This window comes from Canis lupus, chromosome 26 (assembly GCF_011100685.1).
Source record: "Canis lupus familiaris isolate Mischka breed German Shepherd chromosome 26, alternate assembly UU_Cfam_GSD_1.0, whole genome shotgun sequence".
NCBI lineage: Eukaryota > Metazoa > Chordata > Mammalia > Carnivora > Canidae > Canis > Canis lupus.
Genome location: NC_049247.1, coordinates 21,054,200 through 21,198,378, shown reverse-complemented (window position 1 = coordinate 21,198,378; position 144,179 = coordinate 21,054,200). Strand labels below are relative to the sequence as shown.

The 144,179-nt window shown below is 48.5% G+C and overlaps 2 long non-coding RNA genes across 2 annotated transcripts; both read left to right on the top strand.

Annotated features, from left to right (window-relative positions):
* Positions 1 to 36,417: 36,417 nt before the first annotated feature.
* LOC119866199 lies at positions 36,418 to 104,123 on the top strand. Its single transcript, XR_005379345.1, has 3 exons — positions 36,418 to 37,542; positions 102,031 to 102,164; positions 103,193 to 104,123. It is a non-coding gene; the product is annotated as an uncharacterized LOC119866199 (long non-coding RNA).
* An 18,094-nt stretch (positions 104,124 to 122,217) lies between these two features.
* Positions 122,218 to 136,280, top strand: LOC119866096. The gene is made up of 3 exons (XR_005379014.1): positions 122,218 to 122,347; positions 131,519 to 131,829; positions 136,090 to 136,280. It is a non-coding gene; the product is annotated as an uncharacterized LOC119866096 (long non-coding RNA).
* Positions 136,281 to 144,179: the final 7,899 nt, after the last annotated feature.

Sequence of the window (144,179 nt, the reverse complement as noted above, 5' to 3'; positions counted from 1 at the left end):
TTGGAAGTGCAAACACGTCTTACTCATATGTGACTTAATTGATAGCTAAGGAGCATTGCCCTTCCAGGAACCACACTGTGACTCCTCTCCTGGGGGCGGGGAGACAGAGCCTGGTTTGAGGTTGGGGACCGATGACATCAGGCTCTGCACGTAGTGTGCACAGAGCCCTGGGTGTGCAAGAAAGGTCCTACTTTGGTGAGAAACGCTGACCCTCTCCGTCCTCCCTGCTGGATGCCAGCCCACTGGTCAAATGCTCTACGGTGATGTGCAATATTGTGTGTGTGTGTGCATGTGTGTGCAGGTGAGAAAAAGAGAGAAAGGGGGAGAGAAAAAGAGAGAATGGGGGTGAGGGGGGAAAGGGAGAGAGGGAGAGAGGGAAGAGAGAGGAAGAGAGAGGGGGGAGAGAGAGGGAGAGAGGAAGAAAGAGGGGAGAGAGAAAGGGAGAGAGGGAGACAGAGAGAGAGAGGGAGGGAAAGCGGAGAGAGAGGGAAGGAGAGAGGGAGAGAGAGAGAAGAGAATGTGAGAGCAGATGCTTTAAGCAGCAGGAAAAAGTCTCTAAGTGACAAGAAGCCCTGAGTTCACCAAAATGCTTAACTAAGATAAGAAGGATGTAACCGATGTTGGAAAGGTTGTTAGGAGATTAACAGGAGATTAAGGGGGGCGGAGAGAGAGCCAGAGCAGGAGGGAGGGACGCGAGGGCGGGAAGAGGCGGAGGCCCGGAGGGACGAAAAGTGAAAGCCCAGAAGCAGATGAATGTGACTTCTGTCAGCTGGGAAAGGCAGCCCCAGCCCCGGCCCCCGGCCTCTGCGGAAGGCACAACTTGGAACAAAGAAATAGAACAAAGGGGAGGAGCCCACGGGGAGAGGAAGCAAAGAAGGACCTTTGATCCAGCTCAGGAGACCCCCCCACAGCCACCCACCCAGTAAGGGCAGCCTGCACTGCCCTCTCTTTCAACCCTCTGGGCAAACCTGCAAGACAGACGTAGGAGGCCCACTTTATAGACATGAAAACTGAGGCTCAGCAAGGGGCAGACGCTTGCCCCGGGCGGCCCAGCTCACCAGCAGCAGAGCCGGCTGTGTGGCGCTGCCGCCCGGCTCTCCCTGCCAGGAGGCAGAGCCGGGGGAGAAGGGGTTAGAGAAAGCCAAGCCACGAGGGGGATGTCCCCCCTGCACCCTCGGTGCGGGGTGTCCCCTCCCCGGCCCACCTGTCCCTTCTATGCTCAGGGAAGACGGAGTGAAGGGCAGGGCAGTGGCCTGCTGGCTGGGCCGCGGTGGGTGCCGGTGCGCGCCCTCCCCAGGACCCGGGGGGAATGGAGCCGCCTGGGCCCAGCTGGCTGCCCAGCTAATGAGCCCCGGAGGGAGCTGCTCGGGCGCAGGAAGCCGGCACAGGGCAGCCCGCGGGAGGCAGCTGGGGCGCCGGGCTGCCTGCCCCCACCCGGCCACATGCCTGCTGAGGCCAAAAGGTACCTGGGACCTTAGCAGACAAGGCAGCCTTGCCAATCCCTGCTCCCGGGCCCCGCCTCTCCGCTCGCATTCCAAACCTGTGTCCTCTCTGCAAAGACCACTTCCTCACCGTCTCAGGACCACACAATCCTGATGGGGAGGCCCCAGGTTCAGGTGAGAGCCGCCCGGACCCTCGGAGAGCAACAACCCCCTATGCAGCGGCCCAGAGACAACAAGCTGTTTGGGCAAGGTCACACAGCACCAACGACGGGCCAGTGCTGGGACTTCCTTCAGCTGGTACGTTTGCCCTCCTGGACGTTGCTCTGTGAGTTTAGGCACGTCTTAGGCACGTCTCTCCAGGGGAGGAGGGGAGTCCATTTGCCCAAGGAGTGATTGGAACACGGGATGTGACTTGCTCTGGTAAAGGCAGGCGATGACACAGTTGGGAACCTGACTGTTGCCAGTACTTACATAAGGCTAACTCTGCGCCAGGAATTGTTCTCAGGGATTCACACCTATTAACATATTTAATCCTCCCCCAAACCCTCATAGGGCACTATTATCATCTCAGTTCTCAACTAAAGAATCTTGAAGTCCAGAGAGGTTAAGCAACTCGTCTCAGATCACACAGCAAACTAGTGGTCACGCTAGAGATTGAACCAGTGTCCACACGTGAATATGATATGTGCCCCCCCCCCGCGCCCCCCAGCATGGAAGATGGAGCCGAGTTCCCCCAGTGTGAACAGAGGCAGGTTCTGAGCCGAACACCTGCCGGGGAAGACAAGACCCCAGGGAGCTCACAGCCAGGGGCAACGGCTCCTGGTGGTTAATGACACCACCTGATATTCTGGTGACTGCTGGGCCGGGTATGGAGTTAAACTCACTGACTCCTACAGCTCGGCGGAGGCTGCAGGCAAGCCTCACGCCCACGTCCGCTCCCCGCCCAAGGCTGGTCCTGGCCCCTTGGTCTCGCAGTGGGCAGTGATAACACGGGCGCTGAGGCCAGCCTGCTCCCATCTGCCTTTTCCCAGCTGTGTGACCTTGGGCAAGTTACTTCACCTCTCTGGGCTCTGCTTTCCTCATCTGGAAACGGGATGATGATTGCACTTGCCTCAGGGTGAAGATGAACGTAGCAATTATATGCAAAGTGCTTTAGAACCCTGACAGCCATGTAGGACCCAATACAAAGTACTATTACTCTCCTTATCGCTTAGCTGTTGCTACTACTGCTCGGGAGCCAGGGAGTGCCACCAACTGCGTTGTCACCGCAGAGCCCTGTGGAATGTGGTCTCTGCTATCCATTGCCAGCAGTGGCCGCCGGCTGTGTGCAAGGTGCTGAGAACAGTGGTGAACAGGGGGTGCCACCCCTGCCCCTACGGGCCTCCCAGGGATCAGGGCTGCTGAGGGAAGCCCGGAGGAGGCTCCTGAGCCAGGCAGGGGTGGGACGTGGGCAGGCTTCCTGCAGGGAAGAACTGGAGATGGGGTTGGACTGAGTCAGAAGACGGTGAGTAAGATTGCAGGAGGAGATTGCAGGCGGTGGGACCAGCATGTGCAAAAGCCTGGTGGTGAGCAAGGCGCAGGAGCATTTGAGGAGCACGTGTTTTCATGGAACAAAAAGATAGAGTAAGGGTGGGTGGGTGTATTGAGAGGAGCAGGGGCTGGAGGGGTTAAGGAGGAGGGAGGTATGGAGGTCAACAGGGGCCAGATCTTGCAGCCAAAAAAGAGAAGGGATTTAGACTTAATTAGAGGGCAGTGGGGAGCTATGGAAGGCTATAGATAGAGAAAGGCACGGTTGGATGAGGGCTTAAGAAAGGCTTTGTTCAGCGTGGAAAACATTGGGGTTGGGGTTGGTCCTCACTTTCAGAAAATAAGTCAGAAGTGACCAAGCAAAGTCCCCTGAGGTGGAGGGATCCCCATATTCCTGGATGTGTGTGTGTGTGTGTGGGGGGGGTGTCCCTGAAGCTTAGATGATTAGCAACCCCAAGCCTACTCTCCAGGCCCCCTGGAGTCTGGGGTGGGAGGAGTCAGAGGTCACTGGAGCCAGGGGTCACCACTGATTTTAGGGGTCCCAGGGAGGCCACAGCCAGCAGGGAGGGGCGGGAAAGAGGGGGACCTGCCTGCCGAGGCATTCCATACAACCATTTCCTCAAGAACGTCACTGTCCAGGAATGTAGGGGCACCCGGAGGCCGCGCTTATCGCTCTCCCCGAGCGTCTGGAGCAGCCCAGTTCCCGTCGGCTGTCCATCCAGATGGGCCCTAAATCAGTGGGCTCTCACCCCTGCAGCTGCAGTCGGCACAGAGCTGGACCGCGGCCAGCAGCTCAGCCCAGAAGCTCGGACTCCAGCAAGTTCCCTCCCAGAGCCGCGGACCGTCCGCTCCAAGACGCGCCCACCCGGGGCAGCCGGGGGCGCGTGGCACCTGGCCGTGCTCGTGTCAGCCAAGGGATGTTGCAACACTCAAAGAGCATGGAACTGGCCAGGCCTGTGCTTGAAACTCTGCCTGGCTGGATGACTCGCCTCGACTCCCGCATCTCTATGATGGGAATATTATAGGACCCCTCTCTTCCAGGAGCCGTGAGGATTAAGTGAGACGAGGGATGTGACCACACTTAACAGGCTCTGGCACCTTCTCTCTGTCTCATTAAACACATGCTCTAAAGCTCTAAAGTTTGTTTGACGGGATCAATGCAATTATCCATATATAGCTTCCAACAGAATCCATCTCTGGGTTAATGGCTCCAGATTTTTCTATAAACATCTCCCAGTACATTCTCATAACGCATTCGTGTTTTTTCCCAGTTTTGCAGGAGCCTGTTTATTCAGAAACCCCCTTCTGGGGAAGCACACAAATTAGGAGAAGGAACCCCAGTCCTAGGGATGCAGGCTCTGGGTCTCCCCATTCTTCTCAGCTTAATTCCCCCACCCTGGAGAGTACAGAAGTTATAAATCACTAACTCCACAGGCTGTTTGAAGGTGGTAAGTGCTCTAGAAAGGACACAAGTAGATTAGGGCAGGAGAGATTGGGCGTCCCGGGGGTGGGAGAGGATGTTGGAATTTTAATAGAACTTCTATAGATAGTTTAGCTTTTCCTTTTAAAATTTCCATTTCTGCATCTGTTTTATAACAGACATTATCTGTGACTACAGTAGTACATGATCACAATTTATAAACATGTATATATTTATACATGTGATACGCACCTATGTGATATACACGTGTGTATGTGTGTGGATTTGCTAGTTGAGTTCCAATAGTTGGACATCCCTGGGTTCTACGGACACAGTATCATGACCCTAATGGTTAAGAGCGAGCTGAAAGACCCAGAGGTCACCTCTGGGACACTGTTTGCCCCCCAAGGCTAAGAAATCAGCTCCTTGCCCCCAGACTTGGCATCACTGGTGAGCTCACTTTGGGTTTTTTGTTTTTGTTTTAAAGATTTATTTATGTATTTTAGAGAGGAGGGAGGAGGGCAGAGAGAGAGAGAGAGAGAGAGAGGAGACTTCCCACTGAGCACAGAGCCCAACTCAGGCTCCCACAACCCTGAGATCACTACCTGAGCCAAAACCAAGAGCCCGGATGCTCAGCCCCCTGGGCCACCCACGCTGAGCCCACGTTGAAGTCACCCATCCTTGTCCACCCCATTTCACAGATGGGGAAATACAGCCTCAGACAGGAGCCACAGCTCACCCAGGGACACACAGCTGGTATGTGCCACAGTGGGGACTGTCACCCGGATCTTTGCATCGATTCCCGGGGATGCGACACTCCCTGGATGTGCTGGTCCCAAAGCGAGGCAGTGGAAGTGCAAGCAAATAGAGACGTGGGCCTGAGATTTTTCTTCTGGTCCCTCGCCCGCCCGAGAGGCCACTTAGGCAGGCGTATAACTGCCCCGTGATGTATCGAACCCCCCTCTCCGCGCATAAATGCAGCAGGTCAACCGCCAGGCAGAAATGCCACATATATCTCCTCCCATTAGATGAAATATGCCCCTAATTTGGCTGCGGTTTTGTTTTATTAGACCTGTGGCAGCGAGGGGGCCCTGCTGCAGAATAACCTCCTCCTGATAGCTTAGTTCTCTCCGGAGAATGCCGAGGGCCCGATCAAGGGGGAGAAGAAGTGCCCTGGCCTATTATTTTTCAGCAAGCATTCCCAGAACAAAGATCTTCCCCAGCCAAGGAGATGTCGCGCGCAGCAATTTAAAGAGGCCCCTCCTGGAAGAATGTTCTGGGGGCTGGGGGCCGGGAGACCCGTGTTCCAACACCAGTTCCGACTCCTATCCAACAAACAGGAAACTCGGCACATGGCCTCGCCCCCTTCTGGCCTTAGTTTACCCACCCGAAAAATGTGGTTAATAACAGAACCTCCCTCCTAGATTGGAGGATTAAGGAAGACTCAGTGCTCGGCGAGGGACCAGCCCAGGGAGGGTATTTACTATACCTCAGTCGTGGACGTCACTGTTGGCAAAGAGAAGTGAGGTTTTTATTTCTGTTTTCGGTTTTCTTTCTTGAGATTATATATTTATTTATTATTTATTTGAGAGAGAGAGGACATGAGGTGGGGGGAACAGAGGGAGCAGGGAGCCCGATGCTGAGCCCATCCCAGAACCCCGAGATCATGACCTGAGCCCAGAGGCAGACACTTAATTGACGAAGCCACCCAGGTGCCCCCAAGAAGTGAGACCGTATTGTGAATTCTACTGGGCTTCAAGAGCGATTTTTCCCCCACGGTCCCTTAAAGGCGGCCTTATATGAACTAATTAGCTCCATGCAAGGCCGATGTATGTGCCAGGAGGGAGAGAGAACAGTCACGGGGGTGGTCTGGCTCAGGACCGGCGTGTCCTTTCCCGAGTCCTGTGTCATCACGGATGACGGGAGGGATGAGGTTAAGGGGTGCGTGCTCAATGATACCCATGGGCACCGAGGCTAGGTGGTCTCCTTGTCGTTCTGGAGTTTGGGGGACACTGGCTCTGTGTCTTTGGCTCCGTGGACCTTGCCCTTGACTGCACATTGCAATCACCTGGGGACCTGTAAAAAAAAAATCCACCCCAATCCCAGACCAATTAAAATTAAGTCAGACTCTCTGGTTGTGGGAAAGGAGGGATCCTAGTCTTTAAAGCTCCCTGGGTGATTCTAAGGAGTGGCAGGGTTGAGAATCACAGCTCAGCCCTTTCACTGTGACGGAGCCAACCAGACCCTAAATCTGTTTTTCCTCCTGAAAAAGGTTAAGTGAGAGATCTTTGAATCAGTTTGAGCCTCAGGTCAAACCTTGCCCTCTGCATGGTTCCCTGACTTCCCAGCCTGTTCACCTCCCAACACCTCAGCTTCCACATCCTTAAGAGGGGGGATTGTGACTTTACCTGCTTCCCCGGGATGGTCGGGAGGATTCAATATAGCAGCACGTGGCAGGACAATGCAGCCTACAGAGGACCTGGCACCTGGCAAGCTCCATCTGTAGGGGGAATGTTCTAGACCCGGCAATCTTTCTATCAAGGGCTAAGTAGTCAACATTTTCAGTTTCAGAGGCTAGGCCATCTTGGTCACAACTACTCAATTCTGTCGTTACCCCAGAATCACAGACAATAAACAAATGAGTGGTCGTGGTTGTGCTCTAATAAAAACTCATTGACAAAAGCAGGCAGCAGGATAAATTCAGCCCTTGGCTTGCAGACACCTGGTCTAAGAGATATCCTGAGTTTGACACCAGAGCAGATGCTGGTTTTATTTGTTATGTTTTGGATTTATGGGGCTTTGGAGTCTTTGTCTCTTTTTTTATTCCACCGGCTTTATTACACCTAGAACCTTAAAACACACCTTTTTTTTTTTTTTTTTTTTTTTTTAATGTCTAGCACATAATAGGCTCTTTGTAAATGTTACTTTCCCTTTTTTGGCCACTTCCTTCTTTTCCAAAGATCGGCCTTTAGGAAAATCGATGCTTAAAGCAAGTGTTTATTTGGTTCCTGCTTGGTGTCACCAATTTTACACATGCTATTTTGCTTCATTCCCAACAGCCACACCGCAGGTACACACCATTATTATGCCCATTGTCCAGAGGAGAAAACAGAGGCTTTGAGGCTTGCCCAAGGTGATGCAGAGCGGGGACTCCAACCTCACCTGCACAATCCCAGAGGGTACGCTTCTCTGCACCTCCTTTCTGCTGGGGACGCAGGAGTAGGAAAAGCCAGGCTGCATCAGCCACACCTAACAGCCTTATTGTTCCTAGGACAGGAGTGTGCAGCGAGCAAGCTGGCACCCAACGGACAAAACTGTTCCTTTCATTCCGAGGGTCTGTAAGCCATGCTCTGCACACCCCTGCAGAATCCCCTTTGCAGGAAGCTGGGCCTCCAGGTGGTTATACATCAAGCATCTCTCCTGGAAGCTGGGCAGGGGAAAACCGCATTTCGGACTTCCCTCTTCAGGGTCTCATATCACCTCTGTGTTGTCAAGGGCCTCCTGGAATCTGAACAAGTGGGGAGATGTTATTCATCAGACTGAGGACCTGCTATTTCTCGTTGTGAGCAGTTTGGTGGGGGGGGGGGGGAGGGGCCATCCAGATAGATATTTTTACTTTATGCAATGCCATTTTTGTCTGGACTTATCTGATCCTCCAATTCTGCAAGGGACTTTATTTCCTTAGAATGTTAAAACCCCGGAGCTTGAAATTCTGTCTCTTGTAAGCTTCCAGAAACTGAAGACCCTATTCAGGCCTGAGCCAGATACCCATCAGGCCTGGTGGAGGCGAATTATCACTTGAGTCATCGTGCCTGCTTACAAATCCACTGAGGAGATGCTTCTCCCTTTTCTTCCTTGGAGGAGTTGGGTGTCAGATGCAGCTGAGGAGTAATGAGCTGTTCTAGGGGAATGAGCCTTGGAGACGTGGTCCTAGCACTGGGGTTCATTGCCAATAACTGCCTAACTTCAGAGATGTCTTTCTGGCCACCCTCATCCTCAGTTTCCTCTACTATGACTCTCCTGTATATGCTGCTCTCTTTCTCTGACACACTTCTTAAAAACTTCTTAAAAACTTAAAAACAAACTTCTTAGTCTCCTCATAGGACATGAGCTCCTTGAAGGCAGAGACAGTGCCTTTAATTTCAGCTCCTCTGGATCCCCACCCATGCCCACCTCTTCAAATGGCATCCCCCTGCACCCAATACCTGGATGCACCCCTTCCTATTTCACTGCCCACATTCAACCCTTTCTTCTATCTACTTGTACATGTGAGTCCAATGCAAATAGTCTCTTCCATGCCTGCTGCCACCATGCAGTCGGGGCCACCATCATCTCCCTCCTGGACACCCCAGCAGCCTCATGACAGGTGTCCACACTTCCAGTCTGTCCCTCCCCACACCCAATTCATTCTCCAGCCTATGAGAATTCTCAGATTTGCTCTCAGATTAGGTAAGACTCCCCTACCTAAACCCTTTTAATGGTCTCTCAATGCACATAAAATAGGATTCAGCAAACTACAGCCTGTGGATCTAATCCAGCCAGCTGTCTGTGCTCATAAGCACACTTTTATTAAAAAGCAGCCATGGTCATTTATTTATGGTTTTTATATGGTTGCTTTCAAGCTCCAATAGCAGAGGTGAACCGTCGTGACGGAGACGGTATGATCCGCAAAATCTGAAACATTTATGATCTGGGCCTTTATAGGAAAAGTTCGCAGAGATCTGATTTAGAATAAGAGCCAAATTCCTCACCAGGGCCTGTTAGTAAGGTGATCAGGTGTGCTAAATTACTTTTTGTGAAAGGTACTGCTTTCCAGCATCCTGGTTCTCCAACCCACCCTTGGCTGCGTGACTTTGCAGAGAGCGGAGTCCATTTCTCCCACCCCTTGAATCTCACCTGGCCACAGGATTGACCTTGATCAATAGAATGTGTCAGGAGCAACACTGTGTCAGTTCCAAGCTTAAGACTGGAGAGGTCTCACACATTTCCCCTCTTGGGTGGAACCTTGCTGTTGCCATGAGAACAAGCCTGAGTTAGCTGGCCAGAGGATGAGAGACATATGGTGGACCAGTCTCCCCCATCACCCTGTCACCCCGGCCAACCCTTAGAAATAGAGAACCTTGCAGTTCTGCAACCAGTCACTGATGCACAAGGAAGCCCAGCCCAGATCCACAGAAACCCCAGAGGAGCCACAGACTCATGAGCTAACTAAATGCTTGTCGTTTTAAGCCACTAAATTAAGGGGTGGTTTGTTACACAGCACTACCTCACAGATAAACCATGCATCATATATACATTGATCTTTTAACTTCTCGATCCCATGTTCTAGAATTTATCCTGAAGATTTGACTCTGTGAACCTAGAACAACAAATGTACAGTTATTCATTTAGGCATTATTTGTAAGCAAAATATTAGGAACACCCTAAATGCCTACTCTTAGCAGATGGGTTCAATAAACTATGGCACTTCCAGTGCTATAGAATGGAGTACTATTTAAGCTAAAAAAAAAAAATGGGGATCCCTGGGTGGCGCAGCGGTTTAGCGCCTGCCTTTGGCCCAGGGCGCGATCCTGGAGACCCAGGATCGAATCCCACATCGGGCTCCCGGTGCACGGAGCCTGCTTCTCCCTCTCCCTGTGTCTCTGCCTCTCTCTCTCTCTCTGTGTGACTATCATAAATAAATAAAAATTTAAAAAAATGAAGATACTTTCCAGGAAGAGAAACAAAGCTGCCTCTAGAATACACTGATAAATGAAAAAGCAAAGTGTAACATAGTATCTAGTGTATACTCTCGTTTATCAAAGAAAAACAGGAGATAAAAATATGTGAATATGAATTTACAAAAGGAAAACTAGCAAGATTCATTTCCGATCGAAGGAAATGAAAGTGACCACTTAGGAGGGGGATGGAACAATGATGTAGTGGGGATAGAAGAGAGACTTCTCTTGGGGCTTCTTTTTCTATAATTTATATTCACGAACCATATAAATATTTTACAGATTCAAAGATAACATTCGATCAAAAATATTGAAAAAGACCGCAAACCCTAAAATTGAGCACAAATAGAAACAAATGAACCTGGCTGTATACCAAGTTGATAACCCTGGTAGGCAGACTTTGAACCTGGCTCTCCAGAGTCTCCACCTCCTGGTACTCATGCCTTTGTGTGATTATCTCTCCTTGAACGCGGCTGGATGTAGCGACTCACTTCTAAAGAATGGAATATGGCAAAGGTGTTGGGGTGTCACTTCTGGAATTAAGTTGTACAAGGAGTGACTTCTGTCTTGCTGACACCCTCTATTTCTGGCTCTTCTACTGGGCTGGTCTTGAGAGAGAGGAGACCACATGGCAAGGACTGAGTGGCATCTGACAATAGCCAGAGAAGAACGTTCAGCCCAATGCTCTCAAGCAGCTGAATCTTGCCAACAATGATGTGAGTATGGAAGTGGAACCCCCCCAGTTCCACCTTGAGGATGGACCCCACTCTGGCTTTAACAGCTTGACTGAAGCAGAGGGCCCAGGTAAGCCACACCTGCATCCACAGACACTCTGAGATAATAAACACTGTTTTTAGCCACTGTGTTCTTTGCAGGTGGTTTTTTTAAGTGGCGACAGATAATGCAAAACTATAACCACTCAGAGAATTAGTTCAAGCAATCTTTGAATGCAGCACTTTAATTGAGTCTTCTTAACTGAATATATTCTAAAGTCAAGAGGAATGTCAAAGAAATCTTGAATCTTAATGGACAGGTAGTCATTGGTAAGTTGGATTAGTATGATTTTGAAATCATTTCAGAATAGCCTGCAATAGGCTTGGGAGGCAGAGCAAATGAGCAAATATTTTGATATTTGGGGAAATGGGGTTCTTACAGTGGAATCAAGGAATGAGGAATACGAAATGGGGAATATGAGGAAGAACCTTGTGATGTTGGTTTTAAATTGGAGGTATTAGAATGAACTCACACTTACCTTCTCTTCTCTGAGAGATCCAAGAACCAGTGACAGCCCAGCAGCAATGAGTGCACCTCAGGATCATATCTTGGTTCTTAAATATCATTCTTCCTCAAAAGGAACATCTTGGAGAAATGGCAGATCCTAGGGTTGAAATGAGGAAAATACAAAATGAGCCTAGAGCATTCTATTGTATCAGGAAATAAGGAAGTCCTTGAAGAATGAGGAAGACTTGTGCAAAAGAATACAAGAGCCAGCTTGAAGAGGCTCCCGCTGATAAAATCTGGGATGATTTGAGCATTAAAAAAATGCTAATGGAAAACATGAAATAAAAAGGAGGGGCAGTGGGAAACCTTCTTTACCAAAGCATATTAACTAATAAGTGTAAAAAAGAAAAAAAGAATGATACGTTTTTCAAACATCCCTATGTTGCAACCACCCCTGCAATATTTGATTTCAACAAGAACCATTAATGGATAGTGAAACCCCCTGAGTGAAATGAAATTTTTTACCAGAGAAGGGAATGTTTCCCCAGGTATCAAGGAAAATCGTAAATCTGGCAGACCAGACCTTAACCAACTGACCAAGTTAACAACCTCAGCAATGGGACCAAGAGGCATCAGGTGTCCTGGAAGGAGATTGAATGGGAGGCTGCATCTTTGTGACAACAGGTGCCCAAAAGCTTTAGCCTGCAGCCTGTGGCGAGGACACAACTGGACACCCCACACATTGGGGGACATTCTATAACACGATCGGTCTGGATTCTTTAAAAATGGGATGTCATGAGGAAGGAAGAAAGGAAAAGCAAACATGGCAATGTGAAGGGAAGGATACACCGGTATCCTCCTGTTCCTGCAACTTATTCTGCAATTTTGATATTTATAGAACTTAGAAGTTGAGGAGGGATGGTGTTGCTATCTGCCTCACTGAGTTGAGGAGGGGCTCAATGAAGACATCTGGGGTGGCACTGCTTGAAGGCTCCACACAAGGTGGACCGGCTGGGTGACAGTGGGCTGGCGCCTGGCCCTCTCTGAGCTCCACTTTCTTCATCAGCAGATGAGGACCATGCTGAGAGCCTGATACTGCAGGGGATGGGAGGAGTGGGAATGAGACAACGGGCATAAGGTGTGCAGAGCTGAGTGCAGGAGAAATGAACCTGTCATGTGCACAGTAGATGCCTGGCCAAGGTCAGATCCTTCCCCTTCTCCCCCCACACCCCACTCTCCTGCGTACATGGTGGGCTATCATCTTTGAAGCCACATCCTGTCACTCCGGGGTCCCCAGCAGGGTGCTACTCCTGGGAGCCCTCAGTGTTGTCTGGGCCAGTGAAGACAAACGTCCTCCCCCTGCAAGGGCACCGCTATCCTCCCAGACACCCTCACTGCGGCCTCAAGCTTGGGACCCCCATCCCCACCCCCGGGATCTAGAGTAGCTGGTGGGGGTGCGGAGGAGGGACTCAGACAGCTATTTGCTGAACTTTCTTTGGACGTTCCCTCCCTCTGCTTGGCCACCCCACCCCGACTTCCTGGCAAGTGTTCTGGTTGCTATTTCATCTGGAATTACTGGAATCCCACTGTCTCCTGTCAGCTCCTCCCCTCCCCCGGCTCTCCTGGGAGACAGGCACGATGGACGGCATAAGTTGCCAGGGTCGTGGCACAGCTCAGCGCACACACCGCACACACGCGCGCACATGTATGTCAGCTCCCCTCCTTCTGCCTCCACGTCTCCATTATTGCTTGCTTTACTTTTCCTTCCACCTCTCTGTGCCTATCTGCCTGAAGATTTTCTGTTCTTAATCCTCCTTTACCTCCCTTGCTGTCTTTCTCCATCATCATATCTGTGGGCACCTCTGTCTCTCGTCTTCGGTTCTCTCTCTGTCTCTGTCAGTCGCTTTTTTTTTTTTGCCTTTCTCTTTCTGGGGGGCATTTCCACCCCAGTTTCTCTAGATGCTAAATATGACATTTCCCCCTGGAGGATAATAGGACTGTTGTCTCTGGATGCAAATCCTAGCTCTGGATACACACATGGATGTGTGACCTTCCTTCATGCCTCTGTTCCTCAGTATCCTGGCTCCTACCCTGGGGATAAAACAGGACCCCCTGCATGAGGTTCTTAAGCATTTAACAAAATGGCACAAATACCCCATAAAACCTCCTGCAGTTTAGAACCAACATGGCACACCTGCATCTACAGAGCACCCCAGCTCCTCATACATATGCACCAGCCTGGTGCACATCATCCTGTTCCTAAATAGGACAAGCTTGTTTCACCCCCCACCCCAGGCTTTTGTCCTTGCCAATCCTCTCCTCAGAGGGCTCTTCCTGCAGACTTTCACAGCACCTGCCTGTCACATCATTCAGGCCTCCAGGCACTCACAATGGTGGTTTTAAAACACGGTCCTCACATTGTCTGACATTCCTCCCTTCCAAAGGCAAAGCTCCCCTCAACTTCTCCCTTGAGTGTGACTTGCTCCAAATGAATAGAATGTGGCAAAAGGGACCGTGTGCAAATCCTGAGGCTAGGTCACAGGAGGCATTGGACCTTCCCCATGCTTTCTCTTGGATTACACCCAAGAGTGGAACCCACCGCCATGTGGTTGGGATGCCACTTTCTGGGACTGTGTGCATGGTGAGGAGCTGAGGCCTCCCACTGACAGCCAGCACTGACTTACCAGGCATGCTTGGGAGCAACCTTGGATGTGGAGCCTTCAGCCCTGGTCAAGCCTTCAGATGAGACTGCAGCCCTGGCTCACATCTTAACTGCATCAGTGTTGGTAAATCTGGGGTTATTCACTATGCAGCAGTAAGTAATCAATAGAGTCTCATTCCTTTACTCTGATGCCATTCAATCTTTTTGTTTAGTGATTTTTGTCCCCCCACTGGGTGATAAGTTCCATGAGGGCAGTGGTTGTGTTTCTGCAGGTCACTGCTGTGTCCCCGACATCAACACATGGAGCTCACTAAGTAACCATTGCACGAGCGAAGGGAGATCAAGGATTTCAGACTCAGCTCCAAGAGACTTGTGAATCTTAGTCTCCCCAGGGAGGGCAGGAAAGCGTGCTGGAGTCCCTTTTCTGTTTTTTTTTTGTTTGGTTTCCTGTACCTTCTGTGGTTTTCTATTTGGTTTTATTCCTGGATGCCTGACAGAGTGGAGGGTTTGCACAGCTAAAGAGGTGTCCGTGGGAGGAAGGGCTCTGTGTGCTTTCTTCTCTAACAAGCTGTACCCAAAAAAAAGTCACTCTCCTTCACAGCACCAAGGACAAAAATAGCCCGTCTGCAAAATTCTGATGGAGGTGGCAGGCGGGTGCTGCGTGGCTGAGGGCTGGGGCAGCTCTGCTTTCTCTGGGAAGCCCGAAAGGTGTGCCACACTGATTGCTCACCTACATGGACCACCACCCACTTAGTCAGTTATCCATCCTTCAACCCAGTCAGCTGGTAAGTCGCTTTTGATTATTTACTCATCTGTTTGCATCTCCATTAATCCACTCCATCCATGTGTCCAACCATCCACTCATCCCACATGCACCCATTACCATTTGTATATTTTTAGTTTCATGCAAACATCTTAGTGACCTTATGTTAATTAATGAGTCCTCTCATGTGACCACATGCCTATTTATTATATATCTATATTTTTTGAGAGAGAGAGAGAGAGAGTGAGCAGGTGAGTGGGGGGAGGGGCAGAGGAACAGAGAGAGAGAATCCCAAGCAGACTCTACACCCAGTGTCGAGCCCAATGTAGGGCTCGATCTCATGACCCTGAGATCATGACCTGAGCTGAAACCAAGAGTTGGATGCTTCACCGACTGAGCCAACCAGGCGCCCCTATCTATTATATATTTTAATTCATTAATCCACTCATTAACTTACTAAAGCTGCAATTCATTTCAACCCCTTAAGTACTTAATACGAGCCTACTCTGCCCCAGATGGTGTGCCAGACTCTGGGATTGTGCGGGAATGAGACAGACCTGGTCCCTACCCATGGGCGGGCCACCTAAATAATTTCCTGATTCAGATGAGCTGCTGGTCATGAGGTGAGGTGAAGTAAAGACAATGTCTCTGCATCCTGAAGATTCCTGATGTGATATAGCCACAGTAGAGTGAACATGTGTTGAGCCATGACACCTGTTGCTGGTCCACCACCCGAATCCTTAACCTTGCTTAGCCTCAACATCCTCTTCTGGGAAATGGGGACCATATAGATACACTCATCTATGGCTCCTATATGAACACGTGAATGCAGTCAGGCAGTGCCTTTATCAACTCTAGAGTGCATTGCAATTGCGAGTGTGTGTGTTTGTGTGTGTGTGTGTATAGGAAACTTTCAGGTTTCCTGTCACCCACACATCACCTCACCAGGGGCTCCTCCCTTCCAGTCTGGGGTCATCTCTGGCATTTTGCTGGGATAGCAGACAACAGCTGGCGTCCTGCCATTGGAGTGCTTACTGTGAACCCAGGGTATTTGTAGGGAGCTAGGAGTCCTTCCTCCTTGGGAAAGAGATCATTTTTGTCTCAGTGTCAGCTGGGGAATTATTTAGATGCCTTTAAATATTCCCCTAGAACTCCAGATTCCCAGGGTTGAGTGTATCTTCCAAGTTTGTTATTCAAGAACCACTGTGACTCAGGGGAAAGTTGGTGGCTCAGGAATAAGACAGGCCCAGCTTCTAATCACTGCTGAGCTCTTTACTGTGTGACCTTAGGCAGGCGGCCTCACTGCTCTGAGCCTCCATTTCCTCTCCTTTTTAATGGAACTTCACAATCCTTGCAAGGCTGTCACTGGGAGCATCACGTGCACGGTGTCGGTGCCTGGTAACAGGTGGCTGTTACCACTAGTTTTTGTTTTTTGAGGTTTTTAAATTTTTATTTTATGTATTTATCCACGAGAAACACACACAGAGAGAGAGGCAGAGACATAGGCAGAGGGAGAAGCAGGCTCCCCGTGGGGAGCTTGATGTGGGACTCGATCCCAGGACCCCAGGATGATGCCCTGAGCCGGAGGCAGATGCTCAACTGCTGAGCCATGCAGGTGTCCCTGTTACCACTAGTCCTAAGGGATGGTGGAAGCCTGTGGCCGAGTCCACAGTAGAGAGAAGCCCGGGACTCTGCCCAGAACCAGTGAATAAATCAGATGTGGTTTCTGTTTCCCAATTTATTAGGTCACCAGCCCCAGGGACATGGAAGGAGATGGGAGATTCGTCTCAAGGCCAATGCATATACAAGGTTCTTCCCACGCAGCTTTGCTGTCTCTATAGCTGGGCTCTAGCCCCGGGTCGTCAGACTGGAACCCCTCAGGCTGGAGACTCTGATCTGGTCCAAATTGGTTTTGAGGAGCAGAGACCCAGTGAAGCCCTAGCGAGAAAACCGGGGCCCCAGCGCCCTCTGGGTTGAGGCCAGGAAAGATAGGCGGACACTGGCCACCCCTCTGGCTTGGCCCCACTCTCCTGCTCTGTCCCTGACTCACCTTCTCTGTTCCCAAGCTCATCCCAAACACATCCCAAGCACATCCCTGAAGGAGCCAGCTGTCCTTTGCATGGGCTGTTCCCTACTCTGAAAATTCCCTTCCTTCTGCTTTTTACCCAAATAATCCCCATTCATCTTTCAGCACTGGATTGCAGCAGGTCACACCGTGGGAAAGCCTTCCCTGACTGTCCATGGGCTGAGGGAATAGGGCATGTCTTTACAGTTCCACAGCTCACTGGGCCGCCCACTAAGAGCCCTCATGGGTCTGTTTTCTTGTCTGCCTGTCCCCCTGGACTGGGAGGTCTTCAAAGACTTGGTGGGGACCCCCTTCACTCCATGTCCTTAGGCCCAAGGGTAATAATAGCACCCAGACATGTCCAGAGGGTTTATCTAATGAATGAGGAGAGAAAGACAGAGACAGAGACATGGTGAGAGACAGAGATAGAGAGACACGGAGAGACGGAGACAGAGAAAGAAAGAAGAAAAGAAAGAACAAATGAATTATTTTTGGCACAAAAACTTGGGTCTTGTTTCTTTCTAGCTGATATTTTTTCAGCACCATCAGAACAGAGTATCCGAGGTGCCCCCACCAGGTGAGAAGCCGGGCCAGCCTTCGGTGCTGTTACAATGTCAAATAGACATTTGGCAATGAAGAGCACTCGGGTCTTGGAGTCCAGAGACCAGCTCACACTTCCCTACAGGAGCTGGAAGAAACCCCTTTTCCTCTCTGGGCTTCCATTTCCATGTCTGTAAAGTACAAGTTGTGTCCACCTACGCCGGTCTGAGTGTCTGGGTCCCTGGGGCTGCTCGGGACACCTTCACAGAAGAAGGAAGCCTGCCTGCACAGGTGAGGCCATGTGTTCCAAGCAAAGGCAGGGGAGCCAGACCAGACAAGTAAGGGAACGGAAGGGAAATCAGGCTGGAGCATCAGCAAAAGGAAAGGGAACCTGAAGCTGGGGCTGGTCAGGGCAGCCCAGGGGAGCCCAGCATCTCCTGGGGAACCCAACTCTTGCTCTTGACCATGGCTTTGATCTCAAGATGTGTCCAGATGAGAGACACCAGATGCACCTCGCTGGGCCTGAAAGTGCAATTTCACCCCTCTGGATTTGTGAAGAGAATGCTTCCCAGTCCCTGCTCTGTCCATCCCACCTTCCTGGCCAAATCTCAGCGTTCAGTTCACACAAGGCAAAATATTTGGACACTGGGAAAGCATTACGTAATTGGTGGATTCCCGCCCCCGCCCCCTCCGTTTCCACTTGCATTGCCTGACACCCGCCAGCCTCAAACTTGGTCCCGTTCCCTCCGCAGCTGGGCTCCAGGGAGCTCAGCTCGGGCTGTGCACGGAGCCCCTGGCCCGCCGGGCGACCAAGGTACACAGACAACCATGGGTGCCGAAGGGCTCCCGTGTCTTCGGGGGAAGGGAGATTATGGGAGCCATTTCCCCAAAACACCAACTGACTGTACCCTCATTGTGACAAAACAGGGGCGAGTTCAGTTGATCAAAAGAGCAGCTGCTTTGACACAACTCATCCCCTTGCTTTTTGACATACAGCCTCACGGGAGGCGACAGAGCCCAAGGGTCCTTGTCCGGAGACCTGGCTGGGGGCTGCCTCTTCCAGCCTCTGGCAAGTCGTTTTAGCTGTGCTGTTTCCTCTCCATCTGTTAGATGGGTTCTTCCAGCTGCCGGCGCAGTGAGTGAAAACACAGGGCACCCAGTTAGATTTGAATTTCAGAGAAATGATGACGTTCTAGTGTAAGTATATCCCATGCCCCATTCCAATACACTCATATGGAAAAAATATTCTCTGTTTCTCTGAAATCCCAACTGAATGGGCCATCCTGTATTTTATCTGGCAGCCCTGACAGTTGTAACAATAAAGTGAAACGTGTACACTTACATCACGGTGTGTCTAACCCTGTAGAAAGTGATCGGAACCCGGTAGCCACATCTATGGGAGTCTGATATCGGGAAGACTTAACATTAATATGACTATTATTTAGCTCTTATTGATTAATGTTACTAATCACTATTAACTAATACTAATTAATACTCACATGAAAATGCATCATTTGCTGAGTAACTACTGTATTCTAGTCATGCCTTTTGCATTATTACTCAGTTTCATAACAAAACTCAACGTGGTTAAGTGACATCAGCGTCCCCTTTTGCTGCTGTGGATTCCAGGACTCTGCAAGATTAAACACTATCAAAGCTGTGACTTAGATTGTCAGTAGTCCAAGGGCTGCTCTGAGTGTCTTGCAGAGGTTCCTTCCTTGAAGGAACCACCACCACCTCCGCGAATAGGTAACTATCGTTCTACTATGACTGTTACCTTAGTTCGCAAACAGGGAAACTGAGCCCAAAGGCTTGCCCGAGGTCACACAACTCATTAGTGGCTACATGAAGTTTTGAACCTGGGTTCTATCCCAAACCTCAGCTGCCTCACAGCCTTATATGGAGAAAGAATAAGGGTAACTGAGAAGTGTGTCCCAAGAAGGTGGAACACAGGGTACCGGGCTGGGACACACAGCACCCCGGGGACCTCGCCAGCTGTATTTCCTTTAACCCTCCCATCAGGCCTGTGTGCAGAGGGATCATTGGTCCCATTTCCGACGGGGCCTGAGTCTTGACCCGGTGCACACAGTGAGCCAATGTCAGGATAAATGTTCACAGAATCCCGGGTTGAGCGCTGGAGGGGCCTGGGGCAACTCAGAGAGTGAAGGGAGGGGTCAGCAGGTGGAGTCCGCTCCTGCCTTCAACTGAGAAGCTCTGACAACTCCTGCCTGCATGACCTTGAGCAAGTCCTTGGCCTTCCAGACCTGCGTCTCCCCGTCTGTCAAATGGGAGTGCTAACAGTGCCCTCCTCTAGGACAGTTGTAATCTTTAAGTGATCCAATCCATAAAAATCCCTTGGCGTAGTCACGATCCCTTTCATGCATTTGTGTAAGTTCGAGTCCCTCCAGAGCAGAACTTGAGGTAAGGACCCCAGGGCAGGTGGTTCCATTGGGAGGGTCACTCACGAAGCCCCCACAGTGGCGGGGTGTGGGCAGGGAGACAGGAAAGGGAAGAAGCCAACACAGAGCCTACTGGTTGGCAGGTGGATGCTGAGGACCGCTGGCGCTCGGTCTTGGAGATCTTGGAGACCACACCCCAGAGCTGTCCCACCCAAGGCAAGGTTGCTGGGTTATTTATCCTCCGATACCTGTCAGTCACGGGTGTAGGCTACTCCCAGAGAAATGAGCTCCCCAACATCCCTGGCCTGACCCACTGCACAGGCCCGGTACACCCTCAGGGCCCCAGTGGGCCCCCGGGGAAAGGCAGTGCTGAATGCAGGGTTAGTGGAATAGTGAGTGACAAGCAGACGTGGGCAGGGCACCAGCCATATCTATCCCGCATCCCCAGAAGATTTAATTTAATTTAACTTAATTTAATTAAAAAGCATCCTTCTGCTAAAGCAATGACAACAATAATAATAATTCAGGCTGAAAACCAGGGGCATGATGTGACCCCCATCGCCACCCCTCATGGAATACCCAGCCCAGTACTCTTCTCCAAAGCTGGCAACGGGGTTGCTGGCTGGGTAGAGAAGCACCCCAGACCTCCCTCCGCTCCGAGGAGGAAGCAGGGCAGCTGCCTGGGTTCTAGGAAAGAGGAGGACACCAGCCGTCCTTCAGGCCTGCACACACTGCCGAGGCCGAGAGCCCATAAAGCATGCTGGGCGTCTGCTGGTGGCTGGCTGAAGGCAAGGCCTGTCAGGGACCAGCACTCAGCTTTGATTTAGCATCTGAGCAAAGGTTGAAAAGAAAAGTGGGGAGGAGGTGACTCCATTTGGTTGGGTAAAAATATTCATTCTAAGTGCTTGGGCCAGGAGTGTATCCATTCACCCTGGAAAAAGAAGAGAATTTCTATTTTGATTCCTGTACAAAGTGGCTCCCTAGCGTCTGGCACTTTGCATGGACCCACTCACCCTCCGAGGAACAGGTGTCGATTTATCTTCCTTTGCAAGATGAGTGAAGGCTCAGAGAGGGAAAGCAACCTGCTCAAGGACACACAGCAAGAAATGGTCAGAGCTGGGATGAGGACCCGGTGCTGGATCCAGAGCTTATGTGGAGCCGCGCCCTCTTCAATATGGGCTACAGGAATAAAAGTTCTAGGACACACTGGGAGGTGGTGGATGTCAGTGGTTAGCCTGGGGCCCTTCAATCAGATTACCTCCCTTTATTCCCAAGCTTCCACTGGCTGTGTGGTTTTCATTGAGTGATACAAACTCTCTGGGACTCAGTTTTTTTTTATCTTTAAAAAGGAGACACAAAGAATATGTGTTTTCTTGGATTGTCTGCTGATAGAATGATATCAAAGTTTAATTTATTCTCCAGAGTAACTGATGCTTCATAGATATCCCACCCATGTCAGGACAATTTCTATCTTGCAAGGGGCTCCTGGGGCAGAAAAAAAAAAAAGAGCTATTAGTGGTGAAGCCCAGGCATTGCACAGGTCAGATGTGAGAGGTGAGCCGAGCCTGTCTGCGGACCTGCATGCTCTTGCCATCCACCCCCTCACTAATCCCAAGGTGCTGCCCAGAGCAGGGTGGCAGCCAGTGTCCTCAGCATCACATCAGCTGCGAATGGGTGCAGCTCCTGTGCCAAACACTTTACTGGTTTCATCCTCCAGAATCTCAAGTCCGACCCCTGAACAAGGTCCTCTTAACATTGCCATTCTACCGATGAGCAAACTGAGGCTCAGGAAGGCAAGATCCCTTGCTCATGTCACACAGCTGGTAAGCACCGGAGCCAGAAATCCAGCCCAGGACTATCCATTTCCAGAGCCCACGTCCAGCCACCCTCAGCTGAGCTAGAAAATGTGAATTTCCTCCTGTACACTCCCGATGAAGACCCTGAAGAGGGCTGCATTGCCCTGGGCAGATGACAACCTCACCGCCCTGCCAAGCAGGCACTGGGGAAGATTTGGTCACAGCTCGTCAGCTGGGCTGGAGGCTCCCAAAGCCTCTGACCTGTCCAGTCCCCTCCTCCCCACCCTGTCCAACTGCAGCCGTGTTCAGAACAGCCTTTCTCCATGAACACATCATAATAGCTTTGGACTTGGCAAGATTCATCTGTATCTAGAGAGAGAGAGAAAGAAAGAAGAAGAAGGAAGGAAGGATGACCAGGCCAGGAAGGAAGGTAGGACATGGAGAGGGAGAAGGAAAAAAGAAAGGAGAAAGAAAACTCAGAAGAAGAAAAAGAAGAAGAGAAAGAAAGAAAGAAAGAAACGAAGAAGAAATGAAGAAAAATAAAAAGAAAAGAGAAAAAAAAAAACGCCCCACGCCTGCACACTCTCCACAGAAAGCCCTCCGACCCCCCCAGAAACCCACTATCACGCAGAGTCCAGCCTCCGTATCGCGCCCTCCCCCCCCCTCCCTCCGCCGATCCACTCCCGCCCTCCCCCCCTAACCTCCCCCGCCCGCCCCTCCCCCCTCCCTCCCGCTCCCTACCCTCCCTCCCTCCCTCCCGACATGCATCCCCGCACCCAAAACGAAACGCCGACCGAAAAACCAAATACAGAAGGAGAGGATCTCACTCTGGACACTGGACACTGGGCCACGTTAGCTCATGGCCCAGTTTTCTGGGTCAGGGTTGGAGGGGCGTGATACTTTTATGCAGGACATTTGACGGCAGAGAGACTCGAGTTCCTAAAGATTATTATTTTAACAAACCCAGCTTTGACGTGTCCAAAGGCAGCGGGAGGCTCTGAAGGGTTTTCCAAGAAAGCGTGTGTTTCTTGGGGTTATTATTTCAGACTCAAGTTCAGGGAGGGAGACTGTTTTGCTCAACTCGTGTTTCTGGAAAAACAGGCGCTTGGAAAGAGTTGGACGAGGCGGGCAGGATGTGGAAGGGAGAGCTGCTGGCCCAGGGAACAGGGGACGGGGGAGGTGGGAGGAGGAGGGCCAGCACCTCGGGGAGGCCTCTGCTTGAGCTTGGACTCAGGAGCCCGGCCCCCGTCCTAGGGAAGAGGCTGCCTGAAGACAAGAGTTGGTTGAGATCCCTGTTGGCTCACTCTTGAAGAACATGTCTTGGCCGGCCAGCCTTTTCCATCTGGAGAAGGGATAGTAGCAGAAGACAGGGACGTGGCTGCAAGCCGCCATCTTGGTTAGCTTCCCAAGGCATGGGCTAAGGCATGGGGATGCTGTCTAGATATCACTGGCTCACTGCAGGCCTCAGTTTCCCTCCTGGAATCAAGAACTTTGAAAGTGCACGTGGGGCCCTGCCCTTATCTGTCCCTCCCTGCCTCCTCCATACCACTCTCTTCCTCATGCGCGGGGCTCCAATCTCACTGATCTTTGTTCAGAGCATTGAAGTCCACAGTCCTACCTGGCTCAGTGCCTTTCCTTCTGCCTAGAACCTTCTCTTTGCTCTTGATCTGCCTCTGGCTCATCCTTCTGGCATCATTTAAATATCCCCTCCTCCCAAGAGCCTTCCTTCATCCCCCAAACTGAGCCAGGGGACTCCCTCGTACATGGATGTACATGTCGTCCTAACTTTCTGAGTTAATTACTTGTTCAAATTCTGTCTCCCTTACCTACTCTGAGGCCATTAGGACAGGAACCATACTCATTTCACTCACTATGGTTCCCCTGATGCCTGACACGTAGTAGGTGCTCAAGTCACAGATGGAAACATCTCCCAAGCAAGGCTCCCAGCAGTGCGTGCCCCAGCCCAAGGGTGGGGGCAGACCCCAGACTCGGTGGCCAGCCCATGACACCAGGCAGATGCCAGACGGACCAATGGACAGATGGAGACACCTTCTTCCACCCCTTCTTCTTAGTATTGTGTGGAATCCTAAGGGATAAGTGCATCCCACCCACCTTTATTAGTGCCGCTCACCAATCAAAGCCATCTGCAGACCAGCCACTCTGTCTCGTGGACTGCCTCTCCCCGGGGGTCCCCCATTTCCTCCTGTACCCTGGCTTCAGTCCAGGCGTCTCCCAAGTCCGCCAAGCGGAGACTCCCTCCGATAACCTCCCCGCCGGGATCCCACCAGGAGACCGTGTGTTCTCACTTCTCCCTTGCTCCTGGAGCCTGGTCCTCAGGGGACCCGCCATTCTTTCAAGCCCAGAGGTGAGTCATCACCACGTCACATGTCCCACTGAATGTCAAGTGTCTCCTGCTTTAGAGCCTCACGCCCCGGACTTTGTTTTATGGGGTTGGGCTGTCTGGAGCTGCTGACGATTTCATCCATCAACTCGGGACCGCTCCAACACTAATGCTGAATTTATAGAAGTGGTTAAACAAAGTGTTGACAATATGGACGGCGTGTTTCTGATTAACACGACGATTCCGAGGGAAACTGCCAACTGTGGGGAAGTCAGTAAAACACAGCAGCGATTTCCCAGGCTCAGTAAGCTCGGGCCTTGACATCACGGGATTAGCAGATGTTGCACAGGGAACTTGCAAAGCTTTTGAGGGCATTGCTTGATGGAGAAGGGTGGGCTCCTACACAAGCCAAGAGCTATGCCTCCCTCCCTCCCTCCCTCTCTGCCTTCCTTCCTTCCTTCCTACCTTCCTTCCTTCCTTCCTTCCTTCTTTCCTTCCTTCCTTCCTTCCTTTTAAAATTAAATCTGAATCCTCTTTCACCCTTAAGAATTTCCATCGGGAAATTTGGTCAGTTGCAGGGAAGCTCCCAGACTCCTGTTCCTACCTTGCCCTCTTTCCAAAGGCAAACAACAACCCCAGCTAGTGTGTGTGGAATAATTCCCTGGCACCAAATACTTTTTAGCTCATGTCATCCACATGTCAGGTACTAACGGTGACTATCTTCATCTTCCTTAATTCAAAAATTTTAAAACTTACAAAAAGCTGCCAAAATCGCACAGAAAGTTCTCATGTACTCTTCCTCCAGCAGCCCCAACTGTGGTAATATCTTATGTAGCCTTCATGTAGTCTTTGAGCATTGTCAAAACTAGGGAGCTTGACTTTGGTGTAATACTTACACCTCACTTTACCAGTTTTGCGCCTGTGCTCTATAGAAAGCAGAGAGTTCTGTGAAATTCTATCTCAGGCACAGATTAGAAGGGGCCATCACACACGATATACAGAAGAGTTTCATCCCCATAAAAAAATGAACTTCCCCAGGCTGCTCCATATAGTTGCATACTCCCCTCAACCTCAACCCCCCAGACACCACTGATGGGTTTTCATCACTGCAATTTTGCCACCTCCAGAAGATTATGTAAATGGAATCAGACAGCATATAACCTTTGAGCGGCTTTGTTCACTCTGCATAACGCTCCTGAGGTCCAACCAGGTCGTGGGTATCAGTGGCTCGTTCCTTTTTCGTGGCTGAATAGTATTCCGTTCTGTGGATGCACCACAGTGCACCCACTTACCTGCTCAAAGATAATAGGGTTGTCTCCAGTCTGGGACTATCATGAATAAAGTGGGATAAACACTCGTGTTCAGGTTTTGTGTGGTTATCTATACTAAGCAGATGAAGAGAAAGAGGAAGAGAGAAGGGTGAAATGACTCACCCAAGACCAGGCAGCCAGCAATCTGAATCAAGATTTGAACTCAGGTAGTAAGTCCAGAGACCATGTGCTTATCCATCTGCAAGGTTGCACTCCAGGAAGATGCACGGTGTTTTTTCAGCAGTTTGGTATCCCCCCCAAGAATATGCTACATGTTCCTTGAGGTACTGGAAGAGGAATTTGAGAATCCAATCCTACAGAGTCAAAGCCAACCCCTGGGCTTGGCATGCAGGGGCTTACCAGTATGGCCTCAGCCCACTCCTGGTTCTCATCTGCTGACACTCTTGTCTGGCTGATGAGAAGCCATGTGCCATTTTCCCTGGACAATCTCTGACTTTCCAGTCCTCCTCTGGGTTCTGCTCAAGCTGACCTCTGCCTGGAAAGCTCCTCCCTCTGCAGCCCTCACGGCTGTAGCTCATGCCTTCCTCTTCCATTGGCCAGTGCCTCCTTGGTGAGGCTGCTTTATCCTCATCCCCCGCCATCCCAGCCACATTCCCGGCTCCATGAATATTTATCCACATTTATAAACATGCATCTATTCATTAAGCAAAGCTCCCTGAAGACTGAGGCTGTGCCGGGCATGGAGCTGGGCCTTGGGAAGCAAAAATAAATAATCTATAACCTCTGAGCCCAGCCTTGGCGGAAGTCAGTCCACAGGCATAGAAATCCATGCCACACTGGGATGGACGGATGAAAATGGAGAGAGACAATCACAGCGGTTGGCAATTGGGCGTCCTGAGTGTGAGTCCCCGATGGGCTGTATTTTAGTCTGCTCCAGACGCTCTAACAAAATACCATCAACTGGGTGGCTTAAATAATAGAAATTTATTTTCTCATAGTTCAGGGGCCGGAAGTTCAAGATCAAGATTACAGCGGATTCAGTTTCCCGTGTGGACTCTGGTCCTGGCTTGCAGATGGTCGCCTTCCCACTATGCGCTCGCACTGCCTTTTGCTCACCGCGAGTGTGAAGAGCGAGAGTTAGAGCTCTCTGGTGTCTCTTATAAGGACACAAATCCTTTCGGATCAGGACTGCACCTTTAGGACCTCATTCAGCCTTCAGTCGTCTCCTCTGAGGTCTCATCTCCAAATACAGTCACGTTGATAGGGTTAAGGCTTTAACATACGGATTTTAGGGGGACACAGTTAAGTCCACAGCAGGCTCCTATGGGTGGTGGCATTGGTTTCTGCCCCAGTCTCTTACAAAGAGTCCATGGAGGAGATACAGGGGTGACCGGAGATGCACAGCTGCTTCCTCCTCTGGGGTCAGGCTCCCCTTTGCTCCCCTGGGGCAGCCAGCGCCCCACTGTTTCAGCACCAGCACCAGAATCTGGGCCCTTCCCGGCATCTGCAGCACGCCACTCCAGAGAGGACAGCATCCGGCTGGAGCAGGGGGAGAGCAAACAGAGGGCCCCAGGGGAGGGACTGACCTCAAGTTTTGCAGCTCCATAAACAGCCCGAGGAACCCACACTCCCACCTGCAGCTGATCTTCCTCCAAGAACCTTTCATGCTTGCTCTGCATTTGTATTTCCTCCCTCCCGTGGCCTCCCGCTCCCCATAAAACTCAATCTCCTTTTGTTTTCAATTCAATTAAGGGCCAATCATTCCACCCACAAGGCCACACATTGAAAGTGCTGTCAATAACCCAGCTGTGGCCAGAGACAAGGCGGCCTGGAGAGGGACACCGAGAAATCTCTGGAGCCCCGACTCAGGTGAGCGGAGGGCTGGGATGGGGGTGGGGGGTGGAGAAGAGGCCCGGATGGGACTTAGTCCTGACTTCTGGACTTGGCGGTGGCACTCATTCGCCCCCACGATCTTGGCCAGGAGCGGTCCTCCCTGGGTCTCAGCTGCTCCATCTGGAAAATGGGACCAAGAAAACCAGCTGTGAATTATTTGCTCCATTCTTCCACTCACCCCGACTGCAAGGTTGTTATTTCAAACCTAATTTGACAACCGATTAAAGAACATATACCATGTCCGTGGTCCCAGCCAGGAGGCCCATTTAGAGGAACTTGGCCTCTAAGATGTTTATACAGGTATGCAGAGACGTTCGTTTAAGTCCTTAACGTCCATCAGTCACTGATTGGGGGGCCGAGTACATGCACTGTGCTACAGCCATACTTTGGGGATAACTTTCAGCTGTTAAGGAGAATGGGGGGAGATCTACACACACCGTTATAAAAAGATGATCAAACTCTATTGTTAAGGGAAACTTGCAGAAACTATATATATAACATATATGGTATGCATAGGTAAACAGATATGTAAATATGTATTTCTTTAATTAAGAAACAAACTATTATAAACAGGATACAAACCCAAACAGAAAGGAAAGTGATACAGTAAGAGCACCAGTGTGTGTGTGTGTGTGTGTGTGTCCCAAAGGATGCATGCCCTGCTCTAAAATAACAGATTTTTTAGTGGGGGGTGGGTAGTTTGGGACTTCAGAGTTTTCCAATGAGTATAAATTACTTTATAATTAAAATGTATATAAACCTATAAAATGAAATGAATACCTGCTTGTGGTTAAGAACTGGAACCTCGTATTAAGGTAAAAGGGAAGAATATTTAATTCCCACTACTCAGCGATAACCACTGTTGACATTTTTATGCATTTCCTTATGAGTCTTTTTCCTTATTCGCGTACACATATATTTTTATAATAAAGTTGGAATTATGCTCCATGAGAAATTTCGTAGCCTGCTTTTCCACTTAACGTCTTAACATAAGGATTTTCCCAGGGCATTAAGATTTACCTAGTAATCATGCTACGAGGCCCCGGGATAGCACGGCCACCTGCACTGGCTCCAACCCCGTGTGTGTGTTGGAATTACCCGCTAATTGCTAGGCTGTTCTGATGGACCCGCGCCCCCCGCCCCCCAGACCAGGGACCTAGCCGTCCTGCCGTTTCACTGGGATCTTGCCCCGTGTTCTGTACATAGTAGGGGCTCGATAAATACTTGCTGAATAAATTAATCAACGACAGATACGGTGAGCAAGTGCAAATATTTTTTTAAATGGGTACGAAGTAGTGTCTGATGAGCCTCCTGTTGTCAAGCTCAGAGGCTGCCCCCATGTCTCACCTTCAGAACGATAAACAGGCCAGCGCCACCCATCTGCACCGAGGCAGGGCTTCATCTCTGCTCCTTCTAAACCTTTCATTTCATCTCTGATGCTCTGAGTCACTGCAGGGTGGAAAATCAGGCCCTCGCCACCGCGCTTGGCTTTGAACACAGCCCAAACAAATTGCTGCGCGGGTCCCTGGAGGGGAATGTCATTTCATCCACATAAGAGGCTTGTGATTGAAGCCAGGGAGTGGCGCAGCTGGGAAGTCAGTGTTTCCCAAGGCAGCCCACGGTGCTGGGAGAGCCCTCGGGAGGTGGAGCGGCTGTGGGCGACTTCCCAGGTGGGATTCAAGATGCCCGGATGATAGCTGACGTCTAATCAAAGCTTTTGAGCTCTAAGTCTGAGGTTCAACACTTCTACTTAACAGAATTGTGTTCAGATCCCACTTTGCCACTTCCTGGGTGGCTTTGAGCTCTGCGAGCCTCAGTTTCATATCCTTAAAATGGGGACGATAGTAGAAGTCATCTCTCAGGGACTTGTGAAGGCTCAGGGAGGTAAAGCACATGACATCCTTAGCACGGTGCACACTGTTGGACACGATCAAGGCTGACTATTATTTGAGCCTCTCTGGGGATCTTTGGACCAAATGTGCATTCCTTTTTCGCCTGCTATGTGAGGCCAGCTCCAATTTCTTTTTTAAAAAAATATTTTATTTATTTATTCATGAGAATACACAGGAGAGAGAGAGAGAGAGAGAGAGGCAGAGGGAGAAGCAGGCTCCATGCAGAGAGCCCGATGTGGGACTCGATCCCGGGTCTCCAGGATCACGCCCCAAGCCGTAGACGGCACTAAACCACTGAGCCACCGGGGCTGTCCCCAGCTCCAATTTCATTATATTTGTATACCACTGCTGCTTTTGCCTTTGTAGAAATGGAGCCACACCACCAGGAGAACCCGTGTGACTTGGCTTCAGCCATGGATGCTACATGTTTTCTTGATGGTTTGGGAGGGGACATGGAATACCTGTGATGGAATGTCTACATGTTGGGTCACAGACCCAGGACCTCTGAACATCTCTCAGAAAATGATCTGAATCTGGCAAGATGAAATTTAACTGAGAATTATGAAAATCCTAGAGTTAAGTCCAAATTTTCAACTCCACGAATAATAAAACATATGAAAATAGCGTAGAATGCCACATTCTATGCCAAGAACTGTGCTCAAGGCTTTGAGTACATTCTTATTTGACTATCTCTATTTGTAGAGGACTCTGAGGCTTGGTCTCCATGCCCACAGTCTTCCTGCTGGTAGATTGGTCACATGGAGACTCAAAGCCAGAGGAAATATGACCCTAGACCCAAACTCTTAGCCCATGTGGCTGCCATCTTGGATGATAAGGCTATTACATCTGAATCACATCATGTATGTGATTCAAAGTGGGTCTAGGAAGAGCAAAGAGGTTAATATGTCACTAAAGGTCTGTGCGCCTGCCAAGAGGCTGGCTGTCAGTCATCCCCACATTTATTCGTGCAATGAAGATGAACTCAGGTGTTACACAGGCCAGGTGCCAAACAAAGCAGCAGATCCAGGATGGACCAGCCAGGGACAGGCCCTGCCCTCCTGGGACTCACAGTCTAGCAGGAGAGACAGGAAAGAAATAAATGACACCAGGAGTGCCCTAAGGGCTCTTCCAAGGGACTCAGCCTTCATCCACAATCCCCCAGGCACCGTGGTGCTTCCCTTGGCTGCACTCAGCCCCTTGCTGAGGGAATCCGCTGCCTCTTTGAATGCTGGGCAACGTGCCTGGTGCGTAGCAAATGCCCAACATTAGCTATAATAATAGTAATAAAAGCGACCACTTCAACTCGAGCCATTGACTTTTTGGACCTGTAGGACAACTTCAGGCTTTATTTCTATTCAACTTCACCTTTATTGGATTTGGTACATGGCTCTGCACACTCATAACCCCTCCCAAAGACCTCTGTCCTAACTTTGAAGATTGGTGGGAGTGATTTGTTTGGATCCTATTTCTCATGATTCCACTGGTTCAAGCCTCCTTCACGTCTGAGCTTATTTAAGGGCTCAGCCGTGGTTACAAAATTTGTCTGTACTCAGGTACTCAGTGGTCCAAGATTTTGCTCCAATTCATCTCAGAGTGACTGGGGCCCCAGATAGGTTGAGCCTGGAAATGTCATTTGCAAACAAAAATTAAAAATAAATATCACTTTGGAAAAGAAAAGAAGGACTTTAAACAAAATCGGTTCTGATGCAAAGTTTCACCCTACTTAGATATCTCCTATGTGAACACAGCTTATCATGTTGCCTCCATCAACATGCTTTGCTGGTCCCACAGTCCCATTTCACAGATGAGGAGACCGGGGCCACCCGCAGACGTGATCTGGCCAGCAGTTCGAGAAACCTAAGTTGAGTGATGAATCTGTTCTAGGTCCCAGTAGCTCCACCTGCCCGGAGTTGGAAATCTCATCAGATGGGGTTTCTCACAGAGCCCCTGCCTTTCCTGGGCTGCCCCTCACAGGGGATGCTAGGAAAACAGATTCTTACAAAGTGTTTCAGAGTTTCTGCTTTCCGGCCCCACTCTGTACCAGGAAACCCAGAGAAGACAGATGTTGCAAGGTCTTGTCTTGGGTGGGAGGCATTTCATTCATTCCCCACCCTCACTTCCAGCCACCCCCTGGCTTCTCTGCTTGAGTTCTTCTCACCTGCTAAGGAGAATTCCTGACTCTCTCCCTTAGCTCCAGCCCGTGAGGGGAGAAGGAGGGGTCCCAGGCCCGGCCTTTCTTAAGCTCAAATAATGCATGAGCCTCTTTTGAAGAGCAAAATGAAAAGGTTCCTGTGTTTACTTACTTAAATCAGTTCCTTTTAAAATTTTCTTCGAATTTATACAAATAGAAGTCAACACAAATTCCTTATGTATCATTTTTGTGGGAAGCCCCTTCACTGTATTATTAACATAATCATGAAACTAGAAAATTTAAATTATCAACAGTAGTTCAATATGACAGTAAATGCTATTTGAATCTAAACCATCCATGTCATGTTTACATAGAAAGATGGTCTTCTAGATCTGCTTCTATATATAAACTCTGTATCAATTAGGAATGGCAATAAGGACTAATGAAAGTGACCCAGAATGGCCAAGGTTTAAATAAATTGAAGTTTTATTTTTCTCTGTGTCACAGAAATCAGGAAATACTTAGTCTTTTCTGTGTTAATAGTCCTAGCACACAGCCACCTAGTTCAAGATGCCTCGTGGTGACAAATGGTTGTTCCAGCTCCAGCTATTGCATCTAGGCTCCCTGCAAGAGGGTAGAAGGAAGAAAGCATAGATTCCAGGTACATCTACTATTTTTTTTTAAGAGCCTGCTCAGAAATCCCTCCCACCTAAGAACCTCAGCTTATGATGCGTTGGTAACTCTATACCTAAGGAAGGGGGAAAATAAAAATCCTTTAGCTGGGCATATTAGCACGTCAAATAAAATAAGGTGCCTGTCACTACGAAAGAAAGGGAGCATTGATGTGGGGTAGGAGAGTAACAGTGGTTGCCAGCTCTGGGCCTGCTTCCTAACCTGCATCATTCCAAAACAGAGAATGCCTTTCCAGACAGGGGTGTTGTCCAAAATGGAGTGCGCAATGACAGGTCTTCGCTTGTCAGCTCAGGAAATGATCAGATCTCATATTTAACTCAGTCTGCTGAACCTAGCGAAGCATCACTCACGTACATGAGAAGGTGGCCCGCTTTGCATGAACCGTGTTTAGAAATCATCACTAGATGAGCATCTAGTACAATTAGTATCAGGAACAGAGAAGGGTCTCCACTGTGTCCGCGCAACCTCGCTGTCAGTGAGTGTGCAGAGCGGGGTGTGTTGTATCCACTCGCGTGTGAGTCTGGAGCTGACACGGCAGGGCTGCCCCCCCGAGACCCCCGTGCTTTCAGCCAGCCACGTGATGAGACAACTCCACCCCTCCTGCCTTCCGAGTGAACTCCAGCGACATCTTCACTGGAACGACACATGAGGCCATTTGCTCTTGACTCAGCAAGCTCGCAATTGTGAGGCACACACCGACCCGGCCACCAGGCTCACATGGACATCCTCGATCATAAGATGATCGCTCAGGTTATCAGCAGTTTTCCAAGTTACAGTACAAATGAGAAGACAAAAACAAACAAAGAAGTGGACCCTTTGGGGATCATATGTGTGCATCCAAGTGTGGGAAACAGTGGCTTCCGCCACCAGCCAGACAATTTTAAAAGGACCCCGGTGCCCATGAGCTTGTGCAGATCGTGCCCTGCCGTCCTGGAACCAGGTAGAAGGATTACCTGGTTTGAGAGGTCAGGTGTGCGGGGGGCATGCCTCAGAGAGGGCAAGGTCACACAAGGACCTTGTGTGACTCCAAGGTCACACAGCCTCTGAAGGTCAGAGTTGAGACTTGAGCTTGCTCTGCTTTAGAGCTATGCAGGGCTGGGCTCTGGAGCCTTCTGCATTGTTATGCCTGAGAGCCAAGGCCCCCAAATTGCCACTGTCATCCCCAGGACCCCCTAAAGCAGAGGAGACCCTCTAGGCTCCAAAGATCCTCAAACATCAGGTGAGGACTCAGAGATGATCCAGAGCAAAATGCCCATTATACAGATGGGGAAACTGAGTCACGGGGGGGTGAGAAGCATTGAGTTGGGAAGACAGCGACAAAGTCCAGGGCAATGGTCAGTAACCCAGCAGAGCTCCGGCTCAAAATCAGCCAGGCAACAACCAGGAATCATCATGGAATGCATGTATGTGGTGAGTAGGGAGTCTAATTACCAACGAGATAAACAAAAATAAAGCAGACAAGGGAAGTCCACTCCCGTGTGCTTTATGCTGTGCGACCTCGGACAAGCTCTCGCCACCTTCCTGAGCCCCTTGTCCTCGTCCATCATGAACCTGGCAACAACCCCACTATCTCCTCATCAGGCCACCGCAGAGATTCGATGTGACACAAGAGCTAAGCCCTCGGGGGGTACAAGAGCAGGGTGACTGCTCATCCTCTGGAAGCCTCAACCCAACCCAACCCAACAACTCGCCAGCCAGGCCGCTTGGCGCACGCATGCGTCAGTGTCCCCATCTGTAAAATGGGGATGATACCTCATTGCAGGAATGTCGGAGGGTCGTGGAGGGAACAGGATGAGTTTCCAGCATGTGAAGCCCCTGCAGTCATGAGGGGCGCACACAGCAGGTGCTTTGCAAGGGCTTGCTCCTAGGATCGTTCCTATTATTGCCCTATTACTGTCTGTGGCAGCAGTGCCCACCAGAGCCAGCTCTCAATAACCATCACCTGTTCCTATTCACTGTCCTGCCATTCAGACTTAGGAGCACAGTGCCTGGCACTATTATTATTGGTATTATTCACCATGTACTCTGGCCCCTCGACGTGCTCCATGAATAAGCTAAGTGAGGGAATGAATGAACGATTCTATCGCAGTTGTGGGACTCCCTGCCCTGCTCCCCCGGCTGGATCATTGTCTGCCGCCCCTGATATGAAGGCGCCTTTCACATCGCCAGCACGCATCGGACTCCTAATCCACCCTTCTTTGGTTTAAGAGTCATTACAAAGTGCTTAATTAATTAAGCCTCGCTTAATCACCAAATGTTTGCATGCGAAACGAGTTCCCGGGAAGCGGGGCACTTGACATGTTCTGTACAGAAGTAATTATGTGGAGCGGGTTGGGGGCGGGGAGCGGGGGAGGATAGTGGGCCGGGATGCAGAGCCTGGACATTTCATTCAAGAGCCTCACGCATTCATCACCGAAGGGGAATTAAAGGACTTTAGTTGGAGCCACAGGGAGGACTCCCACATTCCAGCAGGATGAATCACAGGAGGGGCCCCGGAGCAATGGGAGGAGGGATTTGAGGGGTTCTGGGAGGGCTTCCCAGGGGCACGGGGATCTGCCTCCCAGGGCCGGCGTGGTGACACGTCCTCCAGGCACCACCTTGGATAGGGTTGGTGTTGGTGATACCGGTGTACCTACAAGCATGCATGGCTACCATTTAATCTCAGCCCCCTGCTCTCCTGCTCCAGCGCTTCCCACAGAGCCCTGGATTAATCGGAACGAGGGTGAACTTGTTTTTCTTCTCTCAATGGCTATATGTCTATTTTCATATATATTAGAAAATATATATATAGAAAACCAGCACCTCATCCTCTGATTTCCTGGTTCTCATCAAGTCAAAATTGTTGTAAAGGAAATAGTAACCCTTATAAGGTAGAATGTAAGTGGGATCAAAATGAGGGAAGAGGGACACACCCACAATTGGGGTTTGGGAAACCTCTGTCCTGACTTCACTGTTTCCATTGTACGCATGTCACAGCGGGGAACCACGACCCGACCCTGGGCTGTCAAGGGCTCTCATCATACCCATTTTTCAGATTAAGAAACTGAGGCTCGGGAGACCCAAGCCTCCCTCCTCTTTTCGGGGATGGCGGTGACAGGATCGTACTGTCAGGAAAGCTTGCAAACAATGTTGATAGAAGCAAAAAATAATAAGTAAATAATAGATTGCTGGATGTTTGCGTCTTAGCACGACCTCCAAGCTCCCGTGCCTTTCATTGTCTTCCTAGGACATCATAACTCTAAGTTGGAAAAAAAAAAAAAAAAACTGATAGTAATACAAATGATTCATGCCGTAGAAATGCAAATGAGGTTTGTCCAGTGGAATGCAATTGATTATTGCCCTAAAGTTATCGGCTAATTTTGCACCTACTTGGAAATGAATCCCAGCACTTCCAATTGCCTCTGTGTGTGTGTGTGTGTGTGTGTTGTCTGAAATCTGCTTTGAACCGGTTGTGCCATGATTCTGGCTCCCTCATTAATGAATGAGTTAAATACAACCTTTGATGCACATTTATGTTATAATTGCTCTGGAGTTGCGATGTTACCTTTATTTAAAAATTCTCCTTTCACTGTGTTCGCCCAATAAAACACCCCTGTTCGGTGGTTGAAGGAAAGGCCAAATCAAACAGGCAGGTGGGTGCTTTGAATCTGAATTGTCGGGTGTGTGTGTGTGTTTCTTTCCCGGGCAGCGTTCCGTCTTTTTCTGCCTCCTGCATTCCGTTCGAGCAGGTCCCTAGCTCTGGTGTCGTCATGTGGGGACGAGCAGAGGCTGAACAGGGGCCACGGCTTCCTGGTAGTGTTTCAAAACCAAGACCCTGGCTGTGGCACCACGCCGGGGTACACTGAGGGCTGGGCTTTCAGAATATCTGTCTCAAGTCATATTTCCCTCCAGCCCAATGGGAGGGGGTCTGGGAATAGAAATTAAGTTGATTTATAGAATATTAAAAGCCGTGACATCTCGCACACTCCTGAGTGGTGGGCGCAACTCAGGCCTGCCGTAAGGATGGCAAGGGTGGCCTGAATTTGCTGATGGCTTTATATGCAGGGCTGGGCTCTGCGGTTGGCTCCACTTTTCTGATTGAGAGGAACAGGGATCAGAGAGAGGTAGCTGGTTACCCACAGCTGCCCAGCAAGTCAGAGATGCCGGCCTGAGCCTGGAGACTGTGCACTAAACCCAAACCGCCAGGTTTCCCAAGAAAAAGACTCGGCATCCCCTGGGGGCTGGCTGAAATGCAGATGCCAGGGCCCTCCTGCCCTGATATGCTCACTCAGTAGCTCTTGGGAAGTGGGCAGGATCTTAGTACTCAGTGGACCTCAGCCTTAGTACTTGGGGATCTTAGTACTCAGTGATCTTATTTTCCCTACAGTCACTCACTCTCACGCTCACTCACTGGCTCACTGATGCATTTCCCATGCTCACTCATTCATTTATTCACTCAATGAGCATATATTAAAGCCCCTTTACCCACTAGGCAAAATTGTTGATTAAACAAACACTTATAAGGAGGACGGAGGAATGAAGCCAGGGATCGAGAGACAGGGAAAGCCCCCGGGGAGCCTGGCAGTGCCGAAGCACCTGCTCTGGGCCAGACTCTGAGCTAACTTCTGGTGATCCCAGGACGAGTAAAACCTGGTGGTCCCTGCCTCAACTGGCTCGAAGACTGACAATCACAATTATAACTCATTGTGATGAGCCCTCTGACATGGAGAAAGGTCGACCAAAAGCCAGGGCTGGCCAGGAGCGCCAGTTGGAGGAGGGGCCACATGAGCTGAGACTGAAAGAACGTGGCCGTGCTAGCCTACAGGAGGGGTGGCATTCTAGAAAGAAGGAATAACGGAGAGGAACTGGGGAGCAGAGCAGCCTGGGATGCTCACATGGAGTGTGGGCTCGGAGGCTGCAGAGAGGCAGGGCCAGGCTCTCTGGAAGTTGGGCTTGTGTGTCGGGGTCCTCTGGGAGAGCTCTCACCAGCTCCAGTTTCAAAGCTGGGGCCACCGTTTCCAACTGCACCCACCACTGCGCAGGTGGGGCTCTGAGGGTCCTCTCTCTCTCTCTCTCTCTTTCTCTCTCTCTCCCTCTGAGCTGGCCCTTTTCGGAAATCCAGTTGCTGCCTCTGAGCCGTGACCCTCGTGGGCTCCTCCCTGGGCTGGGGATGCTCCTGAGTGCTGCCAGGAAAAAGCCGCAGGTGTGGCGCCTGAGCACAGGACAGAGCTTCTGCACGGGACACGGAGAGAGAACAATTCAGAAAGATGACCTTGGCTCTGATTCCCGGAAGGAGAGGCTGACCACTCACCGGAAGACACGCAGAGGGAAGAGAGGACTCCAAGTCTCTTCCAAACTTGGTCATCTTGCTTTGGAGGCAACTGGGTTTGCTCAGACTTGGATGGCAGGAGGGAACACTGGGGGAAGGGATTTGGGTCCTCGGTGCGGAGAGGGTGGGGGCCCTTGGAGCCTTTCGGCCTGCTCTTAAGCGCGCAGTGGGAGAGAGACCGAGGAGCTGCTCTGAACTCAGCGTCTCCACTTTACCTCCCTTGAAACGGAGGTTTGCTGGGCAGCCGCAGGTGCAGAGTTGGAGGCTTGGACTGCAATCTGCTGTGACTCTCCCCGCTGCTCAGGCCCTCCCATGACGCCCCCAAACACACCATGCACTTGTCAATCATCACCGTCTCCGGCGTGCGTTATGATCATGGCTTGGCTCATCCTGGGTCTCCCGCCTTTGCTCTGAGCTTTGTGGGGGACCCCGGTACCCAGCACTCAATATTTTCTGAGTGGGTGAGTAAATGGTCACGTGGGGCACTCTCTTCAGTTGTCGATATATCACTTTCTTTCTCCCGACCTCGGTCTTCACATCTGTCGAATGGGGATGATGCTCTTTGGTTGTCTGTGCGTGTCCTGTGTGTGCATAGCTGGGCTTCAGGATGTGATGGCAATTGAGAGGACGGATGTCCCTGTCGGCACCGACGGTGCTGTAGGAGACAACAGGCTCTGTTGACTTACTTTGTTCTTTGTCTTTGAAATTGAAAGGAATTTGGACACATCGAAGTAGGTTCTTTCTGCAGTTCTTCCCTTTGTGCCCCTATTTACATGTGCTAAAGGCCTACTGTACCGTGCATACCTTCCAAATATAATTTCTCAAGCAAGCCATCCCAAGCCGGGGGCCTAGTCTGCCCAGTGAGATGGGATTTAGCACTCGTACCATTTATTAGCAAGAGTCGTTGCCACGGCACCTGTGTGGGGAGGAAAGAGGGAAAGTGGGCCGAGGGAAGAGTTGGATCTGGATGCAGACAGGACAAGCCGCGGTCGGCTCCCCGGGCAGCCCCAGAGCCAGCCTGGCCCTTGAGAGTCAAGCAGGCCTGGACGCCCTGAGGCCATCAGTCCTTGGATGTGACCTTGGGGAGGTGGGTCTCTGGAGCGAGGCTTGTCCCTGAGTGAGGTTGTGTCTGTCTGTTGATGACTGCCCTTCCAGCCACTGGGGCAAGAAGGCCTTCCTTGAAGGGCACTCTAGGTGGTGCCACACGGTGTCCGCAGAGATAGGTACCATGATCTCCACTTACGGATGGTGCCACAGAGGCTCACATGGATGAACAGTCTCGTGCAAGGACACACCAACAGCAAGGGCCGGGACTTTCCACCTCCAGAGCCGCCCAGCTCACTCGCACCCTCCCGGGGCTGCGCAGACCTGCGCCAAGCAGCCAAAAGCACATGCCCTGAGCCGGAGTCACTTCCCGTCAGCTGGCAGGGCTGTCACCCAGCGTTGTGCCTGAAGCCTGTGAGGCGAGGTGGCTTTCCAGCCTGAACTCATCCATCCACTTGTGTTTATTCTGCGCGCAGCCAACAGCTGCTGGAAGCCAAGGCTGCCAACTCTGCGGCGCCTTGGGGACACATCTCCCCACCCACTTCAGAGAGTCCTCCTCTGCTAGCTGTTTCTGAGAAGCCCAGCTTCCCCCCGCCCCTTTCTCCTTCCCAGCCTTGTGCCTGGATTTCAGAGGAACCTGGGGGGGGGGGGTGTGAGAGGGGACACGACGACTGGAAAAACACCATGTAGAATGTATGTGTGTGTGGAGGGGTGGCTCCATACATCCTACTTTGGATCTTAGCGCAGTTTCATTTTGAAAGTTTTTCTTTCTTTTTACCAATAACATTGTAGGGTACGGGCAGTCACATGCCTGGGCTTATTAGTGGGGGTTTGGAGCCGGGGTTTGAAAGTAAGGCAGCCTAGACTTCCGATCTGTATTCTGCTGTGTGACCTGGACTAGGCGTCTTCACCTCTCTGGGCTCCTGATTCCTCACCTGTGAAGTGGGCTAGTGATCTCAACACTCAGTCCGTTTGGAGGACTGAATGCGGGAACTTTAAGGGAACTGCAGTGGACCCAATAGATGCTTAATCAATGAGATCGAGGAGTATGAGTACTTGCATTGTACTCTGTCTAACCAGATTGTCGATGGCCCTGTCCTCCACTATTCTGGATAATTCCTCAAGCTGGTATGGCGCTCTGCAGCTCACCATACGGCATGTGCATCATCCTTGAAGATGTGGGGAGTTTTCTCCAACCTGCAAAGCCAACCTCTCCCAGCCCCTTCCAACCATTCCCAGTGGCTAGTTCTGCACCCGCTTCAGTTCTGGTCTCAGATGTCACTTCTTCCAGATGGCAGTTGGTAAACTGATTCTGTAAATATCTGAGGCTTTGCTTGACACTCGGTCTCTGTTGCCACAACTGGACTTGACCCTGCTGTCCTGGTGAGGGAGCGGCCGTAGGCAAGGTCTGCATGCCAAGGGCTCGGTTGTATCTCAATCCAGCTCTGTCAATGGATACTGATATTTGAATTTCATGTGGCATGAAATATTATTTTGACTTTTTAATAGATCGTTTTAAAAATGTAATAGCTTCTTAGCTCCCACACAGGGAAGAAGGCCATGGACCAGATCTGGCCTGGAGGGGGTGTGTATAGCTTGTTGAGCCCCTGGGGGGGGGAGGTTTTTGTCACCTGTCTCCCAGCGAAGGTTCCTTAAGGGCCCTTTGTTGAGGCTTCCATGGGGTCCCAGAGTTACCCTGCCCATCACTGATCACAGGCCATCAGATGAACCTGTTCGTGGGCCATGACTCATCTGAGGGAGGTACTGAGCCTCACTGACCCCTGAACACCTTCAGCACCCAGCACACAGTAGGTTCTCAATAACTATGTCAGAGAAACCCACTCTGTCAATGGCTCCGTGTAGCAGGTATTAGAAGAAACCCATTTCACAGATGTGAAAACTGAGTCTCAGCAAGGGAAAGGAATTATCTCAACGTCACATAGCCGCAAAAATGACTGACTCCCAACATCCTATCGCTCAAGTGTTGGATTCTGCACCATCAGAGCACGAGGCCGTGCACTCCACAAGGCAGGGACCGCAGCCAGTCCCCAGCACCTAGGCTTGCACTCCGCCCAGAGTAGGGCGTAGTAAGATCATCTGTGGCACAGTGAATGAACCCCCCCACCCTTGCCAGGCCACGAGCCATGTCTTGCAGTTCGGTGTTCAAGTCTTCCATCAACCATCACCGCAAACCAGGAGTGCAACCTGCAAATCAGCTTAAAGAATACACATTAATTAATTTAAAGAGAGAGAGAGAGAGAGAAAAGCGAAAAGCAGTGACCCCCACGCCAGCTGCAGCGGCATCCGCGGAGTCAGATGGGTGATCCATCCACAATAATCGACGGCTCATCATCGAGCGGTTTCCCTCCTCCAGATACACACATGAATACAGAAAGGGGCTGGGCGTGCAGACAAAAGGACAGCTAAGGCGGAGAGGCCGCTGGCTGGCCGCAAAAGTCACTGGCCAATGTGGGAGATGCGGGGTGCAGGCCCAGCCTCAGCCCTACGGACGGCCGCCCGGACGCCCTCCCCTCCCCCAGATTAAGTGGGGTGGGTGTGAGTGCCAGCTGTCCGCAGCAGGTCCCCGGTCCAAGTGGCTCCCGATGGTGTGTTTGATCCCTGGTCCAAATCGTGCCCCAGGGCCCGGCCCGTGGAGCGGACCCAAGTGTGCAGGAGGCCTGGGCGGGAGAGCGAGGGGCTTCATCACACGTGCTGGCTTCTTGGCGGAGCCCCTTGGCCGCACTTCACAGGCACCGCGCGGCCTTCTCGCCAGAACCTCTGCGAATCCCACTTGTTGACGGCGGCCTTGTAGCAGGATTTAATGGTGGAATAATATTTACACTGCAAACTCCTCTGGAGGTGTCCTAAACACCGTAAAAGGGATTTTCGGAGCTTAATGAGCGTTAGTGAAGTCAAGACAGGATAATGTGGCAACTGGTGGCTCTAATCTGATCTGGCACTTTCTATGCAGTAAGACTTAGTGGGGCAGAACCATGGGGAGAGCTGGCAAAAGTCGCTTTCTCACTCTTTCCCTCCCCCCGCACCCCCAGCTCTGTAATATTATTAGCACCACGTGGCCTGCAATGGCCCGGCCGGCTGAGTGTAAGTGCCAAGGAACCCCACGCTCCTGCCTGGGGCGGGGAGGGTGCATGGATGGGCTTTTAACAGCTGGGTGGGCAGTGAGGGAGACAGACCCACTCACCTCTGTTTTCTTTTTTTTTTTTTTCTGAAGGCAGCACAAAATTTCTAAGCCGTTTTCATGAAAAAAAAAATCGATTTTAAGATGTCAGTAACAGATTCGATTTCATGCCCTGTGGGCCTGAAAGGCCTCAGTCACAATCCATTCCTTCATCTGAGCCAGCACAGGCACGCCTCCAAAGGCGAATGTGTCATCAAGCGTACAGGCTCTAGAGTCGTAGGTTCAAATCCAGGGTTACTTCCCTCCCCAAATCTCAGTTTTGTCATCTGTAAAATGGGAGTGGTGGGCTGTACCTATCACCCACGGGGCTGTTGTGGCAAGGGCATGAGTCAAGTACGTAGAGAACCCAGCCCTGGGCCTTACACAGAGCAAAGGGTTCATCAAGACGAGTGTAAAAAAGTCTTTTTGGACGTTGGTTTCCTCATCTGTAAAAGGGGACTCCTCTTACCTACTTTTGAGGATCAACTAAGAAGAGCTGGTCTAGCTTGGATTGCCATCTGGGAGCTCAACCCCCCAAAACAAATGCCTGTTGGGTCTTTTGCCTTGGGTTCCCTGTGATTGATGGACATCTGAGAGGCTGCCTTAGGGGGAGAAAATGCCCTCAGAACTGAGAGGGGATCTTCCATGGCTGGAGAATTTACTCTTTAGTTTCCCCATAGCCACAGCCAGATCGTGAGCTCGGCACCTTGTTTATGCCAGAAAATAACCTGTTTGCACAGAAATAATGGAAGGACCGGGTAGCTCCTTCAGGGATGCTCCGGTTACTGGAGGTTAGCAGTTGCTTGGCAGCGTGTATTTGGGAGCCTGGTTTGAGGGTAGTGAATAGCTCTGGCCAATGCGGTTCCAGATGTGGGGGGTGGGGTGGGGGGATGGCTTGGGAGCTCCAGGCAACCTCACCAGCCCACGGGGAGTCCTCTGCACAAACAGTACCGTAACTAAGCCTGGCTTTGAATCCTTCCCTTGCTAGCTATACTCCCTTGGGAAACTGAATTAGCCTCTCTGTCCTTCAGTCTCCTCATTCAGATGGGGAAAGGAAAATTCTCACCTCCCAGGATGGCTGTGAAATTTGAATGGGATGGTCTGTATGGAGTTCCTGGCATTGGGTATTCCTTACATCAAGAACTCGTGACCCTCAGGATCTTCAAGCCTCGGAGCTTAGAGCCTGAGATTTATAAGAAAGAACAGATAGACTTTCATAACCCTCAACGTAGACAATCCCAGGGAAGTCCTCTGACTTGTCTCTGTCGTGTGACCACCTTTTAGACCAATTGCTGCATCCAAAGGGCTGGCCATGTTACATTATAAGGCTTTTTACCTTAAGGAAAGTGGGCACATATTCTGGGAAGACAGAAATAATAGTCACTAAATGCCATTTCAATGGTTCTGTGAACTCGGGTACATTTCTAAACACCTCTGAGTTTGGTTTAAGGTCTGTAAGATGGTCACAAAGATGTGTCCTCTCTGTTGAGTTGTTTTATTAAAGATGAGCCAAAGACACCATGGAGCCCAGTGCCTGGTACGTGACCTGACTCATCTGAATGGAACCTGTGTTGGTAGTTGGTACTACTAGCCCCAGGGGCTTTCAAATGATTACTAATCATATAGAATTAGAAATAATTTACTCAAGTTTTTATTCTTTTTCCAGGAGCTCAGCAATAGAGGAGCAATATGTAGGAGATAAGTCCATATATATCTCAGGAATTCCTAAAATTAATTCATTTTTCATATCATTGGTCTGAAAGAAAATCAAAGTGGTGAAGCCAATGGATTTTGTACTAAACTTTTATTTAATTAACTTATTTGTTTTGGCATGGAGCCCAATACGGGGCTTGAACTCACAACCCTGAGATCAAGACCTGGGCTGAGATCAAGAGTCAGATGCTTTAACCAACTGAGCCACCCAGGTGCCCCAGTCCTACACTTTTTTTTTTAAGACTTTATTTATTCAAGAGAGACACAGAAAGACAGGCAGACATAGGCAGAGAGAGAAGCAAGCTCCCTGCAGGGAGCCCAATGTGGGACTCAATCCCGGGACTCTGGGATCACAACCTGAGCCAAAGGCAGACGCTCAACCACTGAGCCACCCAGGTGCACCCCCCCACTCTAAACTTTTTTTTCCCCACCCTAAACTTTTAAATGGGTTCCAAATCCTCTTTTTAACCAACATTTTATTGTAAAAAAAAAATTGCAAAGATGGAAATGTTGAAAGAAATTTATAACAAACTTTTAATAAAAGTTTATGAAAAGTCTGAAATGTTTTATAAAGTTTAGGTTCCCCACCTGAAATCTACCATTAGCATTTGGACACTTGCTTTATCTTGTCTCTCCATCTATCCAACCCTCTGTCCATCCATTAATCTATCTTATTTTTTATGAATTTCATGCAAACATTTGAGCAATGCAATATCAATATTTGCTTGCAGCTTTTAGGTTAAAAAAACATATGAATTCAAAGGCAGAAGTCATACATGTACCAACACTGAGTTTTGTCAGATGTAGCCACCTGTGAAAGCCAAATCCTACATTGCCCAAGGAATGTGCTTCTTCAGGGTTCCTCCTTGTCCCCACCCAGAGGCAAGCACTGCTTTGATTGTTTCCCATCATCAAAATTTTGTTCTAGAACTTCATGTAAGTGGTTCGTGCAATTTGTGCTCTTTTGCATCTGGCTTCTCTCATTCAACACAAAATTGTAGAAACCGACCCATATTGTTACGTATATCTGGAGTCTTGTCCCTTTTACTGTTGGATAAGATTCCAACGCATGGATGTACCATAATTCATTCATTCATTCTCCTCTTTACGGTCATGAGTCTAGTTTTGCTATAAATAAAGCTCCTATGAACATTCCTCTACAAGTCTGTTCAGTAAACATATTTTATTTCTCTGCATAAATACTTCAGAGTAGAGTTTCTGGGTTGTCGTAAGGTAGGAGTATATTGGGTCTTATTAGAAATGTGATGGGGTTTTTTTTTCCCAAAGTAATGATACCATTTTGCATTCCCGCCAGCAATGCATGAAGAGTTCAGAATGCTCCATGTCCTTGTCCACATTTGGTGTTGTCAGGATTTTTATGTTAGCCATTCCTGTGAGTGTGTAATGCTTTGTCACTGTGTGACACGCCACCTTTTTTTTTTTCCTAACCAGAGCCAAAGTCTCATACATTTCATGAAATGCCTGAATTGGGAAGATCCCTTTTTACAGATGGGGAAATTAAGGTCTAGAGAGGGAGTGAGATTGGCCCAGTGTTCGGCAGCATGCTGAAGGTGAAGATGGATTAATAATTGAGACTCATGGCCCCTGGCTCGAGGCTCATAATAAGAATATAATTAAGGGGCAGCCCTGGTGGCACAATAGTTTAGTGCCACCTTCAGCGCAGGGTGTGATCCTGGAGACCCCAGATTGAGTCCCACGTCTGGCTCCCTGCATGGAGCCTGTTTCTTCCTCTGCCTGTGTCTCTGCCTCTGTCTCTCTCTCATGAATAAATAAATAAAATCTTATAAAAAAAGAATGTAATTAAGCTGAGTGCCTACTATGTCCCAGTCACCATAGCAGACTCTCTTTGATTTATTATTTAAATTATTTCATTAATTCGTTCCTTCATCCATTCATTCAGTGGACACCCACTACTCCATCTCCTGAGGCCTGCACCCTCTACAGGGACACAGACAATAGTAAAATCAGGAGCTTGCATCTAAGTGCATGAGGATCTTCAATCCTTAATCCAATTAGTAGTTTTTTCCACTTAGACATGGTGAGACCCACGTGCACTAATGCATAAGAAGTGCTTTCTTCAGTATAAAGGAAACTGCTACAAGTATTTCAGGAATCTTGATTATTAGAGCAAAGATGGAAGATCTTAACTCCAAAAATATATTTCTGTGTGTGTGTTTACTCTTTTTCTTTCTTTCTTTCTTTATTTTGTTTGCTTGTTTCCAAACTTGGGCCATCACACACCACATTTGCCCCCCAAAAGTGTTCTGCTGAGTGTCTCCTGAGGAAAGGCAGCTGTCCAAGAGCCCAGTTCCCCACCTGGTGGGAAGGGCATTCTTTTCTCAACTCTGGTAACTCACAGGAGGCCTCTGGAGTCCAGAGAAACCTGCTTGGTTTTTCCTAAAGTGGCTCAGCAATGCGTTTCCCATCTAAGGTAGAGCACCATACAATTTTAAAAGAAGAAGCCTTAGTGATTTTTATCATCCATTACATTCTGTACACACACCAGGGAGGGCCCAGTTGGTTACCTACATTTACCTGTGTACGGAGGTAGGTGGGGGAGGTATTAAGATGCAGATTCCTGAGTCCTATCTTTAAGGTTTCAAAGGTTTGAAGTGGAACCCCAAAATCCCTGCTTTAAAAATGCTCAGTTTGGAGGGGTGGTGCCTGCCTGGCTCAGTCGGTAGAGCATGCAACTCTTGATCTCAGGGGTCATGAGTTTAAGCCCCATGTTGGGTGTAGAACCCAATTAAAATCAAAAATAAAAATGTTCAATGGGAGCACAGGGGATTTTTATTTTTAGGGCATTGAAATTATTCTGTATGATATGATGGCAGGTGCGTGTCATTACACATTTGTCAAGACCCACGGAATGTACAACAGTGAGAGTGCACCCTACTATAAACTCTGGACTTTGAGGGACAATGACATGTCAGGACAGATTGGTGGGTTCAAACAATGCACCATGCTGCTGTGGCATGCCGATGGTGGGGAAGGCTGTGGGTGTAGGCAGGGGGCATGTGGGAGCTCTGGACTTGGAACTCAAGCTTGCCATGAACTTAAAACTGATATAAAAAGGAATCTGCTTAAAAACACACACACACAAGTCTGTGGGCTTGGAAATCGTAATTTAGTACAACCCTCCCCAAAGCACAAAACTTCTTCACAACATCCCTATCAACTGCGCGTATGACCAGTTGCTTGTATGCCTCTCGTGCCAGGAGGCTTACTACTTTACATACTTGCCCTTTTTTCTTTTTGGAAGGCTGTGATTTGTTAGAGCTGAAGTAGGCCTCCTTGCAGCCTTGACCTTTGGGATCTAGGTCAGCCCTACAGAGCCAGAGTCATTCCCTAATATGTCCTCCCAGGCTTCTCTTGGAAGCAGAATGGGAGTTTGGCTTACTGATGTGATAAAGCATGAGGATAGTGTGCCTCATGATTCACAGGGCGCTGTGAGTAAATCCTGATGCAGTCTTGTACTTTTCTGGCCGCTATTGTGCCAAGCAGGCCGCACAGTCCGTTCTGCTATAACGTGACATAAGCATCGCTAGACTTCGCTGTGTGCTACGCAAAATCGCACAGTAAAACCCATAGGGCTTATGAGGAAATTGGGTCAGGTGACAGGACTCTAAACATTTGCTAGGAACATATTAATAAAAAAGATAGGAACCTAGTAAAATCGGTAGCATGATTTTATGCCTGATGAATGGGTTAGGCATGCTGGGATAACACAATAGACATGCCTCTGTACCTTTGCAAAAACCCGAGGTGTTGGACTGGTGGCTTGACTTATGTGACAGATGGAAGGAAGGTTGTCTGAAACTGAATGGGGAATGTGGCTCCTAACACACATGGTAAACTGAGGTAACTGGGAGACATTGGAGGATGCGTGCACATCGGCATGCATGCGAGCACTGTGTTTTGTGTACTCTCAAGCAACGAGGTTCAACTGGACCCAGTTTCCTGCATTTGCCTGGTATTTCTCGTGAATGAAATTGTACATATGCAAATATGGAATCTGTGTCACACTCAAATTGTTCCTTGATATATCAATCATGGTGGAACAAAATTCGTGGCTTCAGAGCAAGTGTTATGATAGAACTGACCACACAGGACTTTTGAACTGAAACACAGTTTAGTTAAGGAATCTGGGCAGGAGTGAGTGTTCCTGCTTCGTCCTCCCTCCGTGTCTGAGCTGGGTTAAGCTCCTAACCCTCTCTGGACCTCAGCCCCCAAGTCTTTTCAAGGGAGAAAATAGGCCCAACATTTCCCAAGGCTCCCTGCAGCCCTGAAATCTGAGACTGGTTTGATAGGAAGAGAGATTTTAATTCACACATTTGTTTTTGCCCTAGAAGGTGGGCATCCACAGAAATGGAAGTTGGGCGGTACTTTTATGCTCTTAAAGATAACCATTGGGTTTTGGATATAGACTCTTGTCACTTTTCCTTCCCGTCCCTCTGCCACTGTCACATGGTCTGGACCACATCATCTCTCCCCTAGACTCCACAGCAGCCTCCAACCTGGCCTCCCTGCCTCCACTCTGCCTCTCTATCCACTCAACTCCCAGCAAAGAAATTTTCCTAGAAGTTTCATTATGCCTTTCGTGGCTGATGCATTTTCGAAGTTGAGCACAGCAAGCTCTCTCATGCCACGTGTCTTCCCAAGAACATGATGTCGACATTTCTCCCATGGAGCAGCTCAGGGAGTGTTCACATGGAAAACACTGTGATTTCTGAAGCTAGGCTGTCAAAAGGGACACTCGCCCTTGATATCTGGCTGCCCTGGTGGGATGAGGCCCAGATTGTGTCAAGAAGCCAAACGTAGATGCATGTGTCGGTGCTCCAACCGAGAACCCAAGCAGAGTTCCCAGCCAACAGCATTAAAAGGTGGGTTAAAAACCCCTCAAGGAGACTCTAATCCTGTCCAACCCCAAATCCAAACATCCAAACTCCAGGCCCACGTGGATGGCCTCTTTGTAGTCCATTTCTACTCAACTGTCGGACAACAGCCAAACTCGAGATGGTTAGGGCAAACCTCCTTATCTCTTCTTAAATATCACGTTGGATGTCCTAAGTATACACTTCCCTCTCAGGGCCACCACCACTCTCCAGGTACCAGATTTCAAACATTGGCTTCATCTTTGAAGGCTTCGACATGTCTTTCTGTGTTAAAGTCCTCAAGCATTCTGGCTAATATCATACAATCCAGAACTTGACATTTTCCTGACACCCTTACGGACATTTGCCTAGCTTTGTCTCAATGAACTTGCTTCTGGGATGGGACCTATTCATACCATCGTTCCAGACTAAAAGATTCAGGCAGGCAAAAATTAATAGGACGGTCAAGACATGGCACAGTTTTGGGCCATGGTAAATACCTGTTGAATAAAGAAGGGAATGTTTATATCTCATCCAGCGAAGAACACAACCCTAAGCAGGCTGAGCTGTTTGTAAGCTGCTCAATGATTGCCTGGGTATTTGATTTATAAGAGATGATATTGTGATCAGGAACTAAGTGCTGCTCCATACTTGTTGACTGGCTTGTTTTCATCAAAGGACACCACATGGAATCTATCAATCAATCACTAACCTTACTACTCACTAAGAGTTACCTAGCTAAGCCCAGGCAACCCCCAGAATGGTGAGAGATAATACAAAAGTGAGTGTTGTTTTAAGCCCATAGATTCAGAGATCATCCATGATGCAGCCATAGATAACTAAAGCACCTTCCCTTGCCTCAAACCCTCCTGTGGTTTCCCAGTGTCCTCCTAACAAAGCTATATCGCTTACCCCAGTCTATGGGGTCCTATGGGGTCCTATGGGGTCTGGCCCTGCCATTTTGCTCCACACTCCTGACTCAGCCCTTCTGAACAATGCTGAATGCTAAGATAGACTCATTTGCAGTCCAGAGTCTTCCCTTGCCTGCTATCACTTGCCATCACTGCTCATCACCCCCTTTGGCCTGAAGAATTCCTATATCTTCTTCAAGTCTCAGCTTAGATGTCACCTCTCCAGGCAGCCTTGCCTGATTGTCTCTAGCTGGTTCAGGCAGTTTTCCTGGGCTCCCATTGCTCCTTCCGTTCTCCCAGTTGGGCACTGATCACCATCCTGCATGAAGACTTGTCCTCTTCCCTTGCCCCTAAAAGACTATCAGCCCAACCAGGGCAAGGACTGTACCTACTTTTTATACTGTAGAATTCTTAGTGCAAGCACAGGGCCTGGCACATAGTAAGTGGTCAAAAAATGTCAAGTGAATGATGGACTGAACCCCCTGGTTTCACAAACCCTCTCTTGCTACCTAGCTTCAGCTAGTTTCTCTGCACCCAAAAGTGTGATCTGACAGTGGCTGATGCATCTTGGCAGTTGGCCTCCCTTCTCAAAGCTGTACCCCACAGCCCTGTTTCTCTATTAAGCAAGTAAGACCCCAGAGGGCCTTGGGCAACTTCTGGAGGTTGCAACATCTCAAGAAAAGTGAGGGTGGAACATGTTTCTGGAGCCTCCTGCTGACACGCCGCACTCTTAGAAAGGCAAGGATTGCACGGCGCTGTCCGTGGCCAGGGGCCCAGATGAGAGGGCCCACGCGATGTCGTTACAGGCAAGCGGCTCATGAGCAGACATGAGCTGCAAGCCAGGCCCCATCCTTGCTCTGTCCCCTAGCCGTCCTCCAAATCCCGGCAAGCTGATCAGGGACCTGGTTCTGTTCTGGGTTTGAGAATGAAGGGTGGGCGGGGTCAGTTCCTGGACAGATTCTGCCCTGTGTCCCTTTTCGAGAGAGTACATTTCTGATGAGCCACAATCCCCACGCAACATTTTATGGCAGGAGAGCCCCTTTACTTCTGCGTCCCCATCACAGCCCCTCTGGGACTCTGTAAGTTGCACAGAGGAGGGAATGAGGCTTGGGACCCAGGGTAGGCGTCCTCGATATCGCACAGCGTACCAGCTTCGACGCAAATACCAAAATCGAGCCCAGGAGTTTTAAGCAGGTTGTGAATTAACACAGGAGTGAGGTGCATAGCGAACCATTGCAAGGACAGTGGGAGGAAGTTCTAGGTTGAATCTCTTGGAATAACTCCCGGAAAATACAGAACAGAGGCACCTGGACAGCTAGTGCTGGAATTATGCTAGAATCAAGAAGTTGCTTCAGGTACACTGTCTCTGGGGACCCAGGGCGTGGGAACACAAAGTGGGGTCTCTCCTGTCAGAAAGTCTTGCATTCACATCATTATACCTGCCAACAGCAGCAACCATGAGCCACAAGAGTGGGGCTTCGCATCACCTTCCCGAATCCCACATTGGCGCCTCCCGTGGGCAGGGACGGATCCGCATCCAGAAATACACTCTTGGCTTTCCCGCCTCCCCAAGCCGTGGGAGGTGCGGTGGAAGCTCAGTGAAGCCACCCAGAGGACCTGGCACATGGACAAGAAGCCTGGAACTGAATCCCGCTGTGCTTTCTAACCGTACGTCCCTTATCGTCACCATGTCAGGGTCACACAGGCAGCCACCTCCTAGGGATGCTAAGAGGAGTAAATGAGTAAATAGGAGGATCGTGTACAGTGCTCAGGGCAGAGGCTGGACTCTTAAATTCTCAACCGAGGGTGGGCAGTGAGACTTTGAGCATGACTGCTTTAAGATACTCCTCCCCCACCCAAAAAATACAATCAATTTACACAACCACACAAAAAAAGATTTTCATGCTATTTCTGGGAGCAAGGCGTTCTTGGAGAAACACAATTTGGATGCAGAATTCTTAAATTCCCAGAGCTTCTTTTTCCCTCTTGGGGGGCAATGGCAAAGACTACTTGGAGTCAGGACCATGGGAGGAAAGCCTGTTCTATCACTAATCACCCTGGGCTCGGCAGGTCAGCTCCAAGAGGTGGACAGCACGTCAGTGGAAGACAGAGGAGTTTTGGGGATTGGTTCTCCCCCAAAACACACGAATGCCCCAATCTTCCCATGGCCACAGAAAAGACGAGGGAAATGCTGAAGCATCTTCATCTCCAGCCAGTGTTCTGGGAAAATAGAGGTGGCTCTGTTCCTAGGGATACAGCTGTGTGGGTAGAAAGAAGAGAGAGATGAGAGTCAGGCCACCCTGCAGGCCCTGCCCAATGCCAACTCCTCTGAGCCGCATGACCATGGAGAAAAGTCATTGTCTCTTTTGTAGGCCTCCACTTTCCCATCCACAAAATGGGTCAGTCACTCCTCCCTGGCTGACTTGGCTATGAGGACAGCAAGCCAGGCCACACACTGAGCATTCTGTTCACTGGCCTCTGCCTACAGGCCATGCCTTCCTGCCAAAAACTGGCAGGATTTGTGAGCTCAGGACCAGAAACAGGGGGGCAGGGGTGCAGATCCTGGTGGATGAAAGTCTGCTCTGGGCATCTCTGTGTCTCTGCAGCAGCCAAGACATCTTTTGTAAATAAACCACCCTCTACTTCTCCCATCTGGGGTAGGGCAGGGAATGTGACAGGGATTCCCACCAGGCCGGAAAGGCAGTGGGGATGCTCTTTCTTATAGTTTCCCAGGGTCAGGTATCAAGGTAGCTGCTTGCAGGCAACAAACACCATCAGAGAGGGAGGTCAATACAGGGACGAGGAAAGCCAAGCATTGCAGATGGCTGGGTCTGAGTCACGAGATGACTTCTGTCCTGCTGCTGTCTGTCTACACAAGCTGCTGTGGCTCCTGCTAGAGTGGCTGAACTTACTAAGGAACGACCATCACCATCGTGGCCCGTTTTGGGGGGCAGGGGTACTAGCTGTCTGCCCGTTTGGGCACCTGAGGCCCGTGGCCCGAAAGAGCCAGGAGGACACCATAGGGAGGCCTGATTAGCCCGCCTGGCAGCCGGACCCAGACCTGGCTGGCTGTGCCATATTGCTCACCGTCTGGCAAATAGACAGATTTTCACAAACCAGATTCCTCTTCCCGTGCCTGGGCCCTTCCTGTCCAACTGTTCTTGCATCTGTTTCTCTTAAAATGTATTTATTACCCCGAGAGGAATAATAATGGGGCTGGGTCTGAGGCCTCGTTTGACAGCTATCGCGCTGGGGAGAACGGGGTGGTGCTCTCAACCTGGCCACAGCTTGCCCTGCTCGCAGGAGCCAGAGAGCCACTGGCCCCGGGGCTATGAGACTGAAGGGGAGGCTCAAGTGCCGGGGCCGGAGTCGCTGTGTGAGTGGCACGGCTTGGGTAAGTTTCTATACCTTACCCAGCCTGTTCTCTCTGCGGTGAAGTGGGCCTGAAGCCTCATGATCCCCAGGGTGATTTATTTCTCATTTTGCCTCTGGAATGATCAAAAAGCTTATGTCTGTGGAACTCAGTCTCCCGTGCACACCCAAGAATATTCATTCATTCATTCATTCATTCATTCATCAGATTGTTCAATGAACAAGTTCTCTGCAAGGCACTGGGGAGCACCTGGCAGACACAATGTCCTCTGACACTGCCAGGTGCATCTTTGTTCCTATAGGAGAGATGGGGGAGGTCGAGGCTCAGGAAGGGGAAGCAACTTGCCCAAAGTTACACAGCAAATACAGTGACAGTCAAACCTTGGACAAGGATCTCACTATCAGGTTGATCATCTCAGGTTCCTATTTAAATGTCTTTGCAGCTTACAGAGATTTATTGCCCCCCCAGTCCTATTCTATTTCTACAGTGGTCCTATATGGTGGCTGGAGAGGAGGGTGAGGCCCACGTTATGTTGAGTAAACTGAGACCCAGGGGTGGAGAGGGATTTCTGAAAGGTTACAAAGCAAAGCGGCGGCACCACTTGTCAATCCAAACACAGAAGCAAAATGGTAAAACCTCAGATTCCCACTGTTTTTGCTCATCGGTGCTCTTGCTTATTGGGTGTCACAGACAGTTGATTCCAAAATGCACTGGTTTAGATTTTAATGCCTCTGAAATCGAGAGTCATCTCACAATGAATGGCGAGTCACATTTTAAAAGGTAGCTTGCTTCTTTTGTTAGCAAGATGTAAAATAATGGTGCGCGCCATGACCAATGGCATATCTGATCAAATGAAAGATGGCGTTTACTGAGCACCTAGTAGGGGTAAGACAGGTGGTGGCATTCTTCTGCATTACCCACCTCACTCAGAGAGGAGATCCTTGGGGAGTCCCGGGGAGAGGACTTTAGATGCCAGTTCAGTTTACCGTGTTCAATCCCTTCAGCTCTAGTCACAGCACAGGCGTTGCAGACAGATCCTGCTTTGAGGCGTGATGATGGGGATGGGAAAGACCAACTTGAGCTTCTCAGGAGCCCTCAAGGCAGGGCTTTTAAACCTCTGTCCAGGGATCCCTGGGTGGCGCAGCGGTTTGGCGCCTGCCTTTGGCCCAGGGCGCGATCCTGGAGACCCGGGATCGAGTCCCACGTCGGGCTCCCGGTGCACGGAGCCTGCTTCTCCCTCTGCCTGTGTCTCTGAGCCTCTCTCTCTCTGTGACTATCATGAATAAATAAATAAAATCTTTAAAAAAAAAAAAAAATAAAAAAAAAAAAAATAAACCTCTGTCCAGGTGCTGGACCCTCAGCTACACTCGGGCACCTTCCCCAAACTCCCTATGCTCCCCAATCCTAAAGGGGCTCGGCCGAATAATGGTAGCCTTTGTTGGGAGTGCACTGATGATAATCCTAATGCTGCAACCATGAGCTTTTGGGAACAATTGGAATGAGACCATTTTGCTGGCTCAGCCACCACCGCTGATTTCCGAGAGAGGGAGCAAGAACTACTGCAAGAGGAGCAAGGGGCTACAGCGAAGCACAGTAACGGGTTAGTTTGCCCTGGGTGGGCACCAAGCTGGGAGCAGAGCAACCAGCACCAGGAGCCAATGGTCCCTGGCAAGGAAGGACCGTATTAGGAAACTCATTGCTGCCTCCATTCCAGGATCTGGGGGCAGCATGGAAAATTAAGTCACAACACCAAGGTATCTAAACGCATTGAGTAAATGTGGGCAATTTACCCCTTTATGGCATGTCTGGCCCCTAGACAAATAGGGTGCTTAGGCCTCTCAGGAGTGAAGGAAACCCTGGGAAGACGCACAGCTGGTGATCCATACACGAATGCATCCCCTGGGAAGCAGGCAGAAACACAGAGCCAGGCTGGAACTGGAAGGGCATTTAAAGGCCAAGCTCATGTTCTTCCATTTATAGGTGGGAAGCAGAAGGGGAGTGAGACACCATGATCACATAGAGAGGTGGCATTGTGGCATCCTCCTTCTCCAGGTATAGTGTTTTCAAACCCATAGCTGCAACACACACACACACACACACACACACACACACACACACACACCAACTTTCCTATCGTAAAAGCACTTCAAGTAAGGGATTGTCAAGAAGAAAATTTCTGACGATGTTTTATATTCACAAGGTTGTGCCATACAGGAGTAGATCTAGGTTATATTAAACAGTGCTCAGGGAAAAGAAAATCTGTCACACATCCATCCTCTCCACCTAATCTTTCATCCATCCATCCATCCATCCATCCATCCATCCACCCATCTCAATTCCCACACATCCACTTACCTGTCTATCCAGCTTTTCATCCATTCATCCAACCATCCATCCCTTCTCCAAATATTCCCACATCACCCACTATACGCCAGGTACTATTCAAGTACTGGAAACTTGGAGCAGGAAAGGGCTACAGGTACAAAATGGACACTTCCTATTTAAGAAGCATACCTATAGTCCATGAAGGAGAGGAGAGGAGCATATATAACAACCATGTGCTAACTCCAAGTGTGAATTGGCTCAGCCCTGGCACAACCCTCGGGAGTGGGTGTCCTTATCTCCGTTTTACAGATGAAGCTACCAGAACTCAGAAAAGAAACACCTTGCTCCAGCTACTGAATGGTGCAATCAGGATACAGACCTTGTTCTTTCTGACTCCAAGGCCCATGCTCTCCCACTCTGCTTATGTTCAAAGAGGGTAGAACAGAGTTTCATGCACATTTGACCTAGCTTCACTGTTAGATTAGTGGCTACTGTACACCTACTATATGCACAAGGAGGCTAGGGCTGCAATAGTGATCCTGACAGTTTCTCTCTCAAGAGCTTGGAGGACCATCCCAGCAGAATGTGACACAGATTATGCTGGGATGCAGGGAGGTAAATCCCCCAGCCCAGACTAAGAATCCAAGGAATTTCCTGGAGACAGTGCCTCAGAGGAGTACATGTTAGCTGGGGAAACTGGAGGCTGGAGGTAAAGTGAACAAGGAAGCACATTCCAGAGAGATGCAGCAGCCTGTACAAAGGCCCTGGGGCAGGAGAGAGGAGAACACCTGGAAAATCTGCAAGTAGCTCCCTGCAGGTTAGAAGCAGAGGGTAGAGATGGAGAGGAGGAGGAGAGCTCATGCCATGAGATATCTTCCAAGCTTATGTTTAGGAACTTCAGTCCTCTTGCCTGTAAAATAAAGTCCATAATAATTATGGACTTAGGCAGCAAGAGGGACCCCCACCTTACACTTGCCAGAGTCCCCATTTTGCCTGTGTTTGCATGTGCTTTGCATGCGTTGCACTTGGCCATCGGTGTCTATTTCCACACCAAACCATGAACCCCCTGAGAGAAAGAACTTGAGCTTTTTTGTTCCTCTGTACATCCCTTAAAGCTGAGCATGGAGCAGGGCATTCTTAAGCATGGTGTCTGCTGAAAGACAGGCCGGGCAGAGAAATTACCGCACCACGCTCTTGTGGGCCTGCTCACGAGGATGCAGTGAGATGCACATGGCAGGTAGTAGATGCTCAGGTGTGTGAGTGGCCTCCTCCTGCCTGGCTCTCCTCACCCCATCCTGAAGCCCAGCCTTGGGAGAGGCATGAGGTCCGGGGCGGACGCTGAGTCCTCCTTGCCAGCTGCCACCAGGGCTGCTCAATGAGGCCTTTTCTGTGTTCTGGGAGTGTCTCAGCCCATGCTGAGCTCCGGAAACAGCTGCCTGTGAATCAGCCCCACCAGTGTGATGGGGCCGAGGACTCTTCTGATGGTTTGAAGGAACTTTCCAGTATGACCTAAATCAGCAGCAGCCACATAGAAGCGGGACAGAGAGGGAGAGTGTGAAGCTGCCCCTCCCAATGCTAAGTCAATTGCCTTCTCTTTCACTTGGAGAGGTCGGCACCCCATTGGAGCTGTGATGTCACCCGACGCAAACAAGCCCATGGCATTCTCTATTTAGGAGCTGGTCTGGGCCACCCGCTGTGATGTCAGTTGTCCCAGCTCAGGACCCCACCCCTTGGCTCTGCCGAGGGCCCTGAGCATCTCCTCAGCTGCCTCTGCTGCTGTTGGACTTGGAGCCGAGCCGAGGACAGGCCTGTTTTGGGAAGGCTCATCTGGACCCCACTGAGCTGTCACCGAGCGGTTCCGTGGGGGGAACCCGAAGCCAGTCTCCCTGGAGTCACAGCCCACTTTTGCCCCTTTCTAACCATGTCACCTGAACTAATCACTTCTCTCCCTGAGCCTCTGTTTTCTCATCTGTAAAACGGGACTGATCACAGTCATCCTGAGGAACAAGCGCCTGGGTACGAAACTTCTGTTGGTAAAAAGCGCTTAGAGATCTGCCCGGCACACGTCAGCATTAAATGCGAGCTGGCTAATGTATTATTCTTGCTGCCTGTCATAGGTGGGTGGGTAACAGATGTTTCCTCGACAGGAAGGCCCCGGAAAGCAATGACCGGACGTCCTGGGAAGTCGCCCCTTCTGTTTGAGCCTCAGTGGCAGCTCTGGAGAATGGGCACATTCGTAGCTCTTACCTTGGAGGGTCATGTGAAGATTAGATGAGAACCCTCATAAAGCCCAACCCAGAGCCCAGCACACAGTAGGTGCCCAATAAATGTGGCTCTTGTGATCGGCACATCCCCTGTGCTCTCCTAAATTCCCACCCCCGGGGTCAGGCCTTTGCTCAGCATCTCCCTCTGCCTGTACCCTCCTCACCCCCACCCGGCCTCTCCCTCCAGGCTCTTCATGTCTCAGCACAGATACTCCTCTTCTAGAAAGCCCTCCGTCACCTCCAGACAGTGTGGGGAGCCCTCCGAGGCCCTCTGCAGCTGCCTGGGTGCCCTCCGTGGCTGTACTTCACCCTGGATGTCCTCTTCCCTGGCTGTCTGCCCACCTCTGCCATTAAACTGTCTTCTTCAGAAACAGCACCTCTGACCCCAGCATCTTCCAGCTCCCCGCTGTCCAGTACATAAAGACCTGTTGCCTCCATAAATGGCGGAACCACAACCTGCTCCTAATTGGCTGTGTGATTTGGAGGACGCCCCCTGACCTGCTGGCCCGTCGGGAAGCCGCAGCAGCAAGCACACAGGCTGGTCGTAGGGCTGACACAGGGATAAAGTTTGTGTGCTCGCCTGTCCGTACCAGGATCTCAGTAAGCACTAGCTCCTCTTCCTCTTACAGCCTGTGAGGCCCTCCAGCAAGTTCTCCTAGCCCCCTGAGCCTCCTCCATTCACTCATCTATAAAAGGTGGAATGCAACAGTGCCTAAATCATACTGTGCTTTCAGGATTAAACATAAGCGTGTAAAGCGCTCGGAAGCGTGAACAGGATATAGCGAGTGAGATTGATTTATTTTAGAGAAAGAGAGAGAAGGCGAGCAGGGGAGTGGGGCAGAGGGAGAGAATCTCAAGCAAACTCTGTGCTGAGCAGGGAACATGATGTGGGGTTCAATCCCAGGATCCTGAGATCATGACCTGGCCTAATCAAGAGTCAGGTTCTCAACCGACTGAGCCACCAAGCACTGAGCTTGTTATGTGGCAAGGGCTTAATCGGTAATCACAGGCTGACTCAATGAGCAAGGCTTAAAATCTTTGCCAGCAAAGCTACCCCTCTCCTGGTCTGTACCTCTGCTGGGGGAGGCCCCTGGAAATGCGTTGTCTTGACAACGTCCGAGAGGACGTTCTCCCAACATAGGCATCCATGGGCAGATCCTATTTATAAGTGTTGTAAGACAGACAGAGTTTGTGAAGGACAGAGGGGATGAAAGGGGAAAAAAATGTGACTTATGACCACAGGGAAAGTCCTTCCTTCCTTCCTTCCTTCCTTCCTTCCTTCCTTCCTTCCTTCCTTCCTTCCATCCTTCCTTTGCTCAGTATGATTGAGCTGCTCTAACCCAGAACTTGGAGATAGTGAGACACAAAGGATATGTCCTGGACCTTGGATGTCTAGCCAAGGCAAGGGGGAGCCATAGAAGACTTGAGAGAAGGCATGGCTGAGTGGGGACCAGGCGCCTGCCCCCTTAGCATCCCTGCTCAGAGATCCTGTTTGCTGCCCTGGGGACCTCTCGCCTACAAGCCAACATGAAGCATGGAGTTCCAGTCCTCCACTGGCCAGGAGAGTGGCCATGGTCACTTCCTCTTTTCTGGGCCTCGGCAAGGATGGCCTGATTGATCCCTCAGCAAAGTGAGGTGTAATGGAAAAATGACCTTTCTGACAGCCACCCCTGGTTGGGGTGGAGAGGCAGTGTCACTGTACCCCACGGCGACACTGTGCGCTCAAAAACACGGTGGGGGAGTGGCAGGGCGGGGATCAGAGGCAGAGCCAAGTGACACAGAAGGACACGCACGGCATCCTGTCAAGAGGAAAAAAGCAAGTCCCAGAGTAGGGCAGGATGATTCTGTTTATTGAGAGTCCAGAAAGACACAAAAGTAAACAACATAATGCGCAGGCTTAGAAACGTAGCTAATAAAATTATGATGAAAAGCAAAAGCCCATAAGTACAGAATTCAGGATGGCAGTTACTCTGGAGAGAGAATGGGAAGGAGCCCTGAGAGACCGTGGGACCGTGCTGGCCTCTCCCTTAAACTGGGTGGCAGCCTCAGGGGACTCTACACTCTACACACACTTTTATAAACATGCGCCGATAATAGCCCAACATTCAGATTCATTTCTTAAAAGAGCAAAGGGAAAAGTGTTTATGATACTCTACAGAAAAAGAAACCCAACAGTTTCAAAACAGGAATCCGGTGTGATTTTATTGCCCTTCCCCATTTCCCTTATGCTTCAGACATATGAAACAGGTGAATTCATGCCCAACGCAGCCTAGGACAAATCACTTCCCTTCTCTGGACCTCAGTTGTCTTCCTATAAAATGAGGATAGTGAAATAAGGGGAAGCCTTGGAGCACTTACCAAGGTGCTTGGCAATTACAGTAAATGCTTAATAAATAAATTGCCCCAAAGGGTTGGCGGTTGGGGGTCATTTAGGCAACTCTTGCCCTCTCCCAGCTCTTTGGCTGTCGAACTGGTCACTCTTTTAACTGACCTCCACTTACAAACTGGCTCGATTCACCAATGCTCTCCACTTGCTCCCTCAAACATACTGTGAACTCCCGACACCCCGAAACACTCTTGGCCACTTGCTGCGCTTCACCTCCCCTGGCACATCTCCTCCCACTGGCGAAGGTACCAACTCACCAGAAACCAGTTTTATTTGTTCCCAAACTTACTCATGATTCCAGTTTTACTCAATAGCATAGGTAGCACAACTAGATTGCTTCGTGAAACTTTAGGGAGATCGATGACTTCTGAGTTTCCAAGGAAAATCAGTTGTTTCCATGAAAATTAAGCTGGATTCTTAAAAAAAATGCAATAAAGGTGAATTGCTTTAAAATATATATTTTTATATATAAATACATATTTATATATATAATATACAGAGAATATATATAAGATGTAAGCAAGAAAACCATAAGACAAACACAGGGAAGTCACAAAAGGTTTAGAAAAATCTTGCACTCAGATGGCCTTTTAAATGTTTTGAATTCTTGATCCCCTGAAAAGAAATCAAATCCAGACTTTGTTAATGATAGAAGATGCATTAGGACCATGGGCGTTAGTCAAGGAAGAGGCTGGAAACGACCTTCGGGCAGAGAGGAAAAATTCAAAGGTAGAGCCATGGCCCAGCATCAAAAGTTCAGCGAATAAATGCATAATTATGTGCCGTGAGTAAAAATACAATATTATTTTGTCTGACCCATAGCTGTAAAGTCCCAAGACAAACAGAAAACAGGAGGAAAGTAGTGGCACCTCGTATTACAGACAAAGGGCTAATTTCTTAGCTCTTAAAGAGCTCTATTTGCCAATCCCTAAGAAAGACAAACGATTAACATGATGAAAAAGGAAGGAAAGGAATCAATAGAAAATTAACAGAAAGAATATACAAATGGCTCTGAACCACATAAAAAAAATACTCTACTTTTGAGGAAAGAAATGCAAATTGAATGGGCAAGGAGACGCCCTTTGCCACTTGTCAGGTTGGCACAGATTCAAAAGGTCAAAGCCCTCTCCGGGCGCGGGGCTGCGGGCTCGGACACTCCAGGTCCCAGGTCCCAGGTCCCAGGTCCCAGGTCCTCGGCGCAAGTCAAACCGGGCGTACCTCCCCTGCAGAGCCACTGACCACAGTCATCATAACTACTCATGCATCTACCCTTGACCCCCCCTTCCATCCACCTATGGGGAACCTTCCATTTATTTGTTCAACGTGTCATGCATGTAAGGATTTTTACCGCTCTTTTGGCTGAAATCGCCAAAGAAATAGGAAGCAACCCTAAAGATCCATCGGTAGGACGACCGTGAAGGAAACAATCACCCTTCCACGTGTGGCTCCACATGAGGACATAAACAGGACGAGGAGGACCTTAGTGGTTAATGTCTGAGATGCTCTGTTAAGCGAACAAAACAAGATGCAAAATGGTATTCCTGGTCACCTCTGTTCACAAAAAAAAAAAAAAAAAAAAAAAAACCTAAATATGACGCTCATATGTGTGCAGCCCATTGAGGGAAGAATTCTTAAGAGCCCATGGCACCATCACCTCGGGGAAAGAACTGGGTGACAAGGACATAGAGGAGGGATGGATGCAATCCCCCTGACAGAGTGGGACTCTGTCTCCTGTTTTTATTTTTATCTTTTTGCACCGTTAGAATTTTGACACACGTGACTGTGCCCAATGGAGGAATCAACTAATTTAAGATGAATAAAATACTTAATGTAGGAACACCTCATTTAAGAAAAATGATTTCCTTGTTTTAATCGATTTTTTAAACTGACTTAACATTTGGTCCTGATTTGATTTTTAAATCCTAGATAACTAAGCTTTGAGTCTACCTATTTCCTAATTTTTCTATAATGAACATATATTGCTTAAGTAGGAAATATATATATATATACACATATATATAATACTGAATGTACATATAAATGTTGAAATAAAACACAAGCACACACACAATAATTTTAAATAACCCAACCCAAACAGACTTCCCTGAGGCTGCGGGGGACTGGCTCCCAGGTGCACAGCAAACCTTCCCCAGGGAGCCCACTTCCCCCGACTTCGCCCCGCTTGCTGTAACACGTGTTTGCAGGCTGATAAAGGTGTGCTGTGTCCCTGCCACTGCTTTTAATTAATTTCTGACATGAAAGCTCCCAGTCCCTTCTCCTGCCTCGGAGACCTGCACACAGGCACGCCTTGCTCTCTTTCACAGAAAGCAGCTGCCCGTGTGTGTAGCTGAGTTTTCCAAAAAAAGGGGGGGGGAGGGGGTGTCACACTTTTTTTTTTCCATTTGCGCTGATTTGCATATTAATAGTTTGCATATTAACCAGCGACTTCAGAGGGTGGGCGGGCTAATGAATGCAGCAATCTCCTCAATTTTAACTCAATTTGCCTCATCCATATTCCAATGACTTTGGGGATTGGTGTTCAGCGTTCATTGAAATTATCCGAGCCAGACCCAGTGTGGGCTGCTCTACCATTAATCCAATTAATTAGCCCCGTGGATGTGGCCGCCTGGGCGAGGGCCCTTTGTTCAGCACTGGGAGCTAATGACAGCCCCAATCTGATGGGATAATGAGGGAAGCTAAGGAGGGTTTGACCCCCAGCCCGGGTCCTGGGTGGTGCTTCGAGCAGGGAGGGCAGAGTAGCTTTTGGGGAGGGGAAGCCTGGGTTTCAGGAAGACAGCTGCTTTCCTGTACCGCTTACCCCTCACTCATGCACCCAAGGCTTTCACTAGCTCATTCCATAGTAGGAGAGGACTCCCATTCGCCCCTCCACACTCACTCTCCACCCCTCTCCTCCCTGCTCTGGTGCCTGGGGAGGCTGAGCTGGATCAAAGGGCCCCTGTGCTGTGCCCTCCCACTCCCCAGTAGGTCCAGCCAGTGGATGGATGTCCACAGGAGATGAGAGGCAGTTGGAGTATTAACTCCCTGGCTTCCTCCGTGCTGGACTGCAGGCTGGCTGTGCCCCTTCGCTGAAAGTCTTCACCCCTGCCAAGCAGTTTTCTCTGACAGTTTTTCTCCCAAATCCTTACAATAGCTCCTGGCCTTGCTCCTGTAGACCTAAGGATGATTACGGCTCCCATTCTTGCAAGCCCTAAGCTGACTTATCCTCTGCTCTCCCCACTACCACTGTCCCTTCGAATGGGCTACCTGTCTGCCTCTAGGACCCTGAATGGTAACCGCCCCCCACCCCTGCGCTGCTTCACCTTTAACATTTTCTCGAGAGCATAGCCACTCACTGGTTCAGAGATGATCCCAAGGATAAAACAATACGCTACGTTTACAAAGTGTTTAGCACGCTGCCTGGCGTATACTAAAAAGCTCAAAGATGTTGGGGATGGTTTTATACAGAGATAGCTACCTAATTGGTTAGACTAAGCAACCCTTAGATTCATCCCATGAAGTAACAGCCTCATGAAATGCTTTCTGATAAAAAGTAATAATTATCTAGGATCCCAGCCAATCCCATTCGTAGACATTCATAAAGGGCGTTATTGCAATAAAGGCCATGAGAAGTCTCGTGGTAAAGGAAAATTTGGGTTTCACGTAAATTCCAACATCCCTAGAACATATCATCTCTCATGTATATTTCCCACTTAACGTTTGAAGAAACCGAGGCACCATGAGATCACGTGTGAAAGCTCAAAGCCAACCGTCCCATGGCCAAGGGAGGTGCTGCATCTGTTGGTTTTCCCAAAACGCTTTCTGGAGCTTCAGAAAGACAGGTGCCACATCGAGTCCTGCCAGTCCACCATCTCCACCCGGCACTGCAGAGAGATCCCCTTCTTCTAGCCTCTGTTCCCAGAAGCCACCATAAATGCCCCCAGCCCGCACGGGGGCCGGCACGCACTTACAAATTACCACAGCAAAATGGATTGCCTTGACAAAATGTAATGTTTTGTGACAGAGCCCAAATATGCATTTCATTCTTGAGGAGCAGCTCAAGGAACTCGTTGGAAATATTAAATTAAGCAGTGTAACAGCTGAGAATAATTGGGTTTTCTGCCCTGTTGCCTGCGATTTTGTGCGGTGGTTGAGGCGGCCGGGCAGTTCTGTTTGATTGGGGACAGCAAGTGCCTGGGATCGCTGTGGGGTGTGGCAGCGGCCCCTGGGAGGTTCGGGGAGGCTGGAAGGTGGCTGTGGTTCAATCCCATGTTGAAACGAGAGAAGGGCCTGGCGCCATCCCTGGAGTCCCAGAATCAAAACTTCCCAGCCCAAAGTGATGGACGCCCCTCTGCTCCCATTTCATGGTTGGGGAAATTGAGTCCTAAAGAGACATCTTAGTAAGACAATGGCAGAGGTAAGACTTGATCTGTGGATACTAACAAAGCTATTTCCACTATGCTGCCCCTCTTTATTATGGTCCTGAAACCACAGAACTCAGCCAGTTTACTTCTAAGACAACCCTAAGATCACAGGTTCTGGGGACAGGGAGAGCCACATGCAAACAGCCGAGCAGTCTTTTCCTCCCTGGGAGACCATTGGCAAGTCTCGTGACTCTGAGACTCGGTTTCCCTCTCGAAAGTGGAGTTTGATGCGCTTACATTAGAAGGGAGGCAAGGAGGATTTTTAACCGGGCTGATGAACACATGTATCGCCAGGAGTATTGTTAAAATGAAGTCTTGGATTCAGCAGGTCTATGACAAAACCTGAAATTCTGCATTTCTAACAAGGTCTGTAGGGAAGGCCGTGCTGCTGGGATCAACTTTCGAAGAAAAAAGAATTCATAACGCATGGGGATCTCTCAGCCAGGGCCTGGCATGCAGTAGGCACTCTATCAATGTTCTTCTCTCTTTGTTATTCCATCATTCTTTCCAGGACCCTGCCTTATCGAGTATAGTTCTGAAAACTTCATTGAACAGAAGATGGGGTGGAGTAGAGGGTGTCTTGGCAGCAAATGCGAAGGGCTCTTTGGGAGGCATAAACATCAGATTCAACCTCGTGTGCTCCTGATCCCCACCCTCAATGACCAGGCCAGCTTCGTGGAGGGGTTGAGTCACGGCCGACGAGCTCTGCGGGGCTCCACAGACGGATGGCTCCCATCTGCACACCACCCAGCTCTGCGGGGGAAATATTTCTGCATTTGCACATTTTCCAGCAGTTGGTCCAGGAATGTGTGCCCAGTTAGCCTCGGCACATACTGCCTGGCACGGCACCGCCTCTTTGATGTCAGGGGAGTTTCTTTTTCTGTATTTAACTTTAAGAATAGACACCTTTGGGCACTCAGAAATGAAGATGGAGTAGAGAGACCCTCCCTCTGTCTCAAGATCCCCCCCGCCCTAAGTTTTCCTCTGATCTCACGCAGCTGACAATGTCATGTGGAAGCAGATTCTGACATTTAGTGGCTGTGCGGTGTCAGGCAAGATTCCTCCCCACTCTGGGCCTTGGTCTGCTCATCCATAAAGTGTGTGGAAGTCTTTAGCTGTGGAGCATAGAGCTCATAGATGTAGAATCTGGAGTTTGTCTCAGATTCAATCCCAGCTCCATCATTTCCTAGCTAGGTGAATTAACTCTCTGAACCTCAGCCTCTATCTGTAAATGGGGTTAAGAGTAGTGTCTACTTCACAGATCAGGTTTGAAGATTCAGCAAGATAACGTGCATAATTCTTAGCTCAGTGCTGCCGCAAGGGAAAAGCATAGTCAGTGCAGTTATTATTTGCAGAAATAAAGAAAATTCTTCTCCTTCAACAGGTGTATATTATTGAAATCGATCCCAAATTCTTCTTTCAATGTAAAGTATCAATTTTTGTGACATCACACAAAATGATGATGATGATGGGGATGATGATATCAACTTGCCCAAAGTTGTTGGATGCCTACTACAAGCTAGGCACTGTTCTAAATTCTTTACTTGTGTTACTAAGTAAAATTTTCACAAGAACTCTGGAAGATTGGGGATCCCTGGGTGGCTCAACATTTTAGTGCCTGCCTTTGGCCTAGGGCATGATCCTGGAGTCCCGGGATCTAGTCCTGCATCAGGCTCCCTGCATGGAGTCTGCTTCTCCCTCTGCCATTTATTCTCATGAATAAATAAATAAAATCTTTAAAAAAAAAAAGGACTCTGGAAGATTGATTATAGGAGATAGTATGTTAGTCTTTATTTTACTAATGAGGAGACTGAGGTGTAACAAGCTTATATAAGTTGCTAAAGATCACACAGTTGGTGTATCAGTCAGTTATGGCCACAGTAATGCCATGTAACAAAAAACCATAGACATCTCAGGGGCAAACAAGCAGTGTTTTCTCACTTGTGCATCTGAGCATTGTCTGGGATAATCTAGGCTGGCCTTGATGGGGCTCAGCTCCAGGTCTGCTCCACATGTTTCCCGTCCTCCTTTGACCAGCAATTTCTTATGGCAAAGGGCAGATGTCATGTATGCTAGTATGCTAACATCCCATAAGTCAAAGCCAATCACATGGGCAAGTCCAGAGTGAGGGGTTAGAGGAGTAACCTTCCCTCTATGAAGCCCTGGAAAAGGGTGAACATATCACCCTATGACAGAAGAGTCAAGAACTGAAACCAATAATCCAATATTCCACAGCAGATGAGGAGACAGTGAGGTGAAGAGCCTAGTGAGACTGGTGGAAGAACTTGCCATTTAAACTTCTACACCAGAAGTCAATAACACTCCTCTGAGTGTTAGGTACATAAACATAAATTTCTGGACTCTGTAAGGAGCCTAGTTTGACCAATGTAAAATGCATGTTTTACATGTGAAGCCATTTGACAAAATTTTTAAAAAGCATCAACATAATATTCAACCTGCTTTGCTTTAAGGGATTTCAAGGAGGAAGCATCATTTATCTACCCATTCATTTGACCACCTACCTTACAATCCATCCATCCACTCATCCATCTATCCACCCACCCACCTACCCATCTGTCCTTTTATCCATCCATCCATCCATCCATCCATCCATCCACTCTCCCATGCATTCACTCATCCATCCATGCATGCATCCATCTGTCCATCCCCTTACCCAGCTATCCAACAAATATTTGTTGAGTTTCTATTGTGGGTAAGTCAGTGTAATGCAAATACAGACCTGGTCTCTGTTTTCAAGGTGCTTACAGTGTAGTGAAGGAGAAAGATCTGTCAAACAATTACACAAGTATCACATTCTAGCCAAATGATATGGAGGAGAGGATTGTGATGTTGTGAGAGGGTGGAAAAGGGGATCTGGCTTGTGTGGAGTCAGAAAAGTGGCGTTTGAATAAAGATCAGGGGGATGTGTAGGAGCTAAGTAGATGGAAAAGGAAGAGAAGGGCCTCCTGAGCGGTGGGAACACCTTAGGCCCAGAGCAAGTGGAGCGATGGAATACAATTTTCTCTCAGAATTCCTAAAAGGCTGTAATAGGCCCACAGTGTACAAGAAGGACTGTGGTGTGAAGTAGTGTTGGGGAGGGCTTCAGGGCCAGACCTTGTGGGATCTTGTAGGCTGGGGGAGGGTATGAGTCTATATCTATAGGGAAAGCAAAGGTCTCAGAGATGAGAAGATCCAGGATTCCAGAGGCCAGGGTGTTGGAAATATCTAGGAGGTCACGCAGCTTTGGAAACACTGCTGTAGGAATTTGGGGCCAGCAGTGGGAAGAGCAGCTGAAAGGGCTCCATGTCTCCTCCACAGTGCCAGGCACCATCTGCCAACTCCTCAACCCCATAGCACAGCTTTGCTGACAGAATTCAGGTCTGGGTTCAGAGAGATATGGCATTGACTTTTGGTTCCATCACTCCCTCAATATGTGACACTGGGCAAGTTATGTAACCACTCTGAGCCTCAGTGTGCCCATCTGCATAATGGCAGTCATCTTTGGAGGGAAGGAACACACCCCCCTTCTGCCTGCCCCAAAGGCCCTCCCTAGAAAGGAATAAGGAGACTCCAGACTGAGATGAGCTGAGATGCACGGTTCCCTGAGCCACATTCCGTGAGTTGCATTTTGGTAGTGGCTGGGATGCTGCATTAGAAAATGCTGGGCAACCGTGTGAGGTCTGTAGCCCTCCGTTCCATCACTTGGGCCCTGGGTCTGAACGATCCATCAGGACAGAGGCCAGCACTGCTCACATGACAATGCAAGGAAGCTGTTGGAGCACCTCCTGAGGCCTGCAGGTAGCTGCAATCAGAGTCATTACAAGTAACGCCCTGCATGCTGTTTACACGATGCACTTGTATTGAGCCCTTGCCACGAGCCAAACCCTGTGTGCTGTGTTGGAAACACTTGGCACAGTGGAATTCCAACCCTGACATGCCCACAGATTGGAGGTGGGGCAGGCTCCACACAGAAGGCGGCTCTCTGGGAGGATCAGAAAAATGACTACCCTCCAGGGAAGAGAGTGGGGGAGGACCCAGCCTAGTCTTCTCCAACACGGTGGCCCCCAGGGCCTGAGTGCACAGCTACACCTGCTGGCTACATTGGCCTCTTAGAACCATCATAATAATTATACGGCACCTCACTGTGTATTTTTGGGTGCCAACAAACAAACATAAGATCGGCCTACATGTGTGTCCTACCTGAGACCCAACACCAGGCCAGGGAGCTATGCCTATTACTGGCTCCCCTTTGCTCCAGGTGTCCTCAGATGCTTGATCTGGATTATGTTGCTACTTTGGATCCTCACTGCCTGAAGCAGAAGGGGAAATGCTAGCCAGATGATGGTTTCAGGGACCTGGCTTCTCACCCTGGTCCTGCTGCTAGGACAGTGTGACCTCCAGGGAGAATTTCTCCTCCCCTTACTTCACAGATGCCCCCCAAAGGTCCTTCCTGCTCTGCCAAAGAGAATTCTCTTGTTTGAGTCTGTTTTCTTCTTTGATATCACTAGTCTCCTCCACAACAGCAAACAACTGCTCAGTGGTGTGCCACAGGCTGCCCCAACTTGCAATTCATCCTAACAACAAACGTCCCTCTCCTAAAGCCAACACTAGGAACTGGAAACAGAGTCCTTTCCAAGCTCCTGTTCTAGGCACAGCTGCCTCCAGACTGTGCCTTGGAAAACACGATCCATCATTTCTTCCTCCCTTCATCGATCACTCACCGAACACTCAGAGCATGGTAGCAGGCACTCACGCAACATGATGCATCATTTCTCCTTTCTCTTCGATTTGTCTTCCAACTCAAAGTGCGGTTTTCCCCGCTTTTCGTTTTATTACATATTCATTCATTTATTATTTGTTTATTTTCAAACCCCAAAGCCTTTCAATTTAGCAGATGTGCCTGCGAACTTCCCCCAAACACAGTTGTGTGTGACATTGACAGAAATAGTTTGTGATCAATTCCAAGGGCCCCACTGATCTTTTTTTAATAAGGTGCTGCTGTGGTTCTACAGCAAAGTATGCCGTTGTGATTTCACAAAGTACTTGCCGCGAAATCTAGAGCCCCTGCCCCGCCTCCCTTCTTCCTGCCTTGAAATGACTGTGCCTCCTTTGGGGAATGTCTAGTAGTGGCTTCAAATCCCTGGAGTGGCTGCTGCGGCAGGAGGAATTCTGCATCTTTGGGGCCCTTGCTCGGGGTCTGCAGGGAGCAGTGTTTCTCCAGGTGTGGTCTGGGGACCACCAGGATCAGAATCTCCAGGGGTGAGGCCCAGAGATCTGCATTTCCACCAGGCCCCAGGCAATGTTTGATGTCCACTGAGGCATGGAGACTGTCTCCTGTCATTTGAAGGAAAGGAGTTTTCCAAAGGGAGGAAAATAATCATTGAAGTTCTACATGGTTATGCATCTCAGCAAATTAGCTTCAAGTTTGGAAAATACAAAGTTTTTGTCACATGGCTTCTGGACTCTGTCTTTAGTGTCACCCACAGGTAGACTGGCATGATACCTGACCTAACAGGGTTTCATAACATATCTGTCATCCCAATTCCACTCCCACTTGATGAACCAGGGATACCTCCTTCCTAAATTATATTATTCCTCAAACACGCCATTTCTTGCTGTTTTTTTGCCCATTAGCCTGTTTTCCTGGAATGTCTATCTCTAGTAGGTTTGCCTGCCACCAGTCTCCTATGCATGCCTCAAAGCCCAAGTCAAACCTCACTGCTTCCTCCTAGCTCAGGGAATACTCTCCCCTTCTTTGTACTTCTCTGGTTGAACATTCCACACAGAAGCAACAATCTGAGCTCCCAATTATTGAACCCCACAAAGCGCCTGGTACTTAACTCAAGCACTTGAGATATTAATGTAATGTAATGTAATTACATGTAAACACTGGGCATGTTTACTAATAATTGAAAGCATATTACACTCGTCTCTTTACATGCATTCTCCCCTGGCCCCCTCCAGCGCAGGGACTGAGCCTAATTTCCTCAGGCTGTGTAGGTGCTCAAGTCACATTGGAGGAGGCATCTGGGTGGCTCAGTTGGTTGAGCATCTGCCTTCAGCTCAGGTCATGATCTCGGGGTCCTGGGATTGAGCCTCTAGTCTTGCTCTCTGCTTAGCAGGGAGTCTGGTCTGCTTTTCTCTCTCATTCTCCTTCTGTGCTCCCTCTCTCCCTGTCTCTCTGTCTCAAATGAATAAATAAAATCTTTAAAAGAAAAAGTCACATTGGACAGACTGATGTTCACACGCCCATCTCACGAGCTTGGATCAGCCAGGAAAAAATAAGGCCATGAGACTCTGAGAACAAACCCAATAACACACGATGGAGAAAGGGTCTGGGCAAGCCAGAGCGGAGCCCTTTGACTGACAGCTGCCTTCATGCACCTGCAAGCTCCAACCGAAGCAGAGCTGAGGTCCCAGTTGGGGCTGTTAGTGGGAGAGTGGCTTGCTAACCTCGAACCCTGTCCTTGGTGTAAAATCAAACTCCTACTTAGCGCTAACAGAGACACCAGCTACAGACAGACCACAGTCTTCCCACAATGAGGGCAGTCACCTTCCCTTGAACCAACATGGCCCAGGTACTGCTTATGTATAGACCCGGAGAATCAGAGGGGTGGAAGGCCATCCAGATCAGCTGTCCCTCCTTGGCATGAATGTATCTGTGTAGCCTGATGCTTCAGGTAATCTTCTGAGCCTTTCAGAAAGTCAAGATCCTGGCTCTGCTGCTTAATGGCTGTGTGACTCACCTAACCTCTCTGGGCCTCAGCTTCCTTACCATAAAATAGGAATAATAAAAATCTTCCTTGTGTGATTGTTGTGTGTTTCCATGTGGAGAACACTTCTGACAGTTTTTTCCTCCCTATTCTAACCATTAACATATTTATTTGTTTTTATGATCGTATCTTGCTGGTGCTGTGATTCTTTTTTTTTTTTTTTTTTTTTTGGTTTGAGAATTCCTACACTAGTGAGCTTTCTAAATCCCATCTCTGCTTATGAAAACTCCCTCTAAGCTTTTCCTCTTTCTTGGCTTTATATATTTTCTCAAGTGAGATCTCTCCGCTAAAATTCATTTCCCTGCCAATCTCCAATTTGATGCATCATCCCGATCATGCTATATTATGTTTGGCAACATAATGTGATGTGACTGTGGCTGCCGATGACGGATGGGGTACCCGTCAGCAAATGGAACAGCACCCAATTTTCTAAAGAGCATTGTTACAGAAACAAACAGGATGGCCTTTTAACTTGTATTGATTTATTTCTGAAGAATGAGCCCCTCTCTTACTTTTACAAGAGCTGTAATTAGAGGGTAGAATTACCTTCCTGGGGCGAGGGCTCAAGGAGCTGAACAGCCAGGGGGTCGTAGGGGAGAGCACAGAGAGTGTGAGGGGGGTGTAGACAGCAGCCCCTAACACGCCATTGGGCCAGATTGAGCACAGGAAACATGGGGGTTAAACACATAAAAAAATCTGTCTTCCCCCCCTGCATCCCTCCCTCCCTTCCTTCTTCTCTCTTCTCTCTTTCTTAATATCCATCCATCCATCTAAGTTTTTATCATTCATCCATCCATGTATTTTCTTTCTCTCTTCCTTCCTTCCTTTCTCTTTCTTCTTTTTCTCCTGCTATCTGCCATTTATCCTTCCATCCACCTACCCATCCCATCCATCCTTCCATCCATCCATTTATCCAACTATCCACCATCCGTCCAACCATCCATCACCCATCCATCTACCATCCCATCTTCTACCCATCTATCCATCCATTCATCCATCCATCTTGTCTTCCTCCCTACCATCCATCCCCATCTTTCTTTTCTTCTTCTTTATTTCTTGCCATTTTCCACTCATCTATCCATCTGTTCATCATCCATCCTTATATCTGTCCATTCATCCATCTTGCCTGCCTGCCTTTCTTCCATCCTTCCTTCCTTCCCTTTTCTATTCAATATTTTTGGGGTTTTTTAAAAAAGATTTTATTTATTTATTTATTTATTTACTTATCTATCTATCTATCTATCTATCTATCTATCTATCTATTTATTTATGAGAAACACAGAGAGGGAAAGAGAGGCAGACACACAGGCAGAAGGAGAAGCAGTATCCATGCAGGGAGCCCAACGTGGGACTCGATCCCAGATCTCCAGGATCACACCGTGGGCTGAAGGTGGCGCTAAACCGGCTGCCCTCTATTCAATATTTTTGAGAACGATGCCTGGTATAATGTAGAAATGTGACTCAGAAAAATCAGGGTCCATAGCTAGCCCTGCTGTGTGACCTCGGAGAAGTCAACAGTCCTCTCTAAGATTCCCTGGGCTCCACTGTCATCCCCCCCTTGCTCCAGCCACCCCAGCCACAGTGTTCTTTCCTTCACAGTCCAGGTACCCTCCCACTTGGGGGTGTTTGCATTCATTTCCCCTCAGCTTCCTGCAGATAGCTCCACGGCACCCTCCTTCCTTCCTCCCAGGTCTCCGTTCAGTGCCACCCTCTCCTGTCACTGTCCACTCCCTAACTCTGCTTCACTTTACCTTTAGCTAGAGCACTGTTTGGCATACTACACATACTGCTTATTTAAGAATATCTACTTATTTAATGTCTGTTCAGCAAGGTGGGAATGAAGGAGGACCAGTTGGAGGATGGTTGTCAAGGGTCATGGCTATGAACAGGGGCTCAACTGCCCCAGGACCTCTCCGGATCTCAGAGTGGACTGGGGGTTGACCTTGGGGGTGATGGCCTCCCCACTGACAGGACTGATATCAGCAGAAAGCAAAAAGCCTCACCACTTGTGCTCAACATGGATGCCTGCATCTAAACTGTCTAGCACTGCCCACCACAGTTGGGCTGCCATTGGAGATGAGCTGAGGGCGGGACACAAGTCCCAAGGGCCACTGCTAGGGCACTGTCTGGCCCCATGATATTACAATGGCCACTTCATCCCCCAGGATGTGTTTGTGGAAAAGAGTGGAGGCCCAGAACCCCAGTCTGTCTGGCGCTCACGTGCTGTGACCTTGGGGAAGTCACTCTTCTGCTCTGTGCCTCATTTTCCCCATCAGTAAAATAAACAGGGTGGACCAAACAGACCTCGCTCTCCCAGCTTTTCAAGTCCAAAAAACTCTCATTTAAAAAAAAATCATGAAACAAGTTATATGGGCTTAGTGGTGAAAAGGAGAACAAGAAGGCAATGTAATAGAAGAAAGGAATAACTCAACAAAAAGGAAACCTCTATTGACATTTTGACATTTTTGATATCCAGAGACATTTCCATGCTCACATCCTTCTGCTTCTCCTTTTCTCCCTTCTCTCCCTCCTCACCCTCCCCCTTTCTCTTCTCCCATCTCTCCTCTCCCTCTCTTCCCTACCCCCTTCCTCGCCCTTCCCCACTACACGGTCCTACTTCTCTTGCCTCTCCCCCACCCATCCTCCTTCCTCCCCATCACCATCCTTCTAATAGAATGTAAGCTTCATGGATCCCACAATTTCTCTTTTGGTCACTATTATATCCATAGCACCTCACTCAGCATCGGGCGCGTAGCAGGTGCCTAGTACACACCTATGGTAGGAAAGCATGGACAGTCATCCTGTCTGCTTAGTGACTATTTATTGAACACGGTGTGAGCCAGGCTCTGTGTAGGGCAGGGACCCTCAGGGATGAATGGGACGGGGCCCCACCCTTTCGGGACTCTCAGCCTTGCCTGGGAGGCAGAGCCTTCTGGGATGGCAGAGACTCCGTTGGAATCCAGTCAATGAAAATTAGCATGAAATGACCCATAAACAAAGTATGGAGGGACACAAGTTGAAAAAACAAGGAGCCAATGCAGGTGCAAAAGACAAGTGGAGAATGCTCTCAACTCCCTGCAGAGGTGGGGAAGGGCCCTGGGGCCCAGGGGCAGCCCGTGCACATTATGTCCAGGAGGCAAGCAGGGTGAGAGCAGGGGCTGGGGTCCACCAGGCAAGGATGGGAGGAGGGCACAGGCAATTGAGAAATGGCCTTGAAGTCAATGGAAGCTGGTGCATGTGTCTGGACCAACAGGGACCAAAAAAGCAGAAAGTGGGGGGTTTGCATGGGGCAGGGGACAGGGGTGCTGGACAGAGCTGCAGCTGCAGACATTGCAGACCAGCTGTTGGGCACGTGGGCTCTCAAAGTAGACAGTCCTGTGTTCGAATCCTGATGGGCTCTACTGTGCTCCCCATATAAACCCCAGCACACTCCTGTGCTTCGCTGAGCTTCAGTGTCCTCCTCTGAAGAACAGGGGTCCTTGTCCATGCTGGCTAGTAGAGAGAGCGACATGCTCTGCCCAGCCTAGAGTCTTAGAGTGAGCCACCGACCCCAGGGTGCAAATCTGTCCTATATAGTGACAGGACGGGAAACTGTCCTGTGGAAAGATAGAATTGCAAAATGCCGTGCCAGGGACCCCCAAGGAGCACACGAGCACACCATGGAAGCATGTTGTGTAGCCGGGCTATGCAAAATAACCACTCTCAGGAATATGACAAAGCAGACATTAATCTCTGCTCAGAATCTGAAACCCAACCTGCAGCCTGGACAGAAATGTTTGATTCCATTGTGATGACCTAGAAGGGAAGGCGTCCAAACCCCTGGAGGTGGAAGATGCGCTGTGGGATGGGGAAGTGTTTCTGGAAGAGGGGGTCCTTCATCCCACCCTTGGCACTTTCTCAGATGATAAGTCTGAACGGTTGTCGCCCCCCAAGACCAGGAGATACAAAGCCACAAGGAGACAGTAGCAGTTGAAAGGGGTTCATATCCAATCGGCCGCATACAATTTTCCATCTTGTATAGGGACGAGAGCTGTCGGGCTCACAGAGCACAGGGAGAGATGAAATCAGGAGGTCCTTGGAGAGCGCTGGAAAAGGCTCAGTGAACGGTGGCCTCTACAGTTATATCCTGGAGGGAGTCTCTTTACTGTGACATAAATTCTGCCCTTTTTAACCAGAAACTACCAGCCTTGTGCTCAGTGAGTCGCTGTCCCTGCATCCAGTATGACTCTGCAGCCCCAGTGCCTTAAACATCAGGAATGTATTGTCTCACTATTCCAGAAGCTAGAAGTCCAACATCAAGATGACTCAGGGCTGGTTCCTCCTGGGGCCTCTCTCCTGGCCTGTGTCCTCACATGACCTTTCCTCTGTGTGCATGCACACCGGTCTCTGTGCCTCCAAATTTCCTCTTCTTATAAGGACACCAAGCAGATTGGATTAGGGCTTCCTTTTAACTTAATCACTACCTCCCAATACAGTCACATTCTGAAGCTAGGGTGGGGGGGCGGGGACAGGAGGGTGGGGGGGCGGTGCTAGAGCTTCAACAGAGGAATTTTGAGAAGGAGAGACACAACTCAGCACATATAACAAGGCAGCATCTTCTGTACCCCATTTCTCCAGCTTTTAAGTGGTGACACAGGGGAAGGGGCAACCCTAGGTATTTTTTGCCTCCGCCCAGAGCCCTTTGCAAGTCTTGCTTAGAAGCATTCACTCCTGGGCTCACCCAGACCTTCAAGATTTGCTATCCAGAGTTCATGACCTTCTGCTTCTTTCAAGCTCCAGGATCACAGCCAATAACCTGCCTCAGTCTCGGCATGGAAACACAGGAGGGGTTTGTGCTCCAGAAAAGTCTTCAAAGGAAGCAAGGTCCCCTCGCAGCCCCTTTGAAGCTGTTGTTCTGTTTATTTATTTATTATTTGGTTCCAAGTCATCGCTCAGTAGACCAGAAGGGCCCACATCCTGTTTGCCACTGGGTCACTCGGGATTTTGCAAGCTTAGGAGACATTGTCACTACACACCCCCCCTCCAGCTCCCAAATACCCCTCCTCTCCTCTCCTCTCTCTCTCTCTCTCTCTCTCTCTCTCTTTCTCTTTCTCTCTCTGTCTTTTCTTTTTCACAAGGAGCCTGGAATCACAAATATGCGGGGGGTAGGACAATGCCTTCGGCTAAGGGGGGAGCAGTGGGGTCATCTTTTATTAAGAAGAAAGCTATTGAAGTGACGCTCTGGAACATATTGCGATTAAAGCCTTGAAAGGTATTTCCCTCGTTAGTGTAAATGGGAAGAGGGGAACTGGCAATCTTGTTGATCAGCGGTGGCAATTTATTTTAAACTGTCCATTTTCTGGATGTCAGAGGACGACTTTTATGTATAATCTTATTTCCAATTTCAACAAAGAACACTTCACTCACGTTCTTTGCGGAGATTTTTTTTTTCATAGACAATAACCGATTATAAAAGCGGTTCTCCACCACCCACCCCCCTATCTCGTAGTGGTGTTGACATATGGAAATGAATCAAAATGTAATACGCATAATTACAAGCATTGTAAGCAGGGTACAATTAGTGTCTCTTCAAACCAATGTTGTAATCAAAAGACACCACTAAAACAGTCCAAAAAGTGAGGAGACTATCTGTGGGATTAGACACGGATTGGAAATAATTTATTTTTCTTTTTTTCTTCTCGTCTCTTCTATAGAGAGACGGAAGTCACCTCGTATTCTATTCCTGAGTGAATGCAGAGAAATCAATTCTAATTATTTTCTCCACCCATCCAGTTGAACACAGACAAGGAAACCTTGCTTTCAAAATAAATCCAGCCACATAGCAGGGGGTTATCTTTTCTGAAGCATGCAAATGAAGGGGTGGCTTTTAAGGTCATGTAGGCCTGGGGAGGTGTCATGTGGCAAGCTGGCCAACGGGGCCCTTTGGGCAGAATTTTGTCGTTTGGTTGCTTTTCTGTTTAGCCTACAGGGCATTTGGCAGCGGGTGTTTGCTTTTTTATTTGTTTTATTGGCTGTTGATGTTCATTTGATTTTTATGGTGAATCTCTTGCCGACATTTAAGAATTAGAAGGGGTTCATGTGAAAAATAGGATCTTCACCTCTTCCTGAAAAATGATCTGAGCTGTCCACATATGAGCCACACCCTCATAGGGCACCGTCATCCCCTGGGACTCGGTACCAGCAGGGCCTAGAGATAGGGCACCTTGTCCTGTTCCCCAAGCCTTCACCTTTGTTCCTGTCCTAGCCCCTGTAGGCACCTGACCTCCACCCCACCCATTTCTGAAAGAAATGAGTCAAAGGGGCTGGGTGGCTCAGCAGTTGAGTGGCCACCTTCAGCTCAGGGCGTGATCCTGGGATCGGGTATGGAGTCCCACATCAGGCTCCTTGTAGGAAGCCTGCTTCTCCCTCTGCCTGTGTCTCTGCGTGTCTCTCATGAGTAAATAAATACAATCTTAAAAGGGGGGGCTCCATTCACCTGCCATGTGCACGGAAACCACTCCCCACCAGTCACTTCCACTCTGACTTGGTGCACTGCCTTTCTATTCTCTTCCATCTCTCAGAAGAGCCCTTCCCACCTGAAAACTCCCATCATCTTCTCCCCAAGCCCAGTTTGGGTGTTTCTTCTGCCAGAAAGTGTTCACCGGCTATACTCACCCATCTTCCCCAAAGCTACCCTGGCACAGCACTGATCACCCTTGACCTTGCTCATGCCTCCTCAGAACCCCACCCTCCCCCACCACCCCCCAGCGCTGTTCATCTGGGCATCACTCCGTTGTCGCCTGGTGCTCCCCGAAAGTGAGGTCCCTGCCTTTTCCATGGCTGCGTCCCAAATGCCTAGCATAGAATCTGGCATAAGGGAGGTGTGAAGTCCTTGTTTGGATTTCTGAATGAATTATTCAGTGAATGCTGCCTCTTTGTTGTCTCCTAACCAAGGCAAAAGTAAATGAGAAGGGGAATGTGATTGACCAAGAACTTGCTAGGTTTCTGGCCACTTGGTCCGTGTGGTGTCCCAGGAAGAAGAGAGATAGCCAGGCTCTCCCTTCCATCTACAAGTTGATCACCTATCGAGATATTTACCCTCTACTCAAAAAAAGCAAGTTCTCGTTGTCAGATAGACTCTGATACCACAAGTATCTGCATCTGTACCTATGCCTGTACCTGAACTCCATCCTTATCTATATGTTCATGTGTACCTACACCAGTAGTATCTTTCATCTGGATCTCATTTCAGCTTTGGGCTGCTCATAATAGCAAACATTTGGAAACTACTTAAAGATCCATCATCAGGGCACCAGTTCCACACACTTCAGTGTATTCAAGTCCTGGAATATTCTGAAACCATAAACATAAAGGTGGTCACTTATGGCCATGGGGAAGGGATCCAGCTTGCTGGGGACAGGCCAAGCCCTGACCGGACACGAGGGAGATGCACATGTGCAAACCGTGGCTCTTCACCTAGAAATACACACATGCAGAGAGGTGTTTAGAACAGTTTCAGCCAGATGTTAAGAGTAGTCTTCCCAGGCAGTAGACTTTCTGCTGATTTTTGTTTAGAAATTTCCATTCTCCTTAGCATTTTTATTATGAATTGTGATTTTCCCCCGAAGCAATAAATTGATCGGAAATGCATCGCTCTGGCGTCCACCTATTCTCTTCTCTCCTGCTCATTTGTCCGAACTTTCTACTAGGTGTCACAGTCCCCTGTCACACCTCCCTAGCACGTGATGGACTGGGTCTGGGCTAAGCTCTCCCAATCTGGCGAAATTCATAATTGACTCCATTCATGTTTGCATTCCCAGGAGTCAGGGCCCCTTACAGAGCTGGATTTAACAAATAGTTGATCCCAAAACAGGGTCATGAAAAATTCAAATGCAAAACTGCCACGGGGAGGATCTAGATGAAAGCCCATTCCATGCAGATGGGGAAACTGAGATCTAGGGAGAACACTGGAAATCGCAGGAAGTAGAGGTCGACATGCTGGGTCAACATCCCAGCTCAGCCACTTCCTGGCTGTGTGACTCAGAGACAATGCTTGTACCCTGTGCCCACCAGCACTTTCTCCTCTGTAAAACTGATATAATAATGGCACAAGGAGGTTTCCAGGATTAAATGTGACAGTGGCCCGGCCTGAGCTTTTGCAGATGGAAGAACCCTTAGCAGGATTAGAGTTGTCACAGTGGGGACGCCTGGGTGGCTCAGCGGTTGAGCTTCTGCCTTTGACTCAGGTCGTGATCCAAGGGTTCTGGGATCAAGTTCTGCATCGGGCTCCCTGCAGGGAGCCCGCTTCTCCCTCTGCCTATGTCTCTGCCTCTCTCTCTGTGTGTGTCTCTCATGAATAAATATACAAAATCTTTAAAAAAAAAAAAAGAATTTTCACGGTGAACTTGAACCAGTTTCCCCAACTATAGGGAAAAAATATATATATATGCATATATCATAAAAACTGTAGTCATCAAAACACTAGGCTCTTGGGAGGCAGATGCCATTGCCACATGCTCGCAGGTGCAAAGTCCCTCCTGCCTGGCCCCAGAGGACAGAGGCACATTTCCTTTCCCCTGGAGTCTGCTGTCCCTCAGCCCAGGGCCTTCTGCGGAGGTCTGGGCAGAGTCTCCCAGGCTGTGTCTCTGGGGCTGGTGCACCAGGAGGGCCATTTCTATCCAGCCCAGGGCCTCCTGTAAGCCAGGGAAGGTGGAGAGGGGAGGCTGTCAAAGAGAAGCAAAAATCCACTCCAGGTCAGCAGGGTGGCTGGCCCGGGGCCCGGTCGGGGGGATCCTCTCTGGAAGGGGCTCCCACCCAGCAGGCTCTCCCACAATGCACCAGGTGCCTTCTGCTGATAAGACCGGGCTGTGGAACCTTGAGGTGCGTGACAGGAATAGGCGAGAAATGCGTCTATTCTTGAGGGCCGTGAGAGCAAACTCTGGCTCGATGAAGAGCACGCTGATAAGACAGGAGCAGTCAAGGCCTAGGGCATATTTTCCCCTCCAATTTTTTTTATTTTCTTATTTATTCATTTTTGTTTTGTTTTGTCTCTTGTTCCCTTCTTATTGAGGGAAAGAGAAAAGGTGGCACCTGCCAGCCAGGGGTGGATGAAATCTGTGCCCATTCGTGGAAGACACTCAGAATGGGTCCTGAGTTGCCAACCCTGAAATCCCAAGGGCGGTCTCTTTGCCTGCTGTGACATTGTGAGAAATTTTTGTTTCTTCCTTACCTTGTGCTGAATTTTCCAAATTTTTCGTGCTGTGATCAAGCATTGTGTTGCTCATCAGAAAAAAAAAAAAAAAAAAGAGGTTGCTTTTGAATGTAGGGTTTAGGTCTCACTTCATATTGGCTCCCAAACATGCTCACAGGAGAGGAAGGAAGAATATGTGTTTTCTGTGACAGCCCCCTAACATGGTGCTGCTCATCAGAAGATGCCCCTCACCCCAATCTGCTGTGGGGGGAATGTTCTGGAAAACTGTTCTGGGAAACAGCTTGGTACTTTTCTTATAGACTTTACATATACCAGGGCACCCGGGTGGCTCAGTGGTTGAGCGTCTGCCTTCGGCTCAGGTCGTGATCCCAGAGTCCTGGGATCGAGTCCCACATGGGGCTCCCTGCAGGGAGCCTGCTTCTCCCTCTGCCTCTCTGTGTGGCTCTCATGAATAAGTAAACAAAATCTTTAAAAAAAAAGAAAAGAAAGAAAATTCTTGAAGTGAGACAGGTAGAGCTAGATGGAACAGATCGGTTACTGCCGAGCGCTAGAACCGCAGTAGGCCATGGTTATTTGGGGCTGAAGGAGGGAGTCTCTTTGTGGTGATGGAGCCATCTGTATCTTATTCTTGGTGGCAGTCACTCAAATCTACACGTGTGACAGAATTTCACAGGACTATACACCAAGAGAAAAACAAATTCACCACTAAGCCAGTGAAATCCACATTAGGTCGTGTTCAAGTTAATAGTGTCGCACTAATGTTGATTGTCTGGCTTTGCTCATTTTGTTACAGTTATGTAAGATTCCATCACTGGGGGAAGCTGGGTGGGGGATACATAGGAGCCTTTGTAACTATTTCCACAACTCTTCATGAACCATTAGCTATTTTAAAATAAAACAGTATTTTAAAAAATATTTCATTTATTTATTTATGAGAGATACACAGAGAGGCAGAGACATAGGCAGAGGAAGAAGCAGGCTCCCTGTGGGGAGCTTAATGCGGGACTTGATCCCAGGACCCCGGGGTTCATACCCTGAGTTGAGGGCAGACCCTCAACCACTGAGCCACCCAGGTGTCCCTAAAATAAAACACTATTGACCAAAAATTTTAAAATATTTTTAAAAACCTATGTCTAGAAGGCCCTAGAGCTGGTGGAGAGGAAAATGAGGCTTATACAAATGAATCGAATCATAAGATGTGGTTCATCATCCCACTGAACTGTCAACAAAGCCGTAATTAGTGATCACCAGCTCAAGTGCCAGGGGGTCCTGGAGGTGTCACCAACAATAGCTGGTAATGCTCTCCCAATTGACCAATTGCTACCCTCACTCTAAATCTTTAAAAAAAAAAATCCAGCACCCTCTTAAACTAGTGTCAATAGCAGAATTGCCCAGGGGTTGAGATTAGGGCGTCAGGATCCAGGAAAATCTGGGATGACGCTGGCTATTCTATCAAATTGTGTGGCCTCGGCAAGTTTATGGTTCTAGATTTTGTGAAAGATTTATTATTAATATAAACACAGGGTAAGGGATGCCTGGGCGGCCCTGTCATTTAATCCTCTGACTCTTGGTTTGAACTCAGGTTGTGATCTCAGGGTCAGGAGATCAAACCCCACATCGGACTCTGTGCTCAACTTGGAGTCTGTTTCATACTCTCCCTCTACCCTTTCCCATCTCTCTCTCTCTCTCTCTCTCTCTCACACACACACACACACACACAAATAAATAAATAAATACTTTTAAAAAAAATGAAGTGAATCAGGATCTTTTCAGATTCAAGTGACAGAAACCCAACCCAAATACCTTGAGAAATGGGAAATATATTAGCTCACAGAACTGTAAAGTTCAAAGAATCTAACTTCAGGTGTGGCTGGATCTAGGTGGTCAAACGGGGCTCTCAGGACTCTTCTCTCATCTCAACTCTGATTTCTTTGTGTTTGTCTCATTCTCAGACAGGACCTTGCTTCACAATAACAAAAAGACTGCCAATAGCTCCAAGCCTATCTCCTCCTAGTTTAGCAGTTGTCGTTGAAGGAACATCCCTTTCTCGATAGTTACAGCTAAAGTCCTGCAACTGGACCTTATCTCTGGTGTATATCGCATTCCCATCCCTGTCAATCACTGACACCAGAAGAATGGAAAACACTGATTGGTCAGACCCAAGTCATAGCCAGACTCCTGCTCTCTAGCAGGCAGAGAACATGGGGATGCAGAACATGTCAGAAGCACATGGGGACTTTTTTTTTTTTCCTGGAAGAAAATCAATGTATCTTTAGCAGAAAGAAGGAGGAATGGAAGCCAAACTGGTAAAACCAACAGATGTCCAGCAAAGAGGGAAATAGCATCATTATAAGGATAAAATATTACATGAGACAGCTCGTGCAAAGCACATGGAAGGTGGCAGGTGCTTATAAGGAGATTAACAAAGAGGTTTTCTTCATCGTCACTGGTCACCGTTGCTGCTGAGAGGAATCAGGTAGGTTCGAGATTCCAGCCCGCTTTGCCATTTGCACCAGCAACAGCTGCTTTTCGGACCAGTCCCTCAGCAGCGCCAGGCTGCCTTTCTTACTGAGCACACCCACAATCCTGAGCCTCTTTCCATTTGGTCCCAATCTGAGACTGTGTCTTCCCTACCGACTGACTGCCTTCCGAGAGTCTGATTCCTTTCTCGCTCTAAAAATCAGACCCAGTTGGCCTTAATGGCGGTGCGCCAGGCACGGTGCTAGACATTCTTCATTGTGATTGTTGCCCCAACCCGGGACGGATGGCAGATGGCTTTGCTCCATTTGGCAGGTGAGCAAACTGAGTTTCGGAGGGGGCCAGCACATGGCTTGGAAATGGCAGAGCTGATTTCAAACCCAAAAGCTCCAAATGCCTTTTGCTTCAGAGGAAAGCCCCTCAGCATCCCCAGGGTTTCACCAGTGAAATTCACCTGGCAAAGCTGACCTAAGCATGGAGCTTCCCTCCACCTGCTCCCGGGGATCCCTCATTCCTGTCCTAACGGGGTTCCTGCTTCTCTCGATTTTTATGATGCCTACCTACTGGAGGCCAAGGCATTAATAACCCCCGTAAACCAAGCTGAGGTAGAGCAACTAGCAACACAATCACTTCTGCTGCTCCACTTACACCCGGAAATCGCATCTGATCCTGTTTGCCAGGCTGGGGCAGGGGCACCCATTTTCCTAGGGCTGAGGAACCCTTGCTTTTGCCTAAGACATTATGAAAATAAGGTCCATTTTTTGCCTTGCCCAGCCAGCTGGTGGAATGCCAATCAAGAAGCATCCTTTTGGTGGCTGGATTAAGGGTTGGAGCCAAGGAAGTCCTCTCATCTCACAAGCTAAGCACACATGTTCTACACTTGGTTTCTCTCTTTTTAACTCATACACACAGGCACACATGCATACACATATGCACACATATGCACATACTCACACGCACATGCATGCACATGATCACACATGCATGCACACACACGTCTATAAGCTGTCTATTTTCTTCCTTTTAATTACGATGATACAAAAATTCTCCTTTTGTTTATCTTCATTTTTTTCCACCTTTTTTCTGGGAAACTTGGTTGCTATTGGCTTATTCTCTGTATGTGAATGTGTGCATCCACATGCATGTACACGTGCATGCACGTGTGTATGTGTGTTTCCTGGTCATTATTTTTCCCAACTACATCTCCACAATGAGTTGAAATTCAGCTATGTTTGGAAAATAAATAGTGCCGGCATCACATTTGTTAAAGCCGGAGCCTGTTGTCAAGATCAGCCTGGCTCTTGGATGCCCTGTGTGGGTCTTGAGAGAAACAGAATAATTCACCTGGCCAGGTTCTCAGGCTAAGCTAAGAGCAGAGTATGCATTCCATGGTCCCTGTAATGTACAGATTTCCTGGGTGTCTTTGTTTCCTGGTGTGGTTAAAGTTGGACACCCAGGATGGCAGACAAGTTTAGTTCAAACCACTTCGCTTGGCCACTTCTGATCATTTTAAGAAAATTTCAGAAGCCAGGATTTACCGAGGACCTACTGTGTGCCAGCATCTATGTGAGAGCCAGGTCCACATGGATCTACTTTTCCAGATGTGATTCACCCAAAACCTGATATAAAATCAGCTATAAAAAAATAATAAAAATAATAAAAATAAAAAAAATAAAATCAGCTATACAAGGAACTCTTGGTAATAACAATAATAATAATAGCTAACATTTATTTGCAAACTCTATCCTAGGTAGCATACAAATCATTACATAGTACTAATGTTTTGTAGATTAACATTAGAGACTCAGTATTAGTGTTTTTGTTTTAATGAAAAGTATTTCGAACAGAGAGACAAGAATCCAGAAAATTTAATGAACACCAGATTTGACAAATCTTAACCTGTCCTTGTTGTAGATTTTTCTTCTGCAAAGAGACATTACAGATAGAGCTGAGCCCTCTGTGTGTCCACCCTGATCTCAGTTTTGTCTCCTCTCCTCCTACCAGGAGCCTAAATTTGGAGTTTATTATGCCAATAGATGTTGTTAAATGTTTATTACGTGATTATGCATCCATAAACGTGACAGTGTGTTGTTCATGCAGATTTTTAAACTTCTCAGGAACGGTATCTAGAGAAACACATTCTGTCTCTCGCTGTTTTCTTCCCACTGTGGGTAGATGATCAGATTTGATCTTCACAATGGGTTTAGGTGGCTGGCACCATTTCACAGATGAGGAAGCTGAAGCACACGGGGAATAAATGCTTAGGACTTACATATCCTAAAGCTAAGCGTGTGTCCAAACAGTGACTCAGCCGTTCTACTGTTGAGTACACACCCAAAAGCGACAAGCATTTTGGGGCATGGAAGACATGCATAAGAATGGGGGCGCCTGGGTGGCTCAGTCGGTTAAGCATCTGGTTTGGCTCAGGTCATGATCTCAGGGTCCTGGGATCGAGCCCTCAGTCAGACTCCCTGCTAACCAGGGGGGCCAGCTTCTCCCTCTCCCTCTGCCTGCTGCTCCCTCTGCTCATGCTCTCTCTCTCTCTCAAATAAATAAATATAATCTTTTTAAAAAAGACTTGTCAAAGAATATTCCTAAGATCTTTATGCATAAGAACTGAAAATTAGAGACAACCCAAATGTGCATCAGCAGGAGAATGGGTGCACACACTGTGGTGACATCCCACTATGGTATAGTACACAGCAATGAAAAAGAATGAGCTCGCAAGGCCCTACAACAGACATCTATGTGCCTCATAGATGGAATGCTGAATGAAAGAAACCAGGCAGACAGGAAGCCTACTGCATGGCCCCATCTGCAGATGACAGCAGGGGTCAGAGCAGTGATGACTTCTGCGGCAGAGGTCAGGACTGACTGGGAAGGCCATGGTGGGGGCTTCTGGGCCATCAGGAGTGTTCCACACCCTGATCTCGGTGGTAGTTACACAAAGGTCTGCCTATGTAAAAAACCTTCTGGCTCTGCATTTAGATTTATGAATCGTAGTATGTGTGCCCCATACCTCTGTGATGACGATGATGAATCACACGTGTGGAGGCATACAGACTATCTGTGACGAGGTCAGTTTGAACACAAACATTCGGAATCTGTGTATTTGACCATTACTCTGAATATTTATGAAGGGAATGTGGAGGGGCAGATAGAGTTCTCTGCTCAGGTTTACGCACTGAGCAAGTAGAAAAGGTAGGATGTGAACCTAGTTCTGTCTGACTCCCACATCCATCCCTCTTCTCTTTGTCTCGGGCCACTCCCAGGCACTGAGCCGGGGCTTTCTGGGCACTCAGATCTCAGTTAAAGACTGAGTTTTGCCCTCTTAGTTTAACATACTCCATTTCCAGAACATGTTCACATCCAGGCTCATATTTTCTCATTGCCTACAGCCTGCTGAGCACACACAGTAGAGATGTTTGTGTGCAACACACCCAATTCACAGATAGAGAAATGGAGGCCTGGTCTGGCACTCCAGGTGACCAGATCCCCGGTACCTGTGAGGTCCCGTGCACAGAGCATGAAGCCTGAGGTCAAGCAAATCAGATCTAGTGGAGAGTCTCAGTGGGGGCCTGGGCCAGCCATCACTCTGTGACTCAGTGGGCATCACGCTCCTGGCTCCGCAGGGTGATTGTGAGTCTTAAATTGAAGAAATGCCAGTACAGGGCATCAGGGCATGGCGCTGCTCTTAGACCATCTCATTTCCTGACTTCTTGGCTCCTCTTGGATTCAGGCCTCCTTGTTCATTGCTTGGGGAGCGGGTTGACCTCTGAGCTTTCTTGCAGCTTTAAGATTCTATGATTTATGACATTTTATGCAAATGTCGATGAAGCACTCAGCTCTGCACACTGCAGAGAAAAAGAAGGGGGGATGGGCTGCCATGGTCCCTAATTCCCAATGGGTACCAATAATGTTGGCCAGGGAAGTGACCAGTGGCAGATCAGCCATCCCCTGCCTCTCCCGAAACACCCTGCGGCCACAGTTTGTTCTGATCCCCACTATTGCAGGATTTGGAAGGGATGATGCAGTTTGTGGTGTGGTGGCCTTGCACGGGGGACCTGGGCACTGGGGAGTCGTCCCCCAGGACAGCCTCTGTAGCTGGCCTTTATTGAACATCCTACTCCATACTGGCCTATAAAACCAAGAGAAGAAACAAAGCCTCCACCTCACAAAGCTACATAAAAAAAATAATCTTAAAAGGGGGCATCCATAAAAGTGGGGCTGGTAATTATTCGGATCTAGTTAACCATGCAACAAAATGGAATAAACGCAGCTCCATTAACCTTATTTTAAAAGCGCTCTTTGGTGATTCATGTTTATTACACTGTTAACATTTAAAAGAGTGGACGCCCACCACCGTCCCTGCCCTGGAACCTGGTACAGAAGGAAACACACACTCGTTAGAAAGAGGAAGGGATCCAGCAAAGCTCATTTCTCTTTTGTCAGTCCCCTTGCCCAAAGAGACCCCACTTGGTCCTTCACTGCTGTCATCTGCAAGCATTTACTGAGCACCTGCTAGGTCGCGGGGAGATGGCCAAGTACTTGGGGTACAGCCGTGAACACAATGGCAACCGGCCCAGGGTGCTGAAGTCTGATGGGGCAAGACCCAGGGGAAGAAATCGCTTCTACTGCGATCTGGGCCCCTGACCCAAAGCCCTACCTGGGCGACTTCAAACCTATCCAGCCCAATCCTCATCACACTTTTATTTCCTGGCTGTAAGCATTCGTCAGTGGTTGCCCAGACCTGCTAATCCATGGTGGCTGCGAAACGTTGATTTTCTAACATTATTTCTTTGCATTTATTCATTGCCTGCCCGCTGGAGAAAGGAGCTGTGACTTCTCTTCTGTGCATCCATCCATTGATTATCAGAATGGATTCTCGTTTAGTCTGTGGTCTGTGATCCACGACTAAGTTCAGGAAAAAAAGATTGGAGAAACTCTTTCGGGATGAAATAATCAGACATCTGGGAGAAACTCCAGACACGTGACGTCTAAAGGCAATGAATGATCTTGAATTGGGTCTGGCCCTCGCGATGCGGATGGGGAAGTAGTTATAAAGGATATTATTGAAACAATTGGTGGAATTTGAATCGGGACCGTGGTATGGGCTAGTGTGTAATATCGATGGTAGATTTCCCAATTTTGAGCATTGTGCTGTGGTTATGTGTGAGACTGCTCTTGTTCTTAGGATATACTCACTGAGCTATTTAGTAGTTGGGTGACCAAGCGGGCCAGTTTGCTCACGACTCTGAGAGGCTTCCAAGACTGTATATATGTAAATATGTAATATTTACATGTACACACACAAATATATAGTATAACATGTATATTTAATATACTTGGTACATATAATGTACATCTACCTAATCTATCATCTATCTATACAAATATATGTATATGAATATAAAAATTTAGTGAGAAATTCAAGAAATGTGACAAAAGGCTTACACTTGGTGAATTGAGTAAAAAACTAATAGAAATCCTTTGTACTTGTATTAGCCTCCTGGAGCCTACTTTGCTATCACAATGTGACACAAACTGGGTGTCTTAGAACAACAGAAATGTATTGTCTCTCAGCTCTGGAGGATAGAAGTCCAAATCCAAAAGTCAGTAGGGCCACACTCCTCCCAAAACTTGGAGGGGAGGCTCCCTCTTTGCCTCTTCCAGCTCCTGGTGTCCCCAGATGTTCACTGGCTGGTGGTGACATCACTCCAGCCTGTACACGGCATCTCCCCATGTCTGCACATCATCTTCCCTCTATGCCTGCCTGCCCTGTGTCTAGATTTCCCTGGTCCATGAGGACACCAGTCATGTTGGATTGGGACCCACCCTAATGACCTCATTTTAACCTGGTTACTTCTGTAAAGACCTTATTTCCAAATAAGGTCACATTCTGAGGGACTGGGATTGGGACTTCAATATTCTTCTTGGGGAGGGGATACAATTCAACCTGTATCAGTCTTATTCTAGCAACTTTTCTCTGAAAAAGTGTGAAATAATATCAACATAAAAGCTATAAAAGTTATACAGATTGGTTGATACTACTTGCTCTCTCTAGATGGTCAGCGGAGTCCTCCCAACTCATAGGATAAGTGTCCACAAGCCCTGCATGCTCTTGACCATAGAAGGCAAGGCCGCAGGATGAGTCAGTTCAGGAGACTGATAAAGGGATTATCTCCAAGGATGGAGAAGCACAAGGGCTAGTCGGAGTGAGGAACTGCCACTCCTCGGGCTGGAAAGGCAGGGAAGGGAGGTGTTGCTGGGACCTGGAGAGAGTCCCTGACAGGTGCTCTGCCAGCAGCTTCCTTGGGGTATCCCTGCAGGGAGGACGCTGGAGGAATCAATACCCCCACATCAGACTCCTCCACCCCCTCCATCTACTGCTGGCTCCCCCATGGCTGACAAACCTGAAGTCAGGGATGCTGTCAAAGACATAGAGTGACTGTCCTGGGTACCGAGCACCATGGGGCTGGGTGGAGAACAGGCAAATGTCATAGGAGGTGCCATGCCTGACTCATGGCCCTTGACACCTGCACTTCCTCTGCCCACCAGACGCTCTCACTCCATTCCCATCTCCCACCTTGACCTACACTCATAGCAACCTACCCCACTGCTCCCCCCTGCCTTATCACCTTCATTTTTTAGAAGGTTCACTTAGGGGTCCCTTCAAAAAGCACTCTCTGCAAGCATGCTTACAGAACAATTCAAACAGCAACTACTCAGAAGAAGTGGATGTGCTGTCTTTTTTTTCTCTTATGGAAGGTGAAGTATTTATGGGTGTAAACTCGGGCTCAGTTTGAGCATCTCCCAAGAGAAGAAACCAGAACCCTCTTGGGAAGGGAAGTGGAGAGCACAGGTTGCCACATAGGTGAGTCAAGAAATACATATGAGCAACACAGAGAGAAAGTCTCTAACTGAAGGATACTTAGAATTTATAAATATGAAGACGATCACATTCTCACTTCTTTCTGTCTATAAAATCAGGCAGGTACCTGTCAGGAAAAAATTAGCCAATCTCAGTAAGATGCATAGTGTCAGTTTGGTTTTTTAATCCTTAACATATAATTTAAAATGCTGATTCCATGGCTGGAACGGTGGATGGTGCCAGATGACATAGCCTGTATAGACCATGTTCAGAAGACCTCCAAGCAGAGGTTGGGGGGAAGCTTGGTTGGAATGTTTTACTCAAAATGTGATATGTGAACCCACAGCATAAGCATTCTGGGGATTAGAAATGCAGATCCCAAGACCCCCAGATGTACAGAATCGGCATCTTCACTGTACCAGAACCCCCAGGTGATTCGTGTACATCTCACACTTTGAGAAGTATTGGCCCACAGGACAATTTCCCATCAGTCAAGAGGGACTTTAAAGGACCTTTAAGACTCCTGAGATCTCTGATTTTATACTCCTTCTGTCTCTTCCCGTTTATCTCCTCTCTGGAGCAATTGCCTAAAGAATCACCATGGGGACATCACCAGGTATTCCCACTTCCAGAGACATTCGCTTTGGGGCAAAGGTTCCAGCACAGGTGGCTAAAATCAGATCACTTTACAGTCAGCGCACTGGCAAAACAGGGAAAAGACAATTCAGATTATTTTATAAGAGCCGCTAGCCCAATTGCGGAGGGAAGATCTCCTTCCCTGGAGAATGCCAGCCGTAGAATGTAGAGAAAACTAGGCAGAAGGATGTAGAATCGGAAAACCAGTCTTTAGCCACCTCTCAATGAAATAACTGATTCAGGAAAATTTATTATTTAGTGTTAATACCATCAGGTGTATGGTGGAGGGGGACTTGAAACTCTGTGTGCATATTATTTTGTCTTCTCAGGGGAAACCCTCCATGCATGCTGGGATGACACTCAACCCTGACCTGTGGCCAGTCTCATTTCACATCACTAAAGGGGCTCATGCAGATATCCTGGGTCTCCGGGTAGCCCGGGTGGCGCAGCGGTTTAGCGCTGCCTTCAGCCCACAGGGCATGATCCTGGAGACCCTGGATCGAGTCCCACGTCAGGATCCCTGCATGGAGCCTGCTTCTCCCTCTGCCTGTGTCTCTGCCTCTCTCTCTCTCTCTCTCTCTGATGAATAAATAAAATCTTAAAAAAAGAAAGAAAGAAAGAAAGAAAGAAAGAAAGAAAGAAAGAAAGAAAGAAAGAAAGAAAGAAAGAAAGAAAGAAAGAAAGAAAGAAAGAAAGAAAGAAATCCTGGGTCTCCTAAGAAGTGTACCAGGTCACAGATGCAGGTATGTGGTCATGAAGTTAGCGCTTACCCAAGGATATGATGAGCATGGAAACAGAGAAATGTGCTGGCTATGGGAGAATGGGGACCCACCTTATGGATACCAGGAAGGGAAGTTTGGGGTGGGGACAGGGGTGGGAGATGACACTGCAGGGCTTAACCCCACCTATGCTCTGATTTCCTAGCTCAGTTATTCTGACCTTCTTTGAAATTCTGAGGTACAACAAATTCTTTCCAACCTCAGGACCTTTGCACCTGCTGTTTCTCTGCCTGGAATACTCAGACTTACCTCTAAACACAGACACATCACACGCACACTCACATTTTACTTCTACCAATTTTATACCAATTTTACACTTACTCATCCTCCAAGTCTCAAACTTATCACTTTCTCTAAGATTCACCCCTCGGCTCCCCAGGCTGAGCCTCTTGTCATTTATCCCCACAGGACCTGTCCTTCACTTTCCTAGCACTTCGTACCATAGTCTATTAAAATCTATTTATTTTATAATTCATTGCTCAAAGTCACAAAGACAATTCCATGCCTCGTTCATTTGCACAACCCTACATCTTAGGACACTGCCTAACACAGAGCTATTACTCAAGAGATATTTGCTGCCTAAATGAATGAATGATTGTTTTCACAGTTTGACTCTGAAAAATTCCTATGCAATTTCTGTTTTCTCTCATTCTGATTAAAACAGAACAGTTTTAGCAATTGCACCTGTTAGCAATTATTAAGGGCTTGCTGTATGCCTGGGGCATTGCCAACAATTACAAATGCATTAACTTGGCCAATACCATCAGCAACCCATGGTGTAAGTATTAGTAATTGACCCATTTTGCAGAGGAGAAAAAGGAGGAGTTGGGAAAGTCTCGATTTCTTATGAACGAGCTGGGAGAGGGTTCAGCAGCTCAGGCATGCAACACAAGACCCAGCCCATGTCTGAGACATCCGTGCGAAACAGAATAATGCCAGCAACACCTTCATGGCTGCTAGGTTGGTTATTTCTGCCTGGTACCTCATGAGCATCAATAAACACTTGGATGGGGGCTCCTCAGGCTTTTAATTTTCCAAGCAGAGTCCCTGGCAGACGCCCATGCTTTGAAATTCCATGGAGCAATAACCATGAATCACCCCCCAAAGATTCCAGGACAAAAGCAAGTTGGCTTTCCCCTGTGCAGCCCCGTTGTGCCGGGAGATGCTGGACACTGCCACCAAGTCAGTGATCCCAACTGCCGACAGGGCCTGGCACGGAAGGGCCCTCCCGCCGACCTCACTGAAAAGATCAGTAAATTCAGCAGCCAGTGAGTCTGGCTTTCCCACTTGCTGCCCCTAAATCTCTGTCGAAGTGGCAGGACTCTGGCCCAGCCGCCCTGTCTGGGCCCATTTGCTCCATCTTGGAGGAGAGCGGTGCCAGGGACCTCCCAGGGGTTGGCGGGGACATTGTTTTTCCCACCCAGCAGCCTTCTTAGGAGCGGTTCCTCCTTTGCTGCCTGATTCAGCTTTGCTCAGACACGAGCTGCAGGCCCTGGGGGGCCTGGAGGAACCCCAAAGCTCCCTGCTCACTAAGTTGCCCTGGCTGGCTGAACTCAGGAATCCAGGACAGCCCATAGAGATAATGTTCCAGGTGCTGGCTTCCCCTGGGAACTCGAGGAACGGGCTTCCAAAGTCGCAGAGAGGGCCGTCGGGTGGCCCGGGGTCAAAACGGGGGCCAGGGCTTCTTGGACAAGTCTCTTCACCCTCCATCTTGGAGCTGGAGGGAACAAGACAGACAGTTGTCTTGTCTTTACATTGGGATAGCACCAATGTCCCCCTTGCTAGGGTATTCTAAGGATTAAGCAATTCATGAATTCTTGCCATAGCGAGTAGTGATATACCACACACTGTGATGACACATCTGACATATACCAATCTTGTTCTCGGAACCGAGGTGGAAAGTTGGGTTTTTTTTACCCCTCATTATTGAAAAGTCATAGCTATAACTCAGAGAGGTAGAGTAACCTGGCCAAGGTCACACAGCAGAGCTGGGATTCAAACCAGGCCTGTCTGACCCCAGAGGCTAAGAGTTTGACACGCTGAGAAACCCCTAAGCTAGGCTCCCAGCCACAGCCTGCTGTACCCCTTCCCTGAGAGCACCGTAGGCGGCGCACTGCTACATGCATGAGAATCCCGATGGTGCTTTACGTTTATTGAGAGCTGGCCATATGTCACGTGCTGCTACCTGGATTCCTTCCTTTATATACTTCCGCTATAGTTGTCATTTTGATCCCATTAGGTTGATCTGGACCAGAATATGAAGCATTTTCAAAACAGACAAAAGACTCTGGGCCACAGTCCATTGGGAGCCATGGCAGGTGTGCACATGAGGCCCTGATGTGATCAGGTTGGCCGGTTCTGAATATGGCCCCAGCTGCTGACATGAAGACAGATGAGAGAGAGAAGCCAGAGTCAAGAAGGCGAGAGCAACAGGAAAGTGTGGAGGCCAAATGCAACCCTTTGTTCCTTCTCTCTTCCCAGGACATGGTGCCCACAGGGGCCTGGCCTTGCCTGGAGCAGTACCTCGGCCCCCAAAGCCCTCTCTTCCATCAGCCAGCTTATCCCAGCTCAGAGCCCCACAGGACCCCAGGCTTAGAGCATTCTGCTCAAGATGGGCTAGGAAAAACCCTGCTCATTCATTCATTCATCATTCATTCATTCAGAACTAGTTGTTGAGTGCCACTGAGTGAACAGCATAGAACAAGACACCTTAAGGGTCCAGCTGAGAATCAGAAACATGGGGCTTGAGTCCTCCTTCCACCCTGAACGTGTCCAAATCCTACCTTTCCACGTCCCCATGTCCTGTTGTGTAAAACAGAGATCATATTCATACCACAGTGCTCTTGGGAGATACAATGAGGCATGGATAAAGCAGCTGGTGTACACCCGGCTCTCGGGGACTTTCAGGACTTATTATCCTGAAGAGGCAGAGAACATGGCAGTTGGGGTGGGGGGCACAGGCCCAAGGTGACAGAGCTGCGAGTCTATGTCTGGTTCTTAATCAGGGGTGACCTGGCCCCCCAGGAATATTAGGAGATATTTTTGGTTTTCACAGCTCTGGGGGTGGGGGTGCTACTGGCTTCTAGCGGGTAGGGGCCAGAGATGCTGCTAAACATCCTACAACGCACAGCACAGTCCCCTCCATAAAGAATGGCCTGGTCTTAAATGCCATCCTACACGCCCAGAAGCCCAGGATGAATTACATTTTCCCCCTCTGGGCTGTGAAGGGGGCCCCAGGGTCCCAGCGCTCAGCTTGCCTGTGCATGGAGCACCCCTGGCCCCGACGGGAGCAATCAGCTCCCAGTGCCGACAGCTCTGTTTGAGGCTGGGGACCTGCATGGACACTGCTAACCTATCCCCTCTGTTGTGACAGCAGCCCTCCCTGCTCCTGCCCCTGCTCCTCTATCTCTCTGGGATCTGCCGTAGTGGCTGATCCTGCTAGGAAGCTGCTCCAAGTGGCTATGTGATGGCCTCCTTGTTCCCCCAACAAGGGCTACTGGGGGCCGGGCTATGGCTCCTTGGGGAGTCATGTGAGTGAGGATGGAAGTGTTGGCTCCTATAGAGCAGGAGGGTCCCCATATTGAGTCTCTTTGCCCATTCAGAGTTAGCACATTTTGGTCTCTGCCAGCCACGGGGGGCTCATGACTGAGTCTGGGGGGTCTGATGACCTTTCTCCTTTATCTCTTCTGTCACTTAGAGCCAGGGACACACAAGTGGTCCCCCGTTGGTATATAATGTTCTTTCCCACATGCCCTGAAAACTAAACTAAGCTTGCCTGAGGTGGGGCAGTGTGGAGAGCATCTAGTCACAGTACTAGCCAGGCACACGGTAGGTACTCAATAAATACACAGTCAGTAAATGAAAGAATGCACACAAGGCATGTTAGGAGGCCTGATTTTTATTTATTTTTTATTTTTTTAAAGATTTTATTTATTTACTCATGAGAGACACAGAGAGAGAGAGAGAGAGAGAGAGGCAGAGACACAGGCAGAGAAGCAGGTCCATGCAGGGAGCCTGACGTGGGACTCAATCCTGGGTCTCCAGAATCAGGCCCTAGGCCGAAGGCAGTGCCAAACCGCTGAGCCACCCAGTCTGCCCAGGAGGCCTGATTTTTAAACTCAGCTTTGTGTCTACCTTGCCACATGACTTTGAGCAAGCCCCTTTGCCCCTCCAGACATCAGTGTACTGGTCTGTAAAGTGGAGGTTATCCTTCGCCACTGAACAGATCCTGAAAGGAAGACAGCAGCCTTTGGAGTCAAGCAGGGAGGGAGCTGGAGCTGAGATTATCTTTGTGAATTAAACCACAAAACCACATTTGTCATTTCTTGTTTCTTAAGAATAGTTCTGTTAGCATCAACTCCAGAAAGGCTGTGGCAAGCCCACTCTGTCACCTGTATTAGCTACTATGGCTGCGTAACAAATTATCCCCACGCTGAACAACATAAATCAACCTGCCTTCCTTATCTCAGAGTCTCTGAGGGTCAGGACTCTGGAAGGGGCTTAGCCAGGTGGTTCTGGCTCAGGGCCTCTCCTAAGATTATGAGACAGTGAAATCATCACCATTTATTTTCCAGATGAGGAAACAAAGAGCTCACACAGCTGGTAAAAGATGAAGTCGGGTTTCACCCTGCCAAGTGGCAGATTTCCGAAGCCGTGGAACTGACCTCACCACCTCCCTCAGAGCCAGTGACAGAAAGAGAAGGGGCATTTGGTCCAGGTTCCTGTTTGTTATTTGAGAGCCACAGAAAAGCCCAGAATCTTCTAGGGAGGGCACTGGAAAGTACTTTGCAAAGGAAACCCAGCTTTGGCAGAGCGTGTTCCCACTCACATGCCTTTCAGCCCTGACGTAGGGGGCGCCCCCTGGTCTCCTGGTCTGAGACCCAGACAGCAGGTTGACATCACCAGGATCTCTCTGAGTAGCCTCCACTCCCTAAACTGCCCCAGCCGCCTTATGATGCCTGATTCAGATCCCGGCCACTTCCCAGAGGCTTCTCTATCCAGGGGTCCTGCGCTCAGTAGGACAGGCTCACTAATTAATCCTGACCCCAGCTCAGGTCCTCGAGACATTCATTCCTTGGGCTCCTTCGGACATCCAGGCACTTGAGTGCATGTGTATGTATATATGCACATGTGTATGTGTGTGCGTACATCTATATATGACACGGGGGACCTTTTGAAATGTCTAAGATGGGCTTAGCCAGGATACTATCTGCACATCCGCTGAGAGCACTTTGTCAGATGCCTGCGTGACCCAGGACTTACAAACCAGGGACAGAGCCTGAGTACAGAGGGTGAGGAGGGGATGCCCGCTGGTGGTCCCGTCACTATCTCTTTTGAGAAGTCTTAATCCCCTAATCACTTTTATTAATCTCATAACAATCTTTCCAACATCGGTTACATCCTTCTTATCTTGGTTAAGCATTTTGGTGAACTCAGGGCTTCTTGTCACTTAGGGATTTTTTTCCTGCTGCTTAAAGCATCTGCTCTTACATTCTCTCCTCTCTCTCTCTCTCTCTCTCTCTCTCTCCCTCCTTCTCTCCCTCCCTCTCATTCTCTCTCTCCCTCCCTCTCTCCCTCTCTCTGTCTCCTTCGTTTCCTCCCCCCACTTTCTTCTTCCCTCTCTCCAGCTCTGCTGTCAGAATCCAAAAACCCTTGAACTTCAGAGCAAGGAGGAACCTTCAAGACCACTCAGCAGACATTTCTCATTTCGCAGCAGGGAAAGTCAGGGCTCTGAGATGTGAACACCTCCTTCAAGGCCACAGCCCAGGGACAGGAGAGTACATGCCCACGCGTGGAGAACAAGAGACGCTCTTGCAGGTGTAAGCACTTAACCAGCATCATCTTCATTCTGCACAAATGCCTCTTGGGTGGGTTCAGCCACCAGCTCCATTTTAGAGACGAGGAGACTGAGGCAGATCAAAGGAAATCACTGGCCCACGGACATAGTATGTGAGGAACATAGCGGGGATACTGGAGCCCAGGCAGCCAGACTTGGGGGCATGAGTCTCCCACCACAATGCCAGGTAACACTGTGCCCTCCAATCCCTCTGGCAGCTGTGGGCTGGTGCACAAGTGGGGGCATAGCAGGTCCCTTATCAAATGAAATAATGTGTTGAGGGTTTCTGATGGGGTTGTTGCCCCTCTCGCGGGCTGGGAGCTCTGAGCTCCTGGGATGGAGTTCCCACAGGTCAGCAACGGAGCCTGTGACAGTGACCTGTGCCGCTGACCTTCAGCGGGCACAGAGGCCCCAGCCCAGTGTCCTACAGCTACAGCTGGCCTGGCCGCACTCCCCACTCACAGCAGCAGCTGCAGCCATCTCAACCCTCCCTGGGTGTCACCTCCTTCATCTCTCCACTGGAAAGCGGTGTCTGCAAATAGCCATCAGCTCCAGAGAGCTTTCTGGAAATGAAATGCAATGTGGGAAGCCAAGTTGAAAAGCTCATAAAAGGCAGTCACTGGCGCAAGCTGGGCTTTGAATGCACGGGCGTCCAGATGCCCATCTCCCCATCCCCTCGTGTGGCCCCAGAAGAACCTGGGGGTCCCAGACACTCTAGCTGCAAGGCTACCAAAGAGGGATCTCAATGTGTCCCCTGTGTCCGAGCGTCTGTGAGCTGAGAAACACCCCACATCCTCCTCTAAGCCCCCGGGGTGAGAAGAGAGGTTTGCACTTGGAGGGGATGACTCTCAAACTATTCCAAAATCAACAGAGACGTGGGATCTTGAAGCATCATCTTCCCCATCCCTCCTGATGCTGTGTGCCTCTCCCTACCTGATGCGATCACCTCTGTTCCCTCCTGCCTGCCTCCTGCCCCCTTTGTCTGCCCGACAAGTAGCTGATGAGGGTGAAGATGGAGAACCAAGCACCGAATTTAGAAAATAAAAATACGCCGATCGGCTTTATTAATCTCCTGAAATATGCTCCCCAACTAGCACCAAGCTGAAAGAGCCCATGTTTCCCCCTAGAACATCATAAAAAAAACGTAGAAATGTTTACAAGGATGACTGGGGAAAAGTGCAGTAGATCTTCCTGGTAATGTACAAGGTGATGCAGTAATTGCTATGGAAACTAGTCATTATAATTCAATAAAGTGAGAGGGAAAAAAAAGTTAAGTCCATTGTGTTACCTATGACTCTATAGTCACGTTCTTTACATACATTAGCATAAAATCAAGTCCCACTTTTATTCTCCGGGTTTTCGCCTGCTCTGCCTTCACAAAAGAGTGTATAGGGTTCAGCACAGATGAAGCCCTAAAGAGAAGAAAATTCACTTTGCAAGAAATCTCTCTCTCTCTTTTTTTTTTTCCCTGAGTAAAATATTTAATGTTTCTGCATAATGTGCATGCATGGTTCTGGATGAGACCACAGCTTGTGCATGAGGAGTTTTGCCCAGAAAAACTGATTCAAGGAATCACCTTACCTCCCTGCGGCGCCTGAGGTGTGGTGGAAATGGACGTCTTCTCTCAGGGGAGATGCAACTTGCCAAATAAATAGAAAGCTACACCCACAGTCACATGATCTATTGCACACATGAAGTCTGAGCATCTTGGGGAGACCACTGGAGGGAGCAGGTTCTTGTGGGGCCTTGGGAGATACTGCAAGGGTTGGGGGCACAGCACCCTGCATGGATGCTCTAGCTCGTTTCCCACTAGGTGCATCGTAACCCACTTGGAAAGTTGATCTATAGGCAAGGCATTTGCAGTTTCAGGAGTGGTGGGGGAAACCCCAAACATAAGGCAGGAAGCACTTACTGCTCAGATACCTATTTTTGGCAAAGGGAGATAAAAGGAGTACTTTACAGCATGCTGGGGGCTGCTGAGTATGAAGATAACGATCCTTACCCCTCTTACCAGGAGCTCGCAAACCTTTACATCACTGGGAGTGCAGAGACAGGGGACCAGAGTTAGAAGGATGTGGTCTCCTGGCTAGTTGGTTCAGGTCTCTGAGCCTCTGCGATTGTACAAGCTGTTAAACCATTGTCGCTCAGCATCAAACGCATCCTTCTATTCACCGCCTTCCAGAGCCAGGGCTGGGATTCTGAGCCCTGCTTTTCTGTGGGAGCCGGGCCAGGTCTGGGTTGGCCTCTGCCCATAGTGGGCGCTAGCGGGAGACTTGAGGCAGGCTGCAGAGGGGACATGCTCTGGCCCCTGTTTGCTGGCAGTTTCGGTTGGTGTCTCCATCCCAGCGATGTTCCTCATCCCAGCAGTGACAGGTGGATCCAGTGATCACCTGCCCTGTCCCTCTTCCAAAGCCTGTGCCCAAGCTCCGCGTGGTTCCTCCCCAGAGCTCTGGAGCACAGCAGAATTCAGGTCCCTCCTCCAAGTCTGGTCTTTCTTCTCTCCCACCTTCTCGACTTGCTCTTTCAGCCCAAGGATGCCACTTGCCTCCTGCAATCACTGCCTCTGTGCTTCCCAGTGTGCCACTTTTGCCTATCCAGTTTGTCAACACCAGAGCAAGTGATTCCCTGTATTAAATTCTCTTCGTTAGAGTACCTGGTAGAGAGTTTCCCTTTCTCTCTTTGGGTCCCACTCTTCTAATCCCGCCTCCACTTAGTAGTTAGGATGATCTTTCTGACAACCAGTTTGATTGGAATACTGCCCAGAGGAGGTGAACTCCTAGCCTTTAGGCTGACAAAGCCCCTCTGCTCCCTACAGCAGACATCCTCTGGCAATCACATTTCTCCCCAGCATCAACACCCCCTCAGAACCCTTCCTAACACCATGCTTCAGGACAGTGCTATTCATGGCTCAGAACTGGCAGTTAAAACAGAACCTGTTTTCCAAACTCGCCCTGGATGTGACTTCCATCTCTGAGGTATGATCCATACGAACTACCTATTAATTTCTCTCATGTTTATTGAGTGTTTATTACATGTCAGGCATTCTACCATCTTGCCGTGTAGCATCTTCAAGGAGAAATCCATCCAGTTTATGCTATCTCTCGTAAGGGTAGCTTTAGATCTGTTTTTGTCCCAAAAAGCCCAACTTGCATACTCAGATTCACTCTTACACCTAGAGAAGTTCTTTACCTGAAACTTAGTGAAGTCACCACAAAGAGTTCTTTGAGAATGACTGAATCCTTTCCCTGGAAGGAGAACTCTGCTGATATTCAGCGTTAATTACACACAACAAATTCCAAGTGGTACAAAGTAGAATTCTGCTATTGACTTGCTAATTTCGTCCACATTTAGGCATTGATGGAAATCCTCCTCTGGATGTGGCTTAGAGTCACAGGCTCTCTTGGTGCGGGGGCGAGTGTCATCTGGAGTCTTTCTCCAAGTTCTGCATCCAGCAATGTCTGAAGAGATTGTTGATTGTCAAAATTAGGCATGAAGTGGCTATTAGCATCTCATGGTTGGAGACTAGGGATTCGGGTACAGGATGGTCCTCTGTCGCCAAGAATTATCTGACCCCAAAGGTCAATAGTGTCAAGGGTGAGAACTTTTGGTTTTGATTCATGTTTCCTGTGCTGGCTGTGGTGACCTGGCATCAGAAATCACCTTTTTTCACTTGCAAAGAAAAGGTCCCTATTTGTACATGTAATTGCCGAAAAGTTGGCACCAAGTAGTGAGCTCTTTGCAATGACATTGCTGGTGAGATTTGTTCCCTCCGATGCATTGTGCAAAGTGCCCTCCCAGGACCCCAGAATAGCGCCTTTCAATCTCCCTTTGACCCTATCACCTTCTCTGTCTCCAGCCTGGCACTCTATCCCTAGCCAGCTGCTTCTGTGGCCCATCCGAGCTAGGTCTAAAGGCATCGGGAAGAGTCACCTCCAAGTTCAAATAAAACTGAAAACATATCTCCCATTGGCCTGACTCTTGGATACCGTGACATTCCCAGTGCTGTGCTAATGAGCTTCCCCTTTCCAACTGAAGCAGCTCAAACCCTCCCATGCCCCAAATCATTCCAGCCACATTCCTCGCCCTGGGGTCACACCGCCTTGAATCTAATCAGACTTTACATTCATTGTGGGTTCTCACTCATCAAATATGGCTCGACGAAGGGATGTACACAGGGCTTCCAGGGGTCCACTAGACTTGCTCAACAGATACGCAATCCCTGCAGTTTGTCTCTAAACTCCGGGGGTTTAAATGTTGGCTTGGTTCAACATTTGTCGGAGATACAGATTTCCATGTCCCCATTTCCTTAGGAAAATAAAGGAACAGTCACATCGGATTAAATGGTTCAAGGAAAAATCCCAATGCTCCACCCCCCACCTTGTAGCCAGGGCTGTGACCAGACTACCTCATTTGTCTATAAGTATTCAGTTAACTGTCAGCCAACTCCTCTCTGACTTGAGAGAGCTGATAAGTACAGGACCATGGAATCAGGAGCAGTGGGCAGCATGGAGTCATCACATTCTAGCACTCCTCCTTCATAGGACTGCATTTTCCAAGTACGCTAGAGTCATGAGATTTTAGGATCAGAGACTCTGCACTGAAGAGTTTGAATTTGGGAGGCATGGAATACTAGAACCACTTTGGTGGGGGCGCAGAGGGATCTTAGAATTATAAACTGTTTGGATCATAAAATCTCAGAATTTGTAGCTTTGTTTGCAAATTTCATATCCTGCAACCAAAGTTTCTTAGAATTACTAAAATTGAGGAACATGGAAGCTGAAAGCTTTAAGGGGAAACTCAGGGCTCCGAGCTCATTTCCAGGGCTTGAGGCACCTCTGGATTCCCTGGTTGCACTCCTTCGACTAGTAAAATTAATTGTTTCTTCCACATACGGTGCCACCCACAGAGGAGACACTGCCTACGAAGCCACAACAAGGAAACGGCTTTCTGCCTGCAGAGCAGATCCTTGCCACCCCTGGGAGGGGACCAAACACTGGGCATCCACAGGAATTAGGCAGATAATGTAGGTGAGGCAATGGGCAGTTCCAATAAAACAATGGGGAATTAGACTCTGAGCCTTCAGGTCAGGAAGACAAGAGGGAGTGGTAGGGACTGTGGCAGATGGAGGACCTTTGCACGTAGATACAGGAGCCCATCATGACCAGAGCATGCCTGAAATGCTAGAAATCTGTTTTCATGTAGAAATCTTGGGATTTTTTTTTCAGTATGGGCAAGTGATTCAAATTCAAATGCAGTGCAGTCTCACACCGTGTTGCAATACCAATCAAAAATGCTCTGGGAGCCCCTTTTGGCCTGCAGGCCCCCGGTTTGCACTCCCTGTAGTAGGAGGCACCAAAGGAACCAGACAGCGCCTACCTCGTGATGGTTTCGGAGCAAGGATTCAGCACCAGAATGCAAGGTTCAAACTGTTGCTCTGTCACTTTCTGGCTGTCCTACCACGGCCTCTGGGCCAGATTTCCCCAACTGTAAGATGGTAAATTTATAAAAGTACTATTTCATGGGGTCATTTTGAGGTCTAAATGAATTTATGGAATATGCAAAGTCTTTAGGAAGCACACATTAGTTAGCATCTACAAAGAACTGAGGTAAAAGGTACAGGTAGGGAATGGGTAAAACATTAGCCATTCTTCTTCTGTTTTTGCAGATCCTCGTTTTTTAGAAAAAACTTAGGCTCTCCCTGGCAGTCTTGCTGGGAGACGAAGGGCAGGCCGAGGGGCCAGAGTGAGTACCTCCGTTTGCAGATGAAAGAACTGAGACATAGAAGGGTTTTCCACTTGCCCAAGGCCACGCAGCAAACACATGGCAGGACTTGGCTCAGGACCCAGCTCTCTGACTCTGTCTCCCTCTCTTCCCAGACTCTGTCTGCTGTCGGAGCCCACGGCCTGACCTGGCCATGGACGCCACCCCCAACCAGCCAGCCAGCCAGCCAGCAGCTCTGCCACACTGCCAGATGTCCCGCGCCACACTCCAGACGTAAAATGACAATGAGGTGTGTGTGTGTGTGTGTGTGTGTTTCCTAAAGAAAGAGAGAGAGAGAGAGAGAGAGAGAGAGAGAGAAAGGAGCAGGCGGTGGGAGAAGAACTGTTCTCATCACAAATTTCTCTCTGGCCCTCTTCCCAGATTTGAAGTTTCTGGCACAGCCAGCAAGATTCGGGGCAAGAGAGTCAAAGAGGGGTCCTGGGCAGCGGTGGAGTTGTTAAGGCCAGAACTGGCTGGCCTGATTTCTCAGCCAGACCAGGACCCCCACCCCACCCCCAGGACTAGCTGCATAATTGGGAGCCATACGAAAAGGAAATGCATGCAGAATCCTACTGGTGCAAAAATTATTCAGCATTTTGAGAGGGGGCCAATAGAGAGTCAAACCCAGGCATAGTGCCGGCCCTTTGAGCACAGACCCCATATGACTGCAGAGGTCACACATGTGTGAAGCCAACCTTGCACATTCCCCCTTGTCTGAGGGGCCCCCAGTGTCACACAACAGGGTACAAAGAGGGTTAACAGACACCCTCCCCTCTCCCCATGTCCTGGTGAGATAAAACCACCATTGGGAGACCCAGGACAATTTTTATATAGGATTAGAAAACAAAAATCAATATTTAATTATCTGTAAGCTTTTTGTGTCACTGAATCTTTAGCACCCTAACAGGGAGCACAGGCTGCCAAGGCAAAAGTAAGTCATTAAAGACGCCGGATCGCTGGCCATCCCTTTTTAGAGTCGGGCCATAAATAGAGGACATTATCAGTCCTCCCATGCTGGTATTGTTATTTATCTTTACAATCTCTATTTACCTCTATTTATAGCAGATTTCCCCCATATATTATGAGGCCAGGTTAACTTTAACGGACTTCATGAAAAGAGGTACTTAAAACTTTGGAACATGCTTATGTGGACAGATGGCGAGGTTTTCAGAAGCTATGGAGCCCAGAAGGCCGATTTGAAGGGTGTTGATTTTTTTTTTTCTTTCTTTCTCTCTTTTTTTTTTTTTTTTTTTTTTTTTGCTTCTTTTCTTATTGCAGAGACTCTCTCCCATGAAGGCTGTCCAGGGTCCTTCTTTCCCGGCATGGTAGCTACATCCTCAAGTGCAAATGGATGGGAGATAGAGCCAGAAAATCCTGGCTCTGGACCTTCACACCTCACCTGTAAAGGGGCTTTTTCACTTGCCAAGCTGACAGCAAAATCATCTTTCCAGAGGCTGGAAGCCTTTTTCTCCCCAGGACAACTTCACCCGGGTTACTTGATCTTATTTTAGCTTTAGTCAGAGTGGGTTATAATAGTCTGTTCAGTGGCCTGCCTCCACCATCAGACTGCCATCTCCTCTGGGCCGGGACACTCTGGGCCACCTAGGGATTCATGCCCCCATGCACAATGCCCAGTACAGAGTGGATGCACAATAACTGTGAGCCATGATTTTAGAAGGGGAGCAGCACTGGTAGAGACAAAACCAGTATTTGGCTGACCTGGGTTCAGATTTCTCCTGTCAACCTTAGTACCTGGGAAACTTTGGGCAAGTTAATCAGCCTATCCGAGACTCAGTTTACTCATCTGTAATGTGGGACTAAAAATATACCTACTCACTGGTGGATTGGAACAAAGTCAATAAGGCGGGTGGAGGGATGCACAGCCCAGTGTTTGGTACCCAGAAAACACGTGGTCAGAAAACGCACATGAGCTGATTTTCTTTCATTAATCCTAAGGGCCACATAACCTGCTTAAAACTAACATAAGTGAGTGAAAGCAAATGAATGAATGCATGAGTGGATGTCCAGGTGTATGGATGGATGGATGGATAGATGGATGAATGAATGAAAGAAAGAAAACACAGAAAAAGACTTTCTTAGAAGCAGAGCTGGGCCTCATAAGATGTAATCTACGAAAGGATTAGAAGCATTTTTGTTCACTGATTTTAAAAATAGGGCAGTAGGTGTGCTTGGGTGGCTCAGTTGGTTAAACGGATGTCTTGGGCTCAGGTCAGGATCCCAGGGTCCTGGGATGAGCCCAGTCAGGCTCCCTGCTCAGAGGGGAGTCTGCTTCTCCCTCTCCCTCTGCCCCTCCCCCTGCCTGTGCTCTCTTTCTCTCAAATAAATAAAATCTTTTTAAAAAAATTAAAAATAAAAACAAGGCCGCCTAGAAACAAACCTGAGGACTTAGAAAATTTTGCATGCAATAAAGGTAGCACTTCAACTCAGATTATTACACAAAGAGCATTGGGACTATTGTTTAACCATGAGAGAACAAAAATGGAGTTAAAGTGTTGCTTCACAGCCATTCAGCAAAATCAAGTGCCTATGGATTGGAGTTAACAGGATAGCATAAAACTCTATGACCCTCAGATGAAAATGGGGATTAGCAATTTATGATCTCAGGCCGTGAGGATGTTTCTAAGTATAAAAACAAAATAATATGCTATAAAAGAAAACATAAGATTGATTAAACTCCATAAAAATGAAAATATTTACAGGACTAAAAAACAAAAGGCATAAAGTACACTGGGAAAAATTATTCACTCCACCTGCACTAGGTAAAGGGTTAAATGATACACCACATGAAGAGTTCCTGGATATTATTAAGAAAACAAAAAACAAAAGTAAACAGGAAAAAAAATGAAACAAGTCTATGAATGTTGAATTAATCAAAGAAGGCATAGCAATGGCCAAATAAGTACATAGCACAAGCTAAACTTTACTCATGATTCTTTTTTTAAAATGCAATTTTCGAGAACAGATAAGTTTCAAATGGTTAGATCAGCACATTTTTCTTTAATGATAACACACACTGCTCATGAGGATGTTGCAAAATAGGCATTCTTAAACATTGTGGTACAATCCTAATAGATCACAAGAGTAAGTACTTTTTACAGTATGCCTTGAGATTCTGTGGTCATTTATTACACAATAGCTTTGTGTAAGTGTTGAAAGATACACTTTTGACAATCACCCTGTATCAGTTTCCTCTCATTGGGAGTATATACGGGTGACATTTTTTTTTATTAGACAACCCTTAGTAGTTCCCATTAAAAGTTTAAAATATGTCCATCTTTTGACCCAGCATTTTATTTTCAGAAATCTACCTTAGGGCAATACTTACACAGGTGCTTGGAGATCTATTTTCAAGGAGGACCATTACAACATTGTTAACAATAGCATAGAAGAGGTGGGAGAGGGTGATGGGCGAAATAGTTAAAAGGGATTAAGAGATACATGTTTCCAGTTATAAAATAAATAAGTCATAGAATTGGAAGGCATAGCATAAGGAATACAGTCAATAATACTATAATAATGTTGTATGGTGGCGGATGGTGACTATGCTTATTGCAGTGAGCACTGAGTAATGTATAGAATCCTTAAATCAATATGTTGTACACCCAAAACTCACATAATATTATGTGCCAATTATACTTAAAAAGAAAAAGAGAAACAATACATAGAAAAATTTGGAAACAACTTAATTACCTGTCAAGAAGGGAATGGTTAAGTAAACCAAAATGGTTATTTTTGTAAGTAAAATTGTGAAAACTGTGGCATATCTACAATGTCTATGTAATATATCCATGTAATAGAATATTATACAGCCATTAAAAAGAATGAGGCAGTTTGACATGCCCAGACTAGGGGACCATGACCATGTTAAGTTGTTAAGGGAGAAACACAATTTCTAGAGTGCGCTTATATCATGGTCTAACTTATGCAACTCATTGAACTGTGTATATACAAAGACCCCAAAAAGAGAGTAGTTGAAGGGAGTTTTTTCTTTTTACTCCTGGATTTCTGCTTATTTAACTTGTAACTTTTTTTTCACTAGAATTAGCTTCTATGCCCTGTAAGTCTGCCCACTCAATCCAGCCCCCACGAGTCAACACAAGACTGTTTCTAAGTGCATCCCCATCAAACATACTCAAGGACTTGCGGGCCACCAGGGTGACACTCAGAATCTCAATCTAGCCAGTGAGGTCTCCTGTACCCTGGCCCTTACCCTCGCTCCTTCCAAATTCTCATGGCTCACCACATTCCCCTATCATCTCTTGATCCGAATTTTTCCCATACTGTGCCCTCTGCTTGGAATGCCCCTCCCTGCTCTGCCCGTGAAGATTCAGGTAACACATTCCATAAGAAGCCTTGCCTAATGTTCTAGTCTGCGGCAAGTGATTCACTGGACCTTTTTTTTTCTTCAAAAAATTGAGATGAAATTTACGTAGCATAAAATTAACCAGCATAAAATATAGAGTTCAGTGGCATTTTAAACATCTAGATTCCCAAGCCTCAACCTAGTCCCATTGCATTGAAAGCTCTGGTATTATTTTAAATAAAGTTCTCAGATCATTCTTGCATATGCTGAAGTTTAATAACCACTGCCCCTCTACTGCCTTATCCTTCCTTCTGTTAGTGTGTGGCCATTTGTATTCGTGTCTCTTTTTTTTTTTAATTTTTATTTATTTATGATAGTCACAGAGAGAGAGAGGCAGAGACATAGGCAGAGGGAGAAGCAGGGTCCATGCACCGGGAGCCCGACGTGGGATTCGATCCCGGGTCTCCAGGATCGCGCCCTGGGCCAAAGGCAGGCGCCAAACCACTGCGCCACCCAGGGATCCCTGTATTCGTGTCTCTTAATTTATAAGTTGGAGATTGTGAGAATCTGTATACAGAGAGGTAAAGCAGTCGGTATATAGATGTATACACATGTAGGAAATATATGTGTGTGTATGTAATTGTTTTATGATCATGCTGAATAAAGGATAACGAATCCCAATAGGAAGTTTGCAAACTGCAAAGCTCTGTCCATAAGGAGGAGGTGGAAAAAACTCCCCTCCGTCTTACCCCGCTGTCAGAGTGAGCCAGTAGTCAGCAACCCTTGCCTCAGCCTTTGCTGGAACCTGAGCAACGCTCTCAGCTGGGGATTTATTCCTTTCACTTTCTAGCACCGGCTGGTGTTGACTGTTGCCAGGAAGAAACAGTCTTGGGCAACCCTGCTGCCCCGGCCTCAGAAGATCAGAGATACGTTTTAGGCGGGGAGATGTCTGTTTTCCATGCTTTCCAAAATCCCATGCAGGGATGTCGCTGAGCTGAGCCTGAAGGCCCGGGATGTTGGCAGGTCCAGCATGGCTCCCTGGACGGAGTGTGTGGGGACCGTCTCTGATGTTGAGGTTCGGTTTCTGTCTCAGGAGCCCCATCCATCTGGCTGTTCTCCATCCTCAGCCAAGGACCTGCTGCCTTCTGGGAGCCTGCGGGGTGGAAGTAAGAGAAGGAGGGGAGGAGGGTGACAGCTGGGGCTGGGGGCGGGGGGAGGGTGGTAAGGGCCCATCTCCAAAAGCCATTGATTAATTTTGAAATAGGGATGCTTTCATTTCTTTGCAAACTGGAGTACCATGTGGAGAAAATCACAGCATGCATACCATGGGCAGGGAAGACGACGGGGAAGAGTATCAGACTCAGCCAGAACCTGGTTCAAATCCCGACTGTCTCACTTCCTGGCTGTGTTACCTGGAGCAAGTCTCCTGCCCTCTCTGAGCCCTTTCTTTGTCCATAAAATGCACTTCCCAGAATTTCTCTGTGTGCTTTAAATTACATAATATCTGTGAAAGGCTTTGTGCAGTGCTTGGGGAAACAAAACAAAACAAAACACATCCAATCGATACATGCTAATTATCTCCAGGAGCATATCTCTCCTTGAAAGGACGACTTTGTTTTACACGGTTGTAAAGTGCCCAAGCAAGGCAAGGTGGAAGCGGCTCTGAAAGCAGAATCAGAGACCCAGGCTCCATTTTTGGAACTCTTATTTTGCAACCTGGGGTGGGCCCCTTCCATTCCTTTTTCTGCAAAGGCAGGGAAGCATCTAATAGGATTCGAAGGACTCCAGGCCAGAGCCTTTCAGGCATCAGGCCGTTAGATCTTAAAAACCCTCCCGGTATTATTAGCACCTTTCTCAGATGAGTTACACTGAGGATCGGAGAAATGAAGTTTAGTTAGTCCTGTAAAGCAAAGAAATGCCAGGACAAATGGGGTTCCAAGCAGGTGTGTCTGATGCCTCTATCTAAGCTTTTTCTGCCTCCTTCTCTTTAGCTTCCAGTGTAAAGGTAGTGATCATCACCACCACCGACGTATTCCTTGCCCTGTGCCCTGTGCCAGAGGGCAGCCGTAGGGACTTGACTCTGTGCCACTTCTTGATTCCTCACCCAGATGAGGAAGCTGAGGCTCAGCTACCGCATGGAAGTCAAGATTTGAACCCGGGACCAAGTCTGACTCCCCTCCATTTCTCTGCTCTCTCCTTCCCCTCAGCGACTCACACAGGGGTTCAGACATCCTCGAACATACCAGATGCATGAGGGAAGGCAAGAAATAACAGCATCTCTCATCCTTCCTGTGAGCCACAAAGGAGGGAGTGAAAGATGCCTATGGAGGGAAACATGCGGCTTATCACATCTTTGCCGCGGCCCTGACTTTTTTCTTACTTAACCAGCCACCCCTCTTGCCTTCCCCAGTCACCCCAGTTAGTAATGAGACCAGAAGCTTACACCATAAATAAGTTGCACAAATTTCACAGATGCCCCCGGGAAACTAGAGCCGGGGAATGGCTCAGCATATGTCTAAATGGTTAATTGACTTAATTGCTGGGAGTTGGGCGATTAGCTCACTTGATCCACCCCAGTGGCCACAAAATGTCCTTAATAGTGTTCGGTTTATTTGTATGTTAAGCTCCAGTTACTATTACGGGGAACTTTTCAATTGCTGATTACCTCATAAATATATAATCATAGTCGCGGGAGAAAAAGAAGCCTGGCAGGCTCCCGCAAAAGGCTTTTCCAGGAACCGTGAAAGGCGCTGTTCATTCACTCCCTTGGAAGTTGTTTGTTGAGCACCTACTATGTGCCAAGTCTTCTATGAGCCCCCGGAGCTAGAGCTCTGAGGAAACCAAAGTTCCTGCCCGCATGGGGCGTACGTTCTAGCACAGAGAGTAACAAGTGAATACATATATGCACACAATAATTTTAGATGGGGATTGTAAAGAAAATGGAACAGAGTGATGGGATGGCCCGGCATGGGTGGGGAAAGACTTTGCTCAGGTAAGTGCGGTCGGAGAAGGAAGGTCTCACAGGGGACTGGCATTCGGGCTAAGACACGAACAATAAGTAGAAGTTGCTTCTGCCAATACATATGGAAACAGCCCTGGAGGCAGGGACAAGAGCAAAGGCCCTGTGGTGGGAATGAGCCTATCCAGCCTGAGAAAGAGAACAAAGACCAGGGTACCCAGGGTATCCTGTGTGAAGGTGCTGCTGTTTGAGCATGATGGGTGGAGATGGGCCTTACAGGATCATAACAAGAAATCTGGGTTTGGCTTTTTTTTTTTTTCTAAGTGCAACGGAAAATCATTGCATGATTTGACTTGTGGGTTAAAGGATCTGGCTCTTGGGTACAGAGTGGATCATATGGGCTTGTGCGGGGGGTGGGGCAGGACAAGAAGGGAAACTGGGTGGCCAGTGAGGAAGCGTCTTCCACCATCTGGGTGCTACAGGATGACTTGGAAGTGGATGATAGTGAAGTAGGTGGAGAAGCATGGCTATCTGTGGGTACATGTTGGAAGATGATGAGAATATCCGTAGACTCCTAAGTGTGCAGGTGGGATGATCACGGTGCATTTTAGCAAGACAATGAACAGCTGGCGAGGAGCAGTTAAGCAGGAAGATTCATGTTCTTGAAAAGAATCACTGGATCCAGCCAAAGGGATAATGGTAGTGGAGTGCAGGAGGCCAGTGGGGAAGGTACCGCTGAAATCCAGACAAGACCTGAGGGTGGCCTGGGCTGAGGAGACTCATGACATGGCATGTGGTTACCTTTTGGATATTTAACCTAACAAGGGATGAAATGTCAGCTGCAAATCAATTTCGGTCAAACTCATGTTGCACAAGACCCAAAAATATAGGCCTCCGATCTGTCATATCCCAAATTATCACCAGTAGCCCCATCTTAATCCTTCCAAAGTTGGTTGGAAGTAAGGGAGGATGGATCAAAATGAGAATTAGATCAAGCAGAAAATAATCTTCGGTCTGGGTTGCGCTGATAAAAAAAAAAATAGGGAGAATTCATAATTACCATATAAAACTGTTTATGTTTGTGATTATATGTTACTGCCACCTCCAGGTCCCGGCGGCAAATGACTTAATTGCTTTAGCCTGGAGCTGGGGCATGGGGAGCAGAAGGGGAGGTTTTTTAGGACGAAGAGAAGAAAGAACAGCTCCTCCCTCTACTGTTCCCCTAGTTGGGTTCTGGGTGTTGCCTTGGCTTCTGCATCAGCTTCTGCCAAACGTGGTAACTCCTGCCTTTGGCCTGGTCAACTTGTCAAAAGCCAGAGGGAAGGGCTGCCACCAGAAACCTTGAAGTTCAATGGCATTAGTCAGCTTTGCAAACTGGTCTGAGAAAGGGGAAGACGGGAAGTAATAAGATGCCAATTCAGAGGCACAATAATGGACACATCTGTAGTCTAGATACTCTCTAGATGCGTTATAAGGGTCAGCTGTATAATGGTCCCCATGAGCTGGGGCGCCCTTATAGGACCAAACCTCACCCATTTTCTCATCCACCTATCCCCAGTGCTTCGTGCCTGGCATGGGGAGGAGACACCTGTCCGGGAGTGTGCAAACGACATCCGATGGGCAGGACGCCACTATGGGGTTCCCACCAAGGGCCCCTACAGCCTAACTCTACTGAGGACCCCTAGGAGATAGTGTGGAGCTGAATAAAGAGGGCTAAATTATGTTTATATCAATTTTATTCTGGACATTTACGATAAATGAAATCACAGGATATGCAGCCTTTTTTTTATGCAGCTTCTTTCACTCAGCATTATGTTTTCAAGGCTCATGCATGTTGTGGCATGTGTCTGTACCCTATTTTTTTATGGCTGAATGATATTCCATGACACAGATATCTTAGATATGCCAACTATTGTTTATCCATTCCTCAGCGGATGGACATTTGAGTTGTTTCCATGTCATGGCTATTGTGCAAAGTGCTTGTTTCACATCCCAGTTGTGTGGTGAGACCTACATTTTCATTTCTGTTGGGTGTAAACCTCAGAGTAGAATGGCCAGACCATGTGGTAACTCTATGTTTGACCTTTTGAGAAATAGCCAGACTGCTTTACAAATGGTGTGCCACTTCCTAGTCCCACCAGCCATATATGAAGGCTCCCTTTTCTTCACGTCATCATCAATACCTGTCTTTTTTGATTAGAGCCATCTTGGCTGTTTTGACTTGGATTTTCCTAATGACTAATAATCCTGAGCATCTTTTCCTGTTCTTACTGGCCATTTGTATAAGTTCTTTGGGAAAACACCTGGTCAAACCCTTTGCTCTCTTGCTAATTGGGTTATTTGTCTTTTTATTATTGAGTGTTAAGCGTTTTTATATCTTCTAGATACAAGTTCTTATCAGACAATTTGCAAATTTCTCCCATTCCGTGGGTTAGCTTTTCACTTTGTTTATTCGGTTGCATTTCCTTTGGTTTACTGGAGTATAACTGACATATGATTTTCTATTAGTTTCAGGTGCACGACATAATGATTCAATGTTTGTATACATTGTGAAATGATCCCCACAGTAAGCCTGGTTACCTCCATCCTTGTGTTTTTACTTTCTTTATGGTGTCACTTGCAGGCATAAAAATGTCTAGTTTTAATGAAGTCCAATTGTCTATTCCTTTCCTTGTCTCTTGTACTCTTGGTGTCAAGACTAAGAAATGGTGTTAAGTCTTACAAGTAGACTCATGATCCACTGAGACTGAGCTTTGTTCTTTTGCATGTGGATATCCATGTGTCCCTAGCACCATTTGCTGAAAAGACTGTTTTCCGCCATTTAATAGTCTTGGCATCTTTCTCAGAAATCAATGGACCATAGATGTTTATTTCTGGACTCTCGATTCTATTCCATCGATCTACATGTCTATCCTTGTGCTGGTACCATGCTGTCACACCTTTCGTAAGTGGTGTCAAATCCTGCCTCTAAATAATATTTTTCATGCCATGTCTGATCTCCCAGATTAGACCACAAGTGCCCACACACAGTGGTATAGGACATTGTCTTGGCAGTGAGTCATGATTTAACCTCTTTCATACCGTACGACTCTGGGGTCATTTATTTAACCTCTCTGAGCCTTTGTTTCTTTATTTGTAAAAATAAGGACACCACCATCTTCCTTCCTGCCTCCCATCCTTCCTTCTCCTACCTTTGAAGACAGAGGCTGTGCCTCATTTATCACTGTATCAGCACAGTGTCTGACACAGAGTAAACAGTGAGTGTGTGTTCACTGAATGAATGAGTGGCCCGTCTTGCTGGAGAACTGGGAGGACACAGATTCCAATGTACTCACACCGCTGGTTCTAAATAAACAATGACTTGGTGGCAGCTGAAAGATCAGGTTTCCTGTGCCTGCTCTGTCTTGTATGCAAGGCATTAACCTCTTTCCCTCATCCCCTCTGTCCTGCCTCTCGGCTGAGAGCTGCCTGCCTCCTTCCCTGCAAACCGGGAGCCTTAGATCATGGAGCAGAAGTTCTCAAACCTCCTGGGTTCACGGCACCCTTGGTTTTCCAGAAGTGTTTCACCAAAAGAAATCCTTCATGGCTCTGTTTATTAGGTGCAAACTTCAAAGACAATTATGGTCTAACAACCTGATAGCTGTTTGAAAAAACAGTCAACATAAATTGATAGAAGAATAATATTTTGGGGGCAGCCTGGGTGGCTCAGTGGTTTAGCGCTGCCTTCAGCCCAGGGCATGATCCTGGGGACCCGGGATCGAGTCCCACTTCGGGCTCCCTGCATGGAACCTGCTTCTCCCTCGGCCTATGTCTCTGCCTCTCTCTCTCTCTCTCATGAATAAATAAATAAAATCTTTTTAAAAAGAGAATAATATTTTTATTTCAGTCTTAAATAAGCAGTGACTTATTATCGAAATGTGTCTGCCTGTTGGGTTCTGCACAGCTTCTGAAAACCTCCGAATTGGATTGGGCTCTGTAACCCTCATTTCCCGTTTCACATTGATTTTGGCTCAGATCTTGCTTTTTATCACAGCAACCACCAAAAACCCAGAGTCACTGAGATATGACATCATCAAAAGGAATGTGGTGTGCTCTCATGCTGGAACAGTGAATGACCTCAAGCCAGTGGTTCGTGTGTTTTCCAAGACATGTCAGGTATCACGATGATTACCTTGATGATGAAAAATCGTCACAGCTATTCTTGTGAGTTCCTGTGACTCTCCTGAAGCACCCCAGTGTGCCTCGGTGCACAGTCTGGGCAACTGCAGCCCAAGAAGAAAGAACGCATTAATCAGCTTTTGTGAATTCCCCTGGGATGCCACCTCTGCTATAGTGATCCCCCATGAGACCCTGAGCCAATCACTTCCCATTCTGGGCCTCAGTTTCCTTCCTTCTCTGCAAAACCAGATGCCTGCCAGCTCCGACACCATCATCATGATCATCATCTTCAGTGTAGCCTTTAATAGCGAGGGCTCAGTCTGTGTCAGGCACCCTACCCCTCACAACAGCCCTGGAGGAGTCATCACTGGCAACCCCACTATATAAAGGTTAATTTAGGGGCTCCAGGGGTTTCAGTATTCTGAGCATCACCGGCAGAAAGTGGCATCTTCTGCTTTGGCTCTACTCCTGCCTTGGAAATTCTTCCCTGCCTCTCTGTATGTAGGAAACACTTTAGGAAGAGTAAGCAAGGTGACCCTGCTGCATTGAGGACAAATTGCACATTACATATTGACACTATAGGAGCACAGCCCTGTCCACCGATGACCTGAGTCTGTGTGGCCATTTCCTGTGCCTTCAACTAAAGCCCCAGAAGCCATAGCCTATGTGAAAACTGAAAATCAAATCTGCTCAGAACCAAGCAACTAATAATTGCATACTAGCAGGAAGAAAGGTTCATTTTTTTAAAAGTATGTATGTATGTATTTATTTATTTATTTATTTATTTATTTATTTATTTATGAGAGTACACGAGTGGAGGAAGGGACAGAGGGAAAGAACCTCAAGCAGATTCCCTGCTGAGTGTGGAGCTCAACATGGGGCTCCATCTCATGACCCTGAGATCATGACCTGAGCCAAAAGAAGAGCTGGATGCTTAACTGATGGAGCTACCCAGGTGCCCTAGGGCGGCGGGAGTTCATTTTGGTGTTCATGTACAAAGACTAAACTATTTTGGTTTTCTTTGGCTTGGTTACATTGAAAACCTTCAGCAGGCTTCTTGCTATCTTCAGAACAAAGTGGAAATGACTCCGTTTTACAAGGCCCTCCCTCACCACTTATTTATTATTACAATCTACTCTCCTAGACCCACCTTCCCACTTTTCAAAGAAGCCAGAAAGGACCTGCTTCATTCAGTATAAAATGTTGGTGGGGTACAAACCCTGTGCCAGGCACTGTTCTAGGCATGGGGGATGCGGCAGGAAACAGAAAGGATGCAGTGCCTCCCTTCACAGAGTTTCTGGTCTAAAAGAGAAGAGAGGGTGAGGAATGTGGTGCAGAGAGAGAATGGCTGAGAGGAAAATTTAGCACACAATCGTGCAAATATAGCATTCTACTTTGCTATGGGTGTTATGAAAAAGCACGGCAAGCTGAGACCCAGCCCGACAATGTTCCCATGAGCCCCGTCCCTGCCTTATCATGTGGGACTATATATTTCTTTTAGGCAATTACACATTTGTCTTGATTGTCAATGCCCCGCCCCCAGCACAGGCCTGGCATATAATAGATGTTTAATAAATACATGCAACAAATGAGAAGGTACTCAGTGTGGTGACAACACAAAAGACAAAAAGAAAGTTACAACCCTCCCCCACACACATACACACGTGCAAAACACACACACACACACATCTATGAGATAGCGCTTTCCCACATTTATCATGTGCACTGGCATGCTTTGTTTCTCTATTGGAGAACTTTTTCATGCTGCACTTACCATTGTGCTTCCTTTCATTCAGCTTTATATCACTGGCATTCCCCCCTAGAATGTATTTAATCCCGTGTGCCAGTTCCCACCCATCGATAGTGTCTGCCTGGGAGTGCTTTCCTGGAAAAGATGTAAAGAGGAAGATGAGCTGGGATTGATTGATGATGTCTGCCCTGGACAGAGAATGAGATATTTCAGAGTTGGAAATCTGCTTGGGGGGACAAGGTGAAGAGTTGAGCTATCAGAGCCGTGCACAGACACAGCCACTCACTGGGAAGCCGGAACAAGGGATGGAAACCCCTTCTCAGATGGTTTGGCATAAAATTCTGTCACCTTGAGTGGTGACAACATGGCCCAATCAGAGCCTCCCTCTCTTAGGAAGTATGTGTGTCAGATGTACAGTGAGAAATGGTTGCCAGAGCTGCTGTGACATCCCCCATGGGACCATGATTCGCTGATTCCATCTCCTTAAAGCATCCAGCTTATTCTAGACATAGAAGAGCTGGGGCCAAGAAAGAAATGATGTTCTCCTGGAAACAGAGCCTGAGGTCAGGATTCCTAGGAAAGGGAAAGGGGAGATGAAAGATGTATGGATTTTATTATCCACAGCGGGTAACTGGAGCTCAAGTCTGCTGGGAAGTGGTGTTACTCACCTTGGAGTTATCAGCCTCAGGTTATAGAGGCCTGGGATATCTCCCCACTAAAAGCTGCTTCTAGAGGCATTAACTCACTGAGTCCTCCAGCCTACCTTCTCTGCTCAGCTGAGCAGGCTTCCAAGGCCAGAACAATTCCCACCAGCAGTAACGAGGGTTCACAGCAAGCAGACATGAGTATAAGAATGGGCAGGATATGGTGAGATGCTAATAGTCTCAGGTCACAGTGACCCTTTTCAATTCCCTGTGAGTCCTTAATATTAACCCCCAGCAGCAAAAACAATTTTTTCTGTAAAAGGCCAGAGGGTAAATACTCTGGGCTTTGCAGGCCATTTGATCTCTGTCACCCCGCTCAGCTCTGCTCTTATAATGGGAAAAAGAGTCATAGATAATATGTGAATGATTTGAGCATGACTGTGTTCTAATAAAATTTTATTTACAAAAGCAAGTGGAGGGCCAGATATAACTCACATAGCTGGACACACCTGATTCTGATTCATAATCCAAGTCTGGATTGATGTTTGTATAATTTAGGCACTAGCTCCAATCAACTATCTGTGACTGCCATGAGTAAGGACTCTTTCTAGAGTCTGAGACTTGTCTCAGGTTCTACACAAAAAAAAGTGGCTGATCAATCACTGATGTCTACCTTGGCCCAAGATAGGAGATAACACCTTTTACATCTACGGCCTCAAGAAACCTTCTCAGCAATCAGAAAGACTTCAAGCAATATGACACAAGTAGCCTCTGGCATTATGAATAGGGCTCATTTGGGAAGCCCAGCCTCTTCCCAAACAGATGGCAAACTTCTGGGACTTTCAGATGCTGTGCCTTTGCCGGGACTGCTCCATTCGCCCCCTAGGCTGTGAGTGACTTGGAGATAGAAACTGTGTGCCTTGTTCTTTGTTCCTCTAAACCTAGTGGAGGCTGGCATAATGTTCAATGAATGTCCCTTATATGAATGAATGAATGAATGAATGAATGAATGAATGAATGAATAAACGAGTGAATGGAAGATTCACAGAGGCAACTAACATGTCCTGAATGCCTATTTTGTGCTAGGCTAAGACATTTGCATACCTATTGTCACACCTCCAATGCAAGAGTCATATAATGGCTTTCTAAATATGACATGCTAATAATAGCAATGATAGCGTTGGTGGTGTTGATGGCAGCCATCACTTATATCTACGGACTGGGCACTCTTCTGTGTATTTGCTTACGTCCTTACATGAAATCTAAGAAAGAGAAAATGTCTTTAACTCCCATTTCATAGATGGGGAAATTGAGATTCCAAAGAGGGTAGCCACTGGCCTGAGATTACGCCGTGGAACATTGCTGAGCCAAAATGTGGCAGCAGAGCTGGACTGTCTGCCTTCGAAGCTCATGATCGTGGCATTGAATCACAGTGCTGGCTGCATGCTGGGTCTTGCATGAATAGATGGAGGGGCTCAGCAGGACTGGCCCTGGCCGGTTCAGCTGGGACAGGTCACAGGCTGAGCAGGACGGGGCAGCAGGGGCATGCGAGCACGGGCAGGGGCAGGCTGTGCCTCCACCCGCGAGGTCCCACCCCAGCTCCTTCGCAGCAGCAGGCTGGGAGCCCTGGTGTGCCCGGCGCCCCTGTGATTGGCAGCCTGCAGATGGCGGGGGTGCCTTGGAATTTATTATTCAAGCATGCCTTTCTGAGGGGGCCTCACTGCCTGACACTGCTTTATCGGAAAGCTGGGAATGGTTAGCTGAGCCCATCTGTTAGCCAAAGAGGGGAACTCAGTGGGTGGGGAAGTCTGCAGAGTCATTTAAAAGGAATTTCTCTGATGCTGAGGCCAGGGTGGAAGGTTATCTGCCCGTGGGCCGTAGCCTGCCTGGTTTGGGGGCTTGGGGTCTCAGGAGGTGGTGTGTCTGGATTTGGTAGGGAGCTCTCCTTTCTCATCCTAAACCAAAAATTGCCGGAACCCTTCCCCCTTCAGAGCAGCAACTTTAACTCTGCAGTGATCCTCTATAGCTAAATCCACCACGTTAGCATCGTCAGTGTCTCGATGAAGAATATGGGACAGATGGGGATAAATGCAGCAATCTGAATTAATACCAGGGTCGCTAATGAATCCAGGAGCCGGGAAATAATTAGGAGAAGTTACTGCTCCTGCCATGGCGACGCTGTGTGTTGGATGCTTTCTCCTCTCTTCCCTTCCACCATCCAGGGCACACTAGAAGAGGGTCGCACAGCCACCCCGGGCATGTGGGTCTCCAGATTCGATCTTGGGTTCCATTTCGGGTGTGTTTATGACAGGCTGCTGAACGGGCAAGGTGGAGTCAGGAGAAGAGTAGCTTCGGCAGTGGGTAGCCAAGATTCATCCATGTTTGGGAGCTGGGAGACCCAGGTTTGGGTGCAGGCTCTTGGTGGGTGGGCCTGGGGCATGTGGTTCCCTTCCTCTGGGGCTCAACACAGATAAACCATTGTGAAGAGTCACCCAGATTGCTTGCTGCTCTGGGGCAGGCACATGCTAAGCGGCTTACCTATAGCGTCTCATTTAATCTGCCCCCCACAGCCCTGGAACCTTGTGCATCCTCATTCTTCCAAGGAACACAGCTTCAGGAAGTCATGCAAGGATCCAAGTCGACACCCAGAAATGCAGCTCAAAGATCTGAGCATCTGACCATACCACTCCACTGACTTTTGCCACAGATTGGGATAATCTTTGATGTTTCTTCCAACGCCCTGACACGTCAAAGCCTGCAGGATTCTAAATGCTTGGTATAGGGAGAGAGAGAGAGAGAGAGAGAGAGAGAGAGAGAGAGAACAAGCTATTTTTTCATAACTGGCTGTCTATAAGCCCAGGCCTCCATTCTACGTGAGCATATGCTTTACTCCTCCTTTCCGAAACTTAGTATGATTGCAAATGAATAATTAATTGAGGATTTAATTGTTTAATGGCTATCTGCCCCGCTAGATCAGAGGTTCCACAGAGATACCATCTATTTTCCTCACCGCTGTGACCCTCTGGGCACATTATATTTGCTGAAGGAGTATCAAATGAATGAATGAATGAATGAATGAACGAATGAATGAATGAAGCAGGCAGGTCAGGCTCGGCTCCACTAAACAGGTGCCCTGTGGCTATGCTACCCCGCAGTGGCCACTTCGTCCTGCCCGAGCTTCCCGGGCAGAGGCAAAGAAGCAGCCTTCGTGCTCGGCATCCTTACAAGAGCACCAGGCACTGACAGGGCTTCTCGGGCGCGGGGTGCGGGGCGCAGGGCCGTGTCCAAGGCCCCTCCAGCCCCGCCTGCCCCCCTCGTGGGAGCCGAGGAGCAGCAGCCGCTTCACACAGACACGCCTGAATGGCAACCAGGACTGTCTGGGCATCATGTGACCATCCGCTTGCCAGGGGTGGGGGTGCTGGAGGCCGCCAGGGGGGTCGGGGGTCACCTCTGTGGTGAAGTCATGTACCTGGCGGAGGCCGTGTTTATGGAGAATGGTTCAAGGAACAAAGAGTTCTCCATTCTTCTTTTCTCCCCGTTTTCTGCTTTCCCTTTGCCTGGCCGCCTGGATTCAGAACATTTCCCAGCCAGGCAGCCAAGGTGCGGGAGGATCGCAGACAGGGGGAGGACGATGTGCTTTCTGACCTGCAGGGCGCGCCGCCTGACTCCTGGCCCAGGGCTGGACTGAGAGTTCCCCGGGTTCAAACTGCGGCTTCTCCTCGACCCGGCGCTGAAATGACCTTGAGCTCCTTCATCATCCCCTCTGAGCTCTCCTCCCCCCTCGCCTGTTAAATGAAAGGCATCACAGTACCGAGGTCATTTTGAGGATCTAACAAGACAGTGCGTAGAAAGTATGCAGCACGTGCTTCTCAGTAAGTTCAGTTAATGCAGATGATATGAACAGCAGTAATAACAGCAATAGTATCATCAAGTGTGGAAACAGATACTCATCTTAAGGTTTCTTTGTGCCAGGGATGGACGGATATAAATTAAGAGAGATGGCATTTTTTGCCACTGGCTTTTCCAGGCAGGGGAGCAGAGAGGGGCAGGATGTAGGAGATGCTCCAGGGTCTTTGCAATTTTCCATCAACTGCTTGAACCTGAAAGGTTCCTAGAGGTCATAAGGTTTAAGCCCCTGGAGAGGCTGAGGACAAGAGAAGAGAAGGGACTTGCCCCAGGTCACTCAGTGGCAGACCGGCAAAGACAGACGTCCTTCCCTTCCCTGAATTAATGACCGAGGTCTAGTTCTTCTAACATAACGGCAGCCTATGCCCCCGGCAAAAGTGAGTGGCTGGCTGGCCCTGCCTCCAGGCTGACCTGGGCCCAGAGCTAAGCTGATGGAGACCAGAAATAGCACTGTCAACACCTCCTGCCTGCCCAGCTCATCTATCCACAGTCAGGTGTTCTGGACCTCATCCCAGCGAGAGGTAAGTGCTGGCATGTTGGTCTGCATTTTTTGGAAGTGGGTCTCTAGAGGTGATTTGGTTGACCAGGGGTCATTCACAAGCGGATGGTTGGGTGAGTGGCCGGGGCTGGTGTTGAGTGCCATGGCATGCCAGGCAGAGAGGCACATCATGTATGATACCTCCAGGCAGGAAGATCACTCTCTACTCCTGAGACCTCTGAGAACTCATATTTTGGTATCTAACAATGAGTCACATGGTGACCTTGAGCAAGCTACCTCTGCTCAGCGTTCTCATCTGTAAACTGGGAGTAACCATGGTATCAACCTTACTGGGGGGTGGCTGTGTGGATTAGATGAATCTATTAATTTGAAGCTCTTAGAGCAGGGTCTGGCACATAGTAGGTGCTCACTAAATCTTGCCCACCGAGTTGCTCAGATGCCACAGCTCGCTGCAGAGTGGTGATACAATACCCCTGAAGAAGGCTGGCACGCTGCAATGAAAAGTACTCAGGCCTTGGCAAACTTCACGGATGTGTGGCCATTCTCAGTGGTCAAATGAAGGCACACATTGATGATGTACAGTGCCCAGGTCCAAAGGGGAAAATAATTCATAGACTTCTGCAAATATCTGCTAGGTGCCCAGTAAATGAGGGCCAGCAGTGCACTGAACATGTGGATTTAGGATCATGAACTCAAACTAGCCAGCCCTTCTACGAGGTGCTTTCCCTCTCCTTCCCCATCTCCCCCCAGAGAAACGTTAGCTCTGGAAGGAAGGACAAACATAACAGATTAGAAACCCATCCCAGCCACTGACCAGCTTTGTGACCTCAGGCAAGTCGCTTTACCTCTCTGGCCCTCAGTTGCCTCCTCTGGAAAATGGGGCTTTCTTGAGAATTTAATGGGATGGACTCCTTTTGGGTGGGTCCTGCTTTGATTATAGCTGAAACCTTAGCATCCAGCATAAAGCTTAATACCAAAAGAATGTTTAACAAAGCTATGGCAAATAGGTGACTATTAATAGCCACATGGATCAAGGGCTTAACCAGGAGACAGACACTGTTCTAAATGCTTCCAATATATTAGTTCATTTAATTTTGATGGAGAGAGAGAGAGAGAGAGAGAGAGAGACTATATGACTCACATTTCACAAATGAGCAAACTGAGGCTTGACAAAAAAAGCAAAATCACTTGTCCATGGTCACCCAGCTTGTAAGTAGCAAGGTCAGGAATGAAACCCAGGCAATATGAAACTAAAGCCTGAGCTTATAACCACCAGGACCCGACTTAACAAAAGGAAGAGGAAAGAGATGCGCAGAAATTATTTACAGTTTCGTATACATGAGGGATCAAGACATATCCATATTATCAGTGCATTAATCGAAAGCTGAGAAAGTACCCAACCATTGCTTTAGGGTCCCACTGAATGAGGTCTCAGGCTTACAGAGCTGCACAGAGAGGGTTCCTGTTCACAGGGAGTGAAGGAATCCAAATGTCCCCCAGAATGTTGCTAACTCTCATACAGGAGCGCTCAACAGAGAGGCTCATGCCAGTAGTTCTCCTGCCCAAGTCTATCTTCTACAGATTAGCCTAGCCTATATAGCATTTAAAAAACTAGCTCAATTGGTTTCCAGACTTGAACAATGGGAAGATTTCACATAAAAATCGAGATCCCTGGTATAGAAGAGAAAGTTCTTTCCATTTTGCTTTTCATTATTTGTTTCTGGCCTGGCCCCTGGGGGCGTCTGAGTTTGTCACCTCCTTGAGTATAGGACTGTGGGACACTGGAGGGAGGCATGCAATTGTGTTGGCCCATGGCTCAGTGAGAGGCCTAGTCTTGGGAGGGTTTTCTCATCTTGCCTGGATTAAGATGACTCACAGGGCCAGTATGGGTCTCTGGCAGAGCCAGCTTTCCTTTCCTACTTTGTTTTTATAAAACAGAAATAGAAGTTTCCATAACGTGGTACAACTCCACCCAGCACTGGCAGGCCTTGGGAAGTCACCGCTGTTTGTGAGTGTCCAAGGGAGAGCTTTGGTTGGGAGCCTGCTATTTGCTCATGGGTTCACAGAGCCTCACAGAGCAGGACAGCATGTGCTCATCTCTACTGTAGGCTCTGTCTGAATGCAGGTACCCTCCACTGGGTCCTCCTTCAGGAAAGATGATCAATGCAATGGATTCCTCAGGCCACAAGACAGGTAGGAGAACCAGAGATCTAGTGTAGTTTCTGTAACTGTGCATTTTTCCATCCCCTCTACCCATTCATCCTTCCATCCACCCTTCCTACCTCTCTTCTTTCCTTCCTTCTTTCCACCCATCCATCCATCCATCCTTCCATCTACCCATTCATCCATCTATCCATTCATCTATCTATCCATCCATCCATCCAAGTACTATTTATTAAGAACCCACTGTGCTTCAGACTCCCTACTCTATAACCCAAGATACAGAAACCGACAAAACTGATGCAGACCCCTCTATCCTCACATAGTGCACACTCAAATCAGGGAGACATATGTCACAAAGGTAACAATAGACCAAGAAAAGGGAACAACCATAGAGTCCATTAATAGATTAATTAAATGCAGTTTGGCTCTTCATAGAATGAGATTCCATGTTGCCCTTAAATGAAGCAGATCTCTATATGGTGACATAGGACAATCCTCTAAGTGGGGGGAAAAGGAAAGAAAAAGAAAATCAAGGGATGGATAATGTCTGCAGTATATGTCCATTTGTAAAGAGCAGGGAACTTGGCTGGGCTTTTATGTACTTGTACTAGCAGAGAGGGTTTCTGGGAGGGTCCATAAGGAATTGAGAACAGCTGATGCCTCAGGAAAAGCTGGCGCACCAGGGTACAAAGAGGGGAGAGAGTTATTAGAGCTATTTGAACATCTTGTTTTTGAATGTACAACTTTTTTTTTCCCAATAAAATGGCAAGGAAATTTATAAGATTGGTGGATAGATTGGCAGATCGAAGCATGAGAGGAGATATGATAGATAGATAGATAGATAGATAGATAGATAGATAGATAGATATAGATAGATAGATAGATTACAGGGGGAAAAGAAAAAAGGCTTTATAAGTTTGATGGTTTGATGAGTATTTTGAAAAGGAACTCCAGGCTGCCTTGGGGGCATTCAGAGAAAGCTTCCCTGAAGATGGGACATTTGGGCTGGTACAATGAGGATGGACAAGAGTTGCTTAGTGACAGATGCAGAGATGTGCACACAGATCTCCCAGCACTGAGAGGAGCCATGGGTCCTCAGGCCCATCCCTCCCCTCTCTAGACCTCAAGTGGTACATCTGCAAAGGGGGAAGAAGACACTCTCAGAGCAAGGTCCAGGAAACTCTAGGAAACAGCAGATGCCACATCCAAATCCAAGCTGTCTTAACTTCTGAGAAGGGTGAACTGCCTCCCGATCTCCTCCTGCTCGACCACCCTTATTGCAATAGACAGAAACTATCAACACTGGGACAATCAAGAAAAAGAAAATCTGAGTATATATCCAAGCTCATGGTCATTAAACTCTGGAGATATGCTTTTTATCTCTCTGGGGGCAGGCGATCACTGCACCTTTCTCCCCTTCCCCATCAAATAAATTACGAAGGCCAAGAAGGTTAATTTATCTGAGTGGATGGATGCCAGCTGCTCTGTCAAATTGCTATATTATAATAATCACGGCAGATATTTCGAGTGCTAACTCCATGCCAGGTACTTAGCATGCAAGACCTCATTCTGTCTCCAAGGAAGTCTAGGAGATAGGTATCCATGTGACTATTGATCCCTATTCATGGGCTGAAGGTCCGGAGGCCCAGAGAAGTTTAGCCACTTGCTCAAGCTTACACAGCTGCTAAGTGCTGGAATAGGAATCTAAGTCCAGGTTATGTTGACTGCAACCACTAACCTACATTGAGACCCATCACATGGAAGGGAGACTTCCTCTGCAGGCTTCGAGGCCGGGGAAGGCTACCCGGAGGAGGTGCCATTTAAGTAGTGCCCGGAGGACCACGGAGCTCTAAATCCCTTCTCTAAGAGAATCAGCCATCTTCCACAAGGAGATTCCTCAAGAATACAGGGCCCTGGAGACATTAAAAGGAAACTCATAAAAAATTCATCTCTGAGTAGTAATTGTATCATAAAAAGTATTGAGCTAGAGCACACATGCAAATTGGACCATATGAATTAATGGTGTAAACAGTTGGAATGGGGGTACACATTCAGAGAAACGCATACCCCCCTCCACCCCAGGCAAAGGTGGGCCAGGTGACACTGTGCCCTGAGGTTTGAGGGATATTTCCAGTCTACCAATTACCAGGAGCTCAGACCCCCCAAGCCCTGCTCAGTGTTACTCCTCTAGCAACCCCTGAAGATCTGGGTGTGCTCACAGTTTTCCCTCATTCTGCACTGTCTGAGCACCTACTGTGTGCTGGGATGGTGCCCCTTCTTCCCCATGTTTGCTGTGCTCACCACCACCTCTACATGAACTTGTTTATCCTAGACAAATGAAGATGAACATCTGTGAACTTGTGTGTCCACTTAGTTTTTCACGGCTCCCTTGGTGGAGGCATTCAACAAGCATGTACTGAGCCTGGATTATATTCAGGCTGGGACCCACCCTCAACCCCCAAAGCCGGTCATGGTCAGCAGAGGGCTTGTTGATGCAGGGGGTCTCCAAGACAAGACTGGGGGGTCGGGGAGCTGGCCAGGCAGAGATGCTGGTGGGGGACCAGCTCCAGGTACAAGCGAGCTGGATCATACACATTCGTGAAACCACACATAAGTGAGGGTGGTTGGAAAGTGAGGGCTGACAGTGATGGGATGAACCTGGGGGTTAGAACATTCTGGAAAAAATGATTTCCCCCACCACCACCACGGAGCTAGGACCTGATCCCCATTTGGTGTCTTTCCTGTCTTCCCAAATTCCTGGTTCTTAATTGCCCAAGAGGTAGAACCTGTGCTAACGTGGGTCTCATCAGAGTTCAGAGGACAGTCCCCACAACCTTCCTGTGGCTTACAAACTGTGTTCCATGGAACTCTGAGGGTCTGTGTCCATGTTTCTGGAGGCTCCAAGGTGGGGAAGAGGTTGAGGTTTAAGTGGGAAATGTTCTAGAACCTCTCCTGCTTCAGCCAGATCAGTGCCACTTGTACCTTTTTTTTTTTTTTTTTTTTTTGCCATTTCACGGAAATTTCAAACCTTCCTACCTTTCCCGTAGGAAGGGATTCTTTTGCTTATATAAGAACAACTCCAACTTGATGCAGAATAAAGCCCAAATTCTTCAAGACCTTTGGTGATCTGGACCCGGCCCATTCCTCTGGGCTCAGCTAAGCCATTTCCCATGCCTGCGTCTTCCAGTCCTGTACCCCAGCCTTGGCTGTGTGATTATGCACCAAGCCACAGATGCCCTCTGCTCCCCCATACTTCCATTCTTTTTGTCATCCTCTTTCCTTTCTGAGGCTGACTTCAAATCCTTCCTCCTCCAGGAAGCCCTCTCTGACCTTCAGTAGGTGTCCTCAACATTACCGATACACCTTGAAGGCTCCCCCCAAAGAGCTCTGACTCGCCAAAAACGAGAGCCTCTTTCTGCTAGTCGATCTCCACCCCCATCAGCTTGTGAAATCCACAAGGAAAGATCTCTGACCTGGTCACCAGCTCTGTCCCATATCTGACCTGGAATATGGCAGGTCCCCAAGAAATGATGCTAAGCAAAAGGGTGCCAGGAACGAATGGAGAGATGGTGGGGTTTGGGAGCATTTAAGTTAAAGGATGTGAGGGCAGATGGACAGATGGGAAGGAGGGGACTCGAGAGGGAGGGCGAGAGGGAAGGAGGAAGGTGGGGTGGTAGGTAGATGAGACGGTGAAAGGATGGATAGATACACAGAAGGGAGGGAGGAATAAAGAAAATAGAAGGGAAGAAAGGAAGGATAAAAGGAGGGAAGGGAGGATGGAAGGATAGAAAGACATTGCGAATGGTGGACACGCATGCCTACAGATGGGAGGACCCTGGTTCCGCTTTCCCCGACAGGCCACAAGGCCTCAGCCTTCCCCGAGCCCTCTCCACCCAAGTCCCCCTCTCTCCCTCCTGCCTCCATCACAGAGCCAGCCCCTGACATGCCCTCGCCCGCACAGTGATTACTCCTTGAGCAGCCTCCCGTATCCTGTTCCTGCTCTTCCTACAAGCAGAGAAGCAGAAAAATCCATCCTGATGAGGAGGCAGCCGCCCGCCCTCATCCCCCCCCCCCCCTCCTCCCGCCCCTGCAGCCTGTAACTCTCGAGCAGTCAGGCAGAAACAGGCAGTCAATTTTTTCCAGGGTCGAGCGCCGGCTGTAAGGCACAGCCCTGCAGGGTGACAGGGGAGGCGGGGGGCCACTTGGATGGCATGACCGGCTCTCCCCCATCCTGGGGCCAGTGCCTCCTGCCTCGCTCACCCTGACGCTGCCAGCTGTGTAATTCAGGGGACATACCACCCCCTGTCCCCTGCCGCCAGCACCACCACCAAGCAACGGGCTCACCTAAGACCCCAGCCTGGTGGAAAACATCACAGGCCAGGCAAAAATGCCCTGTTGCCATCCATCACATCTTCTCCCCTAGCCTGGCTTCCTACCTGCCGGCCTGGAAGCCAATTCCTTTCACCCCTGCCTGTCCTCGGTGGCTTCATGGCAGGCTCCTAGCAGAGGAAAAGGCAACGGATGTGCTTGTACCCAACCAGGTGTCAAGTGGCTCTTGGTTGGGTGCTACGGTGTGCCACCTAGATATCACCCCAGCTATCGGGAGTGTTGACAGCTCCCAGCTGAGCCTCTGCTCCCAGCACCTGCCCTCAGCTAGAGAGAACTGCCTAGTCCAAGGTCAAACCTCCTTCCAGTAGCTGGTTGATGAGAGGGGTACACCACTCTGGCCTCCTTGCTTCGAGGCAGGGTGACTTTGCAGAGCCGCGTCAGCTCCAGAGCTCCCTGTGGAATCAGCGGAGGCCTCTGATGAGTCTGAATCATGCCCCAGCTTCTTTATGCCTCTCCCTACTGGTTTGCCTAGCTGTTGATCCTGAGCACTGCACCCCACTGCACCCCAGTGAAGCCCCTGCACTCAGATTCATGAAGTCTGCATGCAGGGGACCCAATATGCGACAGCCTTTTGTGCATTTGCAAATTTGAGGTCTATGGCAGCTCTGCCTGGCATGCTCTTTGTTTCACATGTCACAGACCCGAGGCTCAGGGAGGCGACAGGCCCTGTCCCAGGCTGCACCGAGTGAGTCGGAGCTGGGATTCCACACTAGCCCACTTCTAGTTAGTCAGGCTCTGATACCCTCCATCGCTGCTGATCAGGAGACAGGCCCATGGAGAGTCATGGTTCCTTTCTGACTTCCACAAGTCCCAGGGACCGGGGCTCCCTGACTCAGCTATAGGGAGTCCAGGTGGAAACTCACATCCTGTACCCTAGGATCGGACACCTCTTCTGGATCCCCAGACCTCAGGGCTCACTCATGCTGCCTTTCCCGCCTTCCACTCCAGACTGCCCCCATCTCTCCACCTGCCACACCCACCGATGTGCTGGGGGAGGGGGGGGTACATGGTAGAGCTAAAAGGGCCAAACACATCTAGCTTCAATTCTGAGCTTTTGATAGAATGGACCACTTGACCCTTCTCAGAGTCTTGATTTCCTCATCTTTCAAATGGGCCAGTTGGAGGATTGCTTGACACAACATATCCAAAACACTTGGCCCAGGGCCTGGTGTACAGCAGCTGCTGGGGCATTCCCACTTCCTTCATTCCCAGTGATCAGGTCTGACCCGATGAGGATGATCCGTGCAGAGCCTGGTGGCAAGCGCTGGAATCTCATTGTCTCGCTCCCTCCTTGCAACAACTCCATGAAGCGGGTCTCATCATCATCCCCATATCACAGGTGAGACAATGGAGGACATAGAGAGAAAAGGGCATGTCCACAGTTCTCGGGGAAAAGGGGACCCGTTGGGATGAGCCAACCCCTCTGTCCAGCTCCATACTCACAATCTTCACCAGTTGGACTCCCTTCTCCTCCCACTATGAGCCTCTTGGTCTTCCACCTGCCCCAGTCCCAAGTAGACATGTCCCACAGGGAAGCTAGGTATCCCTTGATCCAGTGGGGTCACTATTTAGAACCATGTCTGTAGGCGCCCTGCTGAGAAAATCCATGAAAATCGTGTGTTCTGGCTATCAGGTTGCTTACACCTTAGCCCCCCTGTCCTTCATGCTGAAAATGACCCTTTAATAATAAGAAAATCCTGGCCTGGGGCTGGGAGCTGCCTTATTAATTTTTTTGGGGGGGAGCTGCCTTATGAAGGCAGAACTTATGCCTAAGTTCAGGGATGGGAGGGGGGAAGGGACTCTACCTCCAAGAAAGCCATATGTACCCTTCTGAAGCTCTTCCAGCCATAGGGGAGCAGGGCTCACTGGCCCTGGATGAGGTCATAAATCCATAATTGAACATCTGGGACCATCAGTCCCCATAAAAAGAAACCAGAGGAATATGGTAAAATTGCCCACAAGGCCGTGGAAACTTCCTCTGGGACTGGGCCAGGAGTCCGGGGGTCCTTCCTGTGGCCGCCAGAGCCAGCTTCTGTGTGGGAAGAGCACGGGACTAGGGGTCAGCCAACCCTGGGCTTAAATCCTGCCTCTGCCAGCCAGGGCCTTGGCAATGCCACGGAGCCTCCCCGTGCCTCAGTGTCCTCCTCTGTGAACTGAGCATCCCACTAACATCCTTGCGACACTTTAACATGACTGGGGCTTCCTGATTGCAGATGGAGAAATTCTAAATCCACGCTTTGAAGATGTCGACGGTGATTGATTGCAGACAGGGAGGGAGGGGATGGGATGAAAACAGTGCAGGGAACCAGAGATGACCAGACCAAACCTCAAGAAGGGTCTCCAAGCACTTCTTCCCGATTCCATCTTCCCGATTCCATCGGGGCTGCGTATTTACGTGTTTGGCCAGCCCTCTTCTTTGCCTTGTCTCTGGCCAGCTCCAAAAGAGACTATGGGATTTACCAAGTAGATTACATGGCACTTAGCTAATGAAATGACTCCCTCCCTGTACCCCCCTGCGCCCCCCACCAAGATATCGATCAGCCACTGGCAACCCAGGAGCTTCCAGCAGCCTCTGGACAGTTCAAAAAGAAAACCAGCCATTAATAAAATTGAATGGTTGGGGGTGGAGAGAGGGAAGGAGATGGGGAAGAGCTGGCGGGAGGGGAGGGGGCTGGGAAGAAGCTAACAGGGAAGAAAATCAGAAGACAAACTGTCTCTCTGATTCAAAACCCATATCGCAGATGTAGAAGAGATTGTGCAATTAACCACTTCCGCCAGAAAATGCCCACGAGGTAAATATGCCAAAGTCCAGGGGTGACCATCTGTACGTCAGAGGACACAGGTTGCAAACTCAGGGCAGCCCCCCACAGCGGGGCTTCTGTACTCCATGTACGTTTTACTTAAGTGGAATTGGCTGCCAATTTTTTTTTTTAATGAGAGTTTTCATATAAAAATCTAGATTGCTGGAGTTTCTTGGAAAACGGGAACATGCAGTAACTCTGGGCTTGCATTCTTGCACAGCGGCCACAGGGAGAGTGCTAACAGCTGTCCCTGTGGGTGGGACGCACGGGGTCGGCTTGGTCCCTGCCTGGCCCCTGGGCTCCCTCCAGTGAGGCCGAGACACCAGGGCTGGAGTTTGAGACCCTGACCCAAAGTCCGAACTGAATATGTACATATGGGTGGGGCTGGGAGTATGTGTGTGGGTGATGCCCCCTGGGTAAATACCACCTGCCAAAATATTAACAGAGGCTACCTCTCCCTAAGTAAGGCCTTCATCTTCTTCTTTTGTACTTACTGTTCTCATCAACAGAAAACAATAGACTTGGCTTTAAGGGGGAAAAAATCAATATATACAGAGCTGAGTATTCTGAATGCTCACAGTGATGGCAATTGCACCAGGAAGGAAAAAATCACCAAAAAAAAAAAAAAGTCAAACTGTGGTCTTCGCCAAATTGGGGAACTGAGGGCAATTTGAATTTTCTCTCTATCTTTTTCTGCCACAAATCCCTCTCGTATTTCTAATGGGATGACCACAAACCAGGCGTGTGTAAATGAAACATAAATCATGATTAACCCACATAAACAGAGATGCGATTCTTCAGAAGGAGCCTTGTCAGCGGATGGGCCTTGAGTGGGGTCGGGGTGAGGTGGGGTACAGGACTGTGTCAGGGGCTTCTGAGCCTCTTTCTCCAGGATCAGGAACCTGGTCAGATGGCTGCGGTGTATTGTCCTGCCCCCAGACCTCAGGTCCACATCCATGAATGCCGAAGAACGAACTAAATTCCTCATCGGGGAGGCCAGCTCCTATGCGCTGGATACAGATTGACATGTTTTCACACACGTGTGTTAGCGAAAGAGCCTGGGGGTTCATAAGCCAGGCTCTCCACGCAGCCATTTCCTGTGTGACCTTCTGCGGGCCACTTGACCTCTCTGAGCCTCCTATGCTTTCTATAAAATAGGGATCAAACTCACCTCTCAAGGCTGGAGGGAGGACTAAATGAGCGCTCTGTGTCTGGAACCCAATAGGCAGTCAAAAAAAAGGCTAGATACTACCTGTATTATTACGATTGATATTATTAAAAACCACCTACTGTGTGCCTGCCAGCAATGGGCAAGTTTCCCATCCATCATCTCACAATAACATGAGTTTGAGGCCATCATGCCCCACAGAGATCACATCTTTGTGACCCACAGAGGCTCACCTGTGCTTACCACTGACCCCTGGCCCCTAGGAGGCTGTCATCACTGTATTTTTGATACTAAGATTAACTGAACACCCACTGCGTGCCTGGCCTCTGGGCCCCTCACCCACTTTCTGGTGTGATCAATAAGAGCAAGAAATCTGCAAAGAGACCAGATTCACATCTCCTTCCATCACTATAGGGCTTAGGCCAGCACCTTCCCTCCAGCCTCAGTTTTATTATCTGTCAAATGGTTGTGCTTGTTGGATCCTTAGGACATTTCATCGATAACGGTTAATACATGGAAAGGCTTTGCAGAACGGAAGGAGGAATCAATCATGGAGTAACTATCCCCATTTAACTGAAAATTAAGGAAAGTTGCACACTGTACCATTAATTCATTTGTTCGTTCTTTCGTTCATTCCTAGCTTGTACACTGGAGCAGTGCCTCCCTCCACCCAACTCTCCAGAAGTGTCCGCACCCCCGAAAAGCATGTGGTGGAGAGTGAGGGGAACCAGTCTCCCCTACTCTGGGCCTCCTCATCTCTCGCTGTCGGGGAGGCAGCTGTGGCCAGACATTTGGAAGCCATTATAAACATCCCTGTCTGATTCTGTCCTCCCCTGTCCGTAGCTTACAGCAACGGATTCCAAGGAATTTTGGCTTGGTTCCTTGGCGGAGGGAGACCCGGAGGAATGATGGAGCGCTCTCTCCTCTCCACCCCATCCACACATGGTCCTCTTCATTTCAGCGTCCGGAGCAATGGGCAGTAAACCCAGGGGCGTTGGGGAAGAGCTTGCACCAGAAGAACCTGGGACTCGGCCCAGACTCGGCTGCTTCCTGCTGGAGTCACCTCTCTGAGCCTCAGTTTCCCTCTCTGTAAAGGGGGAATAGCAATAGTAGACAGATGCACTACCCATGCGGCTAGGAATCCACTAGTTGAGGTAAATTAAATGCCTGATGCAGTAGATATTTGAGAAATTATATTTTCCCCATTCTAATTTCAAGTTCGCTTTTGCCTGTAACCAAGAAAGCAGAGGTAGGCTGGATGCGAACTTGATGCAGAAGTTTAGCAATAGCCCGCTGGATCCCCTTAACAAAGCCACTCCCCAACACGTGCCTGTTTCCCCAGCCTTCTGCCTCTTGCTCCCCGACTTTCCCTATATTGGCGCCCTGCCTGCCTCGGGGGGCTCACAGCACGACCCGGGCCCGGGCAGCCTTCCAACCCTCCCTGTCTGTCCGCCCGCCAGGCTTCACTGGCATCAGATGCTGTGGCATCCAGCCCTGGCCTGACCTAGCCTGTCTGGGCTCCTCTTTCCTGAGCCTTTTCTCTCTTGGTTCCTATGCATTGTTTTCTTCCTCTTTTCTCTGCACCAGGTCCATCTAGGCTCCTGGGTCCCTGCTCTGGCCCCTTGGGGTGGGGGAGATGGGAAGCCAGGGTCCAAGGGGGTGGCTACCCTCCCACTGGCCATCAGGGCGTAGCCTGGTACCCTCCAGATTTGTCAGATGGCCTCCATGTGAGCTGGAGTGGGCTCCGTGTGCGTGTGCGTGTGTGTGTGTGTGCCTACATGTGGTATGTGCGTGCATGCCTGTGTGCTGCATGCAATATGTGTGTGCAGTATGTGTATGCCTGTATGTGGTGTGTATGTGTGTCCATCCATATATGATTTGTGTACATGCATGTGTGTGGCATATGCATGCCTGTATGTGGTGTGTGTGTGTGCTGTGATGTGTGCATGCATGTGTGTGTATGTGTGGTATGTGCATGCCTATATGTGGTGTGTGTCCATATGTGATTTGTGTGCATGCATGTGTGTGCTGCATGTGATGTGTATGTGGGGAGTATGTTAGAGGGATCGTGTGTGTACTGTATGTGATGTGTGTGTGGGGGATATGTGCCATTTGGTGTATCTGTGGTATGTATGTGTGTGGTGTGGTGTGTGTGTATGGGGGGGGTGGATTGTCTGTGTGTTGTTATCTCCCCCATCTTTGTGAGATCGAGAACCTCATAGTTCCAAGACCAGAGAGAAGGGACTAGAGAGAGGCTGTGTAGCAACGTCTCTTGGATCCCGACCTTCTGCAACCTCTCACATGTAGGCATGTGTGTGTCCACAGGTCTTTCTACAGACATTTCTGCTGCCATTTCATTGAGAGATCGGTGTGGCCCCCACGCCAAGCTTTCCACTCATAATTCGGTTCATGCACACACGTGCCCATGAAGTGGAACGCTGTCCCCTCTTCACAGATGAGCAAACTGAGGCAGAGCAGCTTAAGAAACATGAGAAGCTTTGTTGGGCGGGAGCCCAGGAGCCCAGGCCACTGCTGATACTTGCTGTGTCCCGGAGAGCCAAGCTCCCTCCGGCCAGTGCTCAGGGCTCCTGGGGACTTCCTCAGCGCACTCGTTCCCCTGGTTTTTCTTCTCTGACCTCTGCAACTTGGCCTCCAATATTTTTTCTCTCTCTTTTATCACCTGTTCCTTAAGTTACATTTTCCTTGGTTTTCTCTCTACTCATTCTCCTACTTCCACCCCCTGTCTTTTTGTCTGTATGTCTGTCTCTGTGCCTTTCTGTCTCTCTCTCTCTTTGTCCCTCTCTCTGTTTCTGTCTCTCTCACATTCCCAACCTGTCACATTCCCTCTGTCTCCCCATGCATAGCTGTGTGTGTGTGTGTGTGTGTGTGTGTGTGTGTGTGTGTGTGTTCATGTCTCCACCTCCCACCTCCCTGGTCCATTCGTTTTATCCAGCTTCTGCCACGGAAGGGGCCACAGGCTCTGCTGTGCTACATGTGTATTCTCCGTCTGCCCCTCCTGCTGATCCTGCTGGTCCCCCAGCCCCGTGTCCTGGGACTGTAGCTTCTGCACAGCCTCCGTGTCAGCCCCGACTTCCCGATGCAGGTCCCAAAGGGGCTCAGGGTATGGGAGACAAGGTGGGTCGGGGAATTTGTCCTTGCTTCCCACTCCCAGCTGCCAGTTGGCAGCAGCAGCAGCAACTCCACGCTGGGCCCTGCTGGAGAGCCTCTTCCTGCAGCCACACCCCTCCCCGGATCCCAGTAACACTCCCTTCTCTCTCCTCCAGGCCTGGGGTACTAGGGGCTCCCCACCCTTCCCAGCCCAGTAGTGCAGCTCCATCCCTCTTGGCTCCTCTTAACCCCGTCCACACTTGGATGGCTCTTCCCTTCATTGACTCCGTGGTCACCAGTCTCCTGCTATGGCATTGATGAATGCAACTGTCCCTCTTCTGTTGAACCTCTACAGCCATCCTCTCCCCCTCCTCTCTTCTCTGACACCTCCCTGCTTCTCTGCTCACACCCAGCCTCCCGCACTCCCCAGCCTACTCCCCAGCCAGACTGAGAGCTCAACCAGGCAGAGACTGTACCTATGCCTCCCGTGCCCCCTAGCCACTGCCTTGCACCTAGTCAGCTCTCGGGGACTGTGAAAATAGAAACTGATGAGTCAGACCAGCATGCCAGCCAGTGAGGTGTGTCTGCAGCACTGCCTGGGATGCTCAAAGGAATCCACTCTGGGCCCATGACCACCCCTCCCAGACATTAGCATCAGAGCTCCCACAGCCCTGTGGTGGGGGGTCCCCAATAATGGGGCACTCCCACACTGCAGTTCAAACCGACTCCACAGCACTTCTCTGTGTGCCCCAAGCTCATGGATGGAAGAGCTCCCCTGCTCCTGGCACCCGTTCAAGCTGCCTGGTGAACTAAATTGATTTTTTATCGTTGCTCTGGAGCGAGCTTAATGAATCTGTTAGTGACGGCTGCCTGCCCCAATCGCCTCTCAGTGCCTGTGCCACCAGAACGGCTCTTCCTGAGAAGGAAGAGGCATTATTTAAGGCTCAGCCTGTGCCCCTGAGAGCAGCTGGGCATCAGCGAGGCCATGCTTTGCTCTTCTTGGAGGGGGTTTCCATACTAGAGTAGGGCTCTAATGCAAGTCAGAAAAGAAAAAGGCAATGCTGGAAAAGAATGGAAGAGATTTAATTAGTACATGTGTTCCTAGGGACCAACATCCATCTGTTCATCCACTCATCCTTCTACTCATCCATCCATCCATCCATTCATCCGTCCACCCAACCATCTACCAATCCATTCATTGACTTATCTAACTACGCATCCACCCAACCATCTGTCCTTCTACCCATCCATTTTTCTTTTTAAAAAGATTTTACTTATTTATTTGAGAGAGAGAGCAGAGGGGGAAAGAATCTCAAGCAGACTCAGTGAGCTGAGCATGGAGGCTGACATGAGCTCAATCTCACGACTCTGAGATTATGACTTGAACTGAAACCAAGAGTCGGACACTTAACTGACAGAGCCACCCAGGTGCCTCCACCCATCCATGTTTCTATCTACCCATCTGTTCATCCATCCATCCATCCATTCATTCTCCTATTTATCCTTCCTCCATCCACCCAGTTATTCATCCTTCCATCCATGCATCCATCCTTCCATCCATCCATGTATCCATCTATCCACCCAGCTGTTCATCCTTCTAACCTGGCATCCATCCTTCTATGCATCCATCCATGTATCCGTCCTTCTGTCCATGTACACACCCATCCATCCATGTATCCATCTTTCTATCCATACACCCATCTACCCTTCCATCTCTCTGTTGCTTCATTTATTTGTTGTTCATTTGACCTTATACACAGTTAACATTATAAGATCGAGCATCCTTACTGTGGCCCACAGGGCACTATATAGCTTCCCCTTCAACTCATCTCTTGCCACTCTCCCCTCTCACTCCACTATAATCACTATAACATTACTGATTCTCAAACATGACCCAAGCCCTTTGCGTCTGCTGTCTCCTCTGCCAGAAATACTCCTTTCTGAACACTCCCAAGACTTGCTGCTTTCCTTCACTAGGACTCTGCCCAAATTTCACCACTTCCAAAAGGCCTTTTCTGGTCGCCCTTGATATAAATTAGCAACTCCCTGTCACTCTTTATCCTTTATCCCCCCCTTTTAATTTTACCCCTTGCCTTCTGACATTATATCATATGTATTTATTCTGTTTAGCGTCTACTGTTTTCTACTAGAAAGAAGTTCCATGAAGGGAGGACTTGTGCCAGTTTCATTGGCCCTTGCATCCCTGGGTCCTAGAACAGTGCCCAAAGTGTCATCAGTACTTGGGAAGTTTGACTTATTGAATTAATGATTTAATTCACTAATACATGCTCTGTCATTTCTGTCAGATGCTGAGTACCGAAGTAAATGGTGTCTCTTGCCCCTCACCTCTCAGGACATCAGGATCTTGGAACCTCACAAGATGGAAGGGGAGACTTTGACCCTAACCACAGTCACATACATGATTGTAAAGTTGCATCTGGGCTAAAAGCCTTGAAGGATGGTACATGAGACCTATAAACATTTTGAAGTTGTTTGAGTTGAGCTTGTTTTTCTTGCTTACAGTCAAGCATCCTGTCTGGCCACATCACCCATGGAGATGCTGGTTGGAACAGAGCCTGCTTCCTCAGCTCTTTGCTACCCTCCTCAATGCTCCAGTTCCCCTGATTGCACTCTCAGCCCCTCCACATATTCAGTCTTTGTGGACAGAGAAATGGAGGGGTGGGCCACTCCTTGCCTCCCCAAGTTGGGCCTGGACCTGCTGCAGAGCATGAATATTGCTTGGTTTATTCTCATTTCTTTTCCCCTTCTTCCATCTAAGCCAGGAGCCAGACCCAGAATGTCACAGTGCTCAAAGAGAAGGTACTATGTAAGCCCAGGGATCCCCTAAAATGAGGGGTGCCTTGTAGGGAGAAGGAGAAAAAGCATACTTCTGAGGGCAATGGAGATGTAGGAGGACTATCTCAAGACCAAAATGAAATTGGGTGCTGAATGGTAGGAAAAGTGGAGACCTGAGTCTCTCGGGATGGCAACCAGACCTTGGAAGGTACAACTGTGGGTGCACCAAGGGAGATCCTGACCCCAAAGTCTCCTTGAGTCCTCCTTCCCCAAGAATCCCTATAGCTTGAATATAGACAGTCATGGCTGTAGCAGATTTTCCTCAAACAACCACAGTAATATTCCCAATCCTATCTGCTCTTCCACAGCCTTGCCACACTTCATTAAGAAATAGAGTCTATTCCTTCTTCTTCCAAAGCCAGGAGGGCTTGTGACTACTCTGACAAAATGCATTAATTCTGACGCTAAGTGACTTCTGGGGCTGGGTCATAAATAGGACTCAGCTTCGATCTGGCCCTCTTTCTCTTGGGAAACCCAGCTTTGGAACCAGCTACCATGCTGTGAGAAAACCCAAGCTCCATGAAAGGACATGTATGGATATCTTAAGCTATAGTCCCAGCTAAGCTCTCAGTTTACAATCCTCATCAATGGTCGGGTATGGGAGTGGGTGATATTTCAGATGATTCCTTCTCCCAGCCTTCGAGTCTTCCAGCTGATGTTCTAAACATCATGAAATAGGGACAAGCCAGCCTCACTGTGGCCTGTCTGAATTTCTGACCCACAGAATCCATGTGCATAACAAATGATTGTAGTTGCTTTATGCCACTGAGTTTTTGGGTAATTTTTTACATAGGGTAACTGGGACAACAAATATATAATATAGTATAATATAGCTCCCTGTGTGCCAGGTTCTGTACTAAGCATTTTATAAATATTCACTCAATCTTCAAAACTTATCCTAGATATTCTACTAATATATCCATTTTACAGGTGAAGAATTGAGGCATAGAGAGATAAAACAACTTGCTCAAAACCACAGAATAAGTGGCAGAACTGAGAATTGAACCTAGGCAGTTTGGCTCCAGAACAACTGGGCAAGACATACATCCTGATGGGAGTGATGGAAATGTAAAGCTGACCATTGGAATCCTGGCTCTATGCTTACAGATAAACAGACTTAGGAGCTTGCTGTTTTTTGGTATCAAAACTGAAGGTCTTTCCAATTCTGTAGAATGGAACTCCACTGTTGAATTCAAATTGATAAATGGCAACAGCTAGATAGATGGACAGAAATGGATGGATGGATATGTAAACAGACAGACTGATAGTTAATGGTAGTTTGTTTTCATTTTTATATTTTTTCATATGGGAGTTTTGGTCTAATGATGAATGTTTGCTAAGCAGGATCTGAGAAAGATAAACTAGAGGTGGAGTCGCAGCATCATGTTTCACCATTTCTCTCAAAATCTCAGTTTCCTCATCTGTAAAATGGGCAGGACCTTGCCCATCTCAGGGGATATGACCAAGATTCATTGGGATAACCTATAAGGCACTTGTCATGGTGGCCAGCCCCCCCCCCCATAAATGTTAGACTCCTACTTGGTCCCCATCCATCCTCTTGTCCATATGCTTCCCTCCTCCTTTCTCAGCCTCTTTACCACCCCCCAGCTGGCCTGTGGCTCCCCAGAGCTGTCTCAGACAGCAGGCATCCTCCCAGCCCCGACTGCCTCCGAGCTGGAGGTCACGGAAGTGTGTTTCCCTCTAACGTGTGCTGCCACACTTGCTGGCAGCCTCCAGCACGGAGCACAGCTGCCAGGCCGGCACGCCTCCTTCCTCCCAGCTGCTGGGATGCGACCTTGTCTATCAGGAGGCCCTGGGAAGCCCACTGAGTGTGCTCCCAGCTTCATAGGTGACATAAATATTTTCCAACATGCAGGCAACAATCTGATTGGTGCCTTCCCCAGAGTGCCAAGCTCCAGGCTTGGGGCTGCAGAAGCGAAAAAAGGGGAAAAATTCTTTTTACCAATGAAGTCTGGCTCCTTCCATCACTGAAAAGTTTAACTCTTCCTGTGTTCTGTCTCCTAGCTATTCCAAGTTCCAACCAAACTGCTGATCTTCAGTAGAATTTTGAAAAGTGCCTGCAGTGACTAAGACAGCCCCAAACCCACCTTCACAGAGCCAAAAGACCATCTAGGGCAGCATTTCTGACATGAATGCATGTTAGAACCACACAAGGTGATAATAACATAGTGGTTATCATTTAAAATATTTTTAAAAGAGTCTTTATCTCCTAGAGGTAGACAAAGAATTACCCAAGGATGAAATGACAGAGCATCCAGATTTGCTCCAAAACAATACAAGAGGCAGCAGATGGAGGGAGGAGGCATATTGATGAAACAAGATGGGCCCTGACTTGACAATAGTTGATGTAGACCATGGATCTATGGCGGTTCTTTATAGCCATGGAGCTCAGACTTGAGTGGGCATCGAACTTTCCAGAATGCTTGTTAAATGCAGACTTCTGGGCAACCTCCTAGAGACTCTCATTCAGTAGGTCTGAGTCCAAGACCAGATTTTGCAAATCCAATGATCATTCAGGGAATTCTGCTGCTTCTACTTCTGAACAGCACTTGGAATAAATAGCGTTGCTTTATGCTTTTCTCTCTGCATTTGTCTGTATTTGAGAAGTTGGATAATAAAACATCAAAACAAATTTATTTTCTAAAGAATCGCCTTCATGAGATGCTGACTTGGGAGGCCTAGAGTGGGTCTCAGAAATCTGCATTTTAACAGGATCCTGGGTGATTCTGATATAGTTGTCCCACAGCACACACTTTGAAAAGCAGAGTCAGGGCAACGAGACAACTGCCTTGTAGTGGGATATGCACCATAATGAGGGCAGTCCCAGAGGTTGGGAGCGAGCTGAACCTAGACTTAGGAGTCAGAGAAAGCTTCTTGGAGGAAGTGAGTCATGAACTAGAGAAACTGGAGGTAACCAGGTGATGATGAGGGAAAGGAAGAGTGCAAAGAACAGCATGTGCTAAGGCCCAGAGGCAAGAGTAAGCAGAATGCCTTTAGGAAATGGATACAGGGATGTAGCTAAGAGCAGTGGGGGTCAGAGGAGAGATGCAACCAGAGACAGGGCTGAAATGCTCAGCAAGAGTCAGGTCCTTGTGGGCCATGAGTTCAGACTTCATCCTGAGGACAGTGGGAACCATGGAGGGTGTGAGAGAATGATGTGATCACATCTGTGCTTTGGAGTCATCTCTCTGACTGTCATGAAGACCATGAAGGGGCAGGAGCAGAAGCTGGGATGTCCAATGAGAAATTCATTGTTGTGTCCAAGCCTGAAATGAGTGACAGCAGAGAGAGGTGAACAGATTCAAGAGCTCCTTGGGTGGGAGAAGAAACAGGACTTGGGGGTTAGATTTTCAAAGGATTTGAGGCCATTTATGTGAATGAATCCAGAACAAATCACAAAACTGTTAACGGAGGGAAGAAGCCAGTGTAATCTGGGGGTAAGGACTAGATTCTGAGGGATATTTCCTATATTTGTAGCTAAAAACTCATGCCTCCCTATCTGGGCATCCACATTAGGTACAAGGTGGCTCCTAAAAAGAGCTTGGCTCCAAAAGCTCAACAGCTGAGCTCTGTCTCAACCACTTCTATCTGTGTAGCCAAATAGAAGTCACATGATCTCCCAGGAGCTCAGGCTTCCTGGTTGTGCAAAGGGAAGCTAATGTCTTCCCATCTCTCAAGGCTGACATAAGACTCAGAACAGTGGTCTCTCAAGTACAGGCACCACCCAGCACACTCCTAGCTTGGCTTCAGAACCCATGTTAGGTGTCATCTGCTCTTACAAGCTCTCCCCAGATGGGATCACTATCTCCTTTATAATCTTCTTTGGTGGCCTAGGCATGTCTCTTTGGTGACACTAGTAACTCTAAAATCCTGAACCACTGGCTGGAGTCACTGGCCTAGAACTGGACACATGATAAATGCTCTGCACACTCGTTCAGTCATTCAATCATTATTTAATTGAGCTCCCACCACAGGCCAGGGAATTCACAGATCAGAAAATAAATGAATGAATGAACTCTAAAGTTCTATGAAATGGGGTGATTTCCATACACCAGCCACTGGGAGAAACTTTTTTTTAAGTATCCCATTTAATCCTTGAGACTCCTAGATATGAGTTCTAATTTCCAGATGAGGAAAGTGAGCCTTGAGGGTGGGGGATACAGGGCAGGGTAAGGTGTTTCTGCCAGAGGTATGCGGGGAATGTGAACCTAGGGAGCACTACCTCAGAGCCTCCAGACCCTGAGCTTATGATAAGACATTATCTTAGCCTCTTCACTGACCACTTCCCCAGGTGACGTGTTCCTGGAAATCAATCCAGAAAGTCATGCACAGGGAGTTCTGTGTTTCTCTCTATCTCATAAACAGAAGCAAACCAGGTCCTTGAGCGAGACAGGAGCATTCCTCCTTTGAAAATGGAAAACAATGGCATGATGTTTGTAACTACCATTTCTTGAGCAGGGGCCAGTTGGGTGCCAGCCATGGTGGAAAGCAATCTATATGCGTTACTTCATCCAGGCTCATCATGCCTTCAGGGAGATGGGACAGTTGTCATTTAACTTATAAAACACATAGCATTCAGCAAAGGTGCAGGGAGAGCCTTGCCTGAGGTCACATAGTGGGTATTTTGGGGCTCAGGGGTGTCTGCCTGACACCCAAACCCAACCTGATCTCCTTCCATCCACCAGGCTGCTGGCCACTCCCTCACTCTGGTGACACAGAACACTGTAATGAAGAATGTGGCCAGAGCAGCTTTTATGGAAAACCCAGAAAGCATCTCACCCTGGCAGCTTTTTGTATCCAATTTAAGTCCAATAATGAAACTTTAAAGGTATTGGGATATAGGCAGGGCTGCAGCAGGTGTATAGGATAGGCGAACACCAAGCCTACGGGCCTTTTAGTGGCCTCATCTATGAGGCGGGCCTCAAAATCCCCCAAAGAAGGGAGGCCAGAAGGCGCCTCATCTCCTGGGGCTTCCATGGTGGTGGACCCTTCCGAGGCTCTGTGAGAACCAGGGAAGGGTCTAGGATGGGGTCCCCTGAGGGGACTGTCACTGTGCTATTGACAGCTGAAGAGCAATCCTCCTGACCCTCCCAAGCTTCAGCAGATGGAGGGATATGTTTTGTGTCACATTACCAATCCTCCCTCAAGAATACTGGCCCGTATTTGGATGGAAGGGTGGGTAGGTGGTGAGGTATATCAGCCTAGACTCTCACTTTATACAACAAAATAAATTCCGGGTAGATTTTGTAAATCCAGAGTCAAATGTAAAAATTAATAAACATTTGAAGAAAAAAATGGGTTAAATGGGTAGTTCACAATGCTGGGGAAGAGAAGGCCATTTCTTAAGCAGGAGAACAAAGAAATGAATCCCAGAGGTATGGGAAAATTGGATAGATTTGTGTGCCTGAAGAAACTGAAAACATAAATTGGTGTGACTAAAGACATCGTACGTGAATTAAAACCCAATTGACAAACGTAAGAAAAAATATTTGCGACGTTTATGGCAACCAAATGGTTAGTGCCCTTAATATTTTTTTTACAAAGCTCTTGCATATCAAATAGAAATCACTAAAATGGAAAAAGAGTTAAAGGAAATGAGCAGACCACTCTCAGAAGAAGAAAGAAATGTAAGAGAGGGATGAACATATGGGAGAACGTATACGGTTATCCCCACTGGGGAAACACTGCTGGTTTGAGACAGATTTCACTGAGTTGATTCTGTGCTGGCAAGGGTCAGGTGGGAGAGGACCCTTGACCACCTTGGAAAGGGGAACCGCTTTTTTAGAAAGCTCCTAGTTACTTATTAAAAGCCTTAATTCAATTTCTAATTCAGTAAACCCCACTTCCAGGGATTCATTCTCAGGGGAAATTGTAGACACAGAGATTGGAAACTCTTTTATTTTTTTATTTATTTTGGGGGGAGGAGCAGAGGGAGTGTGAGAGAAAATCTTAAGCAGGCTCCATGCCCAGTGCTGAGCCCAATGTGGGGCTCAATCCCAGGACCCTGAGATCATGACCTGAGCTGAAATGAAGAGTTGGATGCTTAACTGACTGAGCCACCCAGGGGCCCCTAGAAAAGCTTTTAAAGGCTAATGATTAGGACATAATATGGTGAAAATGCCATACACAAAACTGCATTTTCAAAATGACTTTGGTATGTGTGTGAGCATGTGGCTGCATGCTCCTCTGTCAATGAAGAAATATTAGTGGAAGGATTGTCATCATAAAATTAACGGTGGGTTGAGATTTGGGGACAGTGTTCTATTTTCTTCCTTATATTTTTATGTTATAAATTTCTATTATAAACATACTGCTTTTATAATAAAGAAACGTTTTAGGATGCCTGGGTGGCTCAGTGGTTAAGTGTCTGCTCAGGTCATAATCCCAGGGTCCGGGGATCGAGTTCCGCAGCAAGCTCCTTGCAAGGAGCCTGTTTCTCCCTCTGCGTGTGTCTCTTGCCTCTCTCTGTGTGTCTCTCATGAATAAATAAATAAAATCGTTTTTAAAAAGAAACATTTTAAGCCAATCCAGTAAAAAATTTAAAAATCTGCCCTTAATTTGGAGCCAATTAGATACGTAGGAACTCAAAAGGTGTATATGGGGAAGGCAGTTTCTCAACCTGGGAACTCTTGATGTTCTGAATCAAATTATTCTTTGTGGTAAGGGCTGTCCTACACATTATAGGAGTTTGGCAGTACCCCTGGCCACTACCCATCAGATGCCAGTAACAAGCTTCCCAAATTGTAACAACCAAAAACATCTCCAGACATTGCCAAATGTCTCCTAGAGAATCAAAAATCACCCCTGGATGAGAACCGTTGCCGAGGTTAAGGAAGGAGCACTTTTAATCTGTTGGCTGTGGGGGTAACATTCCTCTATCCTTCTGTTTATTCACTCATTTATTCAATAGACATTTTCAGATCCTGGGTCTGGGAGCTGGGAAACCCAAGTTCTAGTCCCATGTCAGGCTATTGCTGTGTGACCTCAAGAAAGTCATCTAAGCTGCCTTCACTTGGTTGTAAAACACTCCCTGAGGGGCTTCCTTGCTCCCTGGCCCAGCTCTAGGGAGTGCATGGCCAGGGACAGTCCTGGCTCCAGACCCTGCCCTTAGGAGCTCATGGTCCATCAGAGACAGTCACTATACAAACAGCTATGTTTGTTCAACAGGATGGGTGTTAATAAAGAGTGAGAGAGTGTTAACATGGATGAATGAAAAGAGAGACTCTTAGCTGTTGGGGTTAACAGTGATGCCAATGACTTAAAGGATAGCCCTTTACATGCAGACCACACTTTACAGTTTATAAAGTGGATCATTAGGCTCTTAGCAAGAAACAGATGGTGCACTCAGTGGGGTAACTCAGGAGAGTTTAAGAACAGGATCCTTACAAAAGTGAGAATGGGGAAGGAAAGCAACAGAGATGATACAGAAGCTGTGGATTAGCTGTCCCTGAAATTACAGCAGCCACAGGGACTGACACCGGATTCTGGAGAGCCACAGCTGCTCCTGTGGGAGAAAGCT